The sequence below is a fragment of the Colossoma macropomum genome, unplaced genomic scaffold (assembly GCF_904425465.1).
Source record: "Colossoma macropomum unplaced genomic scaffold, Colossoma_macropomum, whole genome shotgun sequence".
Lineage (NCBI taxonomy): Eukaryota > Metazoa > Chordata > Actinopteri > Characiformes > Serrasalmidae > Colossoma > Colossoma macropomum.
The window spans coordinates 13,844,470-13,988,648 of record NW_023494800.1 but is presented as its reverse complement, the minus strand read 5'-3'; the positions used below and the strand labels follow the sequence as shown (position 1 = coordinate 13,988,648).

The following is a 144,179-nucleotide window of genomic DNA, read 5'->3' as shown; positions in this document are numbered from 1 at the left end:
CTGGATGATGAAGTAGGTGCAGAGAGAATAGCAGAAGAACAAGCAGAAGGCCGAGGCTGGGAGGTCTTGGGCGAGTGCTGGCCTTCCTCCTCCTTTGGCCTATGGTGGTATTTCTCAGAGACAGACTGAAGACAGAGAATGACAAACGGGGGTTATCCCAATCAAGCAAGGCCTGGGTTTTCAGTATAGTGGATACAGCAGCTTGGACCCATCAAGGCATACAGACGAGTCACTCCATCCTTTGGCCCACCAGAGGAACTTGACACCATTAGGTCTACTGACATTGCTCTTTTCAACAAAGGACAAAGTGCTGCATAATTTCATTATACGTGACCACCACTGAGAGAGTATCTGAAGGTGAACGGAGGAAACTCAAGGCCGTTGAAAAAGATTGTCAGGCTGGAAAGTACATTTCCATGAAACCTAAGACTTGTAAGTGAGTGAGTGGCTAGTCAGAAATCTCTTCAGTGTAATGTTTTAAAGCCTGCCCATAAACCTTTAGACACAAGGGTGCAATTTTGTTAAGTTCCCCAAGTAGCTCTCAAATAAAAGTAACTATTCTCAATTTAACAGTCAAAATCCCCTGTTATTGATTCTTAACCACCTTAAAATGCAGCTATAGTATAATTTGGACTGTTTGAAAGAGATTTCCTCTAAAGAGGGAGAAATTCCTTTCCTTGTCCAGCATTAGGGTTGTCCTAAGGAATCAGCACTCCAGAGCATACCAGACATTCACCTATCAAATGTCTTTCATTCCTCTTTAAACAGCTCCTGCTAGGCTATTTCTAAGCATTTTATCCTGCCATATTATGTCTAAGCCTTAACTCAAAACATGTCTGCGAAGCAGCATCCGTCTGCATTGGGCAGATCTGAACTGAGACAGTGTTATTCTTTTTGATTCCTCTCCAGCCTGTACCTGGACTTTCACATCCGTTCAAGGCCAATGGCAGGCAGCAAACACACCAGCTCCACATACCATTATCTCCCTGACCAAGAGAGAAATATGGCTTAGTGAAATCCCAGAGCGAGGCCCGCCCTGTGCCATCACACAAAGCATGGTTTGAATTAATCCACCATGGGAAGCTGTGTTATGAATGCTGGGAGAGGAACATGATAAGACCTGTGGAGCTGTTTTGAGGGCCAGGTAATCATCTCAGGCATGTCAAAAATGAGCATGTGAATCAACTGAAGCAAAATTAAGGACATCCATAATACGCACTTCCCATGACGATAAAGCAGCGGCAAGAGGTAAGGTTATATTCCACGTTGAGATATCCAACAGAGAAGTATATGAGTAAGTTAAGAAGAGTTTACTGGTGGAGACTTTAGACATAAACAAAATCCAGACACAATGAATTCCAGAGGAGACTGTAATGTACTTAAGATGGATCATTTCTGTTTATTATGTTTATCAAAGAAATTCTATCTGCAGAATGACATTAGTAGCAACAAACCCATTTCTTTCTACAGTGTGATAGTGTTTTGAACATTGGCATAACAAAATGTAGCATCTACAAAACCAGGAGATTTATTTCAAGTAACCTGCTGACGATGCTTCAAAGGTGATAAGGTGATAAGGTGTATGTGTAATGTTTTACTCTAAAGCAATGGTTTATTACAGGGCAAATTCCCTACTTTTTCCAATATGCGACATACTATCTGAGGAAAACTCATTTTCCGTACAGCTTTAGAGAGGTGTAACATCTGTACTTAAAAAGAAGCAGAACATCTCCACAGACAGGGTTGGCGCCACCACCTTTCATGTCATGCTAATAGCACATCTCCATGTTTGTTTCGACTCTTTACTGGTGCTTCACTGGGTTGAGCCTCACACAGTAAAGTCTACTAGCTGTTTTCACACCCAATTAATTTTCTAAAGCATGCACCAGTTTTTCAGGAAAGCAAGTGTTCGGTTACTCTCATATTTGCCAAGTTTCAAGTTCATCACAATCATGGCAACAGTAATAAAACATACTTGAGCATCTTCTTGCTCATGATTGGTTTGTCGATTTGAATGCAAGCAATTAGGTTGCTGATGCTTGGCCAAAAATGAGCTCTGTGTCCCATGTGCCAAAATCAAACACATAACTTTGCTATTGTTTTAATGCTTGTCTTGTATTAATAGGAGCTTGAGCTGCAGGAATGGTATAAGTATCTATAAAGAGTAAACTGTTAAAGCTGGAGGATTGTGCAGACTGAGGAAAATGCACTCTGGTGTTGAATCCCCTCGTAAATTAGTTATTCAGTTAGAATATGGGTGGAGCGTTCAGGCTAAAATAGACCAAACTAAAGGAAAAGTTTGAAAGGTCTGCAGAAACCATGGTAGATCTGAAAGCGATCTTACTTTAACAATGTAGCAGTAAGAAATATTAAAAACTGGCATTTTAAATTCACACAGTGTAGTAACAGAAACTGTGGCTGTGCATTATTTCGTGTATCATAGTAAGAATTTTTTTTTACCAGATCAGTGAGCTGCAGCTCCTCTCACTGAACGTGAACACATGAAGGCTTTGATGTTTTAGTAAAATGGAGTAAAAAAAACATACCATGGCCCTCAGGGCTTTCATAGTTTTCTCTAGAGCATGATTGCACATTTATCATTTGGCCAGGAGTGCCCAAACTTTTGCATACGACTATATGTTGGTCATCTTCAATACTGATTGGTCAGCTGTGGATGGCCTATGCTGCTTTTTAATGGGCACTCAGCAGAATAGTTGCTTGTTTCCCACAGGCATCTGTAGCTGATAGATCAATAATCCAGATTTTTCTAACAAGAAAATATTGTGGCAATTATTTTTAAATATCGCCCAGGCCTAGTTTATCATGTAATGTTTACAGAAGGTAAAAGGCGTCAGGTCAAATGACAGTTTAATTAATTGTCTCCTAATATATGACAAATGAAACTTCAACACCAAAACCTTTCAGTGCAGAATGAAGCTCAAGCACCAACTGTGCTCATGTGGCTCAAAGTCCCGGAAGAATAAAACCACAGCATGAACTGTGTGTGTTCTTGAGTGCTACGTTCTTTGGGTTCTCTGCAGATTTACAACCTGCGTCGATGGATTCACCGCTTTAGCTCTCACTCAACCATCATTACAATTAAATATCTAACTCTTATCAGACCATGCAAATAAATGGAGGATGGTAGGACTGATGTATTCTGTTTTTGTACATGCTTAAGGTCATTGGAAATGCTATAATCAAGCAACCGTGGATGTATCTGGGATAGTTGTATTGTGGTTGGCATGGGAAACTCTGCTTTAGCAGACCTTAGATTATATTTAGAAAACAGCACAGTGGCGATGGAATGATAAATGGACTGGAGTGAAGTGTAGTTTTATTGGACAGGAAATCACAGAAGAAAGGCTCAGACATACTCTGCAATTATCCTTGGGGAGAGATCACTCACTGCTTTCAACACAGGAAATGGTCAAAGCGTGATTCAAGTGAAACATGCAACATTATTAGCCTCTGCTTAATAACAACACAAAACGTTCTCACAACCAACTCAGATTCAGTACGGCTTTATGAGAGGGGAAGTTTGCCTTTAGCTCTGTTGATGGAAGAGCTAACATAAAGAAGTCAATGTACAGGAGCTCATTCTTTTGGAAACACCACATCTGTTCAAGCAGAGTTTATAATATGAGAGAAATTATGATGAATTGTTGTATATTCATGTGTAATATCCTCAGCACAACTTCTATTAACATGGTCAATTAATTCAAAGATGAAAAACGTTTTACACAGTAGAAAGTGAAAAGTCAGATCAAAATAAAAGTATAAGGCAACTTACTGCACAGATTTTTTTTCACCTAACTGAAACTTCTCATTTGAACTTTCTTATTTAAATTTTTTGGGGGAGATTTTTCCTCTTCCCCACACTATTGCATGATGCTGCATGCTCAGGGGGGTTGAGGGCCGCCACATTTTCTCCACTTGGACTCCTGGCATGGATGGCTGTGGCATTGTTCGAGTTTATGATCTCCTGATGATTGAGTGAATGCTTGGGCCACCCAGGAGCCCAACACTTGTGCCACTCCATACCCGCAAAATGATTTACATTTCTGTGTCCACAGTTTAAATTAAATTTAAATTAAATTACAAAACCAAGATATTTATGTTTTTCTGACTAAGCATTTCATGTGTTTCTAGTACTAGATGTTTTCTTTGTATAACAGAAAGAAAAACATTACACAGGCCAACAGATTTTAAGATATTTATAGCATAGATCAGTGGTCATCAGCCCTGCTCCTGGAGACCTACCTTCCTGCAAACCAAAAACAACCCCACCTTATCCATCTCCTTAGTGCCTTCAGAAGGCTTTGATTAGTTGAATGAGGCCTGTTAGATTTCAGGTGGGGGTGAAATCTGCAGGATGGTAGATGTCCAGGAGGAGGGTTGGTGACCACCGGTGTAGATAAATCACAACTTTCAAACATTTAAAATACCACTTCAAAAAGTGACAAGCTGCCACATAGGCACCAGAGTGGTCATGGATAACACTCTAATATGTGTTTGTGCTTTGTTCGAAGCACAGACTAGTCACAAAAACGTCAGACCTGTGCTGACATAATACTTCTTTACCAGCAGAGGGTGGCATTTGCAGATTTGCCATTACCCCAATAGTGCAGACAAACCTGAGAACTTTAGTCTTTTATAACACTTTTGAATCCCTATTTAGTTTACTATATTTTGTTAAGTTGGTTTAAACTTTGTGTTTAACTGAGCAAAGATGTTAAATATATACACATCTACTACTATGGAAGGGCTTATTGCTTTGTGTCATTTACATATTAGCTTCTTATCTTTTATTTGTTCTTAATTATGTACATAATTTTGACCATCTGTTGTTACTTTAAATCTAAAGCTGTTATAAATTACTCACTTACAATACTGTGCAAAAGTAACAGACAACCCTTCATTCATTCGTTTATCTAAAACACCAGCTGCTTTTTACGTTAAGATTTCATGACGAATGGACCTGGAATACTTGGAATGCAATTTAATTTCATAGACATATAATATTGTGCAAACTTCATTTATTTAATTTCTAGTCAAAAACAGCCATGTTCATTTTTCAGTCTCAGGGGGAGAATGCAGAAAATATGTATTAAACAGAAAGTTACCCAGTAGTCTCAACAACTGAATATATCAACATTTTTAATAATTAGTGTGTCCACGTTGCCTTTATTACAGCTTCCATTCTTTTTTTTTTTTTTGAAGAAATCTACAGGGATACTTTTCCACAGCTCCAAAGTTCAGTCTTAGAAGTTGGTTGTATTTTCTGCTTCTCACAATCCCAAACATATTCAGCGATTTTGTGTTCTGAGAACACCAGCAGCTTCTTTGTTTGAATTGCTAATTGTCTTCTTCTTTTTTTTATCTATGCCTTTTTCTCAGTAGCGGCTTCTTGGCAGTTACACATCCTTTCAGACTCATTGAGCATTGAGGTGTCTTCTTACAGTGGAAGGATGGACAGAAATCACTAATTTCAGATCTGAGTAAAAGTGGAGCTGGATTTTATTCCCTCTTCAAGGTGAACGCTTTGAGTAGTGTTTATCTGATGATCAGTTTTGGTGGTCTACCAGGTCTTGCATGGTCCTTAGCTGTCCCATTCCCTCTGTATCTTTTAATAATTTTTTGAACTCCAGCTTTGGAAACTCCTGTTTTTTTCTCTTATTTTCCTTGATGTACTGCACATTTCACCAGAATTCCCACATAGTTGCTGAAAAAAATAAACAGAACCCCTTTTAACTCCATTTTAACCATGGTTGGTTCTAGACTTTCATTGCTAATATACAGCTAGTGAACAATAGGCCTCTTTAAAAATAACGTGGTAAAATATGTTTTGTTGCCAATGCTTCTTGGGTTAAAGTGAATTGATCATGCAGTAATGGTAGTAATAATGTAACAGGCATTAATAGGCACTAGCAGACATCTCTGAAATCTTGGCTGAACAGACTGTATCCTTCTTTTTGACACATACGTGACTAAAAACACAGAACAATAAATCAGCACACAAATCAGACAAAGCATTCTTTACATTTTTAGACCAAGTGATATTAGGCCATGATTCATTCTGGGTTGATGTATAATTAGCAGTTATACTGGGGTCACAGATTTCCCACCACTTAAGCTTGCTATTATTACAGAAATAACTAGGAACAGAACTCTTTAAAGTAGTTATTGTGTGTCTTCAGAACCAACAAAAAACCTCTATGGTATCTGTCTGGTATCTGGTGTCTGGTATCTGTCCCTTGTCCCTAAGGTACCAGTACCTTTCTTTTGGCAGTACTACAATGTACCAGTGAATGAGGCATGTTGCAGTATGAGCATTAACCCTATCAAAAAGCAATCAGCAATATTTGTTTAGTAATTATGATCTGTTTGTATGGCCGAGTCCTGGGGGGGGGGATTTGGCCTCCGTCACTCTGGAGTAAATATGAAAATAAACTTCCTCACAGGAAAGACCTAATTAGTGTGTCGCTCTCACTCTTTTCCACTCATTTTTTTTGGCCCTGACAGTTGCAGTCATGAGCATCGGAGTTAATCTGGTGGCGGGGTCGCATGAGCCCTGCAGCACTGGCACAAGATCCATCTCTCTGCAGCCATTAAACATTCAATAATGCCCCCTCTATCTCCACTATCTGCGCTGATATATGACTTTTACAACACATTAAAATGCCTTCATTGTTTACCAGCATCCCCAAGTGACAAAAATAAGCCTTATTGTTTCCTGCCATCTGTGTTTAATTTTAGACTGATGGATTGTGCAGTGATTGGCCTGGGCCCTGAAACGTGACATGTGAAATGGCATCACTGCAGTGAGAGTGGATGCAGTGCAACCATTCTGTACTACAATAGGAGTCAACTGCTCAGCATTTGAAGGAGATTTCCTCAGATCTTTTGAAAGCTATGCAATGGTTAAAAGGTAAAGAATGTTATTCAGAGCAGTTCAGTGTAAAATGAACCTTACTCAGTCAGAACTGTTCTCAGTGTTGGTGATAAGAACCAGATGTCTGAAGCTTCTAGTGTCTCAAAGCTGCATCACACAACATTATTACATGATATGGTTACAAATATTTTGCCTGTATCTGAGACATTGTTTTACCATAGTTTTGAGTTTACAACATGTTTTTTAAAAGTTGCTCTGGTCAGAGAGGTACATGCAGAGCCAAGTAAGGCAAAATAGCACCCAAAAAAACAGTTACCTCACTGAAGGTTATTATGCAAAATGGTTACAAATATACTGCCTGATGCCTGAGATATTGTTTTTTGATAGTTTTGAGAAGAGGTTATGGCTTAAAACATCAATTTTTTCAATCTACTCATTGTGGCAAAATACTACCCGACATTTTACCATTATCAACATATAAACTCAGAAGAGAGGCTCACAAGTTGTTGGAAATAAAATGGCTACATTTGCATTATATATATTACCACCAGTGTAAAGGAATTTGAGATGGTAGTTTATTCTACAGTTTATTTCACATAAAACCACTCTGACTGAATGTGTTTTACATCTCAACACATGAATTATGCAGAAATGCTAAAAAAAATCTGTTGAATTCTGAACGAGAGGAGATCGACATTCATGGATCATGATCTTTAAAAATCAGTTTCCATACAAACAGGAAGGCTAACTTGGCAAGCTCAAAAAATTAAGCAACATTTGGGTCATAGGCTTCATCAATGGCCTAACGGAGCCTACGGGCAATTTTGTCAATTTCAAAATCGTCCGAAAGATGACCACTGTTTTTAAACATTAGTCGGCCAGGTCTTGGTACCTATTAGGTCACACTATAGTCAGGTTTAAAAAATAAAACTTCCAAAACTGCAGAAGATCTATGTGGATAATTACTGCCTCTTTAAAACAATACTGTGCAAGTCAATTCTGGCTCTGTTCAGTGAGTCAGATTAATTGGCTCAGGTCATCATCTTTTAGTTTCTAGATGACATTTTGTTCAGTAGCACTATTATCTTATTACTCTGGAGATATTATGATCTTTGATTATTTTAGTCTATCTAATGCTTATATAGCTAACGAAATCTTTCTAATGAACAACATAATGTAAAAACAGTGAAAAAGTACATTCAGTACATCATATCATAGCAATGAGCTGGCACGTGTTGCCTAGGCTGCATACAGGTGAGAGTCAAGTCAAAGTTTATTTATATAGCACTTTTTACAACAGATGCACATCACAAGACAGCTTTACAGAAAAATCTAGGTCCAAGCCCCCATGAGCATCGCCAATGGTGACAGTGGCAAGAAAAAACTCCCTAAGAGCAAGAGGAAAAAACCTTGAGAGGAACCAAGACTCAAAAGAGCAACTCATCCTCCTCTGGTTGACAACGGATAACAAACAGCATTAGTATAAAATATGGAAATACAGAAATGGGGAAAAACAGGTGAAGCAATGGTTATAATTAAATCATCAGAAAGGTCAGTTCATGCAGGTGAGGTTTACACAGAGTTGTAAATTGATAATGGATAAGATGTGTGTTTGACTCTCACCTGCATGCAACCTAACATCTTACCAACAGATCATGCTAGATGTGGCTAGAAATCTTTATAATATGCTGATATTTGAGGGTGCAATCTAGGCAAAATGAGCAAGAAGTTCTCATTGCATTAATTTGAATAATGTTTTTACATTATTTTGTATAATCTAGTCATTTTATTTACTTTCCAACGTGACCAGTGAACCCACAAATGTGTTCCATAATTCCATCTATAATGTTGATAATGGTAAAATGGTGGTAAACCTAAAAAAATATGTTATTTTTGGGGACCATTTTAGAATGACTAACATATATCTTTCCACCATTAATGGATTTTAAACATATATGCTTTATGCCAAAAGTTTGTCTCAGAACTAAATCAATGTCTTAGGATTTCTGTATAATCTATTATTGTTTTAGCCTCTCCTGTACTGACACTGCCAATGAACTCTTTCTAATTAACAACATAATGTAAAAACAGCAAGGCACTACACTTAGTACATCATATCAAGTAACAATGCAACCACTGACTCTCATGCTCATGTTGCTTAGGTTGCATGCAGGTGAGAGTCAAACACACATCTTGCCAAGCTTTCTATATTTGGCTTTATATTTTTATGCCCTACTGAACATTTGAGATCCTAATAAGATTCACCACATGCATTTCGACCAGAGCTGCGCTGCTCACAATTAACAGCTTTAGATCTACAGAATATGTATGATTTCATCTAAAAAACTTATAAACAAACCAGTAAAAGCTTTAGATATGTGGGTTGGCCCCTACTGTTCACCTAATAGAGCTACTTCTAAGAGCTGATTCATTTGCGAATGACACATCACTAGCCTCAGGTGAAGCTAGGTGCATAAATGTGAAGCTTAAAGAAGTAAGTAGAAATCTAATTTAACTGATGAAATAAGTAGAATAGGTTTTAGCAGAAGCAGATGGGAGTGATTGTCTCATTCACTGAGGTACAAATGGGTCTGGCTGGCTGCCCTGCAGGGATGGGGGGTTAAGCAGAGGGTGTGGGAGACTGACGCCTCGGAACCCCCTCAGGCCCATTGTGTCACAGAGCACCAAGACAGGTCGACCTTTCACCCTGCAGGTCACACCCAGGTCCTCATATCTCTGTTCCGAAACTCAATCACACCTTCAGTCTTCACACCAAGACCTGTCAGTCTCCCTCAACCCGTCAATCTGTCGTTTCTCAGAAACTGTTCATTAGGACTTTCCTTCTTACTTGTTTGATTGGTACCACTTTATTTTGATGGTTCACTGTAGATGCTCACCTTGTCTTTAGTTTCGATGGTCCACATACAACTAAATATCCATTAAATGGGATTTCCACTGATTATTTTTATTTATTTATTTCTGCATCATTTGGGACCCAAGATGTAAACAAAGTCATTCAGAGTGGTTTTGTGTGAGGTGGTGCATTGCAGAGAAATTTATTAAATTAAATGAAGTTATTTTATTTGCTATCTAAATGATCAGTGAATCTATGTGTTCCTTCTAATGTTTCAGGCATCAGGCAGCATATTTGTAACCATTTTGTGTGATAATTTTCTGTGAGGGGGCTTTAAGAGGCATTAAAAGTTTTGGACGTCTGGTTCCTATCACCACCACTGTGAACAATTCTGATTTGGTGAGTCTAGAAAGAAGCATTTTACATCAAACCAATTTGATTCACTTTACTGAATGATTGTATGAGTCTTAACAATTGAATTTTGTGGAAATTCTGAAAAAAAAAAAAATTACATTTAACCTCAACCCAAAACCTAACCCTACACTTAACCTTAACACTGAGTTTAGTCTGAATTGAATGTTTGTACATGAGCTATAGTGGACCATCAAACCAAGTGTGATCAAGTCTTTCAGGGTGTAAGCACAGTTCTTCTCTTTGCAGAGTGATATTTAAAATGCTCCATGCACTTTATGAGTATGCTGGCCTCATGTATCATTCCTCAGGGGGGATGTAATTGTCTGGAATCACTTCAAATTAATGAACCAGATGGTATTTTCATAATAACACCTGTGATGTTTTGGCACACCATGCCAAAAGAAAAGAAAAAAGGAAAAATAGAAAAAGAAAAGAAAGAAATTCAGTTTCTACTTAAAAAGTGATCTTAGAACTATTCAAGTACATTATACACCTTATACACCTGCAGTAAAGCTAAGTGCATCTTTTTCAGCATGCACTTAACATCTCCTTAATATCTCTATAGTCTCTAATCTTTAATGGAGGCAACTATTCCTTTTGGTTGCAATTTTTGGAGTTTGCTGTAATCCTTCAAAAAGACATTGTCTGGGCTGAATTCCAAAAGAGCAGGAGGGCAGAAAATGCAAAAGCCAATTTCCATGTGTCAGGCACTTATAACTTAATATGCAGCTAGAGCCATGTAGGGAGAAACCTGCCATCACTTTCTCTCTGCTTTGCTTAAATTTATTACCCGCACAGATACAAATACGTTACACATGAGGTCAAGAATGCTGGACACGTCTGGCCACATAAGTGTAAAGTTTTCACATAATCATTATTTTGTCTTCTGTAAAATTGCCAATTACTGTTAATCTGTCTCAATTTATTTATACCCCCAGCGTGAGAACAAACATGGCATTATATAATAGAGTGCGCATGTGAGGATATTTAAACCCCCTGAAGAGCTCGCAGGGAACTGCAGAGAATATTAGAGTGACGTCCTCCTATTTCCACTTATGGCTCTATTTCTGAGCACAGATGCAGAACATAGCATTCGAGCGTAAAGACAGATATTTCATATTCCTGTAAAAAAAATATTTCAGTATAAATTATCACTTCTACGCATGTGAGAGAGAGAAAGAGAGAGTTAGTGAATGGGAAAGAATAATGCAGCAGTAACTTGAGGCCTTGAGGTTAAATGACCTGATGATGAACTTTGCTCCTCTGTCCTCAGGTGGGTGAAGCCGAGCCTGGAGCAGCAGTCTGAAAGCTGACAGCTTCCACGGGAAAAATGAAGAGGAAACAGGAGAAGGTGATAAGCTATTAGTCTCTGTCTGCCATTAGACGCTAGTTTAAGTGTAAATCTCAGGTCTTTTTAAGTCTGAATCCATTTGGCCTGTCAGACAGTTGCTGGCTCAACAGTAAACATGAAGGAGGAGGGTTTTCACTCACTGCTACAGAAGACATTTTACAGATGATGTACCATTTCACCATCAATGGATGCATTAAAAAGCAGGGGAAATATGGCAATAGAAAGTGGAAAAAATAACTTAGGAATGATTCCAGAAGGCGTTTAAGGGACTTAGAGGACATTTAAGGGAAAAGGCAATAGAATTAAAAAGTTTTTTTGTGAATTGATAGTGTATTAGGTGCATAAGTGCATTTTTAGTTTGTAGTATCACAGAAAAAGAAACAATATTAAAGACAAAGTGTAAAAATACTTTCCAAAAATATATATATATATATTGCTGCTGTCGGAACAAAACCTTATATCTCCAAAATGACAAATTTACAGGAGAAGGAAAAACACTTTAAGTCAGTGGAACCAGAAATCTTTCCAAGTCATTTTGAGTCATTTCTTTTGGTCCATTCATAATATACAACATATTATACAGGTCACATCTTATGTTTTACTTTGTTTTCTAATATGTTAAATCCAGCAAATAAACAGCAACTGTGCATTAAATTGTCTCTGACTTTGGTCTCTGTAGAAACTGTAAACTTATTTTCACTCAGAAAATCAACATTTTGCATACAACTGTACACAGTATAGATTTTGATCTTGCAAATTATAGTGGTTGGCATAACGTAAAGAATAGCACTGTTGCCCTCCACGTTTCAGACTGCATTTTGATATAACTGAAAACAGTGACCAAACTTTTGAATGAAAGTGTGTACTGTATGGTGCCAAAGTCAGAGAAAACCATATAAGATGATCCACTTGCATAAGGAAGGTGAAAGTCAAAGCAAAAAAAAATAATAATAATAATAAATAATAATAATAAATGAATACATTTTAAAAATACCAAGATCACTGAATGTGTTTGGGTTTAATTGGATTGTGAGAGGCAGAAACTGCAACCTCCTGCTGCTTTCAACTTTAGAGATGTTGAGAAACGTCCTCTTTTCTTTGAAAAACTGAAAGCAAGTCTCCCAAAATGGATAGAAGCAGCAACAAATGCTGAAAAAAACTATATTATGTTTAGATGTTGAGGCTTCTATGCGATTGTCCTTTAAATAAATGTTTTCTGCTTTTTTTCATGTGGAAGAGGCCTATCACAGTGACCTGCAAGTTCCATATATGCAGCATAAGGATCGCGGTTTATAATTAAATTAGTGTTTGATAGTCTTTGTATCAGTGTGTGTGTTTAAGTTTTTCTGTGAACAGACTGCAGTTTGTCTTAGAAAAGTCCTGGCATTCCACACCGACAAACTGTGACGTGATTTATTATGCGCCAGAACTACTGTGAGGATCAAATATTGGCTGTATCGCACAATCCTATAATTCATTGCTCTGGCTTTTTATAAAATGTGGTTTGCACGCTGAGGTTTCCCTCTGCTGAAACCTAAGATAAAGGAGTGTATGAGTCACTGTGAGATAGGCCCACAAACTCAGCCACACGAGAGCCAGAGCAGGGCCTATTATATCTCCATCAGCCTTGAGCTTTCACCAGGAATCATTACCGCACTCCGGCCTGAGCACAAAACCTTCACTCTCTCAGGCTGGACTTACAGGATGAACCCGATTAATCAAACTCCACATCAGCTGCCCTCTGTCCTCTCACTCAGTCAAAGCCGTTCATCTCTAAAATAAAATTAGGAACCTGTCTAAATAAAAAAACAAATAACAAACGGCACAATATCTGTTTTTTCTTTCCAGAAGGAAACACTGAAACTGAAAACCTGAGGTTTGGCTGATACTGATATAATTCCAATATTTATTTAAAAATAAATATTTATTTATTTCTTTAAAAACTGCTTCAAAACAAGTTACTTCTAATTGAAACACTTTAAACAAGACATCATCTAAAAGTACTTAAACTATCTATTGAAAAAGTATTTTTACTGTAAAATTGAAATCGGAAAAAGCTAAATACATGTAAATAAACCATATATACTGTATTTAACTGTATTTGTTTGTTAATTTACAGAAATAGAACATAAATTCACAAACAAATGATCACCTTCTTTTCACAGACTTTTGCATTTGTTTTAATGGTGTTATTATAATAAAATACCTCTAGTCAAACTGGTGAATTACAGTAAAAGGCAGTATTTAAGAAATTATCTAAGAAAGATCTAAGAAATTAAATTACTGTAATTTTACCATATTTTTCAGTTTTTCCATTTTCTTTATTATTATTTATTTTTCCCATTAGCTGGTGAATGCAGAAGGAAGCCAAAATGCTAATGTTACTGCTAGGAAGCCAAATTTTGTACAATCTCAGTAACTGTCTCTAAACTGCCTAACTAATTTATTCTCTTTAAAGACATTGAGAATGAAATATGCAAATGACAGAAATGATTTATCAGTTGAGGAGGAAGACACACTAAAGTTAAAGTTAGCAAAGTAGCTATCTGGCTATCTAGACACCACCATTTGGCTCCTTTTCTCATGCTGAAAGGGTAAAACAGTTTGTCTGTTTTGTTCATTTTATGCTGAATAAAAATATAATTGTTTTTTTACTGTCACATTTGACAGCCATGGTAAGAGTTACACTAACACACTAACGCTAGCATGGTTGTATTTTTTTATCCTAAACCTCAGCCGCTAGGCTAGCAGTCAGGATTAGCTGACATTACAGGCATTTACTATGGCTTTATGATGCATTTGCGTAATGCATGCTGGGTATTGTAGTCAGAGAGCAGAGAACTGAAGAGCAAAAGCATGCAAATGATAAAAAAAATTGTGAACTAGCTCAAACTGATTGTGCTGAAGTATACACTACAGAATACTGCATAACTTGACAAATAATAAAGTTTCAGGCTGGAATACTGCTTTAACGTTGGACTACCTGTGGCTACTGTTGTTATCACATGAGCTGTTTTATTTGGTTTTATATTATGTTGCACCACAAGTAATCCTGCGATATTTCAGGCTAGATTTCTTACATAATCTGATTTGGTCTTCTTTTCCTACAGTATCCAATCCAGCATTTTCTGCTGTCTCAATACTGATACTACTCATTAGATCAGATGTGTTTCCAAGGAACTCACTGAATAAAGGGCCCTGAATGTCCTGTGTGTCCTCAGAGCCGGTGTGAGTGCCAGCAGCCTGACTGGGCTCCTCTGACTCCATGCAGGGACACACGAGGGGAGCCACAGGCACGGAGATGTGCTTCATTTAACTGTGTCAAATCAGGGGACAAAAAGGTTTCATTGTGCTATATATACTGTGGGGTGAGAGAAACACAACTGTAAAGAGGACATTTCACCATTCATGCTGGCGGAAGGAGCGTAGAGTCATTCTATAGGTAGACTGCTTAAAAACGTTCAGTCCAAACATCTGCTATACTTATCTAAGCTACTAACACGGTACTGAACTGAAAGTGTCTCCAAACAGCACAAAGAGAAAAAAATAAGCTGACTTTTAAAGGTATAGAAGCTAGAAAATTAATTAGAGAGAAGAAGAGAGGGGAATTAGAGCGAGAGAAAGAGAGAAAATATGTGCTGCAGATAGAGGAGAATGTCAATAACTAGTGGAATCGGCTCTAACCTACTTTTTAAAACATACTGACGCATCATCATGAAAGAATACTTGCTCATTTAATGCAAAATCCTACTTAAGTACATGTAATTGATTAATCTCAACTTATAACTACCACCTCTATATGACAGCCAAAGGATTTAATACAGGATTTGTTGGATTTGCTTATATTTCCATGATTAACACAGGTGATGCTTGATGTCAATGGCAGTGTAATTATGAGGAAGTTTATATTATCTCAGAACTGTAAAGGATATTCTTCATGTGAATTCTTACCAATAATGAAGTAAATCATATTTCTGTTAGTTGCAACTTAGATATCCCAAGTACTCTCACTGAATAGTTTTTAGAGAACTCTTTAGCTCATACAATACTGAGATTTAACTGCAGATTTTGACTGACTGTAAAACCAGATGTGACCTCGAAAGCTTGGCATTTTAATTGCATTTGGACATTAAATTTCATTGCATCTGGCATTTGCACCAAGCTTGACCAAACCACAGGACTGCTGGAGTTAGCCAGAGTTAACTGTGTTCATTTCATTTCATTTGTTGACAAACTTTCAGTAATGGGTCTGAAATGTTAAGCATGATTTCTTAGATGCCTGACTTACTCCCAGGTTCAAGCCAGCCCGCCTTAATTAACTACACATGCTCTCTGGAAGCGATAAGCCTAACGAAATTTAAGATTTACAGGGGCTTCCTGGATCAGACTGTAAAATTAAATCCAGTTGGAAAGAAAATACTGATAAACACTTGCATTATTCGAGGAGGGATTGAGACACTCTTGTGTACATGGTAGAATTTCTGTTAGTCTAGACAGGGAAGAAAATTTGTATTAATTTCCTTTACTAATCTTGTTTTATAGTCTGGTGGATTTAGAGGTTACTGTTGTTTCATTACCACGGACCCCGCAACATAGGACCAGAGGATCCAGGATGCACGTCTGATTCATATTCTGCAAAGCTGCACATCCTTCATTTTATGAGCAACATGTAGTCCGAGATTAATAAAATCTGTTATTTGTTGCTTAGCAACATGTCACCATGACAGTACGCTGTTTCTTCCCTCTTAAGGCTATTGAAATGCCTGCTGCTGCAGAGCTCTTTGTATTCCATCACCTCTCCGCTCTCTGACACTGCCTGAGCGTATTCTGCGTGAGTGTTGTGTGTGTTTTGTGTGGGGGTGGGTGCAGCGGACAGTTTCGGCTGCATCTACCTAAGCTTTCAATGAGAAACCCAGCTGTAATAGAAGGGTCCACAAACTGACTGTCGCCTGTTCTGCTAAAATATGGACTATGTGTTTAGCCTTGGATGATTTGGACAACAAACTAATCTGAATATTTTGGTCATTTTGCTGCTGAGGCATTAAAAACAACATGAAACATCCTAATTAGTGTGCAATAAACTTCTATATTCAACTCTGAAATTTTGGCCTGGATGTTTTGCTATGTAACATACATACATACATACATACATACATACATACATACATACACACACACACACACAGATCAGTCACTTCTTTAAATATACAGGTGCACTTTTACAATTACAGACTGTAGTCCACCTGTTTCTCTGCATACTTTGTTAGCCCCATTTTAACCTGTTCTTCAGGGGTCAGGACCCCCACAGGACCACCACAGAGCAAGTACTATTTGGGTGGTGGATCATTCTCAGCACTGCACTAACACTGATGTGGTGGTGGTGTATTAGTGTGTGTTGTACTGGTCTGAGTGGATCAGACACAGCAGTGCTGCTGGAGTTTTTAAACACCTCAATGTCACTGTTAGACTGAGAATAGTCCACTAATCAAAAATATCCAGCCAACAGTGTCCTTTGACCACTGATGAAGGATGAAGGACTGGAGGATGACCAACACAAACTGTGCAGCAACAAATGAGCTACTGTTTACATCTACAAGCTTGACCAATAAGGTAGGTGTGTCTAATAGAGTGAGTGGACACAGTGTTTAAAAACACCAGTAGCACTGCTGTGTCTGATTCACTTGTACCAGCACAACACACACTAACACACCACCACCACATTAGTCACTGCGGTGCTGAGAATGATCCACCAGTCAAATAATACCTGCTATGTGGTGGTCTTGTGAGGGGTCCTAACCATTAAAGAACAGTGTGAAACAGGGCTAACAAAGTATGCAGAGAAACGGATGGACTACATTCTGTAATTGTAGAACTACAAAGTGCACCTATATGGTAAGTGGAGCTGATAAAATGGACAAAGAGAGTAGGCGTACTTAATGAAGTGGCTGGTCAGTGTATATGTTAACCTCTCTTGTTCAGGGTTTTTCATGTAGCCCCCATCAGTATATCAATTTTAAATTTTAGATTAAACTTGTAAATGATTAAATTGCTATGGTATCTTTTTCACTTTTGCTCTTTAAAGGGGAATTTCATAGATTTTTCAAGTTTTCTGCATAAAGAAGTGATAATTAAATCATAAAAAAGCCATTCTGAGAGTTTAGATGTGAAAAATGCCATTGTGGAGAAACTTACAGAGTCAGTAACCAGACATTTGAAGTGTTCAATGCTTCTAAAAGCTACCTCACAGAAACCTATTGCATGAAATGGTCATGACTATGTTGCCTGATGGCGTATACCAGGGGCATCACTGGAGGTTTATGGATGCCTATGCCTGTACTGAGGGGTTTTGGGGGCATGGACCCCCAGGGGAGTTTTAATGGCCTCATAATGTCTGTTCATCATGAACTTTTAAAGTAGCAACAGCCAGACAATTTATCAAAAAATGGCTATTTGGTTTAAAATGAATTTTGGTGAACTTGGCACACAGCAGATCTGTCTCTTTGTAGTTTGTATTAAGCGTGGAGCTAGTATACCTTAAATACTACATCCATCCACTTACAATGGACACAGATCAAGCAAAGGTACTGAACTCGAGCAATGTCATTTCCTCTCACCTAGATAAGCTGCAAGGTCCTTAATATGTTATGCAAATACACAGATTATAGACCAGTTCAGTCTCAGCTTGTGCTATAAGAAAGACAGACTTTCATGGTCTTAGTGACAAACATTATATTTTCTCAATAAAATTCAATTAAATTCAGTATTCATTTTAATTGAAAGCTTAAAACACTCTCCCTTACTTTAATTTTGATCACTAACCTCCATCAGACCTTCTCCTTCAGCTCTGTTAGTCTCTTTCAGCTTCTTTCTCTCCCTCTTCCTGTGTTTAGTAATACATTATTTTTATCAACCGTAGATTACAAAAACTCACGGAAAGAATGAGAGATCAATAAATTCTTTTTTTCTTTTAACTGGAAAAAATCTTTTCATCTGACTGGCCTTTGATGGAGCTGCTGCCTCATAATTTTTATCCACAGGTTGAGGAATTGTGGGATTAAAAAAAATGTGTTATGATCAACACTATTTGACCTTTTCACTGACATTAACTTACTGTAAACAACAATATATGCCAAATACTGAATAGAAACATAAAATCATAGAATATAAAGAGCTGTCATTAATGTTATTTCTATCTCTGTTGCTTGTTCAGACTCTCACACTATAACTATGAAGTGAAGTTTCTGCAAATTCTTAAACTAGTTGGCTTGTCGGCTAGCTAGAAAATGTTAATGTCATCCTAACCCCTTTTCTTTGCCTCATGTAAACCCAAAAACCCAAACCCTAGCTAACAAGCAACTGAATAAAAACCCAATAGCCAGCTATACTGTCCATAAATTGCCACAAATCCATATTGTAGGTGGTTATCTTCAGTCTGTAACTACATACTGTTTCACCCTGTTTACTATAGATTTTGAAAAAAGACCTAATCTTTATTTTAGTGAGATTTTAGCCAAAATCCTGTCTTCAGCTTCAGTGGTTGCAGACTTATGTTACTTTGCACAGCGAGTAAAACCAGAGACCCTCCAGAAGGTCTGATATGACTGGCTTACAACTTATCAGGTCTGATATGATGGGCTTACAGTTTACCAGGTCTCATATGATTGGCTGAGCTGAGGGTTCCACTTTTCATGTTATGTTAGTAAATCTCTGGCAGAGGCAGTGCTGCACTAGAGCAGCAGCAGCTCCTCCCCAGGTTGTGCACTGGAGACCCAATGTTACATGATTTTTGAAGAATGAATGAGAATAGATGATTTTAACTAGTAATGTATGTTTATTTGGGAAGGAAAAACTAAGGCCACCCTAAAACTGGCCTAGCGCACCACGGCCTTATACAATGTTTTATAATAGCTTTGAAATAAACATTTGGCAGAAAATTTATTTTAAATTATACACAGTATGGAAGCATATCAGTATCAGAATTAAAATGAAAATGTAACGTAAAAATGTAAAATACTGTAATCCTAAATTTAAATTTAAAATTTCCACTCATACATGTAAGTTTGGGCTCAAAATGAAAAGTCAAATTTAATAATTCCATTTACATTTAGCATAAAATGTCAATACTAGTTTGAGCCCAAACTTGCATGCATGAGTGAAAAATGTAAATTCAAACTTAGGATTGCTTTGCCATTTTGCATATTACATTTCCATTTGAATTTTAATTCTGATATGTTTCCATAAATGGAGGGCAATGTAATTTTGTACTGTCAAAAGGAAAAGAGTTTTAAATTTACTGAGATATTTGGAATAAAACTGTCTAACAGCAATAACTGTTAATTGTAAATACTAACAGTACATAGAATTCCATTTCATTTTATTTTCAATGTAACCATGACCCAAGTTTCAACTTCTGGCACAACATGCAGAAATAATTAAATCATTTTTAAGTAATCAAAATTTAAGTAATCATATTTTTAACAAAACTGATAATACTAGTAAAACATACTCTATACAAACTGCTACATGACAGAATTGACTGTAATAAGCTTCCAGTCACTTGTATTGCATATATGTTGAAAGGAAAATGTTAAATAATTATTAGATTTAATTAATTAAATGAATTAATTATTGATAAATAGATTAAAAAAAATACTAGCTAAATAGATAACTACAATGTTATCTCAAGTCATTACATAAGTGACACTTCTTATTCGCTTTATCCATCCCACTGTTGCATAATGTTGCTTTTAGGCAAAATACAACTTCTAATAACAAAAATACATATATATAATCCTTAATATAATTATTTATTTTTTTAAAAAATAACATTCGCATTTTAAGGAATGTGAATCATATTTCTGGATGGATGTAAATTTATTTTTTGGAGAAACTTTCCAGTGCAAAAATGACTATAACAGGCTGCATCATGCATCATGTCAGACATGACTAAACATATTATTTTTATTAATTTATTCAAACTCTTTTCTTCATTGTTAAGATTTTAATACTCATTAAACATAAATTACATCATTGTAAAGTAGAGAAGAAGATAGATTTGTTATCCTGAGGCAACATCATGCAATAAAGGGTTAATATAAAGATTTCACTGGTCAATGATTACATTCACACTGTAATGGAACCTTATAGGCCAGTAAATCTTGCAGTGATATGACACTGTGACACTGCTTCACCAGCCCTGACCGTGTGTACTGCAGGTGTATTGACTGATGAAATCAAAACAGCGCGTCTGACCAAGCTGCACAGGAGGATTTATTCTGAACCCATCTTTGGCTCCAGAAGCATCACACTACTCTTGATTAAGCCACTAATGACACGTCAGTGACAACAGGCTGCCTCCTGGCCCTAATTGATTTTCCAATTTTCCTCCACTCACTACACTCATACCTGCAGTGTGGGACAGGCTATTTTGAGAGATGATATATTATTCTCCTAAAAGTCTGTGGCAGAGGTGCCAAAAAAGAGGAGAAACTGTGGTTGCTCTTCCAAGATGGCATAATGAGCCTTGCCTGCGACTGAGCTGTGATAGCCGCCCATTAAAAAGAAACCCCAGGTTTGCAGTCGTTAAAAAAAAAAGCAGTTGCATTTTCGCAGGTCATGCCTGATAGAGGACTTGTGAGCTCCGAATGCTTCAATATGGGCTAAGCTAATTGTTGAAATGCTCATTAAATCAGATAAAGTAGCTCATAAATCAGGCTGAAGGTTTGAACTGTGGTCAGTCGGCGCTGTTTGGCGAGAGTAAATCTCCCCGGGACTTTTATTTAATGCTTTAGATCTCATTACATCTTTTTCCTGACCGAGTTCCAGCGTCTCTGATACCGTACAAAGCCCGCCTCTGCACACAGCTGGTCTCCGTGGGCTAGGATGAAAGGAAAGTGATATTTTGACATAATGTCATGAGTGCAAGTCAGAATCTCTCCATTGTTTTGCGTTCAGGTTTCACAACCTCAATGGTGAACCTCAGGAATGAACACACAGTCTGTAGACTATAATTCATCACATTACTTCACCTTACAGTCCTTATGAATTTAACTAACTGAGTAATTAAATGACATTGACGTTATGGTATATAAATCCAATATTAACCAATCTTTAGTGGCACGATTACAAAGAGATTCCCAAGAATCTTTAGCATAGCTGAAGCTGAACCTTTCTTTCAAACTTAGTTAACAGTGGTGAGCAGTGATGAATCGAGCACATTGTTAGATATGAAACACTGGCTTTATTTGCCCTCCCTTGACTCTTGTACATGAACCATTGCCCATCTGAAGGTTACGCTCCATCTGAGCCCGCAGCGCTCCTGGAATACCAGGGAAACACATTAGAGGCCTCATTTGGAGCACATGTTTCAGGGGTTGAAGCCAAATGTTGACGCGCAACACAATATGAGGCTGGCTCATTGAATTTGTGATGTGATTAATAACTCGCCTGCATTTCCTAACCACATGCAAACAGATAGTGCTGTTTTCATTACCAGGGTTTACTACTGACTAATTGATATTTCACTGCTGGTACAAAACACAGCTTCTGTGTCTAACCTCAAAGCTCTAGCTGAAATTGAGACAGTATTTATACAGAATACAGTCCATGCATGATCAATGTCTTCATGCCTGTACAAACTGTATATGCAAAGTAGATCTTTGCCAAGTTTTAGTGAATACCAGCTTGGCTTGCACAGAGGAGAAAGAGAAAGAAGGCTTTGTGTGGACGTATGTGATGTTTCATTGAGAGTGTGAGTGATCCGCTCCTGGGCTGGAGCATCTAAATGAACGGCAGCAGGGTCACTCCCCCTTTTCACACCTTCCGTCCCCTTGGCAGACATCAGATTCCAGAGACAATATGCAAATTTGACACAAGCTGTTATTCGAGTGCATGCCTAATTTCAAGCTGACAAGTCAGGAGCCAAAAGAAATATTCAGTTCAGGCATCTCCATCAGTTTAGATTCACAGGCGCATTCAGACAGCATATGGAAAAATTGAGCTGGAGGAGCTACGTGAGTAGTGTGTTTAAATCAAGCTCTGATGAGGGGATAAAATATCTCAGCAGAAATGTTTACATTCACACTGTTTCTTAACACTGCGGCTGCGAAGGCTTTTAGAGGCTCGGTCTCTTTCACAGTGGCAATAGTGAACATAAGGCCTACTTCTCAGGCAAAATAATGACGGCCTTCACAGAGACTAACGTTAAATAAAGCTCTGTGGGAAGAAAAGGCAAAATCTTTTCAACAATCTTGTATTAGTGAAGGCAACTGCTGTATCTTTTTTTATATTATTATTATTACACTTTTATTGTATCATCGCTGTCATAACAGAAGTTAAAGGATTTTATCCCAAGTGATTTTGGACCGTTTCTGTTGGTCCACTCATCATGAAGCATGACACAATGTTCAAAACACTTTCCCCTCTTCTGTTAGTATTTTGATTCATGTTTTTCTTCGGACAACAACGATATCATCTATCTATCTATCTATCTATCTATCTATCTATCTATCTATCTATATATATATATAAAATGTTAATTCTAATTAGAATAATCATTATCAGGCCTAATTTTAGGTGGTTTATTTTTGGGTCACCTGGAAAGTTGGTATGAGAAAAGGAAAAAACCCTCTTGACTTTTACAAGTTAAGGTTAAAGGATTGTATTCCAAGTGATTCTGGACTGTTTCTGTTGGTCCACTCATAATGAAGCATGACATAATGTTCACACAATGTAAAAGGCAAAACTGCTCAAATGGTAAAAAGAAATAAAATTAACAAATGGAGTGATATGATTTTGACATGACAGCGATAATATATATTGTTTCCACAGCGTTCATCAGGGATATAATCAGTCTTGGTACATCTACAACAAGGAGCCTTCAGTTGTTGTAAATCAAACCCAGTCAAAGAGAGAACATGCTCTTCCCATAATGATATGAGGTGTACAGTTCATGTCTAAAAACCACATCCTTCTCATTGCATCTGGCTGCCTGGTCAACACCAAACCATAAACCGCACTGGCAACTCGACACTCATCAGCTTTTCCCATCTGCACATGATTACGCATTCATGCTTATAGTTGGCAGCACAGACTTGCTAACTACTTTAAATCATCCTCGAAATTGGCAGTAGTTGCAAGCTTAGGTCTGGACACACACTCAGCTCTCTGCATATCGAGTTACAAAACGCAGTACTGGCACATCATTTGTTTTAACATTTGACAAAGCAAGAAACACTATAGGAAAACTGACATTACAAGTCTGGAGACTCTTGACCTTCACTACTTTACATTCTAAATGCACAGCTATGGTGAAATTTGGCAGCGAAAAACAGCAAAATCATCTATGTTTTAGCATTTTGCAGCAAACAGTGACTTGTGGAATTTATATTTCTTTCAACCGTCCAAAACATGTTCTGTTTATGCGGTTGTTCTTACCACAAAAAGCTGCTTTAGATACTTCATGGTTATTCATGGCTTAAGTCTGTCATCCAGGCCACATAAAAACTCAGGCTGAGTCACAAGCAGAAAACTGAAAAACATGGAAAATGGATGACTGAAACTCAAGGAAATCTCTTCCTAATGAACATAACAACAATTAAAATTTAAAAGTAAAAGCCCAAGAAAGTGTTTCAGGTGGACTTGGCGACGTGCCCAGAAATCAGAGCATAATATATTCAATATGAATAATTATGTATTTGTGCTTAATTTTAAGATTCAAGAATCCAAACAAAACAACCAAACCAAACCAAAAAAGTTATTCTGTTGCTCTGTGTTACATCAGATTTAAGAAAACCAAACATGTTCCACAAAGTGGAGAATGTGTAGCCTTTTTTTGGCACAATCTTCTTTTATTCCCAGGCATTCTCCTAAAACTCATGGCCTTTTTTAACTAGGAATGTGCATGGTTTTTCAAGTCCACAGTTAACCCCTTGAGGTGCCAGTATTTGAATACTGAAATCAATAATTCATTACGTTTCATCAGAGGAAGATGGAGGAAACGTACAGTTTTAGTGAAATGACTGATTTTATGTTTTAACAGAACTGTAAAATATGGCTGCTTTGCTTGCATTCATAAGTATGTATTACACTTTGCTACAAAACACAAGTTTGTAGTTCGTTAGGTGAACGACGTGAGTAAGGAGCCCAGCTTTATCACTAACCAGGCTAGATAAGTTACTCTAGCTGATATTAGGTAGCTCTAGAAACAATGAAGAGATATTTCTCACACAAACTTACATGTTGGTCCACGTCCACCGAGGAGGAAAGGCCTCTTGTAGAAGATGACAGTACTGTTAGCTCAAGTTCAGCTCATCAGTTCCGCTGAGGCAGACTCCTTTACTCATCCAACATGAAAACCTACTGATTTCCCAGCTCTCAGCTCTTTTGGAATAACAATTTTTTTTTTTTCAAACGTATTCCTTGTATGTATGATTAACTGAATATCTATCCATAAACTCTTACAGATACTCTGATATCAAAATTTGTCACATCTCTGCACATCTCTGATTTAAACCCTCCATAATTTCACCACTAAAAACCGCTAGCTATAACTGTTCTAGCTATCCTGCTGGTTTGTGCTGTTGTAAGTGAATGGTTAGACTTCCTTTTCTAGCAAGCAAAAAGCATACACATCACCCTCTAGTGTACTGGAGTAGTACTGTTCAAAGTTCAAACAGAAATAAACAGAATTGAGGAACACAATGGCATAATCACATTATCAAAAACCCTCAAATTCATATTGTCGCTGTCCATGGTCAATTTTTAATTTTTATTTTTCTCCATCATTTGAACATGGACCAATAGAAAGGCTCAAATGACAAATTCTTGTTACATTAACTTACATTGAAAGTTTAAAACATTTTACCTTCTTCTGTAAAGTTCGGACAACAACGATGTCATCAACATAAAAAAAAAATGTTAATTCTAATTAGAATAATCATTATCAGGCCTAATTTTAAGTGGTTTATAACAATCTACAATTCATTTTTGGGTCACCTGGAAAGTTGAGCTTACTTGTGCAGCGTAAGTGCAGTGGACACAGAGGATAGTCTAAAAACAGCAAAAATAGTTCTTGGCCTATTCCGTCTCTCTCACTCCAGACTCTGGCCTTGACTTGGATTTGAGTCCATGTGGCGCCAGTACAATGGAAATAGTATGTAGGCCTCGGCGGAGCACAATGGATTTAGCCAGAGGTGCTTGCTCTTAAGTGGCTGATACAGATTTAAACTGCTCCAGCAAAGCTTTTACAGCACTAATTAAATCTCCCACCATATTTTCAGCTGATAGAGAGCAAGATGGTTAATGCAGTCATGATCATTTGAGACTATGATACCAGCATATGCATCTGCTAAGCAGACATTCGGAAAGATTCCTCGAGGGATATTTTTCTCTTTTCAGTACAAAATAAGAACTTTACATCCCCCAGCCCTGAAAACACACAGACGCTCTCCTTCCTGTCCTGAATATAGCACTGTCCCGTTCATCTGCAGTTATTGCACAGTGTAGTCTGTGCTAAGCGCTGTAATTGAGCTGTCCCGTCGGTGAACCGGCCCGGTGGGATGTGTGTGTAATCAGCCAGGTGTTCTCATGAGGTTCAGTCTGACTGGAACACCTGTCGAAGAGGCCCGCAGCTCTCTCCCACAAACCCTGCCACTTCTCCTGTCCCAGATCCGAGGCATTCATGTTTTTACAGTTAATGCACTGTTTATGTTTTCATAGATAATAACGATGGCATCACCCAATGAAGGAATATTAAAAGCTGACATTAAGCAAAGATCGAGCCTCAAACTTTAGAACTCAGTTCGAATATCCTAGTCAAATTACATATTTTGTTGATTTTCTAAGTTAAAATTAAGCAAAAATCATCTACAGGAAACAAACTTACAGTATATGTAGCATTTTTCTGCTTATTTTAGTGCACAACATATTGGAAAAATATATGAAGTATAAAAATGTGCCATAACTTTTGCACAGGCCAATTTTATGTTTAATTTCTTTAATAAATATGTCACATTCAGCAAATAAACAGTAATCATGCATTAAAATGTGTAGGAGTGTGTTCTCTGTAGAGGATATGTTAACTTTTCACTTTGAAAATGATCAAAACATGTAATTTGACCACTTCAAACTTTTGCATAAGACTGTATGGTTACTACAAGTAACATGCAAAACAGTTATTTTGGAAACTGTGTTTTTTCTGTTGTAGAATTGTCTTCTTCCACTCGTTTTGTGTGTGTAGGTGGGTCAAAGCCAGATTTGAGCGTTTGCCCATTTAAGAGCACTACAGCCATGGGGCCTTATACACAGCTTGCTCTCTGGCCCTAGAAATATCACCCAGCCTCAGGCTTTCCCTGTATGAAAGGAGAAATGAATACTCTCTGCTGTAGTGCCGAAGTATTTTTAGAACACTGAATAGAGTTGCAGATGGGCTGTATAAAGCTGAATAGTATTCCATTTCTGAAACAAGGTCTGACGTTGGCCTTTTGAGGCATTTTGCTGGCTTTTAGCAATAAATGTGTGATATAATCATTTTTCAATGCTTAAACTTTGCCAGATAAAAGGACCAGAGGTTAAGTCATTCAAAAGACACTATCACTTATATAGACTGCTACTAATTTCTTCCTTCATTAATTTCAGGGAATTTTTAGTGATCAAATGTGTTTCTTCATAATAATTAGGCTATAAAAATGTGGCAAAAACTAAGGATATGAGCACCAATAAGTTTGAGAAGTTTTTATAGTTTTTTAGTGCAAATTCTATAAAGGCAGTGAGGATTAAGCCTGTCAACACAAACAAAAAAGTTTCAAGAACAAAAAATGTGGCTTTATCTATCCATAATTATGTCTCACCAAACGCATATATATATATATTTTTTTATAGCAAATACATTGAGATAATTACTGATATACATCAAACATTTGAGAAGAAATTAAGAAATGTACTCCTTCTGAAGTTGAAGCAAGTCACTTTAGGTGAATAAGGATTTTTTCTTAATAAACAATAGGAATCACAATGAATCTTTCCCAGTTAATTATTGATGTTCTTACAATGTTTTTTAGATGTTTGGCAAAAAATATACTTAGCTATGCAAATGATACATTATCTACTAAAACATGCATATATTTGCCTGTCAAAAAAGAATCTAACTTTGGATGATCTTAGAATTAAAACATTAATTATGAAGACATGCTCCAGAGAAAGGATTTTACAGAACAGACTGTTGAAATCTCACTGTTTTATTGATTCAATCAAAAAAACTATATGCACTGTGATTATATAATGTGATTTTATAGTACAAAATTTAGCATAAATATATCTCTGAGTAAAATAATGAGAAACTACTTCTGGAATATCTTCAGAATAGGGTTAGGAATAAACATGTAACATTTCATGAATGCAGGTATTGTAGAAGCTGGGATTTTTGGCTCTGAATGATGAGAAAAACTGCCTTGAGAAAAATACTTATATAATTACAGTTTAAGAGGAGGCATGTGTAGATGCAATTTTTCTGAAATTTGAAAAATTATTGACAGCCCTGTCATTTGCGCCTACAGTGACTCGCCTTAAAAAAATCTATTAATATAGTGAAATTCAGTGTGAACTGAACCTGACCAACTCTGGCCCTGGACATCCACCTTCCTGCAGAGTCTAGTTCTAACCACAATCTGCCACACCTGGTTGGCTGGATCAGATGTGTTAGTGTTAATTAAGAAAGGTGAGCATGTTAGATGAATGTTAGAACTGAACTCTGTAGGAAAGTAGATCACTAGGAGGACAGTTAGTGACCACTGAGTTAGGCCATGCTGATCTCATACATGAAAACCACTGTTCATTTACTATATTAAGTTTGGTTGCAGGTGGGCATGAATACATGGATGCTTTTACAGTACTTAATAGCTCTTTTTCAGGACTGTAAATTTGACAAATGGTTAATTATGTTTGCTAGTTAATTATATATTCACTAATTAAAAAGTAGTCAGTTAATTTCACAAGCATCTGTTTGATGTATAAGACGCTTAGTGCCACAGCCCTTATTCCAGCGCAAAAATTGGATAAAATGTGCTCAGATGGCATAATGAAGTAAACAAGAAAACCTGCTAGAGGGGATTGTGTTCTACCGCATATGTTTACTTAGTTTGACTGATCATCTTTCTCAAGCAAAGTTACCTCATGTAATTTAACACCTATGTTCAGAGGACAACAATGAACTGTGACCAATTTGTATGTCAAAAATATATATTTTATAAAACGGATAGTTCCAGGCCTAAAATCAGAGCCGCGTGCAAAGCCATTGTAAAATACTTCAAAGGCATAGCTGGGTATGAAGTTCAAACTTCACAACAACTGAACTCTGTGTTACTGCTCCACATCACGAAAATCCTAATGCTGCTAATTAATTAATCGTTAACTCTAAATCTGCTTGTGTGGAGCACTGAGTGTACTGATGAAGTAAGAACCTGTTTCTGTTTAAACTGAGGGGTTGACAACTTGTTTTCTTAACCAGAACCAGGCTGGTCAGCGAAAGATAGCAAACATGCCAAACTGCTACATCATTAATATCATGGGCTTGAATGAAAGTACTTACAGTATGATTCACTATAAAACGGTAATATAAAACACTAACAAATGTCATTTATATGTCCGTCCATGTTTCAGCTCCATACTCCCCCTGCTGTATTCTGCACTGTTGGGAAGACAGTATTTAAATTCCCACATAGTGCACTATGTAGGGCGCAGGGAGCCATCTGAGATCCAGTCCCAGCGTGGGAAGAGGGGCACCGTTAGCTAGGTGCTAAGTATGACTGGAAGTGACCAAAAAGTACTTCTGAAGTGAAGTTTTTTTGCATTAATAGTGCTGTGTTATATGTTCATTATTATATGACAAATGGGTAAAAAGATCATGAAATGACCGCAATCTACAAGTCTCAATCTATGAGTAACCAAGTATTCTTCTCATTCAGCAGTCCATGGTTGCTTGGCAACAGTACCATACCCTAAAGAAACTATATTTCTTGGCAGAATACTTTATGTTGATTTTTGTTAATGCTACATTATTTACTGTACATTGTGTATTTTATCATGTTTTATGTTGTCTGTCATTTTATAGGCAATAAGCCACATAAGGGAGTGCATTACAGTGATTTTATCACAGGGAAAGGGGTTGTCGGGACTCCGCTTAGTGTTGTACCTAAGAACACGCTTTCCCGTAATAAAATCACAGTAATACATGGTCTTCAATGGCTTATTGCTTAAGTATATACAATTAAAACCAAATTGCCTCCACTAGCTGTGTAATTATGGATGCTTCTCTGCTCCATTCAACATTACAACTTACATAATATTCCAAATTCTATTTTTCACCATTTCTATATAATTAAATAATTAAGATGTAAACAGTCATTCAGAGAACTTTGATATGAAATGCTCTGTTGTTGAGAAATTTAAAAAGTCATAATTGTTCACAGCATCTGACGTCTGAAGAGTTTAATGGCTCATAAGCTTCCTCACAGACAGTCATTACACAAAACAGTTATGAATATGTTGCCTGATGCCTGAAATGTTTTATGACAGCTCTGAGATAAGGTTGTGGTCTTATCAATTCTCAGATCTTAAGATTCTCCATGAATACAGGCCTGAGTCTAAGCTCTTCAACTCTTTGTTTTTCACTGACATTATCCTTGACCACTGAGTATAGCATACAGCATTGAAATAATGCAGTGATGTGCCAGTGCTTCCTGTCTTGCTCACTTAATCCATTAATCTTCGGATATGAATTTGAGCACACGTTATGACATAATAGCCTGATTAATAACCTTTCGGACTGATCTAGGGAAAACTGCGAGCCTACATCAGTCAGACCTGTCACAGAGCAGACCGTTCCCAAGGCAACTGATGCTACTCAAATGTGTGTAAGTCTTCACTCACAACACCTTTCATCATAACACTGCAGTAATGGCACCGAAACACAGCTCACTCTGCCTGCTCTAGATGCTGGAAGTGAATTTCACAACGGGGTTATAAACAATACAAGGATTTTGACAGCATAAGTTTTTGAACATAAAATCTTTGGAGCAATGACATAGAAGAATCACTTTTGAAGAACAGAACACCCATTTACTTAAAACAGAAAAAAACGTGATAGAAGACAGTGGGCAGAGTGACTCTTTGGATGTTCTGTTCTGTTACTAAGTATGAGGAAAAGTGTGTAAATTCTTGTCTAAGGTAAATGATCATTTGATTGATCATCAAATTTAGGTTAAAAAACAATTAAGTATTCCTTTACAGAACCGTGGCAGAATCATGAAATTTCTTGAAGCAACCAAAAGTGGTTATTCTATATCAAAAAACTCTCCTGGCCTATTTATTTTGAATAGTGTAATTCACCCAATATTGGTAGCACTAAAGCTTTTGTGGGAGCCTCTTCATTGAAAGTTTTTTTCTCTGTGTTTCTGCTGGCAGTATGTCAAAATTTTGACTTAGTATCTCAAAATGCTTAAAATTTTGACTTACTATGTTGACATAATGAGTTATTTCTTAAAATGTTAAGTTCATTTCTCAAAGTAAAGACTTATTTTATCAAAAATGTTGCATTTTGTCCAAATACTTATTTTTTCAAAAATGACATACTATGTCAAAATAATGAAATATTTTTGACATGTTGAAATTATGAGTTATTAAATTTCAAACAGTGTAATTTGTTATAAGCTTATATTTAAAGATACTAAGTCAGTATTTTGAGAAGATAAATGATTATTTTGAAGAAAATCAGTCATTATTTCAACATAATAAGCCAAAATTTTAAGAAAACAACCCATTATTACAAGAAAATAATTATTTTGACACTTTTGACATACTGCTGCCAGAAACAGAGAGAGGGAGAGAGAAAAAAAGACATAGACACATTTTTTTTTTACCTCCTCTGCCTGGTGGAAATGGGTTTCCATAGATTTCAGACAGTTGCTGACCTGTGAAGGATATCGTTAGCCGTTAAGGCTATAGAGGCAAAACTCTGGACTAAAGCACTTCAGTGAGTATAATCTGGATATGAGGAATGGCATCTGTTCTGAATTTGAATTTGAAATATCTGTGACCTGAGCCATCATCAAACTGTTCACACTATAGCGCTGTTTTATGCGCTAGGGATTAACGCCCCGTGTCCACTCACAGTGCTTTCCTTCATGTGCTTTCTTCTCAAGTGTTCTAGTGACCTTGGAAAAGACTGCAGCCAGAAAGTTTTTTGTCCCAACTTACTTTGGCACTGACACTTGTGAGAACGTGTGGCTTAAACAAGGAAAAGAATCCAACAGAGACAGCGCTTACAACAATGACAAAGATTTATTTCACCTTTTTTTCTTGTAATTAGTTGTAGCTGCTCTGACAGGTGTATTTACAAACAATGGCATTTGAAGATATAAAATGTGTGTCTAACATAATGCGGCACCATCAGGGAGGCTGGAGCACCACTCAAAAGAAAGTGACCAACACAGGAGCCCATGGCCAAGCAAAGTTTAACTGCAGAGGCGAATGATGGTCCATGTCTAGTGACTAAAACAGTTGCTTGAAGAACTAGATAATGTAATGACACGGTGCAGAGGAGAAATGGTCCAGGAGAGAGAAAAATGATCTTGAAAAAATACAGAGGCACAATGAATCATGCTAGACTCAAGAAAAAGACAAGCATAGCACATCACGGTCATTCCTTTCCTCAACAAGCATTTCCAGTGGCATATGACAGAAGAGATTTCAGGTGCCACCTTGCAACACAGCATACAGAAATGAAATGACAATGCTTCGAGGCACAGTCAACACTGAAAAAAAATGGTTTACACAAACAGTGTTTCCTGAATCAGGCCATATTACAAGAAAGGTTCCTATTATAAATGAGCACCAGGGTTTGTCTCTGGATGCAAGGTCATTTCAGATGTTTTCCCAAACATAATAGGTGGAAATTCTTCTCATCTAGGGCTGGAATGCTTCTTCCAGACCCTTAGCTTGGCTATTTTTGCAGAGAAGTGACTCTGGTATAGGTACACACCTTCCACAAACAATAGCAGCTCCTAGTTTGGGTGCCTGTGCTAGATAAGGCAGATGGTTAAATGTCAGAACAAACTATTTAGAATGAATGGACCATGCACAAGTGAAATTAGCATAATAACAGGGATATTAGTGTCAAGTACAAAAGAAATGGACAATGAACATTGATATTAAACATCTTTCTTGTTAAGCGTCTTACTTTTTTTGTCTTTTTTCCCGAAGCATAGGTACAAAATGTAACTGCTCTAACACTGAATATCACATAGACAACCTACGGATACACAGTATCCATAAAATTAGGATCCATATGCTCCTGTGTTAACTTTTTGAAAAGTAATGGTAGTAGTTTTACGCTATAGCAGCACGCCGCATTAATCCCGAACCAATCAATCTCAATCTACAGTGTAGCCCAATCTACTCCAGAGGAAAGACAGAGATCTGCAAGAGACCTGTTATGTCTAGTCTATCGTAAACAGTGCCAGTGCAGGAAATCTGTACCAGCAGCTGAGGCAAATATTTATCCTGTTTTTTTTCCACGTGTGAAGCCCATTACTATTGATCGTAGCAGGAGCTCTCGTCTTTCCCCTCCTCTCGCCCAAGTTCATGAGAGTAACGCTAGCCTGCAGCTGAACCGGACACCGAGCCACTCTCACGCGCCAGTCGATTTTTAATTCCAGAAATGACCCACATGAGGCCGCAGTATGTGGCCCGCATGCCTGACACTCTGGACAACATCAAAGAGCCTATTAAATCACGTTAGGGCGTCAGCTGCCACCACGGATGGGTGCAACTCTCTGTCAGCGTTCCGCCACTGTTTGAGCAACGATCAGACGATGTTTGGCCTGCTCAGCACCAGCTTTCAAAAAGCCAATGAAATCGCAGAAATGGGAGAACTTCTAGAACAAAACCTGAATGAGATCATTTACATGTTCACTCTGCATTAAAAATTTCCCTGAAAACTTTCGATATGCACTGCATTTTAAAATTTATTGTTCAATTGGCAATATGTGTGATTTCATTAGCACAAATTAAAATGATATTCTTGGATGAGAGAACAGAATTTCAATAAACCAATAAATGTGTTGCTTGCCTAAGCATCAACCCCATTTAAACAATCAGACAGATTCATTTACTTTGTTTTGAAATGACCACAGACAGACAATATGGCATGGCAACATTCACTGTTTGCTCTTTCCCTGATATCAGGTTAAAAATCGAATAAAATAGTAACCCACAATGAGACGTCAATCTGTAGAGATGTCTTAATCTATCCCAGATTAAATGCATGGATTATGATTATGCTGAATTAGTGCTGAGGCTAGGCATTCTTGTTCACCTCCTCCTGAATCCTGGCTATTGGCTAAAGTGTGAGGCAGTGTGAGGAGCACAAGGACTGAGCAATAAATAGGGAGGGAAAAAAATGCTTTGCCAAACAAATTAGTATATTCACTTAAACAATTGATCAGTGAGGCTCCAAACTCTATAATAAAAATACCAATATAGCTACTACACTTGAGTTGAGCAATTCACTTCAAGAATACAGCGTCCACTTCTTATTCCCATAACTGTACACAATGTACAAAATGAGTGCTTATTTCTTTATCTAAGAAAACTCTTGCAAAGCTACCATTCCTCTGAGAAAGTGTCCTCAGTGACTTGTCCCATCAAAAATAATCCATTCTGGTTTTTTTTTATTTTTTTTTTTTTATAGAAGATTTGCTCTCGAACCACCGGCTCCCATTCGATCCTGTAAACAACTGAGTCTGCAGTCCTCAAAGTTGCATACATTTCCAGTGCCTAGATCTCTTTGACACAATGGTCTCACACTAGTTGGCAGGAGTCCTCCATCGCTCTGTCTAAAACTGTTTCACATTGTCAAACATAGTCAGTTGGTGCCATAGAAATCAGTCTCTGCAAAAAGTCATTTCCTTTTTCCCTTTTCAACCCTCTTCCTCAAGATAAGCCCTTGGACGGGTGAAGTGTAGGGCCACGAGGGAGAAAAGATGTGTGTGTATGTATACGAGGGTGTGTGCCTGGTTCTTTTGTGTCAATTAGAAGGCTGGTAGAGGGACGAGGACATATTAATTGAAATCCACCAAGATCCACCCAGTAATGCCACTGGGCAATGAGAAAATCTCCCTCTCACCGACTGAGTCAGAACACTTTTGGCATCTTCTTGTTAGAGGAACATGTTCTGAATCTCCACCAAGATAATGAGGACCTCCGATGTCTACTTAAAAGTGCTCTTTTGCGAGTCCTCCAGCGTGTTAAGATTGGGACATATTACTGCACCCACATGGGCCGCTATAATGATAAGAGAGACACCAAGAGGAGCAGGGCTGAGGCTAGCAGAGCGCCAACCACGCGTACACGCCCAGCAGAGCTGACATCACCTCGGGACGGCTCGGCCGATTCATGGCTCGTGTCATCTGAAAGACGGGAGGAAATGCTTTTGTGAGGAATTGGGAATATGCAAAAGAAAATGTAATAAAACAACTAGTTAGCAGCTACTTACACTCGTAAAAAATAAAGATTCCAAAGGGCTCTTTGGTGCGATTCATATTTTTACATGGATGGTTCTTTAAAGAACCAATTTTGTAAATGAAAGGATGAGTTTACTCCACACAATGTACAGTACTGTGCAAAAGTCAGAGACCATCCTTTCCTTTATTTAATTTCTATGTAAAAAGCAGGAACATTACATTAAAAAAAACACATGACAATTTCCAACACTAAGTACATTATCAAATCTGTCAGGATTTAGTGTGTCCACGCTTTGCCTTCATTACAGCTTTTATTCTTTTTTTGGGATATTTGCTTTTAGTTTTTCAAAGAATCTGCAAGGATCTTTTTCAACACGTCTTAGTCTTAGTCTTAGAAATTAGCTGTATTTTCTGCTTCTCGCAGTCCAAGTGATCCCAATTATAAATTTAGACTCATCAAACCATAAAACCTTACTCAACATATGAACTTTTTTAGTACAAATTTTCTATTTTTTTTGTCCATTTCTTTTTCTCAGTAATGGCTTCCTGGCAGCTATACATCCTTTCAGCACTGTCTTCTCACAGCAGAAGGAGGGACAGAAACATAAACATATTTTGATACTTTTTGAATTTTTTTTTGGAAACTGTGAACTTTCTTTTGACTTTCTCCTCCTAGTGAAAGTAGATTATCTTAGCACAAATCTAAGCAGAAAGATCTAAATGCGTCATTTTAAATGCGTATCAAATAAACAAGAGTGTTGATGACTTTTGCTCAGTACTGTAAATGTTCTATGAAAAAACTTTTCTTGGTATAGAACATTTATATTATATGGAAGATCTCAGAGCTATAGAACGATTCTTCACATTTGCATATGTCACCCATTGAAAGGTTCCTTGGGAAACCAAAAGTGGTTCTCATATGGCATCACTCCAAAGACCTCTTTTTGCACCTCTATTTTTTAAAAGTGTAGACTGAATATGGAAACTCCCTGGAACATACAAACCTCTTGGCTCTATCGAGTTATCCACTCTGTCATTGACATCGAATACTCGGTCATGAACGCTGACGGTCTTCACGCAGTTGTCTGTAAAGAGAACATAAAGCAGGGTGCTGTCAGGACAGGCATCATGATCTCATCTCTATATCTGGATCTTACTGCCAATTTCAAACCTTGTTAAACTATGTAAATACAGCACATAGACAAAGCAATGCCAAAACAATTCACATAAGGTCTCACAAAACTTACTTGCTGGTCTGACAAAAACTTTCAGCCTTAAGCAGGTCCTTCTCCCGTTTTCACCGACTGTAGAGGCTGTAAAAACAATTAAGACTGTTTAGTACCACACCCAATAAATCCATGCCACATGTACCCAAAGACATCAAGCATACTTGTTTTCTAGTAAAAAAGCCTGTAAAGGGACTGCAAAAAGTTTCTCCCACGAAAATCCAATGGCAGGAGGACAATGCAATCTGCCTTTTGCAGATTAAACTCTATGCCGGTAAAAGTATGGTTGTTTTCTAGTGTGGGAAATGGTAATCTGCTGTGAAGTGTAGCAAATGGGGAGGAAAAATAGTGGCGGAAACAAAAAGCCTGATAGAAAACAAACCATTTGGAGTGGGAAAATGCAGTTTGATACCTGAGCATTTAACATCTCCGCAGCCATTACCTGTCCCAGCAGAGCCACTGAAGTCTAGGTGCTCTCTACATGTTCCGTGCCTCATATAAATGCCTGCACAAGCACAGCAGCCTCGGAGGGAAACACAATCAGCATTCATTTCATTTCCTACAGATATATGCGGGCAGCGCTACATTGGATATGCTGTTTCCCCTGTCATCTTAGCCATGGGCCATGTTTCTCAATTTGTCCTCTCCATAAAGGAAAGCCTATTAGCGCTTAAAGAGGAACAGGGAGACAGGCTCCTCTCGCGGCCGCCCTCTCTTTGTGCAGTAGGTAATGCAATCTCCTGCTGTCAGGAGCCAATGCAAATGAGGGTCGAGGAGCGAGGGGGAGGAGAGCTTTGGTATTTCTCTCACAGATCACTCGAGAAGTAAAGGTGACTAAGTAATGAGCAGTGGAAAATGCTTCAAATAAAGCCCTCCATTCAAAGCCACACCACAGAGCTGCTAATTCATGCAATACAATGTTGTTGATTGCTAAAAATAAATTTTCTCGATAATCAGGGCTACTTTTATTATATATGATAAATGTTTACAATCGGTAGAAAAGTATCGGGTCATATATCTAGTCTTGGTAATGATTAACCAAAGCAAGGCGCTTTCAAATATCTAAGTATGGAAAATGCAGACCAGCTTTGACATTTTGACGTCTTTTGGCTGAACATAATCGTTCCACCTGCCTCTAAAGCTTGACTAGCCACTACGTACATCAACACCTGCTACTTAAAGTCTTATTGGCTGCTAAAAAACATCAACAGCTGCAAATGACAGACGATGAAAGCCACACCTGTTGCCAAAAGACCTTTGCTGATGGTACAAATGACCTCTGTTCAAACAGCTCTGACACTGTTTTTTATGGACTGTATCCAGTCATTGGAGTAAAAAGTTTCTTTTATTACTAACCCTCAAGAGTTAAAGAGTCAAACTTCCACAGTGCACTCCTCACCACAAATATAGGCGATCATCCAAAACATGTATGAAGGCGAGCAGCATGGCTAAAGCTACAAGGCTAATGAAGCTAACAAGTAATGGAAGTTTATAGCCAATGTTTAGCATCATGCAAACTGCCTGCCATAATAACACACCTCCCTCAAACTACGCTGAGTTGTAATCTCAAATTGATATGTTTATGTGGATTCGGATGCATAGCTAAAAACTAGCAGCAGTAGCAGCTAAACCTGAGCTTTGTCAGTACTTTCGTCCATTTTTATAGACAACAGTACAGCATACAGTGTCAGAAACCACATGAGCAAGTTTGAGATCACTTAAATCAACACAGACTGAAATTTGCTAGGCATGAAGTTTGTACCATGCTAATTTGTTTGGTATAAACTTCCATTACTTCTTAGCTACATTAGCCTCTTAGATTCAGTGCAAAACTAAAGAAGCAAACTTTGGACACCTAAACACATCTCACTTCATTTGGGGTCAGGGAATTTTATGTTAAACTACTGCATTTAGAGTTTGACGAATCATTAAGACAGAAGAATTGTACTGGGAGTTTTGAGGGATAAATGCATCTAAAAGTGTCTGTGTATATTCCCAGAATGCACTGCCGTTAGCCCTGACCCTCATGCTTCCCTGATGCGTGGGGTCTCCAGCTGCTCTTAATCTGCCCGCTCTCTCCCCTTTCATCCCCCCACCCTCAACTGCGGGAAAAGGATGGGTTAAATCAAAGTGCTTATACGCTGTCTACAGTGACACACTGGGGGTTTCTGAACCCTTAATCATGTCCCCACAAGCATATTTACTTTGATTTGAGTGAAATTGCTTTTGTCTCATTTCTTGAGTCTGGCCCAGTTTGGACAAGAAGCCTAGCACTGATTGGAAACATCACTTGAGAAAGCTGCAGTGTGGCTGAGAGGGTGGGGGGTGTTTGGTCCAGCAAGTTTTGCTGTCTTACAGTAGGACGTGCATTTTGTGTGCATCTTCATGTTCACACTGCAGTGTGGGTATTTATCCCGATTTAGTTCCTTTTTTTATTCCCCTTTTTTTATTATAGCAGAAATACGTTTGATACCTCTGAGTTACTCTTTTACAATAGAATTTACAATAGTGAAAAAAAATAGCTACAAACACTGCACACTGCATTAAGATAATTACACTGGTGGCCCATAAAAACTCCAACCTGTCAATCACAGACATTGTGCCTTTGTCAGCCTGTACTGTATCACATAACTTACCCCAGCCTGCTGCAGCAGCAGACATTAACTCTGTCTTATCTAATGTCTTGGCAGCGATACAGTCAGAGACTATGGCTTTGTTCCCTTTAACTTATGGATGCATGATGATATCAGAATCTTATCAGTACGGGCAGATATTTGCTCAAAAAAAAAAATCAGCATCAGACAGATGTTTAGGTTCGACCAGTACGTTAAACCAACATGTGATGCAGTTTTTATTGTACTGCAGAGGAGCAGAACGTTTAGGTGATGCCGAACGATACTGTTCTAAAATATGTGTTATTCATTTCGTTGCCTTTGTGAACCCATAGAAACTGATGTAATACTTATTTGAAATGCTAATTCAAGTACATATAGTCCTAATTTCTATTTTGTAGAAACTTAAATGTTCATATATCGGCATTAGCATTGCAGATATATACATGAAAAATAATGAATACTGGTATTGGCCCACAACTCCCACATCATTGCATCTATACCTTTAACTAAGTCCTCTCACTAAAACTAAGCATATCTGAGCATGGGCATAGTAAAACGTACCAGCATGTGTGCTACTGTGTTTTCTATCTCTAAGTAAATATTCACATGCACATGTGTATAAAGCGCACTATGCAAAAGTCAGAGATCATCCTTGATTTAATTCATTTCCACTCAAAAGCATAAATTAGTCACTTTGTGGTTTTAGGAAAAAGCAGAAAACAAATATAGAAAATTAAACAGGCAGAAACAGAAAATTAAACAGACAAACTTCTTTCCCCATTCTTTCATTCTTATTGGGAGATTTGCTTTTAGTTTTCCACGAATCCAAAGTTCAGTCTTTGAAGTTGGGTGCATTTTCTGCTTCTTTCCTGTCTCATGTTCACCTTCCTTGCACAATTGGACTATCTTTTATTTAACTCCTCAGAAATATCTTCTGAAAATGAATAAGTTGTACAAAATGGCTGTTGTCTTTTGCGCAGTACATGTTAAACATGTTCAAATCTTACTAAGGACTGCTTCCAGTTATATACAAATATTTGCTTGCATTTGAGCTTTAAGTTTAGGTCTTGGACATTTTTATAGTTTTCTTTTTCTAAACTATGTATGCGCACAGTCCCTTTTGCTGCAGCTCTACCCCTGTAATTTCCCTCTGAGTCTATCTATCTATATAAAAGAAGCACAATACTGCTTTTATTGTTGAATGCACTGCAATTTTTTTTTCTTAGCAAGAGTGCACACACATTCAAAATGGAAGTCAGAGCACAAATGGCTTATTATTATTATTATTATTATTATTATTGATGATTATTATTATTATTCATCTGCGGAACAATAGAAGGCAACTCAAGGTAAAGTACATTCCTATTCATGTGTGTGCCAGTTCTAAATGGTAGTTTGTGACACAAACAAAAATAAAACTACAAATTTCTGTCTCTGTTACATCACGTTCTTTACATATCAAGGTAAATATAACACCATCATTGAGAAACCAAGTTATTCAAGGAGAAGAGTAGATTAAAAGGCAGAAACAGATGCTTTTTTGGCTTGCGATTAAAGGGTTGAGACTAGAAAACACCAGCTTAGACTATTCAAGGCCACTCTGCACCCTGCACTGCCAACAACCTGAACAGCTTCTCCATGTCTGCAGCTTCACATGGCAGACATTAGATCCACACTGCAGACGACCGGGGTTAGTAAAACCTCCCAGACACCACTATCCCAGCTATGGGTGGAGAGATCAGATGTGATGAAACTGAGAAGTCTGATAAACAGGAGGAAGATGGATTGATGCCCTGTCTGAGAGATAAGGCACCCTGCTGGCTTCTGATCTGTTCTGCCACGTTCTTAAGAGTCTGAGAGCACTTAGCAACATAAAGGAAAATGAGGTCAAGTCGCTCATTAAAAGACTTCTTTCAAGCCAAATGCAAAAGACCCGCATTCTGCGAAGAACAGTGCTTATCGAAGGGTTAAATCTGATCTAAACGTACAGTGGAAACACTCGTGGTCTATCGTATTATCGAGACGGAGAGAGCAGCCAGCAAATGCCAGTCGTGCACTTTCGAAGCAAGCTCATATCAGACGGGGCGCGCCGCCGTCAGCCCCTCTCACACAGGGGGGTGGGGAGATGGACTAAAAACCTCCCTTGAAATTGGATTTCTATCCTCGGAGATTAAGATCAGACTTCCACCAAGGCCATATTGGAAAAACATGCTGCCTTAAGCCATTCAGGATTCAAAGTTCAACTGCAGTCATCAGAGCATGTTCACATTTGACCCCGCAGGGCCGGCCCTCTGATCCCCTCTGATCGCTTCCTGAGCAGGACAGGCCCGCTGACTGACAGCCCAGAGGCCGCGTGTGTCACCCTCAGGCTCTCCCAGAGCGACCTCTCACTCACACTGATTAACCATCGCAGCCTCTAACAAAGGCACTCTGTCTACCTAACACAGACATATAGCTATCCACCCAACAAGAGCAATAATTCACAGCTACAAGTAAAGACTGGCCGAGGCTTTTTAGCTTAAAAAAGAAATAAATAAAATTAGGGGCCTTGACCTCACAACTCGATTCATAGTACAGTTGGGAAATAAGATCATTTAAATTACATATCGACATGCTTTTCTGAGTACATATAGGTTAGTGCTTCTAGGACACTGAGCAGCTGCATGTATAAAAAAAGCCACATGTAGACTAATTAAAGAGAGTCTGTAAACAACAGCAACAACCAGTCTATTTGTAACTGTATAAACTTTATAGCAGCATGTAGGTGGTTAGGTGTCAGCCTATTATGCCATTATGCCATATCTTGTTTTATTCATTTAATTTTACCAATTGTCTGTTCTTTTGTAAATGGTTTATTCTGGCAAACACTGAATTAAAAATCCTTGTAAAAGTTCAGGCGTCCCTGGTCAAATTACATGTTTTGTTGATTTTGTAAGTGAAAATACGTTCACACCTACAGAGATGACACGTCTGCACAATTTGAAGCATAATTACTGTTCATTTGCTGAATTTAACATAGTGGTAAAAAATAATAAAATAAACACAAATATAAAATGTGAACTGTGCAAAAATTATAGTACATTATATATTTTATGTTTATTTTTTCCAACATGCTAAACTACAATTTGCAAAAATGCCACATATTAGTTCCCTGTAAAATTGTGTTAAGATATTTTCGCTTAGAAAATCAATAAAATGTCATTTGACCAGGGGTGTTCAAAATTTTGCATATAAGTACATCAATTTTAAGGTGCATTGCTGTTTTGCTTAGGGCATTTTGTCCATTACAACATACATCAGAAAAACTAAATATCTTAATACACAATGAAGTCTCATCACAAAACGTACTGTGATGCTATATTTTGGCCATTTTGATCACCCTTAATTCATATGTATAATGTATTATAAAAATACATTAATATTTCAAATGTGTTGAGAGAATTGGTCGAATATAGAAAATAAAAAAATAAACCAAGCTTTTTTTGCGTTTGAAAACAGCCCAAGAACTTTATGTGCTTATTTAAAAATGAGCACATATTTTGTTGAGCATTATTATAATCAATTATGATCGATTCTAACCTTCTGAAATCACAGCGCATTTACACTCCTAAATTCAATAAAGTCACTGTACAACAAACTGTTATCATAAATTTCCTCTTTGCCAGTCTCATTTAACATCCATACTTATGGCTATCCAAACAGTTTTGAAGTGGTTGTTGCTGATATGATCTAGTTTACTGACAGCTATGCAGCTGCTTTCTTCTTGAGATTAAATTCCCCACACTGTGGGTGTATGATTACTTTAACACTCTACATCATGATTGGAGCCAAAACGCCTGATTGCTGACAGATTGTTTGTTATTTCGTTCTCCCTTTAGTTGCATCGGTAGGTTGGACAGAAACCGGCTCTTTGTTTAAGTGAATCCGCAACTGTTGAGTCATAAAACTGAGTCACACAGGAAAGAGCTGTGAGCAGCATCGCTTCATTTTCTCTCACTCACTCTTCCTGTAAAACCTTCAGATTAGTTGACAGCTCCTCTATTTCATCTAAAATGTTTCACATCCTACTGTCCTGACTCAAAGCTCCGGGGAAATGAACTGCGCTTTACAGTGTGGCAATGCCTTTCATGCACACCCATGTAAAAAACCACATTCTAATCTCCTGCTAGGATCTTACCTCTAATCATTGTTTACTGTACATTCCTCACTCTCTCTCTTTGTCTCAGTCTCTCTCTTTCTCTCTCTCACTCTCTGCTCTCATGCTTTTAACCATCTTGTTTTCTCCATTTCTCTCCTATTGCTCTTTCATATCCCACATAAACAGGCACATTGTTTTGATGTTCCTGTACGTTCTGTCAGTTCATCATGTTAAAGGCTACTAAATCAGACTCTCCTGCCTGCGCCTGCATAAATGGAGCTATCTCAGACCCGAGCTGTCCAAGCAGTCGGACCACTCCTGTGCCTTATTTTGTCTTCCCTGCTCCCACTCTACAGGGATCTGACTCCAGTTGTAAAAACATGGCTTTAGATGCTTGTTTTAAAGAGCCCTCTCACGAGCAAGCGAAAGCTGAGACTGGGAGTTTGTAACAAAGACGCCTTACAGGAAGACCACGAGAATCAGGACGGTTTTCCATGAAGGTTCGTATTTTTGTTTTAGTCTATTTTGCCAGAACTCCTGAAAGACAAACTCATACTTGGCTTTGGCCATGGCTTTTCTCTTCCTTGCTTGGCATCAAATGCTTATGCTCACATTCTACCAATGCTCCAGAAGGACACTAGCACAACATCTGTTTAAGATGCTATGACTGCATTACTACATTATGGTTCAAAAGTTTGGAATCAGTGTTTTCAGTAATATAAAACCATTTAGGTTGCAGATAAATGTATAGAATGAGTCTAATTTGTCCTGTGCAACTTCACAGGTCTTAAATAATTAGGAGGAATCTATAAAAGCAAAAAAAATAAAAAAATAAAAAATGATGAATACAGATTCATCACTCAGCCGTAGATATACAATATCTAGATATATAAAACGACTAAGAATGAATTACTATTAATATCCAGTAAATCACAATAAAATTTTAACATCCAAGGGGTCTTGTATGGTGATAAAATCTAAAGGCCCATAAACTGATAAATTACTAGGTATGCACGATCAGAGTCTGCCAAAATCAGAATCTGCCAAGATTGGCATCGGCAGATTTTTGCTCCAAATATGCGATCAGAATAACTGAGTATTTGCCGTAAAATGCTGTAGATGCTGCTACACCTATACCAAAATGTCACAGCACAATTTTTCATGACTGCCAAGTGGCCAAATAATTATGCATAGTGCCAAATACCCAGATGCCTCTTGCTTTCAGTTTATAACTTTATTTGTTTTATTTTATTTTAATACGCAACTGATTTTTCATTTAGGAATTTAAAATGCAGATTAAATAGCAAACAATGTTATTTACATTAGGACTAATGGAAAATATTGGAAATGACCTAGTATGGTTCATATGTTCATTGACCAAAAATATTGGCCATCGGGCAGTTTGGTTTAAAAAAACTTGAAACTGGCCATAATAAAATTATCATTGGTGTTCCCTTAGAACTACCTAGTTGCTGTATAGCTATTGCATAATTACTGTATATTATTTATACTACTTTATAGCTATTTGTTCTCATTTGCTCTCATTTATTTAGCTAGTTGTTCTCAAATTACCTGATACATTGAAATAATTAAAAAAACGCCCAAAAATACCTCTAGGTGTCTAGTTTATATTATTTAACTATAAAATTTTTTGTATAAGTTATAAGTTATTGTATAAAATAATAAAAAATATTATTAATATGGAAAGTAATTCCAAACTTTTAAACAACAGTGCATAAATTGCAAAAGTCCGGCTTATTAAGTTTGGATGAATGTAAACAGGGCACAACAGCAGAACTGAACACAGCGGTAGTGCTTATTTTGCTTTTTTCCTTTCAAACTCACATATATAGTAGTATTCTCTGCCTGGTCGGAATTCAAAGCCCAAAGAGAACGGCGTGAAGAGCTGGAACTTTTCGGAGAACTTTAGAGGCCCGTTGGGTGAGTGTGGCCGGTTACACTCCCAGCGCTTGAAGCCTGTGGCCGTGTGGTCACAGGAGCTGTAGCCATCGTAGTTGACCATATAGAGCATGTAGCGCTCGGTCCTCTCCTCTGGCACGGAGTCCATATAGTGAGGACAGTAGACATCCAGGTAATCATTTATACACACGTCAATGTGATAGTCTCCTCTGTAGAATCTGTGAAAAAAAGAAAAAAGGGATACAAATTTACAACCCTCCGCTAGAACAGATGCAGACATATAATATTCCTCCTGTGCTTGTCCTCATTTAGTCCTTTTTTTACGAGTCATGCTCACACGCTGCTCTGCAACAAGGCAGCTTCCAGAGGAAGACTCTTAGTTAAGGGTAATTATCATAAAAGTGAAGAAACCTAAATCATCTATCACTGCTGAGTATCAGAGGAGAAATTAATAATCCTATCTTTGACATCAGTGCTTTAAACACTCTTAAAATTATGAGGCTTTTATGGATGAAACCTGACATTTTGAATGATTGCACTCAGAGGAATTTCAGAGCGGGGGAAAAATGTGCATCTCTGGCCCGTTATTTTAGATTTACATCTTGTTTATTGTGAAATGTGAAGACCTCGGGAGGATCTAACCAAGCATGAGCATCAGTGGGATATGCAAGGTATTCGTTCCTGAACGAGGAAGCAATTGAAAAACATATACTCCCCAAGGCACCATATAAGGCTGCATTTGCACAGCTTTAGCAGAGATGAACTGGGTCGGCTTAGCAATGGAGCCTCGTGTCTGACGTGTTCACAAGTTCTGCTTGCTTACAGACTCTGTTGTAACACCTTGAAGTCAGAGTTATCACTGGTGATAAAATATTGTGTTGTTCGATTTTAATTATCTTCCGTCATAGAAATTCTGTCAAAAGTGTGAATTCAAAACTTTCAATCCACACAAGTACACTCTTAAAAAAGATGGTTCTTCAAGGGTTCTTTAGTTCTTCAGATTGAAGAAGAATGTGTTATATAAGGTTCTATATTGAACCTTTTTGAAAATGGTTCTGTACAGCAACAAAAAGGGTTCTTCTATTGTTACAATGTTTGTAACAATACAAAAACGCTTTTTTTTTGGTGCAATATAAAAAAAGGGCCAACCCCAAAATATAATGGTTTTTACTGATGGTTTTGGTCTTGATTAACACCCTATAGAAAATTTCACCTTAGGAGTGAAACAATACTGACTCTTTTTTTGGGTTACACACAAAACGTCAACATTTAAAGAAATCAAAGGGAAAAGCTAAAATTTCAAATAGTCTTTCTATTTATTTAATAATTTGAAAGACCGTTAAAAGCTTACTCTTTTGAATTTTAGGCTTGGCCCATTTTTTTGCCCAGGAATGTATATTCTACATACACAACACATTCTCCATCAATCTGAAGAACCATTTCACCATGAAAAGAACCATTTAAACATGATGTGGTCTGTATAGTAATCCTGGTTCTAAATGGAACCACTGCCTTTATTAAAGAACCCTTGAAGAACCATCATTTCTAAGAGTGTACAAGAGGAGATATTGTATTGTGATTTGAAATGGGAGTGGATGGGAAGGGAGGTTACTTCTGGAAAAAGCCCAGGAATTTTATTTTGGCCAAAAATCTGGCAAACCATTTCGTTAATATTATTATATCTATTAAGATTGGCATTTGTTAAAAAGTTGTTGTGTCCTGTTTGTGGTAATAAAACACTTTACATTTTAATAGGTTTTTGTCTTTTTCTGACATCAAATCAAAGAGAACAAAGTCAGAAATGCAGATTCAAAGCTGTAAATACAGAATGTTAATGTTAATTACATATGTAATAGTACAGCCAAACAAAAGTGATAACTCTTAGTTTCTGTGGTTTAATGTAACACAGAGTCATGTGCTATTACTTGGGCATGCATGACAGAATGATGTGATGATGTTTGTGGCTCGGGAGGGAGACTTCAGAGTGTCGGGTGACTCACTAAACCCAGAAGTCACTAAGCCCAAACCAGTGGATGCTCAACAGCCACCCTGGAGAGAGCCAGACGAGCTCCTGAGCTAATGTGAGGTTAGTGCTGAGATCCTGCTGTGGACAGCAGCACAGCTGGGTGCGCTGACACAAAGATTTCCACTCATTAAGGACAATAAAAGACTATTGAGCACAGATGGAGCTCAAGAGCTATCAGATTATCATTATGTGGATTTCACATGCACCGCTGGAATACGGAGTGCGTCTGTGTTGGTTTGGAAGCCCGGCATTGGAGTGTGTGTATGAATCTGTGCAACTCAAACTGCTTATGCACAAAAGTTATTTTCAAGAACTAGTGCTTCACTAGAGAGGTACTTTAACCTAACTGAGAACAAAATAAGCTTCGAGAAAATATTGCCTTGTACTTCAATCCTCATTTCATTAAAGTAATGCATATCTTGATTTTGCTATCTTGTACGATCACTTCACAAAACATCCCAATATTTGGAAGTTCTCCATCTGACATGCCAGCAGGTATGTTTAAACTGCTGTTTCTTCTGCCTCATTCCATCCGTCATGGGTCATCAGCAGCGAAAACTCAGCTATTTCCTCAGCCACATTATTAGCGTCTAACATTTCCTGTAATTCCAGAAAGGATGATTCTGCTCGGGGCGGCCGCTGAAGACACGGCGTCAACATCTGTCTCCAAGCCCCGAGACAGCTATGCTGACTGAAGTGGTGTAAGTTACACCTACGCAGCTATTATCACGCAGGGAAACTCTATGGATATCCTTCAATACCCCAATCTGGCCTTCAAATTAGCTGCAAATGACCTGAGTCAAAGCACTGCACCATTCACTTATCAACCAGCTCCTACCTGAAACATTCACTTGCTTTGCCGAAAATACCAATAACAGGTTTTTTGCTGAAGGACACTGAGTGGTCATCTTTCTCAGATCAAGGATTTATGTCAAATATTAAAAAAAAAGTTCACTTTCCTCTTTGGACCAGGCAAAGAGGCCAGAAAAATCAGTGAATAACAATTAACAACATTGCATTGCATGATAATAAAGCAAATGCCACCTCATTCGTATGTTTTAGTGACTATAAGGTCTGCTCTAGTGATTCATAAAGAGAGCTGACCCCATTAGACTACAGGAACAAAACAAACAACTCATCAACATGACACTCATTCATTTCTTCATTCATTCGGTGAGGAGCGATGGCCCGGCTGCTCAATAAGCCACACAATGCAATCGCAATTCATCATTAAGATTAAAAAAGGAGTTCATTAGCTACATCTATCACAGCTTCTTACGCAAACACACAGAACATGGTCAACCCCATAGCAAGGTCTGCAACAAAGCACTCACGTTAACGGTAATCCTCCTATTCAGACACACGCTGCCTCTCACTCTTTCTCTCCCTCTGACCTGGCTCACAACAGGGTTGGATAGGTGATGACCAGGGCAGGCTACTGTCTGAGAAAAGGCCTGGGACTGGGCATGAAAGCTCTCCTGGTGTTTGTAGATTACCGGGAGTGAAACTAGGTCAAAACAAGGTCAGATTCCTGAGTTACAACAATAGAGTGAAGAATGAAGGAGCTGCCCGACTCAAGAATGTTTCAGAGAACAAACGACAAAACTACCACACTGTCATTTATATCTACATCAAAGGCAACTAATGGGGCCCTTGACACCTAGACTTATTATTTAATGATTAAATTGAAGAGGCAGTAATAGCATTTTATAGGCTTTGAATACTTGTTGCTTTGAGTACTCAAATACTTTTTCAAAATCTTCTTTAGGGCAGCTGACAGAAAAGCTATGTTTTCTTTTTAATTAGTGTGTCAGTCTTACATTTGTCAAAATGCAGATACAAGACGTAAGACTTTCTGTTGCCACCCAAGTGAAAATTTTTTTAAACACACTTTCACTTTCTATAGCGTCCTAAACTATATTTATAATAGTAATTTACTAAAAAGAAGATCTTGCTGGTGTGGTAGTTGCAGAGCAGCTCCTGTGCTGTACTAACTCTTCTATATACATCAGCAGTAAAAAAATTGATTGTGATTGTAGTTTTGTCAAAATAATAAGCTGTTGCTTGTGCTAGTATTTTAAACCTGCTGCAAAACTGTTTAATTCAAAAAGAACTACAGAAAAAATGCAAATATTACCACCTGAAGCAGTTATGTACTGGCACTAAATTGACATATTTGAGATAATCCATCTAACTTGTGGTGCATCCATGGATAAGCCTCTTATCACACATTTGCAGTGAGCATTTTTCTTATCTTCTGAATTGTATTTTTTTTTGCACTCTGAGGTGAGTTGATACCTGTAAGGATTTATTATGCTTTAAACTAAACCAGCTACAATATATTTACTTCATCATTTGTCCTATTTTAATAATGACTGCTCCGTCTAAAGGCTTTTGCTGAAATTTATTTCATGCTACAAAATTTTGTGGCTCAAAAAAGCTTCTGAATGCTGCATAGAGAACTGAATACCAACGTAATGCATGAATATTGAGTATTCAAATTATTTGGAGCAACCTTTGGAGCAAGAATTATTGTACTACTAGAGGTATAATGATACACTCAGCTCACAATCTGATCAGATTCACCATACTGTGCTCACAATACATGTTGCTGCAGAACCCAATTACGAGACTTGATCTGGAAGTTGACCGCAACCTTTCATGTATTGGATAGATAATCTATAGAATGCAGCTGATATCACCCCTTATTTTTAACCACAATATAGTGTGGTTAAAAAATTATTACATTTTATTGTTACCCCTAAAAAATTACTATAAATCATTCAGTTTCATATGCATGTTATATAGTTGTATAGAGAGAGGTCCACATATTAGTAGTAACCACATATTAGCCTTTAGGGTTTAAAAAGTTAAATAATATTAGACTATCAAATAAACACATCAAGAGCAGGTAATATAATAAGGCAACAGACTGTGGTAGAAAAGAGTAGCCAGTCATCACTCAGCCGGCACGATACAGCTGCACTGAGGCACAGTGTTAAGGCCTTCGGCCCACCTGTCCTCACTCAACCAGTGCTTAATCTCCCAAGCCTCTAGAGGGAGCTCTTTAGATAATTACTGCCATGTCTCCCTCGGGCACAGGTCAGCTAAGCCTGTGGCCCTGTGGCCCTTTCAGAGCCACAGATGGACGGCCTCCTCCTCGTATTACAGCTCCCTGAGCGCTGCTGGAGCACTCACGCACAGTTGGTCTATCATTCACTCAGTGGAGGCAGTGGCACATCTTCTAGTGCTTCGCATATCACTCATTCTCTCCTTCCAAACGAATGTCTGTCCAGAAGCATTAACGTTACACACACACAATAGACTGCCAGGACTCCATGCTGAGTTGGCCTGGCAAAAGCCTCAAAAGACAGATGAAGGTAGGAAAAAAACGAATAAATAAGAAGCAGCTCTCTATTTCACAGGGAACAAATGCTCATTCTAGGAATTCTACGCATAGAGATAAGAAAGATTGCTCTTTACACAGAAAATGCATTGATGTTGGTGGGAAATGTCTCTATATTTGGATTAGGTCTGGACAATATATCATGTGATAACTGTTACTGTGGTATCAGCCTTTGCAATACTGATATCACAAAAGTTGGCAAAATGAAAATGAGTATCTAACTAATCACAGAGGGCCAGATGTATAACCAAGCCTAGGCACAACATAAATGTGCCTTAATGCGACTGCATTGTGCCACAATGTGCCTGAATTTAATATTTAATTTCCTGAGATTGCATAAACTGCCCATATCCCTGTTCACTGAGTACTTGTGAGGCAGTGTTAATGAAAGTTTTTCACTCTAACAATCTACAGGTTTGAAACAACCACGCATGTTATGCTTGTGCGCCAGTTCCACACATAACATGCATGCATAATGCATCCGATTTGCTCCTTAAACTAGAGCTGAAAGATGAATTGTTTTTATATATCAAAATCACAGTCTGAAAGCATGTAATTTTCAGATTACAAGATTTGATTTTAATTATAGCCTATATTCTAAACAACACTCTCTTAACAATTTACAAGTGGGGAAACACAATCTACATAACCAGCTCGTGATCTGTCTGTAGATGAAGCAACTTAAACTAACCACAACTAAAAGTCAGTCTGGCACATTTTGTTTGGTATTCAAGCCTCAAGCCCAAAAAGAATTATGAGTGTTCTTGGACAAAAAAGGCTTACACATTTATTTATTGAAAATAATCACAGTTTAAATCAAGGTTGCAATATTTGTCAGAAAAATTACAATTATATTTTCCCCCAAATACTTAAACCCTGAATGCGCAAAAAGTCGTAGCACATAGAGCCCTGAATATTTCACCATGTGTTGTGACCATCCTAACCAATCACAGATGCCCTTTCGGTGCTTGGAATTAATCACTGGACACACATGATCCATCAAATCTAAATACCTTTGGTAAAATACAAATGCTGGGTTCACCAGTGCCTTAAAACAAAGCAATATAATTACAATACAGCATTTTGTCCATATCATGCATTTCTCATTAGGATAATAGAAAAACAGCAATGTGGATAGATTTGTGGCTGAACGACAAAGTGAGAAAGAAGACATTGGTATGAAGGAGATCTGTAAGAAGGATGGACAGGGAGAGAGTGAGTGAGTGAAAATAGCTATATCAGTCTGGGTGAGACTGGCGTATGCTTTACATGTACAATATGTGGAAGATATTCACAGTGCTGCAGGTTAATCTGGCCGGTCTCTTGTCACTGTGATTAGCGCTGAGTGTGTGCTGCAACATGGTGAGTGTCACTCATCACCCCCCACCCCCAACCAGGGTTACAGCACTCCCACTGTGGTTAACCCAAGGGGCTTTCAGCTAATAGCACATACACACAACGCTGTTTCACGCATGTTTCCATGCAGCGTAACGTTGTGCTTGTGTTCTTTTAACACACGCAAAAGTGCTTTCACACTCCACATACCTTCAGCTGTGCATGGCCCTGTGCACTGTTAAACTAATGCACTGCTCTAAAATAAAAAACCTCATCAAATAGAGTGGACCCCTTTGAGCAAGGAGCATGGACTAGACTGACGAGAACGAGTGCCTGTCACACTGAGACCCCTGTGAGGTCAGAACCTTAGGTCGGAGGCCATGGATTGCTTATTATTAATGAAGGCCCCATTATTCAGGAGAGGCCAAAAAGGGTGATGGCACTGACCCTTAGGTCATCCATCTTGGGGGCATCTGCGAAGGAGTGGGAAGTGTGCTTGAACATGGTGAATAGCTAAAATCTCCTGCCCTGCCAAACAAGAACAAATTACCTTTTCAACAAAACAAACAAGGAGTCGAACCACAACAACAAGCAACAGGAGCAGAGTATGAGTCCAAGTCAGAGAATGCCAAAGCATGATATTTTACCAGAGGCACAACCTCAACCTTGTCTTGCCTGGTGGACAAATGGCTTTTATAATTACCTGATATTTTCTTCTATAGCCAACAGTCAATTAGTATCTAACATTGCATTTTGAATGTTTGAAGTGTTCTATTATGGCTATCATTAGGTGTTATCTGACAGAGAAAAAATTTCAAAATAAAGCCTCACCACTGTGGCTGGTCTAATGGCATGTTACTTCTAGTTAGCACTATTAACTCAGTTAAGGCTAATATAACTTACTGATCTAACTTAGCAACTATAATTAACAAGGTTAACTTAGCAACTTTCAAGGACACGGTAAGTAAAAGGACACATTACATTGCTAAGACAAAGTTCTGGGTTCCATAATTTGTATTTATTTTAAATGTAAATTAATATTGGTTCATTTTGATAATACAGTAATTTACTATGAATTAAATCGATTTACTTATTTTTGGCAAGACTTCAGTATGGGGGTGCATTATAATGCTCTTATAATGCACTTATTAAGCCTTAACAAACCAGTAGTTGGTAATTAACTGGCTAATTATTACTACATTATTAAGCAGTAGCTACAGTGAACCACCCTTGGTCGTGGTCTTGACTTGGTCTCAATAAAGTTTAATAAGAGCATTATAAGCACTCAGGAAACTACTTAATTCATCCCAGTTACTGATTAATAATGTAGTAATGGGCAGCCAGTTAAATGGTAGTAATTGGCTTAACAAGTTATTTACCAGCCATTCACTTGATAGGTTTAATAAGGGCATAATAATGGACACCTAAAATGTGGTGCAAAAGATTATGATGTATATTATTCAAATAAAATTGCACTGGAGAATGTTTAATTCACCCTAGTTACCGCATAATAATGCAGTAATAAGCACTCAGTTCATTACCAACTAATAAGCACACTACAATGGCATAATAATGTCCCCCTATTCTGAATCTTTACCATTTTTTGACAGAATCGGAGGGCATGAGGAGCATATGTCACAGGCAACAAAAAAGGGCCTTATGCACATACATGTAGACCAATGTTCTACGCTAACAAAGACTTGTCTCCCACGGCAGCTCTCCCGCAGGAACCAGTCTGTAGCCCACCCCAGAACACTTTCCTAAGCCTTAGGCAAAGCTGCTCTGCACCCAATCAAGTCAATGCTGAATCAATTAAAATAAAGGAAGCAGTTAGCAAACCACAAATCCTGGCTGCAAATCAACAAGCCATGCTAACTGTCCACAGTGTTCACTCACTCATTTACGGTCTATTTGAAATACAGTCAACAGTGCAGCATGCATTAAAACCACTGTGTGGGAATATCGCTGGGGTGTTAAAGCTAAGACTCGATCGATCCACAGAGAGGGCGGAGGTGGAAGAGTGATAGGGTTGCCGTCTGAAGTGAGCGCAGGGCAAGAGCGAGAGGGTGGTCCGTGCACTGGCAGGCTGACTGTTTTTATCTTCAACAAACGCAGCAGCTACAGAAAAAACAGCACATGTAACGTCATGAAACATCTAAACATAGAGTGCCCTCAGAGTGCCGAGCATGCTCAGGCCCCAAACACCTGGCACCCTCAATCTCCCCCTGCCTGCCCAGCCTGAGTCCCTCAGAGCCTGTCAGAGCCTCCTCCATCAGCCAGGCGGCCCGCAGGGCCCACAGCCAGAACATACACACAACCACAGACGCGTACACATGCTTTACAGGCTTTGATGGGACAAGTTCTAAAAGGTTCATGTTCATTTATCTTCATATTAGGGCTGGGCAATACCACAATATTTATCATTATCATGATAAATTACATCACAAGATGCTTTTCTGGGCTTATTGTGGACATCATAGTCCTGTTTAATTATGTTTAGTGCAGTGCAGTATATATAACATCAAATTTAAATCATTGTATAGTTTATAAAAGCACTTTAAATGGCACTACTGGGGCACTTTCGTCTGTTCTAACTTATCTAATCTCAGAAGAACTGAATACAGTGCACCGTGTGAATGTTTTGAAATGTCATGTTTTTATATTTTAGCATTACATAATTACTTTACATTCAAATAAACTTATTTTAACATTCATCAACGCTAAAAATAAAATTTTGCAACTGTCATATCAATACAACTATACCACAACTATAAGCTGCTTCTGCTACACTTACACCAAAATGCTGTAGCATAATTATGCATGACTCACTGTGTTAAATAGCTTGTTAAGGAGCAAATAAAGTCATTTATATTGCAACTTAGGCTAATAAAAAGTATTAGTACTAATGTATCTCACGTGTTCATTTATCCCACACAGTGTGAGCTTTGGGTATTCAGGCTAATAAAAATGTCCCTGAAAAATCAGCTAATCTGACTATAAACAAACTGGAATCAGTTATAATGATCCAAGATTATGTATTAACATACATTAAAGTTACAAACATTTTTCTGCTTCTACAAAGTTAGCACTGCTGAGAAATGAGGTTTTGTTATGTCAGTAATGATTGGATATATTTAGTTATGTTAAGCAGAGCACAAATGATTTCAACTCACATTTTGGGAAAAACCTTACATTTGAAATCTTGAACAGACAAATGGTTGCTAATGAACAGTACACATACTTCAAGACCTTCACCAACTGTCTTACAAAACAAGCAACTCTTTACAGTCTTTGCAGACTAACTTACTGCAACATCTTCAACATTTCATGTAAATTTGGCCAGACATTGCCTGAGGTGAATAAGTCTAGCAATTTCTTGAGGAGCAACACCTGCAGGCTTCATTTAAATTTCCCTCATCCTCCGCTTGGAGGGATCAGCTCGGTGATGCGGCGCATATTGTGCTGGATGGACGGCATGACCAAATTGCAGTTTGAGTGAGAGCCAGCGCTCCAGACCAGAGCCAAGTCCGCTCCTCCTTCCCCCACCCTGGCCAGGGCCATTGCAGGCCTCTCATAAACACCAGGATTTACCATCTCCATCTGATGATAGGTGATAAAGCAGGAAAAAGCACCTTTCCATAAATCAGCTCAGCCCTGCCTCTGTCCCACATCCTTATTACAGCCCAAACCAAACAGTGCGCTGCCTAATGGATGAAGATGCCTGAGAATAGGAGCGCAAGGGACAGATGTTTTTTATCTCCCTCCGATCAGGCAGGAAGGTGGACATGAGGAATGCATGTGTGTGTGCGTGTGTGTGTCAGGGCATTCCATGTCCGGACACACTGTGTTTCTCTCTGGGAGGGGAACACTCCTCCCATGATCCCACAAACCTTTCTTTCATATCTACATCCTGAACTGAGGACTCCAAGTTCAACATTTTCTGTTCTGAGAAAACGTTCTTTATGGGTTGTGGTTGCATGATTGACATCATAAGATAATATCCTGGTTTTTAAAATACTATAATTGCTGTGGTATTCTCTGAAGTTATGAATTACAGCCTGCAACACAAATGTAATGAATCTACGCCTGGAATATTGGAGGACAAATGACATTTGGCAAGTGTATTATCATCCTATCGGGGTGTTTATCTAGCAAGCCTGATTAGCTTGCTAGACATTAATTTGAGGTCAACCGCATGCTAATATAGAGCTGTAATCCATCAGATATATATAGTTATTTATTTAGCGTGCAGACTGGACATGCAAAGCGATTAGCATTACCCAGTGAAGCACACTCCACCAGATTTAACCTACTGCCTCATGGAAGTGTTATTGCTATGTGGTAGTTAGGGGTCTATTGTTAGTGCACGAATGCCTCGGCTGTTCTCACCTTAACAGACTTATTGAGCGGCCTTGCCCCAGAGGCAGCAGAGGAGGGACACTGACAGAGCAGAATGGTGAGGTGGCAAGGCTGACATGCACACAATGCTGTGTATTAATACACGACCCATCTGAATGACAAGCATGCCTGGGCCTCACCTGCCCTACAGAGAGCAAGACATGGGAAGATGACAGTTGCGGTACATGCTTCAACTGTCATCCTTCTTTTTCACTTATTACAGCATTTCAGTGCATTTGTAAGTCTTTTCACTGTGGACTCCACATCTAATCAGAAACAGGGACCTGTTTGGCCACAAATAAAATAAAATATCCATTGATGCATTGTGGCACTTAAGTGCATTGATTTTTGATTAACCTTGTTATTGGCCCAAATAAAATAGCTATAAGAAAAACGTAAAAATAATAATACTAAAAAAATGGTGCATTATTTGTAATATCTATATTCCACTGCTCTGTAAACAGTTAATTTAATCAAATCTGTGAATTGAATTTTTGAAAATAAGTGTATTTTTAAACAAAACAACTCTGGCGCATACCAAAATAAATTAATCTAATCAAATTGTGGTGAAATGTAAGATTCCATGATGCAATAAACTGTTCCTTAAAGAACTGTAATCATAACAGAGTCAGCATAAGGTCACCATTTATTTATTTATTTACTTGTTTGGTTGTATGTTTTGTTTGGTTGTATGTTTTGTTTGTTCGGTCTAGGAGGAATCAACGCTTGCAAATCCAACATATCTATGTGGTAATAAAAGGAAATAAAACAAAGTTGTTCAGGTCCTGGGTGCCACAGGGGCCTCATCCTCAAAGGACCTCTAGAAGATAAAACTCCATTGACAAAATGCAAATGCTGTGAACAACCACCAATCAAAACAGAAACACTGGGCAAAACACACTTCATATATCAACACAGCGCTGATACTTACAGGGGAATTCCATAGTTTTTCCAAATTTCTGCATAATTAAACAATTAAGATGTAAACAAAGAGGTTTGGTGTGAAATGCTCCATTCCAGAGAAACTGACTAAGTCAGAATTATTCACAGTGGTGGTGACAGAACCTAGATGTCTGAAGTGTCTCTAAAACCTACCTCACATACAAACTTACATACAAGGGTTATGAATATGACGCATGATGTCAGATATATTTTTTTATGATAGTTTTGAGATAAGATTTTGGCCTAAAATGTGTTTTTAAGCCATTCATGGCAGAGAGGTACACGCAAGTTGTAAGGCACACTAATCCCCAAAGAAAATGTATTATGACCAATACATATAAAAGTTTAGAAGACACAAGAAGGTTCACTAATCATTTTGAATAACGGTGTTGTGCTCATCACCAGTATTGTAAAGACTGTAAAGATTGTAAAGATTGTAGAGTTTCTCTACAATGCATAATTTCACAACAAACCTCATTTAGTGAATTATGCTAAAAGTTGGTGGAATTTGGTGGAAAAATTGTAAAACTCTCCTTCAACACATCATGATGCTCAAAACATATCTACACAACACTTCTTTAATACTGAACTGTCATGACCTAACTGGTGACTCCAAGAGCACAGCAGCCTGCATTATGTGACTTTGATTATGTGATTTTGCAGCAGAGATGTTGACAGTGTACCTGCCTCTTACAAACAACTGCTCACCCAAGGGCTTTTAGAAAATAAGCATCGTATTTTACTAAACTCTTTCTTGATCAGCTCAACAGGGTTTCAAGAGAATCTATAACCAGATAATTCAAATGACAAACTGCCTTTATGGAAACCATCCATCCAGCATGCTTTCTGCAAGTCAAGAGCTTTCCACTTAACGCACATGTAGACATCCCAGCCTATCTCTAGCTGAAAAAACCTTGAGCTAACAACACAAAGACTCTCCCTGCTTACTCATCCCCGAGGAGAGAGGCTTTCAGGCCCACAGAGGTGATCATTCAGCCCTGGAGCAAGGAGGGGTAGTTTACAGAGGGGATCCTGGGTGATTACCTGTGAGCTGTGCTTGTTTGTTGGGAGGAAGCAGGCTAAAGGCAGGTTCAGGTTGCATTCTGAGACGAGGCGGGGGGGTATGCAGGAGGGCTTATTTGAGGAACAGGTTGAGGCGCGCCGCCTCGCGAGCTGCTGACGGACTTAAGCAATGCTGTCAGAGGCAGACTGATGATGTTGCTCTTTCTCACGGCAGGCACAGCCACACTAGTGCTAATCCTCTTCTGCTGCTAATGAAAAGCAGGTGAGCACTGATACAGCTGACAGAGCTCACACACACACAAACACACACCTTAGGCAAGACTTAAAATCAAACTGGGCGTTTGTGTATGGGTGAGTGGGGGTCATAACCACAGTAAAATAAACTTCAGTACAATGTAGCAAGCAATTAGGGGTTAAAAAGAGATCTGAAGAACTGTGCAGTATCTGCTTCCGCATAAAAGCGTAGAACACAAAATGCACAGAGAAACACAGACACATCACATAGGCGCACACACACACACACACACATATATACCCACACACTCAAAAAGGCTAGGCCCACATTCAGTGCCCCCATACATAGCATTCCTATGTGCCTGCTGGCTCTTGTCCCTTCACACTTGTCATACTGAAATTCAGCCACTCGAATGTTTTCGAGTCATCTGAAGAGTCTCTTACGGGCCTGTTAGTACGGGGGAAGTGTCAGGTGACAAAGCCGGGCCTGAAGCCTCACTGGGGGGCCTCCCAATCCCCCGCCACTTCAGCCTGTTGTCCACACAATGGCTAATTGGAAAGATCTATGGGGTTCAAAGATCCAAGGTTTAATCAGTATTTAGCACCATCTGGGCTGGAGGCTCCCAACCTCCTCCTGCTTCTCTTTATTCAAGACTTCCTGCTAAAGGCCAGGGATTGGCAAACCCTGCTTCAAAATGGAGACAGACAACAAGAAGGAGACGAGTGCATGCTGTAAAACGTGGAAGTTTTATTTTGTTTTCAACGCATAGTAAGGGAAGAATAATAGTGCCTTTTAAACACTGAACAGATGTGTGGCAGGTTTCTATTAAGACCCCAAAAGAAGGGTTATTTTTTTTCCACAGTACAGTAAGTTCCCTTCCGAAGATCTGGTGCATAGACTAGAGTCTGCAGCTTGCATGTCTACATTTCATTACGATGTCAGTACCGCTATCAGACGAACATACCGTTGTCTTCAGTCTCTCCTTTGTTTCCTTTGTATCTCACTGCCGGAAAAGCTGTTGTCTCAGTGGAGGCGAACAGTAGTCTCTAATGAGCCTTTCACAGTGCTGTGGTGTTAGTAGCGAGGGTTGCCAGGTCTTTCACACTGCCGTAGTGGAAGCCACAAGGGCTGCCAGGTCTTTCTTCTGTCAGCAGCTCATGCTGAGGTATTTAACACAGTTTAGACAGAGCTCTTCAGCTGGGAGACAGATGCGCCACACTGAACACAAACGCAACACAAAGCACCCTGAAGATTTGGTTATTTTCTCTACAAATCCAAGTGCAAATAGGCCAGGAAGGGAGACGGGCTAAGTAGATTCCAGGAGCACAGAATCCCTTATGACGGAGCCGAAACCAGCTGCATGCATATACTGAAGTATGGGAGGAGGATGGCAGCATAGAAGACAAAGCACTTTTCCCCTTCCATAAAAATGTAGTACCCACCATTCCTGTTTACTAGGACTACATCTGTGACTCAGTGTGAGCAGTGTGTACAGCTGAGGAATGTTCAGTCCATTCGCCATCAAAAAAAGGCTGGAGAGACATTACAAGATACCATGTTCTACATTATGTCAGAAAATGTTCTAGGTATAGAAGGTACCGTAACAGACACAGCTTCTTGCCTTAAGCCATTTCGGACTTGTCTTTCATCATGGCTTCACATCTACTCTTCTTTATCAGAGGAATTCCCTACCTCATGAGGCTGTTGTGCCGTTGTTTGGAGCAAACATGATCATCTCCATTTCACAGCACTATCATCTTCTTCATCTAAGAGGATTTGAAATGTGAGATGCGGTGCTGGGCTCGGAGCTTTCTCTCTTACACATGGGTGAGTGTTAGGCATGCTTCCAAACACAAACACATTCTCTGGCCCGGACTCCATTCAAATCTAATGAGACTTAAGCTCGCCCTTCGACACACACTCAATCGGGAAAACTCTCCAGTGCTGCCATCCGAGGGCCTAAACCTGGCTTAGCAAGAAGCTCATGCTCAAAAACGCTAAATCAGCCCTGAGGGATGAGCTCATGCAGGGAGAGCTAAGAGGATATGGAAATAGTTAACAGGAAAGAGACGAAGCATGTTGTTTTATCAGTGGCCTTGGCTGCTGCCTCGTGGGATAAAAGAAAGAAAGAGTGAAGAGGAAACCTCTGTTTTGTTGAGGGGGTTGAACAATGCCACGCTGTAACTGATCCAGGTGTGAATATTTTTTAAACTTGCTCTGGCCTTAGTGCGCTTCGCTGCAGGCCAAATAACACAGCGCAGAGGTTGTGTGGTGAGAGGCTGACGTTGAAAGTTTAGAATCTGATCCTGGGTTAGGTTTCTGAATACACATTTGAAATGCCAGCTAGGAATTCCCCATAATTGAGTGTATTAGCATAGATGCTAGCATTGTCAACAAAAATGCTAAGTGAAAGAATGAATAAACAGAATGGCATTCATTCTCGGCATGAATCACACATAGGCAGTTTCACCTCCTCCACCCTTAGGAGCCAGCAAGGCCTCACTCCTCTCTTCTCCTGTGAGCTGGAACCAGACACCTACTCCTCTTGAAGACGCCATCAAGTTGTCCAACTTCAGATGATACATGAATGGATACTGTCTGTAGCACATGAGGGAGAGACACCCTTATCTGCTCTCTACTAGGTCTCAGGGAGCATTACTCTTCGAGCTAGCTCTATGCTACTGTAGCACCAAAGAGGAGAGTCTCCAGCTCTATCTTTGGAATGTGGGAATCTAATCTGCGAAACACTCCAGCTTGAGAGAAGACCCTCCGCGTTGACAGACTGTCTCTTCAGACGGACACCTTGGGCTGGTGGGGAATGCCAAGGGGCTGCAGTAAACCCTGATTAGGAACCAGGCTCAAAGCCTCGTCTCTCCACACCTCCCAACCCCCACTAGAGCCGCATGATCAGAATACTTGCTTCATATTAGGATCACTAAATGCCTCAAAAATACGCTGGACAGTCCTTAATGTAACATGATTAAACATTGGCCTGAAATTATTTAATTTGTTGAAACATGTGAGTGCAACCCACAGCAAAAAAATCTGGCTAATTTGCATATTGAGGGTTTCAGCGATATCTATGTCACAAAGGCCAATATTGTGACAACGATTAACAGCCAATATATTGTGCAGCCCTACCCCGGCCCCCCACCCAGAGCACTGGCCTCAGTCCTTGTCCCCTGACCGGGCCCTGGGAATGCCAGCTGACCCAACAGTTGCCAAAACGCCAATGTAACCCTTCAGGAAAGCTGCTGTAACCCTGCCCTCCAATCAGATCAAGCCACACCTTGCCCCATAGCCAACAGGCATGCATGAATAAAAGAGTGAAGACAAAACCTACACTAAATAACATGAAAAGAATTTTACAGGTAGGTCGTGTGCATTTGGTAGAGAAAGAAAGCTTTATAATAGCGGTAAGCCTGCCATTAACTTCAATTCCATTTCAAGTAATGCCTGTTTTCCTTAAAGACATTCCAATGAAATGACAGCACACACTTGAGTTCTACATCAAAGAGCATGCGTCGAATCTTCATGAGGAATATCTGAAATAGATAAGTTCCATACACAAAGAACAAAGGAATTACAACCACAAACAGCTTCAGAGGGATATTAAAAGGAATGCTTTTCAAAAGAACTCAAGATGAGTCTCTGTGATGCAGTCGCAAAGTTGTCTAGAGGGACAGAGACAGTCTTGGCATGCAGGGCTTACTCTCAGTCTAGCAAACCGCCATAATCCGCTAACAAAACACATCAGAAACTATTGACACAGGCCGCACACTCTGTCTCCGTACTGTCTGGGGCGAAGTTATCTCCTAAATAAATATCAAGAGGTGAGAAAGGAGGGCTGATAGCCCAACTTACTCTCAACTTCTGTTCATTCTCACTCTTTTCTTACCCTCTTTCTTCCTCGTTCTCAAACCCAGTCCAGGGGAGGCATGCAATGGACCTGTTTGATGAATGAGCCCTGAGAGATTTGTTTTTGTCTCCCTTTCTATTTCTCTCTCTCGCTGTCTCTCTCTCTCTCTCTGTCTTTCTCTCTCTCTCTCTCCAGTGCTCTGCTAATGACTGCGCCGCTTGCCGGTGCACGGTGGCTGGCCATCAATAACCCCCATCTGGCAGATCCAGAGGAAGGGAGCGGATGAGCCTCCGGCAGGCACGCATCTGCTTAAGCATCCATGCTCTGCTGCTAGTCCCCTTCTTGCAGAGTGAAGGTTGCATTACTAATGCACGGAGCCGGGCTCCGGCTTGTTAGCGTGCGGCAATGGGCCGCTTATTTATTACAGCGCTCGCACATGTTTCTACTGAACAGCGCTAACACGGCGCAGATGTCTGCTAGGAGCGTGCGAAGTTGGGTGAAGCCAGACTGTGACCTGCGATGTGCAAGGACTCGACGTGCTGACACATAATGCATCTCAGAGCTTGATAGCTGAGACAACAGACAAAACTTGGGGTGCACACATATCCCTGGGCTGCCAGTGATGGTCTATTATGGGCTCATAATATTCCTGAGCAATTATACAAACAGAGGACATCAGCCGAATCTCAATCTCATACCTGAGCCGGTGGCATTCAGATGTCACACGGCACTAAAGGATAGCGAGAGAGAGGGAAAGAGAGTTCAGTTTATATGGTATTGTTTTCCATTGCATTTCCATCACATTACTTGGCCTGCTGAAATGCAGCTGTCTGGGTGGCCTAGCACCTAATTGGCTGTTATTTCACTGAAGTAGCACAATAAGCATGCAGCCATTTCAGGATTTTCCCTCTGTAAAAGTGTGGGTGTCCGCATATGAGCTATTCGCCTTAAACGCTCAGTATTAAATAACACTGAAAAACTGATTAATTGACTGGTAAACGAAAGACATTACCATCCATGCACTCATTAATTAGACGGTCAGTTAAAGTGTAATGCCATTAGACTCCCATCTCTGTCTCTCGATGAGCATCACTAGGTACAACATTGGGTCATAGGTATCTATTAGCATCTGGTGTGGAAAGACGGCTCTGAGGTGTCCCTCGCGACTCAACATAAAACCCTGTATCCTGACAGATTGCATATAACCTCATGACACTTCACTCAGGAAGAACAGTTATGACACCATGTCCATTAGCTGAATGGAGTGCACTTCAGTATTATTGATCAGGACCTCTCTTCGCTTGGCTTTGTGTCCTGCCATTCTGCAGCACTCCATGCTAACCTAGCAGGTCAAAGGCTAATAAATCTGGCCCATAAATGCTTCATGGAAGGCAGAGATGACATGCAGCAGCAGTGTCTTTAATGACGAGTGACGGACATTGGGTTCCTCTTTTGCAATCTCCTCTCCCAGTCAGGGATTAATGTGTGCTGGGCAGCTTTGATGTCGCCACCAAACACTGCCACAACCTTCTGGTGACCAAATGTGCAGCTTCAGAGTGGTCAGTGATTCATACGTCCCACCGAGCAGAGTTTCCATACTGCATGGCAAGCGCTTTACACACAGACTGAGGAGGCATCATGGAGGGAGACGGACAGGGGTGACTCAGGACGGCAAAGCTGCAAGTGCTATTGAAAGTAGGCATGGTCTATAGTTTTGCACGGTTTGAGTTAGATGGCCTTTTTTAACAGTTACAACCTCTGTCATACATAGCAAAAAGGTTCTTTATAGTGCCAAAATAAGGCTCTACAACTTTCTCTACAACTTCTTGGCTTGAAAGTTCTAGGAAAAATCTTTAACTTCAGTAGGACGTTTACATTATGTGGACATTGTACATCACAAAAATTATTCTTTAAGCATCCACTGAAAGATTCTTTAGGAAAACCCATAATTATTCTTCTAGTGCACCGCTCCAAAAAACCTTTCTGCCACCTTAATTTTTAAAAGTGTAGGCTAGGAATTGGGCTCACCTTCAGTTCATCATTTCATTCAATCACTTGTGCTAAAGCAGACCCTTCAGGCTTTGACTTCACTAACGTAGAGAGCACTAAAGCAGGGGATGTAAATCTAACCAGAAGAGTCCAGCTCTCTTATAGAAGAGCGCTAACAGCTTTCTGTTTAAAGCTTAATTCATTCCTGCGGCGTTCCCATGGTCCAACCTTATTACTGAGTCACTGTGTGTCACTGTGCAAGACAGGTCATACAAATGGACACATGGATCTCCTGAAAAAGATGAGCTGGATGTGCTGGTCCCTCACCAATATGCTGCCGGGTGATCAAGATTAAAAGCATATCCCTATGAAATATCGATCTTTTTGCAAGCGTTTCACAGATCTAGGATAACGAAGTGTCATTTGAGCCGCTCTCTGGCTCTGGCGGGCCGGCTGGAGAACACTGGAGGGGTAAAGTCATGCCCTGATGAGGTCATATCCCCCTCTCCTTAATGTATAGATAACAATACACATGCTGCTTTCATCAAAAGCATATGATGCGTTATAGATAGATAAGGAATTTCTTCTTTCTCTGTGCCTGCCTTTTCCTGCCCCGAGACAATAATGAATGGAGCGTATGGGAAAGAGCCTTTATGGGATTTATCTTGGCCTGCACAGTGTGTTTGTCTTAACTCTTTTCATCTTTTATCATCTGTTAGGCAATGCATTTTACACAAAATGTGGTTTCAGCTGCATGTATGTGTTTGTGTGAACACACGTGCTTCCACGCAAATACTGCGCATGCTAACGCGCACATGCAAGAATTATGGATTGCTTCCCTGAGGGCCTTCACTGAAACTTAAATGACACCATATGACTCAGAGCATCCCGGTTAGTCCTGTTTCTGAGTTCCCGTAGGCCAGGGGAGGGAGGGCTTGTGTGCAGCTCCACTTCCTCAGCCCACACCTAAGACTGCACTGGCACAGGCTTGAGCCATCTGATACTGGTGCCATCAGGCTGCAGACGAAAGCTCTGCGGGCTTTCCAGAGCCAATACAGCGCGTAAATGAGATCAAGGGACGCACAAACAGACAGGAATGCTGATAATGCGTCTGATAGCACCATACGGCTCAAGTTCTCACACTGTTAACAAAAGAGCGGGCGAACAATCGCATATAAAACAACAAAAAATCCCAGGCTGCTCGTACAGAGATCGACATTGTGTTGTACACAGTAATTATCTCAGTCAGAGGTTGGCAGGAGAACAATCCACCTTTTCATAGCGGATCTGGGGGAGAACGAGTGGTTAGGGCCACTGCCATGTACCTGGTATTCTCTTTCATCCACCAGCGTAGGCTCCCTGCTAGGATGGGGGAAACACAAGCAGGAAGAACAAGTCTAAGTGCTTTTGTATGTGGGTAGGTGGTTGACATTCACACTATGTGGTGCGGGATGGCACTCACGGTTGTCATGTTGAGATGAGTGGCATTTGAGACCTGGCGGATTTCAGCACAGGAAAGGTCAGCGTGTCAGACAGCAGTCTCTCAGGACATCACTATAAACCTACAAATCCCAAATCACAAATCCCTACAAAGCCATTCATTTACACATGATGCTGAGAGTGAGAATTGCATCAGCCTCTCAAACTCTAGAGCATACAGAGGGTCACAGCCTCCTGCACGCAGCAATGGTTTAGTGACTACAGCAGATGACTCTGATAGTAAGCAGATCATGCTCTATTTCTCCAGAAACCCAGGCAGGTGTTCTGGATTATTTTGGAGTATCAGTGGCATCTACTCTACAATCTGCTGGCATTCAGGGAGGAAAGCAGCAGGTCAACTTAAGGCCAAGCGGATACTACATGACTTGCAACATCCCAGTATTGCTGTAGTGCTCACACAAGACTCAGTGCTTGCGATTTGATGTCTTGTCAAAGTAGCTGTGAGCATACTGCACAGACAAAGCTTACAAATGTCCCACAAAAATAGATGTGAGAAGTGTCTGCAATTTTACCAAAATGGAGCCTGAGCTACTTGCTTTTGTCAATGTCTCTCCACCTCTGCTGTCTCCTGACCAGCTTGTGACCATTTTTGGAAACTAGTACTCTTCCTCTTCCCAGAGCTTTACTAGCCGTTCATCCATTTCCTGGGTCCACGAAAAATAGGATGCAACCTGCATGCATGATTGTTGCTGCAGCTGCTTTAATACTCCAAGAGTTTCCCCCTCATTAGCTGTGCTCACTGCAGTTCTTACTAGCTGTTCGTGGAAGTGATCTAAGATAAGGAAATTAAGGCTAAAATTGTAGTGTGCACACATATGAAAGAGTGCAAAACAACTAAAAAGGATTTATTAGTAAAACATTTCACTGTAAGATTAGCTCCAGCTAGACACAGGCCAGGGAGCATCACTATGAGGCAGAAAAATCCCAGCATCTCCTCGAAAGGACAGTAGGCCTTTGAGGCATTGAGAAGATGAAGTTCACTGGAGTCCACTGTCACTGATCCGTTTTACTCTAAACGGCCCACGTGGACCCCCCGCGCAGACCTTCCTGCCCTCGTACATGATTTAAAGCAGGAGATGGGAACAACTCATCTGTCTGGCTACTCATGCCAAAAATAAAGAAAGAGAGTTTATTTTATTTACAGCTCGTGGAAAAATGAAGGCGTCGGAGAAGAAGAAGCTGTAGGTTATCGCAGGACCGATATTAAAAGAAAGCACATGTTTGGCCTCACATGAGAGGCAAATGTCAGTGAAATTGAGAGGCTGGGAGAAGTCTGGACGGTTTTGGGCTGACTCCACAACTGTCCAGCCAATGCCACAGTAAAGAGACATTAACAACGTGCAGGCAATGCTTTCAATGCACCATCAAATTTTTATGAAGTGGCCACTGGCCATCAACTGCGAAAAAAGAGATGTCATTGCTAGTTTCGACTTGTATAAAATGTTATGAAAACATATAATATGTTTCAGGTCTATTTTCTCTGGTACAAGCAACTGTGGCTTCAAGGCCAGTTCTGTGCTGCTTCCAGAAACAAGCAGCAGAAAGCAACACCATGAAGCTGTCTGCCCAAAGATCCCCACTGCTTCAAAGAGAAAAACACCCCACGCAGCTACAGACACACACAGGAAAGACGGCCTGGGTGTGTGTGCTTAGGATCGTTCACATGAACGTCCGCTCCTGTGTGTTTGTGTGTAGAGGTGGGAAAAATAATTGATTCTTTAATGTATCGTGATTCTCTCTTGAAAGATTCTGAATTGATTCACAAAACAATGTTCACTGTATTTAATCCTCTGCACTTTGCACTTTACATAAAGCTTAAGTCGCTTTGTAAAATTATGACAGTATATTAGTTTATCTCTTCCCACAGGCATCTATAGCTACATCCCAGTGCAACCTCAACATAATGAAGGAAAACTCCTTTTTTTGGAATATGAACATGACTTTAGAACTTTTTACTCATTTACTCGAGCAGAGCCCATGTAGCAGCCTGAAGTTTCTCCAGCAAGATGCTATTAGCATGCAAATTTGTTTTTGTGAGCGTCATTTAAAAAAAAAGGGGAGAAATAGTGTTCAAAAATGTTTAGCTATTAAAGTACTTAATATGTAGTTTTAAAGGACAAATTTCATTAAATTAGATAATATTAAAAAAGCGCATAAGCTAAAAATAGAATAGAAAGTAGATCTATGCTGCTGAGAAACCTCACTACAAGAGAAAATCATAATGTACTGGGGCGTTCTGACTAAGTTTGAACAAATGGACTTTGGCTGAAATGAATGTAGGGCTATAGGCTGAGCTTTTTAGGTGACAGCACTGGTGTTGCACAAAATGGCCAAGGAAAATCAGTAGGTTTTTGTGTTTTATTGGTAACAGAGGTTTCTTCCTCAGCGGAGTTGTTGAGTAAAACTGCAGCTAACAAGTACAACATTAGTTACCGATGAGGTGGACATGTTAGTTTGTCATGGAAACTAAATGCTAAGGCTGCGTCAGGTCAAGTTGTTCCTGCCTTCACACCTGGGCAACTCACTCATATTAAGACAGCCATGTTTCATTTTAACAAAGTGTAATATAATACACTTACTTACTTCCAAACAGAAGCAAACTTGGCATTTTACTGTACTGTTAAAACATAAAACTGTCGTTTAACTGAACTGTTAGTTTGTAGGGTTCTCTGTGTTTTCGTGATGGAACATAACAAATACCTAAAACTGAGTGATTTTGAATAGTTAAGCAAGTACAAGGTTACAAAAATTAAAAAATGGTAGATGCATCGAGAATTGTTTTATAATCACATCTTGGCACCCTGAACTGAAATCAAATCACATGGTGAGGTGCCTAGAGATTCCCACTCTTGTTTGTGTTGGTGTGTGTCTATGTGTCTGCTTAGGCACTTTTGTGTGTGTAAAATCCTATCAATGTCACAAAGGTCACGCTGCCTCAAGATAACCCAGAGAGATTGCTGTGAGATCCTGGGATTTTCAGGCCTTTTATTTTGTGATTAGGTGTCACTAGAATTTCTTTGGTGTCACAATGATGCCTTTTATGTTCTGGGCACCTCAAGGTTTAATAGGCGCTTCGGCGTATTCAGCGCGAATGTAAATGGGGTGAACCGGTCACTTCACAATGCTCATTCATTCAAACCATAATTCTATATACACCATCCCCTTTTTAGCACGGGAGGAATTTTCTCCTTTTATTGTACTTTGGTGTATTTGTAATTCCCACAGGAAATCCCACAGGGATCGAATGCTTCTTTTTTGTCTTGCAGTGAACACAGGGACGGCCATTTAGTGCGCCGCTCAGCTTGTGGTCAAGCTTATTCGGGTGAGTTATGTTTGAGAGGACGTTTGAAGTCTAAAGTCAGCAGCAGCCATCAGCGCACTGACAGCAACCGTATTAAGAAAACGAGTGTGTCCAAACACCGCCTAGCCGCAGCTCAACAAATAAGTAACTGTGTTTACTGGTGCCATGACAACTGTTCCATGAATAGCCATGTGCACGCCGATCATGCTAAATACCGATTTGTTCGCTTCCAGTGCAATCATATTTATCATGCACCTCAGAATATTCCCAAGCTGTCTGAAACAAGCAGCATGATACGGCTAAAACAAGCCAGATGTTGACCAACAGCACAAATTCCTGTGTTTATTCATTTTACCTAATATACAGCTGTACTGGAGTAATGACTGTGGCGGACATGAGCAGGTCCATGCATATGAAAGGCAGACAGCACACAGGGCTGTGCACTTTATGTCGAGACAGCTTTACAGCCTGATTCACTCAGCAATATACAGGCTCATAAAAGCAGCTTTCAGGCCTCGCCACATCACGGTACCACAACAGGCCGAGTTAATCACCAGGATTATTTGCACATCCAGCAGACATTTCTGCAGCCACAAGTGAAAGCATCTAAGCGCCCGAAATGGCATACCGGCGGCATATTTTCATCTGCCTGTACCCAGACGTCTGAAAACCACTGTCATGGCCAGAGCATGCCATGGGAAAAAAATATTTTATTCTTAGAAGCTACAGTTATCATCAGCAAGAACAAAAGAATAGTGTACATTTGTGTTAATTCTCATTTGTAGTTCACTGCAAAAACCGAGAAATTCTGTCAGAAATGCAGATTCTAAACTTTCAGTCAATACCAGGCAGATGAAGAGATGTTGTGCATATTGTCTTGTTTTGAGGACTGAAGAACCATCCTTAACACTTTTTAACCTTGTGTTTTGTTATTTCTTGAAAATAAAAAAAGTTGCACATTTGAAACTATCAAAACAAAACTCACTATATAACTGCCTGGTAATTATGCACTTAAAATTCAATAGCATTGCAAAAGAATAGTAATAGCTCTTTAACTCTACGGGTTAATGTATTGCCAAAGTGGTCAAGTCTGGAACTGATCTGAGATGAGTCTGCTAATGCTGGGCCTTATGCAGGGCTAACTCTGCGATTCTCAGGCTCTGTGCTGGGGTCAGTGGGGGCCACTTTGTTACGGTGAAGGAGGGCTGAATGGGGCCATGAGGAGCAACAAAAGCACCGCTTGTCCTGGGCATGCAGGGTGAGCTCGGGCCGCCTGACCCTGCCCACTGATTTTTCTGTACAGGAAACTGCAACAAAGGCCTTTTTAGACACACACAATTAGCCGGGCACTCAAGGGGCATGCGTGAGCGCTCACACGCTCAGACACTCATGCACCGATGCACGCTTAATAACTTCTCAAGGTGTTCAAGTGAAAAATCCACGCTTTGTGAGTCAGAGCAAAATGGGATTAGCAGGTAATCTAGCTAGCAGAACATATGAGGATGGAACTCAGCGAATTGAAGGCAGATATGAGAGACGGCTGCTGGAAGAGGCGGCTGCCATAACCACGATGTATTCAGTAGGGATACGCAATCGATATGAATCATTACCATTACCAATTTTAAGGAGCTAAAAATTCCAACTCACAAATTTTAAATAATATAAACACGAATGGTGGAGCTTCTTAAAATTTGTTGCAATTTCAGTGTTTCTTAATAACCCTTATTTTCTTGTTTTTCATCAGTTTTCATTTCATTTTTTTGTGTGTGTTGTAACATATTGTCCTGAAGCCTAGGTTTGCAGTTTGTGTTTTTGTTATTTTAACCATGATGGTATTTCCAGTTCAAACGTATGAGTTCAACCTGTATTCCCATGGAAGACATGTAAATAAAGATAAAGATAAAGCAGTCTTTCATAAAAACTGGCAAGAACGTATTAGATCTTCTACCAGAATTTCTGATATCAAGACATTCATTTCTAAATGCTGCAGCTGCATTTATTTGATGTGTAAAGAATCTAATCTAACAAAGCCAAAAATTCAGAGGTTGTGATTCAGTTTGTGTCACAAACTCCAGTTTTACGCAAAAGTATAGCCCCAGTCAAATAACATGTTTTCTTGATTTTCTAAGTGAAAATACATCTTCTACAGGGAACAAACTTATACATTTTAATAATATCATTATACTAACTATAATATGCTAATTCTAGTGCACTCTTTCTATTTATTTACTGAATTTAACAGAAAGAAAACAAAACATAATATATAAATTGTATCATAAATTTTGCACAGTCTATATTATATATTGTATTATTTTATTGTGTTTCATTAGTAATTGTGCAGAAGTGTGTTCACTGTAGAATTTGTTTGTTTATTTATTTTTACCTAGAAAGTCAACAAAACATATAATTTGACTAGGGACACCCAAACTTTTGCATATGACTGTACCTTTATAACATGACAACACAGGAATGAGAATATAAGTCACACATCAGTCATGCTTTATTGATACTCTGGTTAAATAAATCAATAATAAATGATTACTTCTACAAATTTTGTTCTGAAGGAGCTTGCGCACTCACTCAGAAAAAACACGGTGCATCCAACAAGAAAGGACACGTTGTGCATATTTTATATAGTGATAGAAAACAAGATAGCCCAGAGAAGGCTCTGGGTCTACACGGTGGAACTGATGAAATGAATTTTACTGTTGCTGTAGGACACGTGTGCACTGTGTAATTCCAGATTTAAACAAGCCTTTCTTTCATTTATTTATTTTCGGTCCAGCACCAGGCCTGTTTGTGTTTACTAATACACTGATCGGGCCTTTGTGTTGTTTAGACTGCCGGACAAGCTGGAAGTGGGCTTTACAGCAACCTCCTTGCTATGTGGGGTGAGAAAAAGCATGCGAAGGCGGAGGGGAGAGAAGAAAATCCCTGCGATGGTGCTGATTGTCACACTCTTGGTGTGTAGTTTCCTCCATCTGTGTGAAACAGCTTATGTTGCTGACTGAGGGGGGAAACACACACACAGAGGGTGGAGCTGCTACTCCCTTGATTCCAATCACTCCCAGAGTTTGTGTTTATTTGTTCGCTCACACAATACAAACGCCTCGCCGTGACGTTTATTTATGCAGCTAATGGACCAAAAGCACTGGAAACCCCAGTCACTCACGCACTGCCATTAACTCCCTAACTCAAATGGAGTTTTTGGTTATTGATGTATAGAATCTTCCCACGTAAACAGAGAGATGAAGAACAGCTTTATGAGACTGAGCAGAGCTTTTCCATTCCCGCGAAGCTGAAAGCTCCTCCCTGGGCCACAGCGAGGTGTCACACACTATTAGATGCTTGTGCTCCGGACTGTGCGGACAAAAGTGCTTCTTGTCTCCCCTCATTTGCAATGATTTTGTTCAAGGCTTTCCCTCATCTGCTTGCACAGGCTATCCACTCCAATCAGAAAAGGCCCCCAAATAGAACAGAGATATTTTTACCTTTGCCTATGAAGCAAAACAAAGGCAGAACTTAGCTAGAAGTACCTAAACAGTAATTTCAGTGCACTCTCAATAGTTAGCAGGGGTAATCGCTCTAAGAAAGAGCCGTGCACTCTTTCATCAAGGCTCATTTGGCTAAGTGCTGTTTCCACACAAGCCCTTTAACAGGGGCACACAGAGCTTGCTGATTTGATGAGCCTCGGGGGAGTATGACACATGATTCACTATCAGATATATCACATATCACACGGTTAGCATATTTTCTCTCAAAACACCATCAGCATGCCCTGTAAAAATGCCTGTGGGTTTAGCGCAGACATGGGTCTGAGAAGACTATTCTCTCTCTCTTTCCCTCTGCATCTCTTTCGCCTAGCTGGGCAAGCTTTTTGGCAAACACGCTGATTCAATTAGCACCTGAAAGACAGTGGGCTCCTCAGGGTAATTATGTCATCTGTTTTTGCACTGTCTAATTGGAGGATTCTGCGAGGCCGTTTGTTGAGCGTGGCCTTCATCAGCACCTGCCTGAGCTCTGTCCAATATTCTATTTTCACTTGTTTGTTTCCAGCCGTTCTTTGCTGTGATTGCATGCGGCAGGTTTGGAATTGAGGATGCCTGCGAGGTGCTGCGTTCGACTAACTGGATGCGTCTGGCTCCCCATTAATCATTGTGCACAGAGCATTAGCAAACACTGCTTAGGTTGCTCCCATCAGCCAGCCATGCTTTCATCAATGAACTGCAAGGTGTCAGCTTAAACTGTGAGAAGATGAAGGATCAGAGTAAAGACAGTGGATCAATAACCTCATACAAACCATTTTTAAGTTGTAGAAATGATATCAAAGGCATGCACAACGGCTTTGCCTTTGTTTTCTATCTGTAAAGTTCTCCAGAGCCTGCAGGCCAGAGAGGGAGAGTTGTTGAGGGAGTCAATTGGCAACAAGAGCAGAGCTCACTGACTGCTAAAGACTGAACTGACTTCTCCCTGACACTGCAAATCTCTCTGCCGTGCAGGGTTAGTCAAGTAGAGCCAACAGCGAACAGCTGAATAATGGCCCACCACACAAACACACACACACACACAAACAAACTTATTTAGTCTCTAAAAATACACCCAACTTGACCTCATACTAAAAGCCACCACTGAACAGTGAATAAGTTGTTCTTTGTCCAGTCCACTTACAGCAGTGTTTACACACACACACACACAAAAAAAAAACTTCCAGAAAACCGGTTTCTCATGTATATTAACACTTTCAGGTAAAAATGCTTTTCTTAAAGTGCCCATATCCTACATTTTTATGGTATTTTATTTCTTTCGCCAAGGTCCACTTATAACATTTGTGTGGTTTTATGTACAATAAACATTGTCATATTTCTTTTTTACTTGGCCATTTTCCAACCTCTCTTTATCCCTTAGAATTAAACAGGCTGTTTTGGTCACTGTGCCTATATATATATATATATATATATATATATATATATATATATATATATATATATATATATATATAATTTTAATTAACTTGTAAGTTTTTAAGTTATGCAATTAATTAAATATACATTCACTATGCATGCTGAAGCCTGCATTTCCATTTGTTCTGAGCTATGGCAAATTGAATTGTTTTCCTCTCTCCATAAATCAAGATTGTACGCAGAACGATAACTTTTTGTCAAATTCAGCTCATAATAAGTTATCTACGTTTCTACTTACAAAAACAAATTTGTTATATATTGAAAGTTTGTAATCAGGGGTGGGTGATATGGCAAAAGATATCACAATACTTTAAGGTATCTTCAAAATACATGATATGCATCATAATATTTAATTTTTCTGAGGTTTGATAAGTTGGAACAGACAAAAAGGGAGCAGTAGTGTCACATTTAAAAATCAAAAACTGAATACAATTATTTTTATTCAACATTTAAAATACTGCACTGCATTTTAATATAAACAGAACTAATTATGCTCTCTTTGTATTGAAACTAGCAGAGTTGAAGTTAACACATTAATAACACATTAATATGGTGGATTATTAACATCACTAATTTATTTCATTGCTGTTGATGAATTTTCTTGGTGTGACCCTTCAAACCATCTTTTAAATTGCAATCTTTAAAATAGTAAGATGTTCCATTGATCGCTCCATTGACAGAAGTTAATGGCAACTACTGCAGTCCATGAATTCTTTTTATCACTGGAGGACTGAATGCCGGCAATATCAATGAATTGCGATAAGCTACACAAACTAATGCAAATAAACACAAGTGTTTTAATAGTTTGCCAGCCCTAAATGAAACATACACTTGGTCAGTGTTCTTTAAGTGCAGACCATGATATATATTTCTGAGGACATCTAAAATATCCTCAGAAAAGCATATTGTGGCATATTATAACGTAATTTATGTCAATACCACAAAAATATAGTCATATTGCCCACCCCTATTTAGAACCCATACTTTTGACAGAACGTCTCTGCTTGTTTAACAAGCTTTTAAAAAGAAATGATTAATATCATACTGCCTTGTCTTTTGTTATTTTCAGTGATAGCTGTAACTTCTAAAGATATAAAAAAAGATACATTTCGCAAGTTCAAGGTGACCTTGATCTTTACAGCAAATCTGAATCTGAACACAAAGCTCCACGAATCAGCCTGAATTATTACTACTGAGCAAAGAGCTTGATTCTTCACACACGCCAACCAAGAGACATAAAACATTCTAAATGCATCATAAACATCTCAGAGAGTGAAGCAGTGATTAGCCTGTGACAGAACCACACCTCCCACAGGGTTGAAAGCAGTGTTCCTCAGTATGGGACCGCAACTCATAGTCATGTAAGTCTGACCCAAGCCCATAAACTTCTGGATCTAACATCACTCCGCTGCCATGAGGTCAGCTTCCAACTCCTTCCTCCGCCTTACAAAGACGGGACCCATTTTTTTCCTCTGGTCTCAGGGTGAGAAAAGCCAGAAATAATGAACCATTGGACTCCAGATTGCACATCAGGTTCCACACGCGTCATTTCCATTCTGCAGTGTAACGAAAGACTGTGAAAAACACACTCTTGAGTGCGAAGGCACCAAAGTAAATATTCAGTTTTTCCTTTCAATACTGCGTGATCAGATTAGGCCTTGTATGTTTGTTGAAAGTATTTCATTTCAGTCTCAGCCAAATAAGGCTTAGTATGAGGAGACGCTTGCATTCAGGAGAAAGGCGTCATGTAAAATAAAATCTGAGGGCTGATTAACTCTGAGAAATCAGATACACTGAAAAATTTTTAAAAAGTTCATATGAAAAAGTTCAGAAATGTTCTTGGCTTGGATGTAGGATTCTAGGAAGAACATTGAATTGTATATTGAAATATAATGATATATTTACATTATATGGGGGATGTGTAAACTTTAAAAAGGTTATTCACACTCACACATCTCATATACAAACATGTTTTTGTAAGTTTTGTAAAGAATTATGCACTGAAACTGGAACTAAAAGTGATTTATCTACAGCAACACTTGAAAGAACATCTTCAGTGAGTGTATTGCTGGCAATAACAAAAGTATGATGCAATTCAATATGAATTATTCCTCACTCGTAACTCGCTGAAACCATTATGCAGTCATATGCAAAAGTATGAGCACCCTGATCAAATGACATGTGAAAACAGGTTAACACAGCCTCTACAGAGAACACACTTCTTAACATTTTAATGCACAATCACTGTTTGTTGAATTTAGCATTTTGGGAAAAAAAAAAACATAAAATGTGATCTGCGCTAAAATTATGGCACATTTTATAGTTCCAATATGTTAAACTCAGAAAATAAACAGAAATTATGCACTAAAAGCACATTTAAGTGTGTTCTCTACGGAGGATGTGTTCATTTATTTTCACTTTTTTCACAAAATCAAGAATTTGACTGGGGCTTTTCAAATTTTTGCATGGACTTCTACATCAAAAGTGCACAAAACCACATTTGTGATATTTTATTGATTGAGATTATTAAGATCTGAATTTAACAAAAAATAATTGTGTGTAGTCTTATTTTACAGAACCGTCTTTTGCCAAATAAAAAATAAGCCAAAAGTGCAAAGTAAATGTAATGCAAATCAAATATAAACATAATCCATAGCTTCTTACTATCTAATAAGATACATAATTATGTACTTAGATTTGAATAGTATAGCAAAACAACAGTAATACCTCTTGACTTCTAAGGGTTAAATGGCTACAAACAAAGCAGGACATGCCAGCCCTGATAAGTGTAACAATGGTGGCAAGAGGCACCGGTGAACACGGGCTCACTTTGGTAGCGTCTCCACCCCGTCTGCTCACACATTTCTACAGCAAATGAAATTAGTGGGTCCGTGTGCGAGAGTGGAGACTCAAATTAAAATCACGCAATGCCTTCCAATCATCTGAAGAGCATCTGGACCCACTGAAGGCTCTCAGCACGTGCTCTACGTGGCAACAGAATGGCAATATCACTCTCAGACAGGTAGCAACGTCATACGCGACAAACAAAATGAGTTGGAGAAAACACATCGTAATGAGATGTAAGATAAGGTGCGACATGGGAAGGAAGTGATTTGAAACCCCATTGGGAAACCAAAACTGTGGGAGGCTGATATAATACAACACCAATATAAGACATGTACCCCAGCTCTCGGAGAAACAGCAAGCGTGGTATGCATGCCGGGATTACTGGGACAAGAGAGTCATCGACGAAAGATTATTATCAGTTCAGTGGGGTCGCCAGAGGTGAGGGAAAAGACATCAGAGAAACGGCAGACAATGAAAAGGGGGTAGAGCTCAGCTGAGCCGGGGCTGCGGCCCAGTCTAAGCCATTTCATCCCTCATATATCTGATATCAGCCCTTAAGACGCAGTCAGCGGCCACGGTAGACGACTGGCGACAGGAAAGAGAGAGAGACACAGAGAGAGAGAGAGCTGGGGGAGGGCCATGAATCTGAGGGAGGCCCCCGCCTCCTGTAACGTTCTCACATTCACACTAGATCTCTCAGAGAGAGCGAGAAGACTTCAGGAAGGTGTGTGTGCGTTTGTTTTCTTACATTTGCAGGACATTTAGAAGGAAAATCAAATGAGAAGCAGGGCTGAAATACAATGTGAGGACCAAATAAAGGGCTTTTTACAAAAGCCAAAACTTCCTTTTTTAAAACTGAAATAGCAAAATAAATTCTTTTCGCTTATCACTACCATAATAAAACGTTCTCTCCGAAACGGAAACTTTACACGAGAAAGGAAAATCGTTTTTAAATGTAATGTGCGTTGTTGTGTAATAAGAGTTGAGACCATTTCTGTTCGTCCATTCGTCACAAAATTCTCACACAATTGTAAGTACTACTGTCATTTTTGAACAACACAAAAAATTTTAATCGTAAAAAATGGGGTTACGAGTTTTTTATATGACAGCAACAATATATAATACATTCAGGACATAAATATGAGTCCTTGTCCAGGCACTATATATCAACAAACTCATGTGTATGTGTCCTTGAGATCTATGAGTTCTAAGAACACAACGTATCCAGCTGTAGTTCATGATTTACCTGCTATCTTTATATGAACTTAATGTTAATCACTCAGCAAAGCCATTGTGAATCTGCAAATGCTGACAGTGATAAAGATTAAGATGCATTGCATCCAGACCCATTTTAGGTTACTACAGCATGCCACCCTCATCTGCCTGAAAATATTCAGCCCCTCAAAATCTTATTGGTTACCCTACATCTGCAGAGTGTGGATCAGCGGTTCTATTGGTAGGCCCTTTTGACCACTCCCACCGATTTCCCCATTTCGTGACCTAGTTTAACGAAGTCTACAGTCATTATAACATAGTAACAAAGCTGTCATATTCTAGACCCTATTCACTAAAGAATGAAAGGGTGATGTATATTGAATAACACACACAACCCAAGGTAAGTGACATCCCAACACCAACGAAGCAATTTTTCTATCAAGCCAAACACAATAATGGGCTGCTGAAAATAAACAGTAAATCTCCATTTGAATTATCTTTCAATTAATTTAATAGAGTAGAAAAATTACAAGTAACACAATAAAGAATTTAAGTAGTCTATTCAGTTTCTGCAGACAATGCAGTAAAAACCTACAGTAGACATGTGAGCAGTGTTGGCTAAGCCATTTAAACATCCCATGTGCATTGCGTGTCTGCACCTCACCAAGTCAGCTCTCACTTCCATGTGACTAAAGCCATGGTCACGCATACTAAGACCACTTTTTCCTCTTACAGCAGGTTCTCTTTTAGCCTCAAATCATTTCTGATGCTCAAAGGAGCATAAGAAAGGACAAGTGAGTGAGTGAGAGGCAGTCACGAAAGGGTTGCGTTTAACCCTTCACTATCTGTGACTGTCCAATACTTCACTAATAAATAAAATGAAGAGAAAAAGAAACAGCAAAATAGAACTTACTAAAGTATTAAAAGTGAAATCACCTCAAAATCACTTTGCTGGCTTAAAAATTCATTAATAATTTTTAGAACGTAAACATATTTTGTTTAAATGTAGGTAAAGGAAAATAAATAAATTAGTGCTATAAATTCAGCAACAGACATTTTTATACACAAAAACATGAAAAAACCTAAAAATGAAAGGGTTTAATTTAATTTCCCCCCAAAATTAATTTTATAATTTTACCTTAACAATAAGAAAATGCACTGATCTAACTAAATATCAATGTAACTGAAAAATAAATGTAATTTTAAACACCAGTGATATAAAAAAAAATGAAATTTCACTATTTTCATATTTGTATGCAAAAAATAAAATATATAATACAACAGGAATAATATAAAAAATGAAAAATAAAAATATTTTATTTTCTGTATCATTTTTGCAGGGGTGGGGATTTTATCTAAATCATTTTTTCAATCTTGCCATAATTAAAATTAGAATTTACTGTAAACTATTTTACATCTCTTTGATATGACATTTTTTACACTTTTTCACATTGTTCTTGTATATTGCTTATGTAAGAAACTCCACGTTTAAATGATTAAAAAACATCGCGGCATGACTAAATTTACTTGTTCTGCTTCTTTTTTTTCTTAATCAAACTACAAACACATATTCAACATTACTTTAAAAACATACACAGAATATTTCACTAACTCCAGTAAACCATTTCTACACTGTCCACATATTGAACCCTTCTAGTGGAGCTATACACAACCACAAAATTGACTTTTAATGTTATAAAATGGTTCTGCTCAACTCCAGGGAATAACAAGGATAATAATTCAAATAGTAAATTACTGTGAAGAAGTATGCTGTGTACATGAGGACACTGAGGGCTGGTGATTTGGAAGGCTGGAGTTGGGTCTACTCAGCAGAGCGGAAAAGGCCAGTGGGCTTTAGGTGCAATCATAAAGTTGCTTTATTTGTTTCCTGAGCACATTTGGTGCTTATGTTTCCATCGGAAGTCTTTATAGGTTCTCTGCAATATTTATGCCAAGGACAGATGGTTTCCTTTACATTACAGAGCCACTTTTTCTGACTGCTACTTTCTGGCTTAGCCTGTAGAAAACTGTAATGTAAACTGAACATGATGTTATTGAATTACTATTGGTGAAACTATATTTTTAGTACGACCACACTGAAGGCTCTAAAAATCGGTGTGAAGTAAGTAACCTAGTTAATAACAACTAGGTACTTATGTAGACACTATAATCATCAATTTCATCTAAAAAAGATATCCAGCAATTTCGCATCTGCCAAAGAATTGTAAAATGCTATGTATCATGTTATGTGTGTTTATTTTCTAATATACCTTTCTAAAATAGTATAATAATAAAATTATACCTTAATAATATATTCTGTCTCACAGAAAAGACTGGACAGGACAGTCTAATTCCACTCATACTTTGTCATCATGAGGGAGGATTCAGTTTCAGTTTCTGGGCAGATCAAAACAGTATCCATGAGATATCCCTGAAATATTCAGTACAACCAGAGTTGTGTCAGGCTGCTTTGAAACAGGATGATCCAGGTTAGCGGCTGTCATGGCTCATTGTTTGTGAGACAAAGCCGAGTTGTTCGGCTATTAGCATCTCTTTGTAAAGGCTGCACCAAGGTGTGATATACATCTGTGAATCAAACCTATACACATTCCTTTATCAGTACCACATCAGGAATGAAAAAAGTAACAAAACACTCCACATAAAAGAAACTGCAAAACTTTTTTTTTAATTGTCATTAACCCCATAGCTATACAGTTACTTATACTGCTAACTTACATATTCATTTTATAGTAGTTACCAAATAATTCGTAGTAGTTTCTGAATAATCCTAAATAACTGAAATAAGTTAAAACTTATTAAGGTAAATTAACTGAAAAATAAGTCTACAGCCTACTAGTATTAGAGGGGAATTCCAACAATTTTTCAAAATGTTAAATCGTTAAGGCCTAAACAAAGTAATTCAAGTGGTTTGATGTGAACCAGTTCATTGTAGAGAAAGTTACCTAGTCCGATTTCTCGACAATGGTAGTGACAGGAACCAAGGGTCAATGTTTTTAATTGTCATTAACCCCATATTTATACAATAATATATTATCATTTTATTTACAATCCAAAATGAACAGTGAACCTACATGTGTCTTCTGAGTTTTTATATATAATAATAAATCCAGAAAAGTCTCTGTACTTATCACACCCTGCATGTACCTCTAAACCATGAATGCATTTGAAAAAATATGTTTTAGGACTAAAACTTATGCTAAAAATATTGTAAAACAATGTTAAAAGGAATATTAAGCTACAGTTTTCTGTGAGGTAGCATTGAGAGGCATTAAACACTTCAGATGTCTGGTTCCTATCACCACCACTGTGAACACCTGGTACTTGGTAAGCTACTCTAGAGTGGAGCCTTTTACATCAACCCACTCTGAATGATTTTGTTTACATCTGGAAAGAATCCCTCTGTAAGATTAATAACAGAGTAATAAGTCTAGAGTTTAAGGTGTTGTGTTGTTTGTCTCTTACGAAAGTATATATATAGCTCTATAGCTAGTCTTGAGTAAATGGTCTTTGCTCTAAACAGCATGACTTACTGTATTGCTAGAATGCTGACCGTAAGGTCAGTCTATGAAGACGGAGAGCTTTGATTGACTGGACGCTGACACTTTGTCCCATCTCTGTGTCAGGACCTGTTACTCCAGATGCCCTCTCCTCCCCACCAATGTTTTCTGTCCCACGCACGCGATCCCTCTCTTGGCTGCCAGCACTGCGCTTGTCCGCCTTGCCGCTTCACTGCACCCTCTCATCGCATTACTTCTGCTATTCTAACTTTTCCATCAATTATGCACAAGAATAACTGAGGCCTGGCCACAGCGCAGGCATAAAGGAGCCGTACAAGCCTCCATGATTCCAGCGCACGCCTGCGTCTCCCCTCTACCAGTGATACGAGTGCCAGGACACCGAGCAGCATACTGGCACTGCCATGAGACACTCGTAAGCGCGCCATCCACACGGCCACTCTAGCATTATAGCGGCGCTGCCTGCCAACACCCAGTAACAATGCTAGTGGTTTTATGTAGTCTTTAAAGCTATGCAGGTCACTTAATTTTTTAGGCCCTTAATTAGTTATTATTTCAGTCTAATTGGTTTTGGAGTAAATCAAAGCCAAACTTTCACAGATCAACGCACTCGCTTTCACACAGTGATAATTAAACTTAATATTTGATATTTGGCTGATAGTTTGTGTTTGCTGACAGCACAGCATCAAATTCGGCACAGATTAAAAAGGGGAAAAAATACCGCTCCTTGATGTGCCTAAAAAAGCACACGCCTGAGGAGCCATCCCAAATCTGCCGAAGCTGTTCCGCTCGAGAAACAAAATGGAGGCAAGTTTGGAAATGGCGGCTTGCACTGTCTCCTCACCCTGTCTCAACAAGAGAAGAGACACTCCTGGAGAATGACAAATACAATACAACTCTCATTTCATCCCATTTTGATAAATATTGAAACTCGCGTGTGTCAGACACAATCGTTGAAAGCGTAAAACAACTGAGGAAAAGGGAAAGCGCAAACGGACAAAAAGCGAAAAAAAGTAAGTCAAGCCAAATGAAACACAGCTCTAAGACAAACCGTCGACCTCAACATTCCAATCATGGCCGTCCTGACCTCATTTTCCACACATCGCGTGTGAAGGTTTGTTGGCTAGACTTGAGATCACAAACAGCTTTTAATATTTCATAGATCCCAAAGCTCTCAGAGTACTCAGGTTCGATACAAGAAAATGCTCTAGATCTTTCTCTACTAGGCTAATAAGTCACATAAAAGGTTCCTGAAAGTCAGACAAAGACAATGAGAAGAATATTTATGTACTAATGTACAGGTTTGCAAGACAGAAGTGACCTTCAGTTCATTCTCCTTTTAGCTGGGAAAAATATAACTGTCCAGTCAATGACAGCTACAACATGAAGAGGTGAAATATACTGAAGTTCAACATGAACTTACAGCATGAAGAGATTAATTAATGCTGAAGTTCAGAGGTATTCAGGGTTAAAAAAAACATTGTGCAGTCCTGAAGAAACCCTACCTCATAAGCAGCACTTGGCCATATCGTTAGAAAACATGACATAAATAGAAGAGCAATTAAGTGAAGCGCCTCTGTTTTTCATTAGGTTTTAATTAACTGCTCAATAAAACTACACTAAAGTTCCCTTGGAGGCATTCTGTTTATAATAAAAGTCTCAGTTACCAAAATAAAGTTCAAAACATGATGTCACCATAATTCTCTGCTAATCAGTATTTCGCAGACTCAGTAGAAGCCCTATACACTGTCATTATGCTGACAAGACAGGGCTGCCAGCGTACTGATTGACGAACAGATTCAGATCGGTGCTAACACAAAGGATATAAAAGGCCCATTCGTAAGGGACCCTGTGGTGTTTTTCAAAAACTGAGTCAAATATTTACCTGCATGCCAATCTACGATCATCATAGTATGGCGTCTTTGAAAACCTCACTTCAAAATCGCCCAATCTATTGCCCAAATAAAATGGATGAAAGCACTATTTTCAGTATTCATGCAGGATTTCCAATATCAGTTGCCTTCAGAATAAATGGACAAGAATACATCACTGAGACATGCCTATATCACTCAGATTTCACTCAGAGAAGCAGTGACAGTGTTTTTCTCGCTTGCTCCCATCCTGTCCCCTTTCCTCGTTAACTCTTTCGAAGTCAGTCCATTTTTATTAGCTTAGTCTGTTGGACAAACGTTTCCTTCATTATTTCCCATTGCGATTAAACGTGCCGTGATGAAGAGCACAATAAGCTCTCGCTCGGGCGCCACTCTGCGCTTCCGTGGTAATACAATGTGCAAAGCAGTCGTTACCACATGCAACATTTTCCTCCAATGCTTATCAAGCGGGCTTAGCTAACTTTAGGGTCCTTTCAAGAACTTTATCGGGGTCTTTAGGGACCGAGACTGATGAATATGAATGGCCGGTGAGGTTGTGGCTCACTGGAGGAGAGAGAGAAGGGTGAAGGGGTTCAGAGGAAGTGTTTTGTGTCTCTACACAATGGGCCGATGACCTCTTAAGTCCTTTAGAGTCTCTCTGTTAATACCTTCACCCGGACCTTCAAAGGCCCAAGAGAAGCCATTTCAACACTCGCATTTTAAAAGTATGAGCAGTTTACCAGGAGTAAACACGGACGGATGAAAAGCATCTGTCACCAGCTAAGAGCCCCATGAGAATGAGGGATCACTAAGGCAACCCAAACAATATTCATTCAAAATAACCAAAAGGGGGCTGCTAATTTAGGGAAGACACCAGCAGCTGCTGAAGAAAATGTACAAATATTTCTGAGGCCATGTGACAAATGAAAACCTACATACCTTTTAGGAAGGGTTTAAAAATTTCAATATAATATCTAAAAATTCTAAGAAATTAATGTTTGCCACTTGGTCTCTTTTGAGGGTCTCCTATTTGCTGTGTTTCATGAAAAACACTGAATTATCAAAACCAGGAACTTGCCCATTTTGTACTTTTTATAGCTCAGTTGGCCTTGTTTATAAGATTGCTACTTTGCACAAGGACACGCTACTTTGAAACCTTTTGGTCTGAAATAAAATGAGGATTTTTTCTGAACAAAAGCAAACTGCATAGTACATAATCAGAGCACTGTAGATTCAAGACATGCCATTTTTAATACAAAAAATATTTGTAAAACATCTAACTGAATCTTGACCTTAGAACTGAAAATCATATCTGAAAATATATGCACCTATTAGCGTAATGGCACTATAAAAACAAAGCAGAAGTAAGAGGTCAGCCACCTCTCAGTATGTAAGGGGTCACCAAACAGCAGGATGTGCTAGTCACCCCGCAGGAGGACTTTCTCTTGGCAGAGATCATTCTTCTGACACCCCATGTCTCTTGAGACAGTTCCAGCACTGCTGGACCAGCCCTTCAGGGTTTTTTCAGGAACAGGCTGTGGGACAGTGGACTTCGACCCCTAAAGGCCCCCCAATTTCTCTTCCCTTTTGTTTGTGGGGGCTGTGCCACTTCCAGACCGTGTCTTGCCCCTGTTGTATGGCCCTCCATATTCTTACATACAAGCCCTGTGGTATGCCCTTCCCGTGTGTACAAGCTTGCATACTTTATACCCTGGCAAAGATCCACTAAGACATGAACAATGGCACCCTTTCACATAGGTCGGGTACTGGCTGGGAGAGGACCGAGGGCCTAAAACCCGGTCAATATTTGTATGCAAGTTTTTTTGTTTTTTTTTTAATTGAAGAATCGAAGCGGAACCAAGCAGCAGGGAGCCAGGAGCGACTGAAGAGGGAAAAGCAGGATAAACAGGGGGAACAATGCTAACCGAGTGCCATACAATACCACCAAGCAGCTATCACAACATCAACTGGCCACAAACCGCAAGAAAAGAGGGGGCTTTGTGTTCTAAGTGGAGATTAAGACTGAGCCGGTACATAAAGGAAAACATTTGAGGTCATTTTGCATAGCGCTTAACTAAGGATGTGCATCAGCTGGGGGTTATGAGGTGGAAAAGAGGGGGCTTTTCAAGAAATCCATCACATTTCACATTTCTGTAGAGGGCAGATAAAGACAGGGAAAGTGCTGAATTAGACCCTTCAGAGAAAGTGTACGTCACATGCGTTTCCAAACTAGCTGTGGCACTCTTGCAGACCAAGAATTAAGCAAGTTTGCAAAATTTGAAAGGAAAAGTGTTTCCCATCTGTTAGGCAAAGCTTTGAAAGGCATTATCTGAGATTAAAACAGCACCACGGAAAAGGTTCTGCTCTCCAGAGATCCCTCTCCCCAGCTGTTGAGTACTTAGACCTATTCCATGGATCTCTTTGATGGGTTGAGGTATCAGCTTCCATGGCACCACATACACAAACAGCCAGGAGATTAAGAGTGGAATTCAATACCGATTCTCAACAGATCCATCCTATCAGCAACAAATAAACAGCTCTCATTTTCAACGTGTGCCGATTTCCTTAAGAAAACATTCCACCTAATTGCCTAACAACTAACAAATACACTAACAATACATTATTTCATCTGGTGGTATCCAAGCATAAACTATTTCTTTCACAAACTGTGAAGGAAAATGTAAATAAAGAAAAGAAGGAATAGCAATCTCTATTTCTGAACACAATATCTCAGAGAGAACACATTTTAACCTAAGAAGTTGCTAATCTAAATAAGAACTAGAAGACATTTAAGAAAAAGGTGCCAACTCGAATTAACCTGCTTTGTTATTGCAAGTGGCCTGGCTGTATTTTCAAAAAGCTGAAACCCAGTGAAGCCTGAGAGACCCAATGTAAAAACTTGCATGTGAATGGCTGAGCTTCTAAACTCTAAAACTATAGGAGCAGTTTGTTTCTAAATCCCCTGAAGAATTTCTATACACTAGACTAGAGTGAAAACAGTGGCAGTTACCACAAAGCTGTTTTTTTCTACAGCACATGACTCCCATGTTTATGGAATGCACATTAGGACCAAGATTTCTCTTTTGTATTTATTTTTGGGTTGGATTTGTGTGTTTAGACAAGCTACCAGCTTGTGGTCATTTTCTAAAAAGCAAAGAAACCAGAAGGAGACCAGATTCCATGTGTTTAGACTTAAGTATAGAGGAAATATTTTATCACTTCGGGTTTTGTGCACATATTAATAATGATAACACAAACATACACTTCATTTGAAATGTGGTCTTTGAGGGCCTAATTGAAATGTTATTATACCTTTAATCATTAAAGAAAAGCACTAGTCCTTGACGTATAATTACACAATTTAAAACTGCAATTAAATTCATTACAATGTATGCGATCACATTCTGCCACCAACTGATGCACTAGCATTTCACAGCATGCCCGGCTAAAGCTTGGATTTGATCTGTTTCTAACACTCTTTCTATAGCCTGCAATTTCTGCACATTAATGAGCTACATTCAAAGGAGGAGATGCAGCTGCTGTAGAGCAAAAGGACTACGAGATCCAAGACTTTTCATCTGAAAGGCTAAATAACTACCCAATAAAACACAACTCTTTGATATGCTCAGGAAATGAATGCTCAAAATGCATCTATCATCTTTGTAACAAGACTACTTCAACTGTAAGGTCAACGTTATTGAGATGAGTTTAAAGGCCTGGTGCGTAGAAGCAGCATTAGAGACAGTCGATCTCTTTGGTAATGAAAACTGCAGAGAAAGTGACTTGTTTTGAGGGACATTATAACCACAATCGGGGCCTCAAGGTCATGACTGACAGTGCTGCTACATTATACAGCATGGCCAGATTTGGATTAGGCCACTGAGTGAGTGCATGAATGCGAATGAGAGACACTCATTTAGAGTAACTCATTTATTTACCAGAGGGGCCTCATTCTGCCTGGACAAAACCCAGGCAGGGTGCCTCTGACACAGACACATACAGTACCCCCACACAGGCCTAGCCCAGCCTCACAGGCAGTGCGCGCCCTGGGGCTGCACCCTAACCGGAGCCCAGCACAGCCCCGTTTATAGTTAACGTGGGCCCAGCGCTGTTAGCAGTGAATGTGTGAGCTCGGCATGCGCTTCCCTCTCATGAGCATGCCCCCGGCTGGGCAGCAGGCCCTGCTGAAGGCCACTCCGAGCCTCGGCCATTGTGCTAGCTCTGCATGGGGCTGGGGCACAGGGCACAGAGAAAGCCCCATGGCAACTGAGCAAGGAGAACGGGGAATGGGGAAGAGTTCATTTTCAGAGACAAACCATGGTCCCCTCCAAAGAACACAGGACACTACGCCTGCCATTTTAAACATGTTCTCAGGGTCGAACTGTTGTACCGGAGATCCACCGTAGTAGGGGGTCATCGTAAAACGACAAGACGCCTAAGAGTTTAACAATCTACTCGTATACCTACGCGTATATTCAAGGAACAGCACATTCAGCTGAAAATTAGGCCGATAAGAAAAGAAATTTTCAGTACAGTAGAAGCTCAGTCTCTACTGAGTATGTTCTTTTTTCCTGACGTAACTTCAGAGGATTCTAAATCATGAAAGCACACAGCTCTGATCTGATCAAGACTGCATGGCTGGAGAGATTTTCTTAGACTTTTAGGCTTCTTTTGAGGTTCCACAGACACATGCACACTATAAACCACTCTATAATTCAGAAGGGTACGACAAAATCCCACCCGAAGCCACAAGGAACACAAAACCTGACCAAGTGCCAAATAAACAGCACCAACAGACAAGGTCTACCACAGGTTATTAATAGAAATGAATGAGACAAGTACTTATTTAGCTTCATAAATATGATCTTATATAAGCTTGACAAAATCTGTGAGCTGATTCTCAAAGAAAACCATAAAACAACACGGTTTTAAAGTACAAGGGCTTGAGACCAGAGAGACCTCTGACAGGTGTGTTTATTAATATTCATCCTTAACATTAAAACGGCACTTATATTTGAATGAAACAATGTTTTGGCATTACACAGATCTAATCAAGCACTTTTATTTGACATGTTTAACTATTTTTGCCATAAATATCACTTATGCTCCTCTGGTTTCAAGCCCTTGTTATATTACCAAGGTAATAATGTACACGGACTACACCTGATAGCAGGACACTGGCTAATTCATAGAAGTCCATTGAAAGAATCAGCTCAGAATCTTTGACTACTAGTCTAACCTTGGATGGAGTCTCTGTAAGTTCTCCACCTCAACCGTGCCGTAAAACATGTTTCTTAGGGTCAGTGTGCTAATAATAATAAGTCATGGCCTCTATGCACACATTTAGGCATAAATGCACAGCACAGAGGGTCCCTTCAAACCTCTCCTGATAACTATCACAGGAGCCCATAAGCGTAGGTATCAGGGTAAATCTAGAAGTGGTTTTAGATGACACACTGGGCGGAATAGGGGGCTTGCGCCATGCTGATGGACACTCCTGTGGTCACTCACCTCGGATTTGTGCGATTCCAGTAGACGGCATAGCGATCCGCCACCACCTTGGAGGCAGGCTCCTGACCCAGCACGCACATCCACAGGAGGAGGACGAGAAAGAGCAGCACTCCCACCTGCGGCATCGCTCAAAGTCTCACTCTCAGTCCCGCTTACGGCGCTTAGGCTACGGCTGGACCTCAGGCTCGAGCAGGCAAAACAAACGCCAAGCCAAACTCACATCGGTGGCCCTTTTAACCCGGGCTTTTTATTCAGTACCTCCACGTGCGAAGCGGCTTCTATCACTAAACAGCCGCATAAAATCGCTCCCTCCCGCTGTGAGAGATGACAAAACCTCCAGCAGCGTCTGTAGCGCCACAACCAGCTAAGTCAGAATGGAGAACGGATGAGGAAGATGTTGGATTAAAATGATTTAGTGTTGCTTTTTTCACTGTATAGTCCCGTATGAGTGGCGGCGCATCCCTCCTCGATCAGCGCAGCTCACTGCACAAACACGAACATTTCACTATCCAGACCAAAAACTGTCGCTTTATTCTTTTTTCCGCGTTCCAGCGTCGTGAAGGCCAACCGGCAAAGTTTTCTCGCGGATTTAAACACTCTCCTGTCCAAACTGGTCTGAGGAGAATAAAATGCTGGAACTGAAGAGGTTGTTGCTGAATTAGTTTTGCTCTGTCCGTCCCAAGCTGAATACCTGCTCCGTCTCTCCGTCTTCAAACTGTCAGCGCTCTCGGAGCTGGAGAAAACGGACAGAAGTGACCGCGCACCACTCACGGCGAACTGTACCTTCAGTTAGTCACCGACCCCAGTTAATGTGTGGAAATTAAACGGGTTAAACTGCCGGTGCCTGAACGAGGCGCTGTAACCTGGACGGTTTAGCCGGTAGAGTTGGTCTGAGTGAAGCCGCGCTTTCTCCGCACAAGCCGACTGACTTTCCAGCCATGAAGTGAGTGAGCGCTGCTGCTCAGACTCGCAGGCTGGTTCCACAGCTCCGCCCCCCGGAGGAAACCAGCCAGTCTCTGAGGCTGAACAGCCCGCACGCGCTGAAGGCGCGATCGAAATGTGCACGTGATCAAATGTTTTCGTGTAGTCATGACAACTGGAGCATTTTTGAAATCGTTTATTTAAAAAAAATACATATTAAAAAAAATAAAAAAAATAAAATAAAATATATATATATATATATATATATATATATATATATATATATATGCATAAAAGGTTGGCTTGCCTCAAATGATCATGTGACCAAGTTGCAACTGGTCATTTTTGAAAAGTGTTTATTTTATATATTATTTTTCTTATACAATTCGTTACTTAGCATTTTTATTGTTTAGCTTGGCACCTCTTCCTTCGTTTCCTCAAAGGCTGGATCACTAGACACAAGTTTATGTCACTGCTGTGGTAGTGAATCCTGCAAGGCATCACAATCGCTGTGTTTTTACATGACTCTTAGGAATTTGAGTAGGAAAGTGCAGAGAATAAAAGGTGCTAAAATTTTGCAATAGATTTTGGTCAGTCAGTGCTAGTCAGTGCTACAGTTCCCAGCTATCGTCAGATATTTTCTCTGTGGAAATAAATGAAGAAAGTTTAGGGAAACTAAACTGATGCAACCTAGCTAGCTAATGCTAATGCTAATGCTTCTCTCTCTGACTGAACACAAGAACCTTTAACCTTCAGTTAAAATAAATCACTAGGACTACTGCTAGGGTGACACCGTGTCCATAACTAAAAGTGAGTGCCCAAGTCATACTAGCATATTTGATTTTTAAGAGTTGATAAGGATCCACATGTACCTTCAGAGCTGGGAAACAAGAAGTTTCCAAACTCAGTGAAAAACTGGGAGCAGTCTTGGGGTCCTCCCACATAAAATATGTATGGGAATTGCAAAATAACAACAGCATTATTGTGTTAAATGCTAAACAAAAAGTTAAAATATAACGGTTGGCCAAAAAGGAGAGAGAGAGAGAGAGAGAGAGAGAGAGAGACATTTGACAATAACATTTTCCAAGGGGCGTGGCCACGTAGTTGTTGTTAAGGGGGCGTGGTCTTTCACGCGATTGGGTAAAATGGATGTGCTGACGGAGGTTGAACTAAACTGATTTTTCTCTATTTATCAAACGACCAGACTCATGCTTTGCAGATTCACCGTCAAGGGGCTTTGGGGGGCGTATGGTTAACAAAACAAAACCAGAATGAGGCTCCTATACCTTACTCACAATTCAGTACACAGCTAAAATCCTATCAAGTGAGTAAACCGTTCAGTTACTCAAATAACAATAAAATATTCATAGGCTACATTTGTTAGTAAATTAATTTGCGGACGTTGCGTGCGAAATATGGCAGAATACGTTCAGAATTCCCTCATATTAATAACGCTAATAGTACAGAATGATAGTCTCATAACACTGTCATTTTGCTGGAGGCTCCTAACAGTTTTAAAGACCACTGGAAGTGACATCTCGAGTGTGTTTGCCATGTGGTAAAGCCCCAACACGCCCCTCAGTGGAACGAGGGAAAAATACTTCAAACTGCTACTCTCTCTCTCTCTCTCTCTCTCTCTCTCACACACACACACACACAAACACACACACACACACACACACACATACACACACACACACACACACACACACACACACACACTCTGCAGAATAAGGAGCATAGTAATATCATGTTATAAGCATGTCTACTGTGTCTTATTGCTTAATGTACATTAAAAAGAAGTCAGTGATCTCATACTGTGTTTGTTTGGACTGGCTGCTCTGGAAATGGGACATCCTGCATAATATGTCCCACCAGCACCCCCAGTAGACTAATCCGTAACCGATACTGTCTATCGTCCGCCAGACAACGGAGTCTTTTTTAAATTAGAGACAAAGGAGCCTTAATGTACACTTGTAATCACACATGCACACACACACACACACACACAGACTGAGACTGGAGGTGGAGATTGGGTTTGGGAAATAAAGGAGATTATGGGCAGATTAAAACTGTTCGTGCGTTTACTGCAATATTGATGTACAACAAAAGCAGTTGTCATCAGACACCCAGTGCGTTTGTACTGTAAAGGACGTTGGCGTCCTTCCTCCAGATCCTCATTCCATTAGTGAGGGATAAGCTGTGGGTAATCACATAATAACTGCACAATTTGAGCACCAAAATCCTTGAATACATTTCACATCCCTCTGATAAGCTTCTTCGAGAGAAAATATGCTCTCTAAAGCAATTCTCTGATTATTCTTGCACTGGGGCGAAAATTACATATGAGATCTATCCCTTAATAAGAGAATTCACACACATATTCAAGTGTGCCTGGAAAGTCCAGCAAGACATCCATGCAGACCCAATTCAATCCGATATTATTTGTAATAATTTAAGAAAAATAAGCATGCCCCAGTTTTTCCACTTCAAAAAAAGTGTGTTTTGTGAAGCTGCTAAATTGCAGTTCTGGTTTTGGAGAGTTGAAAACCAGACGAAACCATGTTCAGTGCTTTCTCCTCTCTTCCCAGTTCTTCAGCTCCACATGCTGAATGTCCCTGCGCTGTTCAGCTTACAGTGCTCCCTGCTGAACAAGCCCCTTCTGGCAAAATAAATGTTTATCTCTGGCCTGGCAAAACCATTTATGTGTCTGTATCTTAGCGAGCAGAACCTCTAATGTGAGTGACTCCAGCTGGATCCATGAGCTTTCATGTGGAACTGGAACGTGTGCATGAGGCAGCAGGGCATCAGAGACGAAAGAGCAGAGTTCAGCAGTGTCACTAGAGAGCGAGAGAGAGAGACAGAGAGAGCAAGAGACAGGAAGTGATGGATGGAGGCTCTGCTTAGGTCACTGAAGGCATGAGAGTGTGGAGGAGTTCGGCTCGGTTTAATCATTGATTAGTTAGACATGTTCCATGTGATCACTGATAATCGCTGATCCAGACTGTGATAAGGTCTCCGCAGGAAGATCGCAACCATGTCTTTGTAATTGTGAATGCAAGAAGCATCAGTACAAAATGGATTAAAAACAGCTTTAGCAATAAAGATACTTTGAAGTGAACTAGAAAATACAGTCCTGTAAAGACATCTGGTTAAATCCTTAAATTCTCAGATTTATTACATCCTAAGGCATTATTTAGCAGTTACAGGGAAAACAGAGCAAAACAAGTGAGGAATGGAAGTCTGGATCTGTCAGAGGCCCCTGGTTGCTTAAGGAGTTGAATATAATAGCATTCACATAAAAAACAGTGGTGGCCATGATTATTGGGTAGTAACACTGCATGTAATCTGGGTTACATAATCTGATTAGAAAAATCAAGTACTTTATGTTTTAGTACCTTAGTATCTATTTGAAATGAGATGTAATCAGATTTCAGTAACTTTTTCATTTATTTTTAATTTGCTTAACAGTGCCCAAACTTGCATAATAACTTGGCATGCACAGTTGTATCAGAATCGTACAGCTATTGACAGATAACTGCTTAAAAAATATTGACAGAATTGGGCAGATGTTTACATTTGAGTGATATTTTATATAAAACATTAATGTATGTATTTGTTGTACTCCAGAAAAGCAGAATGTTTAAGTAATGCTGGACTGCTATGCTAAAATATCGGCATTTTAGTCATTTTACTACATTTATAACCTTCTAGGAATAAATGTTACATTTCTCCATAATACTAATCCAGGTTGACATACTCCCAGTTTCTACAGTTTCTAAACATTCATGTGTCAACATCAGCATCAGTAGATACGTGCACGAAATCTATTGGATTCAGCATTGGCCACAATCCCCATATTGCTGCATCCCTAATAATAAATATGTCATTATGACTATAGTATTAACAATAATTAAATGTGGTTTAGGGAGAAAGAAGAAAGGAAAGGATATTAAGATGGTATCTTCAGATGCTTCAAACGTTATAGAACCAATTTACCAATTAGGAAACCAAATAAACCAGTTCAACCATCATAAGAAATCCAAAAATAATCCTAAAGATGATCATACTCATCTGAAAGATTATGTTCCTCATAACATTTCAGTCATCTAATTTATAATCAGTACCCAATTGCATTTCTTTATTAATCTACGTTTTTAGTTTATCTCTAGGTTGATGTGCTAGATGCTGATAATATGCTCTGCCCAGCTGTTTTGTCATGTGTTTTTGTTGTATGCATCTCATGGACCTGGCTTGTTAAGTTTAGTAGGCTGAAGGTTCTCCATGAGGGAGAGCTATTAGTGCTCAAATAGCTTTTGTATACATTATTAGAAAGGAACAACTTGCATAAATAATTGTTCGGGAAGCAATTGACGTTATGATATGAGGAACATTCCTTACGTCAGCTAGATTGTGGATGACCACAGACAAAAATCAGCAGGATTGCTGTGGAAAAGTGGAACTTAGCATCAGTGAAACAGTATGAATAGGGCAAGGCGAGTCCAGTATGAGACTGGACCACTTTATTAGAGTGATGAAAAATGGTACTGCCCATACAGTTGGCAAAACCACAGCAGACACTGCTCGCCATACACTGCCAATTACCAGCGTCACCTCACTGAATGTGATATCAAAGACCATGATGACTTATCAAATGCAGTGGTATATAACACTAACTGGGTGCCTTAATAAACAGTCACCTAAACTGCAGTGGAAAATGAATTGTGCATCTCCTCTAGAATGCGAAGAAAAGATCTTATTTCATGCAGGATAATGAGGTGATAAAGACTTTTAATAACTAATAATGCAAGAGGTTATTTTCAGACTGCTGGAGATAATTTTACTCTGTCTGCTCAGAGACGGAGCCCGAGGGCCTTGCAGAGTAGCACTAAGCCAGTGTCTGACTCACACCACTTGGACTTGTACAAACACATCTGATTTATTTTTGGTGACTGTGTGTGTGGCACCCCCCGCTGACCTCTCTTATCTTTAGGTGACCCCTGGTTCACACACATAAGGCATCTTCTTCTTACAGACAGCAAGGCGTGCGCTGGCCGCATGTTTCTGCTTCCAGCCTCTCTGCTGCAGTGCCCATGACCCACACAGCCTCCCCTGTTTAGGCTCATTGTATGGAAAGTGAGCGCTGCTGACATCGGAATGCCGGGTATTTCAGAACGGGAAGTTCTCACCGTAGTTTAGCGTTACCGTGGAGATGGCCCGCGCCGCTCTGATCCGCTGTGGACCGAGCAGCTGATAGAGCCAGATCAGAAAACAAGCCCTGGATTCATTCAGCCAGCTTGGCTCAGCTCATATATTAGTTTCGAGTGACTTCATTTGGGTAATCTCAGTCCCTGAACACATTCTCAGATGTCAGCCCCACAGATAAAGAAGTGCAAGTCAGGAAGTCTTACAGGACTTTCTTCCAGCTTCTACTGTATCAAACCCATGGGGATCTTTAAACTCAAGCTAACTAGCAAAAAATTTATGAGAAGTAGAGACAGTGAACGAAAGTCCAGTGAAATACGTGTGTGAAAGCAAGTAGATCCACCTGTGCCCAAAACTGTAAAAATATGACATTGCAGATACAGTAGGTCTTTGCATTTAAGATTCAGCAACAATTATAGTTAAGAGCCTAACTAAACCTTTCATCCAAATCCTTAAAAATGCCTTAGATTCCCTGAAGTATCCCTGAGATTTTAAAGCAGCAATTTCGAATCCTGGGCTTGGAATCCACTTGCCCTGCACATTTTTGTGTTTTGAAATCCATGCACTGCCCACAAAAATCCCATTTAACCGAATGAGAAATTGTCGTTTCTTATTATCACTCGTTTTTTTGCCGAAATGCATGTATGTATAGTGTATTACTCATTTCAAATGGTATTTATTTTGTATGCATATGAAAGGTGAAGTGATAGATCAGGTATAGTTTTTTGTTGTGCAATCAAGCCAACATTAGCTTCATGGCAAATTTGTTGCTCACATTTCCAACCAGCAAAGTGTTGAATAACTATTACAGTGTAATTCATCTTAATAATGTAGCATTTTAACTAAAAAAAACCCCATCATGTATATGTAGCGACTCTAATTTTTGGTTTTCATTAGGTTCAACCCTGAAGTTTTGCAGGGGCACCTAGATAGATTAGATTACACCCTGCAGGGAGACTCAGGACCTTATAGGCCTTCATAGAAGACCTAATAAGTTCTATGAAATAAAATAAAATAAAACTATACATCTGTAATTTTTAGTTAGAAGAATCATAAATGCTGTTTTTAAGCTTTGCGAGTATTGTGGTAATACTCTTATTTCATTGTTAAATTTTGGTTGGTTGGTTTAATTTTGGCTGGCTCTTTCACTGGGTAGGACTCCAGGAGCTGAACTAAAGGCCTAATGTGTCAGATTAACCACTAACATAATTAAGAACTGACCCTGAAATCAACCAGTCATGTTCTGATTTCCAAAAGGTAGGACCAATTTTGTGAGAAAACAGTATTACTCTAGGCCTTCTGATACCTCACTGGCTACAAATACATGTAGTAGCCTAACTAATGCATTTCAGTAAATGGAAAACAAAGGCAGCTCTATGCCAGGGTTGTCTACTAAAAGAGACATAGTAAAAGTACTACAAGATATTTTGATAGATCTGTTACGTGCTTTGAATAAAACATGTTGAATGTGTTTCACAAGCTTAAAATGTCCCATGTTTAATCTAGAACAGCTAAAAATTATTAAAATGAATCACAGTTAGCTTAGTGCTAACATACTACTAAAATCCCAAGAGGGTGCTAGCAGAAATTAGCATTATTATTGTTTTTTTTTTGTTGCTTGTTTATGGCCTGAAATTGATGCATAGCTCTAACAGTCATGGTTTAAATTTCTGCCAATGCTCTACAAGGCTTATCCTGCCTAGCAACAGCGGGCGGAGCGTGGATAGATCAGTTTGAATGAAAGAACACATTTGTGGTGTTTTATTGAGGTGCAGTAGAGCAGAGAACATACGTAGGACAGGGGTAATCCAGGACCATGACAGGGAAACACTGCTATAAAAGCCTGCTATTTCTATTTTTCTCTGCATGGCTACATAAGCTGGCGACGTAACCCCGGTAAATGCTTGTGTTCAGAAGTCTTTGATGGGAAGTGTTTCTGTTAAAGAAGGCACTTGTTGAGGACAGGCCTATGGGGAACAGGCAGTTTGATGTAAGGAGGAGTGTAAGCTCTCGCAGATGTAGAGCAGATCTAAGAACTCATGTGCGAGAGAGACAACAGCGCGCTCCCCCCCATCAAACGAAACCAGCCGGGATTTCCCCAGCACAGGCAGAGATCTAGACGTGACAAGGTCTGTGGCAGCACAAGGGGGAATATACTGGGGAAAAAGGAATGTCTGGCTTCATTTCCGAGAGATACCTGACCCTCCTGCGGGAGTCGCTGAACATGAATGAAACAGACGGACGCATTTCAATGAAGTCGGAGGGCCAGAGGTGGCCTTTTCCATTGCTTGAAAAGACACGGTCTGCTCAAGTCATTCCCGGCATGTTCTGGAGCATGTGATTGACAGACTGATGGGAAAACAGTCACTTTGGAAAAGAGCTTTGAAGTGGCGATAATATCAGCAGGATACTGGCTGTATGGCCTCAAGAACAGAGGACACTAGTGTAATTACAGCATAGAGATTGTTTGAAGATTCTTTCTTGTGGTTGTAGCTACTTAGCCATCAATCCTGTAGCTGGGAAATCTGTTGGGTTCATTGCGGGTCAATTAAGATGGATCCTGGAAGAGGATAATATATCAATCACTAGCTATGCAGAAAGATTCTCATCTATTGTCACAAGCGCTCACCAGTTATCCCACCCCCCCACCAGCTAACTAGATCTGACCTATCTTTTCCCCATTTCCAGTCTGAAACATACAGAGCATCTTTGATCCATTCAATAAAGTTATTATGCCACATAGAGCAGTGCGCAGCTGCTTTCTCATCGCAGCCATGTCACGGGTGAGTGATTATGGAGACTAAGCCATTTCATCTTTCGCAGAATTCTGTGGCACAAGGTGACCACGGCCCGGCCATCTAGCACCGAACACGACAGAACGGCAAATGATCAGTGGCATCAACCTGGGTGCTGTCAAAAGCCACTGTCGAAAGCTGCTGTCGTTTCTCTGAATTCTCGGGCCTCATTACAAATGTAAGAAGTAAATGTCGTTGACACGCAAAGTTGATTTATTGGTTTCTGGATGTGCCTAATAGCTTCCTTATTAAGATTTACGATATCTGTCGCTCTTATGATTAATTAGTTTTCCGGTCTCTTCTAAGCACAACATTTTAGCTACAGAGTTCAAAGCAGGGTGAGTGTCCACTAGGCCCAGGTTTTTGAAGGCCTACAGGTATTAAAAAATCTGTTACACGTTCTGGTATTAAATAATAATGGGCTTTTCTCTTGTTAAAGGCTAGACGGGCCTGTCTGTCAGCTGTAGGCTGTGGAGCAGCGAGCCGGTGTGTGAGGGGCTCGTGTTGGGCTCGGGTTGGAGAGTGTCAGGGGTCACTGCCACACTCCTGATGCGTGGCATAATAATGAGCTGCCTCTTCACTCACCCTGTCAGGATGCATTAGTGCCGGAGAGCCTCACTCGCTTTACAGCTCGCCTTCTCACTCAGACGCACACATTCACACGCGCTCACACCCACACGCTTCTTCTCATGCTTTGCACCTCTGCTCTCACTCCACCACCTGCCCCAAACCCTGACAACTGATCAGCTTGTTTTAGTTTAAGTGTGCATCAAAGTTTAATTGCCTTTTAAAATGGTGAATTAGGTCTAGTCCAGAGGAGGGTACTGTAGTAAAATGTTTGATGAATTTGTCCTGAGGATTTTTTATAGTACTTTTACTTATACAGTACTATGCAAAAGTCTGAAAGAATTGAGAAAATTATATTTAAAAAGCATTTTAATTTGACAGTATGTGATTATTTACGTAGAAAAAATACAAATAATATTAATACAGTATGTAGCGATGTCATGTATGCCAGTGTGTTAGCCATTAAACCATTTCCAAACCTCTCCTCGAGGAAGCCCTGTATTGACTGTAGTTGCCATCTAATAGCTGCTTTGGTTAATAAATCATTCATTAAATTGAATTTAGATCTGCTGCTAATGGAATTTAACAAATCTACACAATGACTGAGGGGATCAAGGTAAAGTCTGGAACCAAACCTGTGCTCTTTGAAATAGCTCACAAGATATCAAATATTTTTTGGAAATATGAAATAGTTTAGTTTTTACTTTCATAAACACACTTACTGCCCAAATAAACAACTTACCTCTGTGCCTTTTGCACAGAACTGTATATTGTATATACAATAAAAAAATATATAATTATAATTATAATTATAAAATTATTAGGAAAGTAACTCTTTTCCACTTCTTTTCCAGTTCTTTTTTGGGTTCAGTTTTATGCTTCTATGTTGGTTCAACACTGAGGTTGTCTTGTTTTTATTCATACGTATCACTTGCAAGTTTTAGCATTGTATTTTAAACCAAGAAGAACAATAGCACCTAACAAACTTCATCTCCTCTTCTGATCGATGCTGGGTGTGCTAAGAAGTTACACTGAAGTTCTATAGCGAACTCAGTGAGAATTTTTTTGACCTTCTATGTTTTAGTCCTGTTATGATGTTATTGATAGATTAAACTCTTAAAAATTGCCACAAAGCGTTCTCTGAGAGATGACACAGATGAACCACGTTCAATCCCCTAAAGAGTCATGTTTGATTTGTGAGCGTATAGAGCTTTTAAAAGGTTCTATAGCAATTTAAGGGTTATTCCTAGAACCTTTACATGATGTGGAGGATCTTGAAACTGTTAAGAGGTTCTTCACATTCTCACATCTCATTTACAAAGACTAGCTTTTCGTTGAAAAGTTTCTTATGGACCAAAAGTGGTTCTGCTATGGATTTGCATACCCCTCGCAGTCTTTTTACCCATTAGGCACCTTTATTTTTAATTCTACACTAATAAAGGGATGCACTGAGTTTACTTGATTCCAATGTGTACGCCATTTTCACACCATGTGGACATTTATCCTGATGTTTACTTGCTTTTTGTGATAATTGTATTGATGTAATGTATTTTATCCATGTTGAAATGGTGCACATATTTGCAGTATACAATATTGTGTGCATTATCATTTTATTGAAGTAAAATGATAACGCACACAATATTGTGTACTGCAAAAACTAGAAAGTTTAATCTCAGCTTTTGAATCCAAGCCTGTTATTCACTAACTTTAAGAGGTTATATCCAGTAACTATGATTAATTATTCCACTAATATGATAGAACTACTAATAGTACTATAAAACTAACATATCATCACTGTCATTTGAAGGCAGGTTTAGGCTACTCTAACGCAGAGTTGAGTATTAACTAAATACATTCAATCAGTTACATGTACTATGGATTTGTAGTATTCATAAGTATTTTCAACTGACATTTTACTTCTACTCAATTATATCTGAGAGGAAATGAATCTACTTTTTACTCAGTAAAGCTCATTTTAGTTGTTAATATTAATTGACTAATTCATTTTTTTGTTGTTTAATTTGATTGTTACATTTCATTTTGTGATAGCATTCTTCACTTTTGAGGATTTTCATTGTAGTTTAGACCAAGAGCGCATGGCAAAAAACTGCTTCCTACATGCTGAATGTACTAATAGGTTCCACAGAGGTTTTACAAGTTACTCAATATAAACCTGCTACTTTTGCATTTCAACTCAAGTTGCTTTTTGGAAAGGTACTTTTAATTGTACTTGAGGCCTTATTTCACTAAAGTAACAAGATTTTTACTTGACTATTAGGCTACTATTCTTCCCCTGATTTAGTCCCCAGTATTCCTAATCCCAGATAGAGAGTGGTAAAAACGCAAGGCTGGATTAAAAAACTCAGACGCTTGGCTCAGAGTGGCCCTGAGGAGCCTGGATATTGTCAGGCCCCAGCTGTACCACACTGTGCATGGCTCACTTTGCACTGTTTCTCTCGGGCTTTCAGGATGGAGCAGGTTACTTTTTTAATTCGCCCATTAGTCAAAAGCAGGAAAAGAAAACAAAGTGCGGTTCTCTTAGGCAGTAATACCACTGAACAGACGAAGTAAGTAAGCGCAGGCCTTAATGCATCAAGCACACTTTACTCAGCAGGGAAAGCAATCGTACAGAGCTTTATATGTGACACGTTAATCCAGCTAACCCCAAACACAGGCTGCCCACCGTGCCACATGTGCACCCACTACACTCCCACTCCTTAGCTCTGCTGCATCACACGCACAAACAATAGCAGGCGCTAACACTTCTTTTACACACCCACGCACAAAAACACACTGACGCACATACCTTTACACTTTAAATATCTGAAAAAGCATGTTTATGAGCACATGTGGGGTAGCTGCAGTTCTACAGCAGTAGTAAAGTGATCACTCCCCAGCTGTGCTCCCATGAGACCTCCCCATAAAGCTAAAGAGAAGGTGTGTTTTTCAGCGCTGTGTTTTTCTTCAGCGCAGTAACTGTAGAAATGTGCTCGGTGGGATTAGAGAGACATTCTAATGAGGCCACGGGTCGACACAAGGTCAGATCAAGGGCTCAGCTCACCTCACAACTCATTCTTTGTGGGAAAGATGGATTGCGCTGCAAAGAATGTCTTGGCAAGAGAAAACATCTAAAATGTACTCAGTGCATCTATTTCTTATCATGAGAATAAAATATGAGTATGCAACCTATTTTTATTAGATAAAAATACCTGAAACATGAAAAATTGTCTAGAAACAGGTTAAACATCATCACTATTGCCACAAAACTTTTTTTTTAATTTATTTTTTTGTTTATTTTGGTCTTTTTTTATTTTTACTTTTTTTGCAAAATTTAGAAACTCCAAATGATTATGCAACACATTGTTATGAAAAAAAAATACTTAAAACAAGTAAAAATGTCGAGAAGTATGTTAAATGGTCTTTTAATATCTTTACACACAAAATAATTATATCTTGGCATGAAGTTATCTTTTTTTAGCCAATATGTCTTATATGTCTAATATTGAGATTGTTGTACGAATAAGATCAAAGAATGGATAAAATTACTTCAATCTCAAAGCAAGAAATATGAGATATACAGTACTGTGCAAAAGTCAGAAACCATGTCTCCAAAGTTCAGTCTTAGAAGTTGGTTGCATTTTCTACATCTCATGACTCAAATAATCCCAAACACCTTCAGTCTAATATTCTTTTTATCTTTTAACCCCCTTTTGAACCCCTAATTTTTTTCTTCCTTATGCAAATGGGTGAGCTTATATCTAATCTCCTCTGAAATATCTCCTGAAAAATGAATAACTTGTATTTAAGGGCCGAGATGAAGAATGGTCTGAGACTTTTGCACAGTACTGAACTGACCAGATTTAAGACGATTACTCTTGCCAAGGAACCACTTTTGCAGAGTGGTAAAATGTACAGAAGCATAGCACAGTGAAAACCGCACTAGCTAACGTGAGAAATAGCAGCAGACACTGAGATGAGATGTGGAGTGGAGATTTATGGTCTCCAGGGCTCTCGCTGTAATGATATGTGAGAGGGAGAGCTTCTCATTACAATGCTATGCACCACCAGCCTGGTCATGGGCCACCATCTCCCACACATCCAATCACAGTACACGAAAAGGTGCCTCCATATTTCACTATAGCCACCACCTGAACGTCTTATGAGGGAAAGGGTATGAATTTTGCATCACCTCATATGCAAAATGACTGAGGGGACCGGAGCATTTCTGAGGAACGGGAATTCAAAGAGAGCGCAGATAAATGGAAGTGGATTGGGAGATGAAAGAAAGACTTGAAGGCTGGAACAGATAGGATCAGGACTGTGGCAGAAGTTATGCGAATGCACAGAGACTCATGTCCACACTGTATGACTCTAATTTAAGGATTAAACAGTAAAATGAGGTAGATTGGATCACATCTAATCAAATCAAACAGATTGCTTAAACCGAATCCAATGTCATTTTACCTTTTGAAACATTCCAGCCCGATGAGTAAAGTATGTAGAAGAGCTGAAGTAAAACATAGTTATAGACTATATTGTTGCCTTCTTTGTTATTTTATGTTGTTTTTACACCTTTTGAAATTGTCAGTGACTCTTTACGTGTGAACAGTTTATGACAAATGGACCAATAGAAACATCCGAAGTTACTGAAAACAAAATCCTATTACATTTACTTAACATTTCATCCTGCTCCTGTAAATTTTCCATTTCATAGAAGCAACGATTTAGTGCACAAGAGAACATATCATAGCCTTGAACTGAGATAGTTCTGTGCTGAAGCTGTATGCTGTGGCCTCTGTGTGTTTGTCCTTGGACAAGGAGCTCCATGCAGCAGCGTCTGGCAGCCCTGGCTGATGAATCACTGGGCAAGCAGCAACACTGTTCGTGATTGCTTTCTGTCCGCGCCCATTTACACGTTATGAATACGCCATTCTTTTCATTTGCAAATTTGGTCGATGAATAAAATTACAGTGCATTGGGTGAAAGAGTGTTGGGTTCACCACTCAGGATGATAAACTGCTCACAAGATTCCAATCTTCCCCCTCCCAAACAGAGCTGACAAATATTAACTAAGCAATTACATCCAAAATGGTTGTAACTTCTGTTTTGTGTCTCCCTCTTCTCCACAACATCTAAATGACCTGTGCATCAGGGCTAGACATCTGCACAGGTGTGAAATTGAAGCTGGAACTCGACCCATACCTGAGAGTTTGAGACCTGACCCAACCCGGCCCGACTGGTATTGCTAAATTTGAAACCTTAACCCACTTGTATGTGCTAACCGAGATGGATTATCACAGATGTGGCTTTACTGTGCTTTGCTTTGTTACAAAGTGCTTAAGTCTACAAAAACACTATTCATTAGAATGCAAACCTGAGCCTGACCCAAGCCTGATGTTGTGCACGGAAAAAATGTTCCAAACACGGCCCAAACCTGATATTTTTGTCAGGCCCCATTAAGTTCGAGTCAGGTATAAAATCTGTAATCAGGGCTCTCATTTGCTCTCATTTGGATAAAAAACATTATTGGCAAATTGTCCAAAAGCAGCAGACAATAAATATTAAAAGAAAGGAGTATCACCACGCATACACCATTCAGCAATTTTGAACAAAAGAGTCTGAAAACACAGTCATGTGTGCCTCAAAGACTGATGACAGTCTTTGAATATGTGCTGAACTTTCGCTATCCTAGAATACATCAGCCAGAATCCTAGAAAGTTTAATCTCAGCTTTTGAATCCAAGCCTATTATTCACTAACCTTAAGAGGTTATATCCAGTAACTATGATTAATTATTCCACTAATATGATAGAACTACTAATAGTACTATAAAACTAACATATCATCACTGTCAGAAACTTTTTATCCTTAAAATGGTAACTTTGAAGGAGAAGGAAAACACCCCCTGAATATATGAGGGAACCTAATGGAAGAAACTGTTTTCCAAGGAGTTTTGGAGAAGTTCTGCTGGTCCATTCATGATGAGATTGTAACACAATGTAAAGGCTAGTTGATATTCACAAATAATGTCAAAAAAGGACAAAAATGGAGATACAAGGATTTATTTCAACAGCGATGATATAAATAATGTGGCTATGAGTAGGACTCCAATGAGGCTGATTCAGACATATTTAATGGATCAGTTATTGGCTAAAATAAGCCTGATACACCTCCACTCCTTTGTTTGCTACAGTGTATTTTTACTGCTGTTGAAGAAGGGCCACAAACAGACACAGACAAAGAAAAACACAGACAATACACCTATGAAGTTGAGTCATCATTCTGCAGTCAGCGCCATGCTGCAAAAAATCACCCCAGGTAGTAAACAAAATGTTTCAAAACTGCTGTTTTGCCACATGTACATTTTACCCCTGAATGTCATTGTAGCCAAATCATCAAGAAGGTCAATCAAGCTGGACTGTAGTATCTATAAAAATATAGATATCAAATTGTATTGTTATCGTCTGATGCTCACATTTAAGGTACTCGGATTAGACCAGAAGTCCAAAAAAACAGAGCATGAGAGTTAAGTATGGCACCATACTTTGGGAATTTGTCTAGATGCAAATGGAAAAATGGTGTTTGTTATTTAATTGCTAATAAATATTGTGCCTCATTCACCAACCATTTTTAAGAAGACATTTCCTCTTAAAACCCACTTTTGCAGTTTTCATGAGGATTATGGAATTCACCAATGTGCTCTTGTTTGGGATTTGTTTTCAGGTAAGAACAGAATCGATACACACTAAAGGTTCACAAAGGTGTGAACAATTCTGTGGTTTGAAAACACATCATGAATCTGACGTAGACTTTTTCTCAGGACCTTTCTCAAGAGCACATTTAAGAAAAAACTTAGGAAGATTGGATGAATTTTTTTTGAGCAGGCAGTGAAGTTTTTGTCTTTTTGAGTTTTGAAAATTAATCACAGTAAGCCCCTGAAATCTTATTTTCCCACCTTACACTTTGTTTCAGGGTTGTTCCAAATCTCAAGCATCATGACTATTTATGCCTTTGTAGTGCCATAATATTTGAATTTTCCTAACCTTTCCAGAAAAGTCTGAATTGGGGTTGTTTGTTATCAACCTGTGATGGTGCACAGTGTAGACTAACAGGGAATAACAGTGAAAAAAGGTAGCATCCTGAGTGCTGGACCTGGCTCCCAGCCTGATGAAAACCCCTTTGAAACCTGTAATTTTTAAAGGCCCTTTGGATTTACAGTAATACTTCCTTGATGCTTTTATCTGGTGTGGCCCAGAGGAGGACGGATTCTCATTCTGAGTCTTAGTTCTTCTCCTCATTCTCATATGGTGTTTTTCTTGCCATTACTGTCCATATCTTGGAGGTTTGGACCTAGATTTCCAAAGCTGCTTTGTGACAATGCCCATTGTAAAAAGTGCTATAAATGCTATCAATGAAACTAAAATGAATTAGGCAGGTCAGGCAACTAGCCGGACAGTAAGCATTGTTGATTTCTCTGGTCCATTATGACGGGTGCTTCACTGGAAGAAACCATACAATCTTAGAGAGAACTGTACTGGCTCATGGCCTTTAACGTGTGGCTGCTCATCCCGGAGCTGACCCTGTGCTATTTGCCCTGCTGTTATACTCCTGACCCCTGTGGCATTTACCCCGATCCCAGTGAGAGCACCTCCTGCCATTTAGTCCATTCTAATGACTGTGGTATTTACCGGCTGGAGTGGGATGCTGTAATGGCTGCAAGCTGTTTATTGGACGGTGGGGAGGATAAGAGAGTGGCTTCAGAGCCGTGTGATGTCATGGCCTCTCTCATGAGGAGAGACAGTGATTTGTCAGGGTCGCTGGCATGGCGCTCGGCGTGTAAGGATGGAAATCTCTCTGCGCCGTCTCGCCTTTGAGCGATGGACAGTTTCCTCAGCATCCACAAGAGACGCTTGATGGATGTGAATTGGGTTAATGAGGCTTTACAGATGAAAACGATTTCAGGATGAATATTTCATTCACATATCGAGCGATTTGGCTGCCTCATTCGTCACAATCCATAGCATGCCTTTGTCTGTGCGTATGCCTGTGTGCTTGTGTGCAGTAACTGGCTGAGCCAGTGAAAGTGAGAGTGAGGCTGAAAAAGTGAATGAGGGAGACAGAGGAGAAGAGTGAATGGGAAATATGGAAAGAATGAAAGAGAAGGGACAAGAGAGCTAAAAGACAGAGGGGTTTGCAGGAAGAAAAGGAGAGAATGGAACACCAAACTGCATGAAAAATGCTTTTTCGTTCCAGAGAATTTGTTCGGCTTCACTTTGAGCAGTGTCTGGACTGCGCTGTCTTTGTCCCGCATTTCAAAAGTGTTTCTGCCATCAGTGCGGAGAGGCCAGGGACTCGCAGATGAAACATCTTGATGATTAAAATAATACACGCCTTAGCGTGCAACAATGAGATTGGCCTTGTGTCAAGAAACTCTCCGCGATCGATGGCATCCCTCTGTTAAAAATGAAATGTATTGATCTCAGCTACCTCAAGTAGCTTTGCAGACTGAGCTTGAACAAATTTCTCCCATTTGCAGGTATTCAGCATTCACTGTGGGCACATGTGACTGCTTGTTTCCTGCTCATACTGCATGAGCTCAGCTATTTCAGTAATTCTCCCTCATGGAAAAATGTGAATAAACAGCGCTGGCATTATAAAGCTTAAGAGGCGATGAGTGCGATGATGGACTGGCTGGTGAGAGACAGTGGGAATAATTCATGCTTCAACCTCAAAGTGGCAATTTAAGAGAAAGAGAAATCACTTTCTAACAACTCGTACAGCAGCTCTCCCCATTTTCACAGAAAAGACACCACTATTCTGACCTGCAGTAACAAATACAGCCTGTCAGAACTGGATTAAAATATTTATCAGGGAGAATGATGTCCTGTGACACTTGAGCTGTGATTGACAGGTGTATGATTATATTTTACTCATCTCTCTTTTCTGTAAACATCAACAGCCAGAGTGTGCGCAAGAAAAAGAGCAAGGCATAGATGTCAATCTGTTTAATGAAATGTTAATAAAGGCTCAACTACATTCCATATCATTTTGCAAATGAGTGTGTGAACAGTTGCTTGTTGACATATACACCTGCTGTCCACTTTGTTGGCCTCCCACCTGCTTTATAGGTCCACTATATGGACGGATCTACTGAGTTAGCTCAAACTGCAGCCCCACAGTAAACAAAAGACCTTTTAAAAAAACAATTAAGTATTCAGACTTTTATTTTTATATAATAAAAGATATTTACAATGATTGTTAAGATGTAATGAAACCCAATGTATTAATAGAGATAGTAATAAGCTAAATATATACAAAATCATGATTTATAGAGTACTTTCTATTGGGAAGTGAATGTCCCACACCTTGTGAAAATAGTGCTTACATTTTTTATTCGTTTTGTTTTGTTTTGTTCAAACCACAACACAGATAGTTAAGCGGTTTACAAAGTGTGTGTGTGCTTTTTTCAACATTGTAGGTTCTACATATGACATTTTAAACATTAATACACCAACAAACAACAATTTTCTATGTTAAGATATAGTGGCATCCTGAAAAGGGATAAGGAGGTTGCTGTTTCTGCTTGACAGGTGGGCAACATTAACTTTTTTTGCTGCTTCACAGAACCATTAGGTCAGTATTGTTTTCTCCCATTCACTAATGTTTGCTAACCCTCAATATTACTTGATGTGCGGTTGTTCATTCTAACATTGTCATGGTATTTGTCCATACAACATTTGCAAAGGGTTTTATGGCCACAAAGACCTTAAAAACAAGTTTGCAGGCCCAGTGACTATTGCCTTGGCTATGTGCATCCATGTGCGAATGTGCGAATTTGGGGGGCAGAGCTTCTGAAGGAGTACTGAAGGAAGGGGTGTATATTTGATTTGCTATTGAGTTCAAATATCAGCAATCGTTCTCCAGAATCATACAGCCCGCCTCTAGAAAGATCTTTTTGATTTCTTTTAAATTGAAGTTGAAAGATTTAGATTGATCATGAATTTAATGTTGAAATAAAAAAAATATTTAAAAAAATGCTGTCCTACATATTCATGTCCATAGGTGGAGCCTTATTTTAGCCACACTTGTGCATTTTAGAGAAGGAAGTGAGACTGCATCCCTGTCCCTCATGTCCACATGGTGAGCAAAAATAACGCTGACTGTTTCTATAGTGACAATTTCAGCTAATTTTAAGCATAACTCAAAAATGCTAGTCAGTACATGATGAACACATCTTTGAACTGTGGGATGGACAGCTGTCCAAACAACTGCCCGCTCTGACTGGTATCTGACTGTATCTCAAGGAATTTTGAGTAAGAAGTTGCTACTGAGTCAGTGTGCACAGAGCCTTTTGATCATCAAAATGAGAGATGGTACACCAGACCATGTGGTCACAAAACGTCTTAAAACAGAAAGCAACTGGAGTGCATCAGGCATTATACACAAATTATGTCTGGTCAACAATGGCCCTGTGGTCAGAAACTGACCATTAATGAAATGCTGGACAGCAGTGTTTGGGGGTAACTCTGTACAAGGTAACGCATTACAGTTTTGCAAATGCATTACAAATTTTGTAATCACATTACAGTTACTAACTTAATAAAAAAAAGTTACTTGCATTACTCACGTTTTTCAATAATATAAAAATATTATTTTTAATACACAAATAATAAAGCATTTCTCAAGCTGTTTTCTGCTAATTTGTGCATGCACTACGCCACAGCTAACCACACAGCTCGTCATGTGCAAATGTGAGGAGCGCAGCACAAACTGGCTGTTTGGCAACAATGGCAGAGGATGGGAGTGGATGTGTCCACAAATGGAGATATTCTCATTATTTTGATTTTGTTTCACGCAAAGACAAATACAGTACTGTGACGTTTAAGCTATGTCCAAGCCAAAAGCACCTTTGAACTGCTGAAAACTCAACAAGTAATTTGTCGAAGCACTTAATCAGAGTGCAAGCTGAAACAAAACACGTGGCTAAAGACCCCTGTACCAAAGGAGAGAGTGTCTCAACAACCAAACAAGATAAACTGGATTTTCATTCTGCACCAGGAATGAAGGTAACTCAGGGAGAAATGAAGAGACTTGTAGCAAGATACACCGTCGAGGAAATGCTACCATTGTCTACTGTAGGGTCGCCAGCATTTAGACAAATACTGAACAAGATACCAGTCACAGACATAAGTGTACCACCATCACAACGAAAAACTTTTGTAAGCTATTTGATTGACTCAGTTCTTATATTTGCCTGTCCACATGCTTGAAAAATAGGTTTTGTTTTGTTGGACCACTGAAGAAACTTTTATTAGACTGTAATTTTCTTTTGTTTAAATACATATGGACTTTTTCAGAAAAAAAAATAACACCAAGTATAGTGAAATTTATTTTATACAGGTTTAATGTTGCTAATACTGCTACATTTTGTTCCTAAATAAACTATAGAAAGAGCTACTGTTCGTCATTTTTGTACTTTCCAGATATGTTTGTAGATTTGATTCCAGTATGTTTTGTATGGGTTTTAAAGTGTAACTTAAAAGTAATAAGGTTTGAGATTACATTTTCCAGAAAGTAATGAGTAAAGTAATCCCATTACATTTTTAGTTAAGTAATCAGTAATCAGTAATGGATTACTTTTTTAAGCAACTACCCCAACACTGCTGGACATTATTGGTAAAATTCAATATCACAATATTATCCAAATACATATGTACATCACTGCATTCTAACTCTGGAGCAGTGGAAATGTGTTTTCTGGAGTGATGACTAAAGCTTCACTAACTAGCAGTCTGATGGACAAATCTGGGTTTGGAAGATGCCAGGAGAACACAACCTACCTGAATGTATTGTGCTGGCAGTAAAGTTGGAAAAGGGATAATGGTCTGAGGCTGTTTTTTAGGGTTTGGGTTTGGCCCCTTAGTTCCGGTAAGGGATAATGTCAATGCTACAGCATACACAGACATTTTAGACAATTATATGCCTCCAACTTTGTGACAACACTTTGGGGAAGACCCTTTCCTGTTCCAGCATGACTGTGCCCCTGTGCACAAAGCAAGTTCAAATAAGACATGATTTGATGAGTTTGGTGTGGAGGAACTCCAGTGGCCTGCACAGAGCCCTGACCTCAACCCCACTGAACACTTTTGGAATGAATTAGAATGTTAATTGTGAACCAGGCCTTTTGGTCCAATGTGCTTGACCTCACAAATATTCTTTTGACTGAATGGACACAAATTCCTAAAAGCCTACCTAGAAGAGTGAAGGCTGTTATAGCTGCAAAAGGGGGGTGGGTGGGTCTTGGAATGGGACACCCAACAAGCTTATATAGGGTTTAATGGTCAGGTGTGCACATACTTTTGGCTATATAATGCACATTTTCCCCATCTAGACAATCAATATTGTTGTTCACGTGTAACACCAGTATACTGGTATAGCCGATATATTGCTCAGCATTAGGTTAGAAAATGAATAGAAATTGTGCATAGTAGAGATTCAACTTTACTGTTAAGAGTGGTCCATAAGGCAAACATTTCCAGCCTAAAACACTGCAGTGGTCAGCAACTGACCACTGATGATGATGGTTAGCATAAATTGTTCATCAACAGATTTCGAACTGTACACCAGCAAGCCGGAACTACAAGGTAGGTGTTTCTAAGAAATTGGCCAGTTAATGCTGTGTTTGTGTATAAATGTGTGCTCAAGCAGTGATTACTCTGAAAGCCACTGAAGTAAAAACTATTCAACAGAATGTGAATAGATATAAATCAGAGATCAAAAACAAAGTGCCAGCACACTCCTTCTCTCACCATTAATTACAGCACTGAACAGAACCGGCCTGGCACAGGTATGCTTCATTTACCAGCACTGCTTTAATCACCATGCCACCCAATAGCCCCCTACAGCCGGCTCCAAACACGAGGCAATTAAGCATTCTGTCTGATCTGCACTCCAGTTTACTCAAATGAATGTGCTGTTTCTTATTGATTTTCATAGAGATGCCTAAGATCAGTGATGACGCACTGATGCAGAATAGAAGTTAGTAGAGTAAAGTCTGTACAAGAGTCACAATAGTCATTTGGCTCCTTTTTTTCTTTTTTTTTCTTGCCAATAACTGGAACATGACTGGAATACGAAAAAAATGTCACTGTATATGTGTGTCTGCCGTGCCTCAGGCCACAGCCATATCAGCAGAGGCCAGCATGTTAAATTCAGAACGCACCTCTGGCTGCGTGAGTGTGTGTATATGTGTGTGTTTGAGACATTGTATTAACTCAGGCTTGACCCGAGTATCAGGTCCTGTGTGCGACGGCAGGAGCTGGAGCTGGGTAGTTATTTCAGAATCCCTGCAGGAAACAGACGCGGCTATCTGAATACACATAAACACAGTGTCTTATTGGAGAAGCTAATGGAGGAACAGGCCCGAGTCTGTTGGCCTTATTCCCCTGCTGTCATACGCTTCTGGAACATTCAGACTGTACAAACAGCATGCCAATTAGATTCCCATGATCCGTAATTCAATGATGAAGGTCTGATGATCCGCATGGTGACGTCCTTACATCATCAGGCGCTGACTGATGCTAGTTAACCTGTTCATGGCAGTAATGATCTGTTAGATCATTACCCATTAAAGCAGTAGGTCTCCATAATATTTTTGCAGTGAGCTCAGAAACCTCGTCTGTGCCTGCTGGGCAAAAGGCCTTTAATAAAGAACAGATATTGTTATTAATTGTGTATATTTAAACATATTTGGAAAAAAATGTTTTATGTTTGTTTTCTGTCAAGGATGTTATTTTCACTTACACTAAAAATGTGGTAAAAAGTAAATTAACTAGTTTTATTTAACCTAAATAAATACTTTGAATGAATGATCAATCAGTTTTAGATTTGAATAGTTCACTTGCTTGTTACTACATTTTTTACAGTGTAGATAAACAAAATGTACTTTGACTGTGAGCATATGACTGTGCATGTATATACATGCAAACACCACACAGAAAAGACCCTGAAAACCCTGCCAGGTAGCGCTACCCACTGACCATGTGTATATATATATATATATATATATATATATATAAAGCTAATTAATTTGCTTGTTACCACATGAAGTAATTTTTTAAGTTGATCTGACAAACCACTTTTTACAATGCAGGTGTGACTGTGTGTGTGATTGTATATGTCTGTATGTCTGCCCTGCGATAGACTGGTGACCTGTCCAGGGTGTATCCTGCCTTCCACCAAATGACTGCTGGTATAGGCTCCAGTACCCCCCCCCCATCCCTCCCCGTAAATCAGAAGGATAAGTGGTTTAGAAAATGTGTGTGTGTGTGTGTATATATATACATGTGTGTCCTGCTGAATTACCTAAATGACTCAAATTTTATGTTTTTGTTTACACAAGATACAAATAATGATTGATGACTGAATATGATTTAATTAATTTTATTTTTAGTGGCATTTTCTAATTTAAGTGACCAAATTCTTGTTACATATTAAAATAAACATATTAAAAAGATTTGCATTTTTTAAGACTTAATCATGGAATATAGAATTTTTATGAACTTACATTGCTAATGTGTATAAGCTATAAGATTGTTAAAGACTTTTATCTGATACTGACAACAAATTTACAGTTCCAAACAAAACTGGTTGGGCTAGCAGAATGTTGCTGTAAGTTAGCATTATCAACTATCAGTTAAGGCTAATACAATTAACTAACCTAACTTCGCTAAAACTTGAGCCTCAAGGCTCTCAAGGTTCACATTACATTAAGAGGCATGGTACGTTGAAGGCAAATATAAGTTGCAAGTTCTGTAATTTGTTTTCTTTTTACTTAAGAGTAAGCAATACGTTGACACTCAACTGCTGTGGTCCACAAGTACTGGGCATTTTGTTAAGTTAAGGAATATTTAACTACATTTTTATAAAAATAATTAGCAAATATTCATTTATTCCTAATCTGTGCATCTGCTAACAGATATATTCATGTAAGTATAGTTATCACTGAGGAGAGGTAAGTGAGTTATTATCCCTGATCAGTCTTTTCCTGCCCACTTGGCCCAACTAGCCTGGCCTATTGCCCTGTTCTGTCTGGCCTGAGTAGATGTTCAGACTGATAAAAAGAAGGTGAGTGAGGGTCAGATTAAACAAACCCACCTCAGTCTCTCAACGGCTCAAGGTGTAGGGTGCATGTGGGGCGCAGCTGAATCCACAGATTAGCGCAATGCCTTCAGTCAGGCCGAATTGATCATTACACCCTCTCTGAAAAACAATTCATCATAGGGGCCCATAAATCATGCACGCTGACCTGGAGATCACATTTCACAACCTCAGGTCCCCAAACCTGTTTATCTTCCTGCTCACACAATTCATTATATGCTCAAGCTTTGAGGAGGGCCTTGCTTTAGCAAGGAGCAGCCAGAGAGGTATTTTCTGTGTGAGAATGTGTGTGTTTGTGTTTGTGTGTGTGCATTTGAAGGTATGTGTGTCGGCATGCGAGTAAGGGCCAAAGAATGACTGCAGAGTAAATTACAGCGACAAAAGACGGGAAAATCTGCAAATAGGGCCTATAAATGGATAACAATAGCCCCCTCTCGCTGGACAGGGCAATACAGATGGCCATTCACTGAGGGGAGCAGCTAATTTAGATAAGCTAAGCTAACATACTTGAAGCAAAGGCACTTTAGTGCCTGAGAAAAAGGGAATGTAAACAGTGAGCCTGCACCAGGCCCCTCAGTTGCCGAGTAGGAGTGTACACTGAGAACACCTGCATGCAGCAGCACACATTCTCTTCATACTAACTCAGTAATGGCTTACGTTAAACAGGCCAGCGGTGTCAGCTACTGATAGGCTGACAGAGAGCTGACAGATATCTATGATTAAGACTCAGCAAATCACTTTTCAATGTCATTCAGTTTCCTAATGTGCACACATCTTAACCCTTAGACGTCTATAGTTACTATTGTACAGGAAATTTCTATTACAAACAAACAAATTTGTGTATAAAAAATTAATTGTATTATTAGAAAATAAATCTCATAGCTGGATGTTTCTGCAACTACAGGCACTTTTGCTTGTCAAAATTGGAAATCGGAAAATGGATCTTAACAAAAATGTGTTCTTGTTTTGCAACACATTGTGATAAAGACATTTGTGATTGCAAATGGCGGCCAGCACAGCCTGCTACATTAGCTTTAGCACACACCTTCTAAAGTATTTGAATTTAACATACACACACACATACATTTTCTAAACCGCTTATCCTTCTGGGTTGTGGGGTGAATTTAACATTAATATCAATTTCTTTTAAACGTAAAATTGAAATGTTTTGTTTCAAAACACATTATAGACCACTTTCAACAATTTCTTGTTTTATGATATACATCGTATCATATACATGTGCTGTTAGGAGAGGGCTTTACACATCAGAAATATCTGATTAAAACGACCTCTATTAGAAAAAATAAAACATGTTTTCCATATTATGCATCAGCTGTTATTCTTTTTAAATCTCTTCATATCCAAAATTGTTACAAATGGATATACAGTGTTTTAGAATGAAACTCTTCAATTCTAAACATATTACTTATCAGTGCTACTGTAAGGCCATACAGAAGTTGAATACATTTTGTCTGGCTTTGAAAAAATGTTTTGTAAATCAAGTGTTCAGTGTTGTAGTTTGGACGTATAAATGTGGGACAGATATAAAAAAAAACATGACGGATTGATTATTATTTTTTAATTTAACATTACTGCAATGCACTTTCAATAGCTATAATTTAATTTTGTAATAGTTAATTTTGTTTTGTTTTGTTTTGTATTTTTAACAATTATCGCTTTTTATGTAAATCTCAATTATGGGACATGAACTAAACTACCATTTAGACCTAAAAATACTTCATAAGCTGCATTAATTCAGTTCAGAATTGAGTGCTAATTTGTACATGAAAATTAGTTATAATAGTGATTAAATAATTTTTGTGCTATGTAAGATATGTCCACAAAACCAGATCTGAGACTTAAAAGTGCCCATAATTACAGAAACACACAGTGATGCACTGAATTACATTTAAATTCTATTTATACTTTGCATCAACATGTTTAAGTCAATGTCAGAAAATGACTTAAACGTGGCAACAATGTAAAGGATAGTTTGTCTTTCCATCAAACTCAAATCATAATAAAATATCTCCTCTTCTACTTACAAACACACGTAGTGTCGACTGATAGTTTAGAATTGGCATTTTTTTTTTCAGCAGAACTTCTCTGCTTGTTTCAATGACCTGAGTGAGAAATAATTAAAATAAAATTACGATGGTTATCAGTGGTTTTTGTCACCACTGATAACTGTGACTGCTAATGTTTAACCCTTAAGTGCACAAAGGTTTAGCAAACAGACCATATTAGAAATGTATCTGCTACCATGATGGTGTCAAACTGTCAAAGCATCTTAGTGACAGCAGTTAAAGAAAAAAAGAAAATGGATTTTCTTATATGTTGGCATCTTGTTTGTCTCTAACAAATGAAAAAATGAATGTAGATGAGGTAGATAAGGGAGAAATGAAGTCATAATTTGCTAGCAACCTGAGGTTTGCATTTAAAGGTCAAAATAATTAAATAAGCAGACAGAGAAGATAAAGATTCTGGCCTGAACCACTGAGGAGTAGCAGCAGTCTCCCCTCCGTGTCATCCTCGGGGTAATTTATGTTTATGGACAGCAGGGTGTGTATATATATGAGTGTGTATTCCCAGCAGGGAGCTGTGTGTGTGTGTGGGTGTGGGTGTGTCAGGTGGTGGGGGGTTGGGGGTTATTTAGTGCTAGTGTAGAGGAAGGGGGGCAGGATGTGGAGGATTTGAGGGGAATTCTGCTCCTCTCTGTAGACTCTGCTGCAGGATGTCGTCCAGCGCGGGGCTGATGTATGTGCTGCTGTTGGATATGAGTGAGAGTTACACACACCAGGCACATGACATCATAAACACCACCGTAAGTCTGTAAGTGACCCCACACAGCATACACAGCGTCCCCTGCTGGTGGCTCGGCAGGTCTTGGCTCATTTGAGCTGTCATGCTTTGTTTATATCTTTTTGAGTGCATTTATTACCACAACATATGCGTCAACCCTTAACAGTCTAAAGTTATTATTAGCATTTTGTTACACTATTTAAAAGTGTACTATAAAATGTTTCAGTGCAAAATGGCAGTAATTTGGCAGCAATTTCTCCAGTAACTCAATCTTTATTTACACTACTGACACAATGTCTTGGGCATCAGGCTGCATATTTGTGACTATGTAAAAGCCGTGTAAAAGTGTTCCATGGCATTAAACCCTTCAGATGTCTGGTTCCTATCTCTACCACTGTGAATAATTTTGACTTGTGTCAAACCCCTCTGAATGACTTTGTTTCCATCTTGAAGGACCCATATTCTACATTTTTGTATTTTATTTATTTCCTTTATGGTTACTTATAAATTGATGTGGTTTTATGTAGTAAAATAGCCATAATTCATCATAACACTACATTTTTCAACCTCTCTTTATCCCTTAGAATGAAACAGGCTCTTTTTGGTACTGCGCCTTTAACACTGATATAAGTAAATGAGCTATGTTCTGATTGTCCGCCCTGTATTCTGCTTTGTTCAAAAAGTAGTCAGGACTGAAATGTTCCTTATAACATCAGTGTGAATGGATGGAGCTAAACTGCTGTAGGCTAAATTTGCTACAAAGCAGGGCACAGTTGACTTTCCATGACATGGGCCCTTTAACATGTTGGGCAAAAGTAAATCATAAAATATAAAAAATGGCATAACTTTTGTGTAGGCCACTTTTTTCCCTATATATATTAAATTTAGCTAACAAACAGCAAAAGTGCATTAAATTGTGCAAAAAAAATATGTTCTCTGTAGAGGATGTATTAACTTTCACTTAGAAAATCGTCAACAAAACGTCATTTGGGGTGCCAACAATTTTGCACGTTACTGTATGTCAATGTCATAACTTCAGCGTGAATGGTCCGAGATAAGCGGCTTTAGGCAGAATAGGTGGATATGTGTAAATGTGTTGGTTTTTGTAACATCATGAAGCACAAAATTCAAAACAAGCTGTTTTTGCAGCTTAGTTTCTATATAAGTACTGTATGGACTGGACATTAAATGGCACATTTTGAAACACCAAATGTTTATGTAATTTTTTTTTAAAATTAAAAATCACTCTCTCTATTGAATTTAATTGTCTCATCTCTTTTTTTTTTGTAAACTTAATTGCTTAATTATATTGTGAAAAAAAAACAGGCTGTACAAAAGAGGCAGGGTGCCATAATCTCCGATGTACTCAAGCTTAGCAAACATCATTGTTTCTAATTGCAGATAAAATGAACTTTGTAGAAAATATGTAGATTAGTTTCTCTGACTGCTGGGTTACTTGGGGAGCATTCCATATTATGGTGGTGGAAAATACTGTGAGGTAATGAACTTTCACAGAGGAATGACTGTAGTGTGCCATTTAGGACAAACGTTAGTGTGGCCCATTCCACTGCAGCTGGGTTCCAAAAACATCTCAGAGAAATGGATGGTGCTGCAGTATAGAAAAGAGAAGGTCTGCCAAAAAGTCTTAATGTGAATTCAGATACTCATCATTGCATTAACCCCTTAAATGCAGGGAAGCCGCAGGCAGGTCTAGACCCCACCCCTCACTTCTATAACTTAAAAATAACTCAGCCAGTCTGCATTGCACTCAGCCGCTTACTGTGTCATTACTGAATAATAAGCCTGAGGATGTAATATGCAAGGAAATTTAAGGGGTTAATAAAGGAGAAGTCTCTAAGTATCCCAGTTTTATGTTATCACAATGTATTATTCAGGCTAAAGGTGGATGTACAAGGCATTACATTTTGCAATAAAACATGTCTGCACTCCACTGCATTTGTCTCATCTCACCATGATTTGTATTTGCAGTGGTTCAGTGCATTAAGACAGTAAAATATTTCTCTGTTGTCAGAAGAACTTTACAGGAGAAAAAATTGACTTCACTTTTAATGTAAGTCAAAGGAACCAAGTCATTCTGGGCAGTCTCTTATGGTCCTTTCATCATGAAAATTAAACACAATGTAAAGGGCAACAGGCATTTTCAAATTATGTCAAAAATTGAAAAACAACAAAAATGATGATGTTTTTCAAGATGTTGAAGAGGTTTTCTTCTGAAAGCAGTGAATTATTGGTGATCACCTATTACACTGAAAAAAGTAAAGCATTTAATAAAATATATTACTTTTTTCCACACAATTATTATTATTATTATTATTATTATTATTATTAATGGACCAATAGAAATGCTCTAAAATCATTTGGAACAAAATCTCTTTACATTGACTTACATTGAAAGTTAAACTGTAAAGTTAATATTTTGGAGATACTTGTTTTTCATTGTACAGCGATGATACGTAGTCAGAATACAGAAATATCTGTATTTCGGTCCATTTCGTTTTAAAAGGGCAGTAAAAAAGGCAGGGAAAAAAACACACTAAACTGTGGTGTGTGTGTGTGTGTGTGTGTTTGTGTGTGTGCTGCTGTGAGTCCCTCTGAAAAGACTAAAATAATAGTTTAAAAGTCAGTAGTGTCGTTTCATATTTTGTGGCAGTTTTTTGGACCTTGTCATACATCTTTACATATTAAACCCTTAAATGGCCAGCTCCCACTGGCAGGCCCAAAGTTTTATTACACACTTCCATAACCTAAGAATAGCCCAACCAGTTTGCACTGAAGTCCCTGTAGTTACTGTATAATAAGACTTAGTATGTAATAAGCCTGGGATTTTAAGGGATTTACACCATACACACAGGCTCAAATAGAAGATCCAGCTCAATGTTTAGGTCCCAAATGGAAAAAATAACATTATACTGCATAAGATATGATGATAACAATAGATCATTCACTTACATCCTCAGCCCTTTTGAGACATGATGGAACTGAACAGTCTACTGGTAGTGGATGTGTTTAAGAGTGATGAGTTTTGCATTGGTGTAATACTGGGCTCGTGGCATGATGTCACATACATGACATTAACTGGAAATCAAAGCAACTCACTTTTTAGTTACATTTGTTTAACACATTTACATTTAGGAGACTTGTAACATCTTACAAAACACATAAGTTATCAATATATAGCTTGTAGGGCCTCTGGAGGTTTTACTGAGAAACTGCTCTTTTGAGTTCACAAGGCCTCAGTCCTGCTCAGGGGGGCATCGTAGGAGCAGCAGTGGACTGAAGCAGGCAACGAGAGCAAATGTTGAGAATTTTAGAACTTCATTCAAATGATGCAACATTTTTCATGACATAAGAGTAGAATTACACAAAGAAAACAATGAGCAACAGTGAGAAACAGTGTGAAATAAAATTTTCCATGTGCTATGTTAAAATGTATTATAAACACATTACTTTTTAATGTATCACAGCAGTATATGTTACTAAATATATTGTTGCAGTCAAAAAAAATTCTGCATCATTTGAACACAACAGCAGTCTGTGTCAAAATTTCATAATGAATGGACGGAATAGAAATGCTCCAAAATGATACATTATACATAAAATTATACATTTAAAAAATATACATTACAATTACATTAGACGTACAGAAAATTGTTGCCTTCCCCTTTAAAGTAACCATTTTGGAGATGCTTGTTTTTTTAGGACGGTGTATTTAGCATTCACTACCTTTTCAAAGTATTCTGTCCAACTCTGCTTATTCATGCAGAAATGAGAGTAAAAACACAATGCTGCACATTTTTCCCAGTGTATGCTCACTCATTTTGGATGATCATACCTGTGATTATGCTGCATTTTGATGTGGGCTAATGCTAGTCCTGTCTTTCAGACACCCACACAACTTTGAGAAACCTTACAAAGAGCATTTGTCTAGGAAAGCTCCTGAAATTGAGCTTGATTGCAACACAGTTCCGATGAGGGCTGCCATCTCTACGAACAAAATCCCAATAAAGCTGCACATTCCTCTGTGTGTCTATAATAAACGGGGTGCTTATTAGCAGTAAACCCACTCACTAATAGCCCTTCCACAGTTTCACAGCCCTCTAAGTCACAAGACCAAAGCCCGGACCCCAGTCTTTTCAGCACTGGGTTACCACGCAGGCTGTATACGGGCTGATTTGGCCCCAGCTAGATCTTGTTTGCCCTCAAAAGACTTCTTTTAATCCTCCGCTCCTGTTCAGTTTATCCAACCCTGACACCATTCTCCTCTCACCCTGACAGGCACTGGCCCAGCTCTGTGCGTCCAGGGTTAAGACAAGCTGCTCAGCATTTCAGCTTGACTGATCACCATTAAACTCATTTGAGAGCAGACAGCAGACGTGGGGGCGAAGCGGTGCACAGGAAGCCTTGATGTGGCGGGGACGGAGTCATAGAAACGCAGAGCCAAAAAGCACAGTGGCAAAGCCAAGAGACATTTGTAAGGATGTGCTAAAAGGCCAAGATGATTACTGCTGCATTAGTCTTTCGGAGTGCGCACGTACTGTACGCAAAAACCCCTCGCAGTTATCCTCGTTAATAGAACTAGAGAGAGAGAGACTTGGTGTGCTGGGCACAATGAGAATATGCCTTTGCATAATTACTGACTGAGTGTTCATCTGCACAGCATAAGAGCTGCACCATCAGTAATTACAAGTTCAGTATGAAGCAATGTTAAGTCCAGCAATGTATGAAGCAATATATTTTTTGACTATATCTTCTAACAAGACTGTATTATACAGAAGTCGTCATGCCAGCTGACTATGAAAAAACCCCATTGAAGAGATACTGCGTTAGTTGACATGCTTTATTGTAATTGTAAAACACTGTATTAAAGAAAGAAAAGAAAAAAAGAGCCAATCTAAATGCAAGTTTTATCCCTGAATAAGCATTTTGAATAGTCTGTATCTTCTAGTAACACATACGCAATAGAAATCAAGTCATGCCAATTACCTCTAAAAAGACACCATTAACCCTCTTAAATGGGCGGAATCTGCCAGCAGGTTCAGGATTGCATTCTTTGCTCCTAATTCATAATAACTGAAACATCTAGAAGTAGCTTACAGGGATGGCCAAACACATTACTTTGCATTGTTTTCCATGTAGTTACTCAGTAGTAAGCCTGGGAATTTCAGGGGGTTATAATTGTGGTTCAACGTCATTAACCCCTTGTTCAATTTTTTGTTGAAGTTCTAAATGAAAACTTTTTTGGTGGGTGGGTGAGGTTGGGGTCAAAAACATTCTAAACTTAATGTTTGTTTTGGAAATGCAGAGGCATCAACTTCACTGTTTATCTGTTTTAGAATCAAATTTCAGGCACTGAAGCATAAGTCATGAGCCAATGTGTTTAACAATATGAAAATCACTCAATCAGGTATGTTCAAACTTTTTTTTGACTGGCGTTGTTTAATTATTGTTATTTTCCGCTGTGCAGTGGCTCAACTTAAGGATCACACTGAACACTGTCACCTTTGACTTTGTTTTTAACAACAGACTTCTGAAAATTAAAATACTATTATACAAAATTATATGTGACTACAGTATATTACAGAAAGAAATAGTAAAAAAATAAATACAATCATTCAAAAGTTTGGAATTGCTGCTCTAAAGATAAAAAGACTGTTAGATGTGTCCAGAATGATCAGAGCTGTAGAAGATAGACAGACTAAACTGTATTATTCATCATTATTCTTCATATTCCAAAATGAATCAAATCTGAAGGCAGATATTTTGTCAAAAAATATATAGATAATTGTAATATTTAACTTATCATTTTATTAATTTTTTGTTCATAGAATTTTTGAAATATTGAATAAATACATATAAAAATACAGCCAAACATTCTGGTAAATAGTTTGCATTGAAATCCACACAGTACCAGTTATTATTGTATTTTTTTAAAAATTAAATTGTTAATATGGCGTGTAATCAAATTGGAATGTCTGTTGATGGTTTTATGTCTCCAAAGAAGAAATTTCAAAAACTTCCTTAATAAAGGTACAGTACAAATTCTCTTCACAGTCAATACAGCCAGCATTCATTACTTTTTGCAGACTAAAATCACTGGACAGTGAAAAAAAAAAAACCTTTTGTAGAAACCTCTATAGCATCTGAAGTACAGTTTGCCTTTGCAGACATAGCTAACAGAATGGCCCAGCACATTATTTGAGGTCAACAGACATTTGTCCACTTCAAGGCCATTTTGTGGTAAAAGTCTCTCTGGCAGAGAGATCAGCCTATACAAGAGTATGAAAGGCACAGCTGTGTAAGCCTGAGCTCAGTGAGGTGGGGAGAGAAGAAAAACCATCTTGTCGGACTTTAAAGAAGAGCTTAGCGTCAAAAGAAGAGCAGGAATCACCAGTGGCAGATCAAAGGAAGGGTCAGAGCCTTTGGAAATGAGGAGTCCGCTCCTACAGATTATTACCAAGTCCACTCAGGCTGGGTGAGCTTCATTGTGCAGCGAGATGATAAAAGTGCATATTAGACCTCTAGTCCAGTGGCTGAGGCGCTGTCAGAAACACTGAACGTTACTCCAGCAGCAGCTGTCGGCCGTCACTGTGTGAGCGGCAGTCTGTGAATCTGTTGAAGGCTCATGGGGGGAGAGCATATGGATCAAAATCATTCATTCAGATCTCTGATTATGACACAGTAGGACATTAATAAGTGGCATCTATCAAGATGTCCCTGTAGCCAGCGTGACTGTGCGGGGAGTATCGCTTCACACGTCTTCAACATTGAGCAAAACGTACACAAGTATGAGAGGACAGGGCAAGTTCAGAGGTCAAAGGTGACTGTGATCTAATGGTGAGACGCAAGGTCAGGGGGTAATGGGCCAGTAGCCCCAAAGGGACTATACATCATCTCACATATGAACTGCACTGTGGTCAACTACTAAACACAAGTACAAACCATAGTGCCACTCATTGTGGCCACTCATTCAATAAATGAGGAAAGAAATTTCTTCAAACCAAGTTATTTATTGACTATTTGTATTATTAATTTATTTTAATTATCTGACTTTTATTAGACTAGACCATGAAATTTGACTTTACTGAGTATTAACTGGTCCTTCCTGCGTGTAGTGCTGGCATTAGTCAAGGGCATTAATCAAGGGTGCAGCATGAGACAAAACCTCTTGCAAATACTTAGCATTTCATCAATTCATCATAAAAGTACATTTGTGATCTTTTTCTCTGTGATCTGTTATTTTGTCTTTTTTTTGCTTTTGCATTAGAAACACATTTAAGACTTATGCCAAACAAATACACATGACACATGGGGCAGTGGACATAAAAGAAGTAGCGGTTGAAACATACAACCAGAACCATGCCGTACTTGAGCCATCTCACTTTAAACAGATCGTCCAACATGTTGCTCCAATCCTCCTGTAGTGTGCCAACCATCACATGTAATAGGGATCCAGAGAGCTACAACACCTGCACACAAACTACCAACCATTTTGTTACATCAATTGTGCAAAATAAGTAATAAATAAATATCCACACAGACTGTCACATGCTACCAATAACAACCCATACATAGCCTTTTAAAATTCCAAACTGCTTTACTGTAGTGTTGGACAATATATCATATATACTGCTTTACTGGTGTTGTTGTCACTCAACAGTACTGATTTTTAGTTTTAGTGGCATTGATAGATGACAAAGACAACTGCAATGTTTATCATTTGTTGAGCACTTTATAAAAGCTAAATAAATACTTTATAATTGTTGCTTTCTGTCTGGTTAAAGTTTACAATGCTGTGAAAGGCTCTTTTCAGTGTAGTTTTAAATAAAAGCAGGGTGATACTTTATTCTGAGTGGTCCTTTTAGATCAAACAAACACTCAACAGACTCTCAGTAACATATCAAAAACATATGAGGGTTAGGATTAGGTTCTGGGTTGAGGTTAAGGTTAGGGTTAGGATTAGGGCCAAGGTTAGGGTTAGGTTTTGCATAATGGAAGTAAGTATCAACAAGTAAGCAATGTGTCAACAGAAGATCTACAAGATATTTACTTACTCAGATGCTGCACTACTGCTACGCCACTGATATGTTCTTGATGTGTTACTGATACTCTGTTAAGAGATTATTAATCATCTACTAAGGACCACTCCAAATAAAGTGTTACCAAAAGCAGAACAGAACAAAATAGCCCATTTAAAATAAGCTCTGTTAGGTTTGTACAACATTCTTTTAGAACAGAATAGCAGCAAATAGATATGTAAAAAAAATGTGTAAAAAAAATAATGGCACATTGTATATTTTTTATTTTTATTATATATTTATTTTATTTTTATGTTCAACTCAGCAAATAAATAGAAACTGTGCACCAAAAATAGTCATATATGAATATTTAAGTATATTCCGTATAGAGGTTGTGCCTCTGCCAGGGCAGCGCAGGGCTTCTCGTCCTGTATGCGGTCACCATTAGCCAGCTGCAGCAGTCTTTTTATGCTTCCTTCTTTGTACTAAACAGAAACTCTGATTGAAACGTAACATGCAGGCCTTACACCGCCCTCTGGTGTATATGCGTTCCTTCAGAGTGTTCTTAAATAAGAGAACTAATAATGTTAGAGAAGTTAATTAACTTATAGAAAGAATCATTTATAATTTTCATAATTTTTAACTTCCATGATTATTCAAATATTTAAAAATTCTGACCCAGCCCTGGTCCCCATCACACTCTGTTTCTTGCAGCAAAGAGGACCAGCAGGAGAATTTACAGTATGCATTATCATGCAAATGACAACTAATCATTGCCAATTATTTGAGAAGGTAAATTCAAACCAACTGATCGAGTTTAACTGAGTAATCGAGTTTAACTAAGTAAAGTCTTAATGCTGCTGAATACATGAAAATAAAGTGCAAGTTTGCTACAGAAAAGTGAACTGGCATAATTTTTCTTATTTTTTTATTTATTATAAGTTTCTAAACTTGAGCGCAGAGGGACTGAGCACACTTAAGTGAATATGAAGCTACAGGTTGGACACAAAAACAAGAAGTGGACCCACTAATGCACCCTACGCATTAACCACAAGTGGATCTACTATGAAATCATGGCAGCCCATCATTTTTCTATAAAAGCAGGCCTTCAACAGGGCTTCCAAACACTTTAAGTCTCCCCCCCCCCATCTTGTGCTCTTCGGCCTCTTCTCCCTCGATCACTCTGAGCCTAATCCAAACATCTTCCCTCCGCCTGGCGGCCAGGAGTCTGAGGAGGGAGTCTTTTTTCCCTCCGCTTCCTCCTCTCTCGCGGAGCTCTTAAAAGCTCAGGCGCTGCTCTTTGTAGTGCCGAGAAGCCCTGGTGCTCTCCTTCCCACAGCTTTCTCTCCCTTATTCCAGGCTCCGCTCATAGCTTTTGAGACATTTACATAAGCAACCCGTGTAATGCTGGATCTGGTGGGAGGAAATTCCACTGGCAGGACAGAGCACTACGAAGAGCTGACTTGCAGCTTTAGCAAAGCAGAGAGTACCATCTGAGTTAATCCTGCTCATACCACTACATGACCACTTGCTCAGGCTTATGGATAAGTTTAAAGTGTATAATAAAATAACTATAGTGCTACAGCTAAGACTAAATATTTATGGAGTGCTTATGATTTATTACAGGAAAATCAGTTGAAATCGGTTGAAAGTTGAGACGTTATATAAAGTAAATGTGACAGATTTGTCATAAGCAGGTCAAAATAGCAAAAATGCAAATTGGTGGAGAACAAAAGTCAGCAGACTAAACTAAACGCTCACCATTCGCTATTATTAACTCTTCCCTTTATGAGGTCGACTTACCTTATGGGCCAACTATGTAGGTGTACAATTATAATTGCCTGTAGCCCAATATGTGTTGTGCTGCTACACAATTTGCCAGCTCCTCTCTACACTATTCATCATTGGTCAGTTTCTGACCAGGGCCAGTGTGGACCAGATATTATCTGGGTGGTGGATCATGGACCTCTAAAGTCATGCTGCCATTTTGTGGTTGGTAACATGCCTATATATAGGTCTTCCTCCATTATGGGGAAAATTAATTGCATTCTTGAAAATCCCACCCTGTGGTAAACAAGAATGTTCCAAAGTCAATATGTCTTACATGCATATTCCTTTCTAATGTCACAGCATCCTCTGACTTGTAAGGTCATTAAGTTATTATGGATTGTGCGATTATTGGTACAAGCGAGCTCAAAATACCCAACACAAACCAGCAAGCTTCATTAAATGTGGTAGTTCAGTTGCTCTGGCAGAAGTAGCCTTCAGTTTGAGTAGCTGTTGTTACTTTTTTACACTGTAAAAACTAAAGATGCCTTGAATATCCAATAGCAAACTCAAAGAACTACAAATTACATTGTAAGTGTCCAAAAAAAACTTCTCATTTAATCAGGTTACCAGTGGAACGCTTCATATAAGCTCTGGCAGGAACCTCTAACTATCTCACTGGGTTCCTTCAAGCACCATGCTTCAGCTCTGAGTTCCTGGTGGAAATCTTTTCTTTTGAGTGAGTACTCAAGCACCCTTGGGAGTCCTTAGAAGAACATATAGGCCTAAAAGTGATTAATACATAATTTGACCTATTTTTGCATATGACTGGATGTAGCAATAATTGACTACTTTACAGCCTCAAAATTCAGATGATCCAGCGAAATTCTGGAGAAAATTGTAAAAACAGGACAAAATATACTGGGTTTGGAATGATTTCCAAAAAAAAAGGTGACGGTAAGAATTTAAAAATAACTATTTTATTGAGAGTGGTCCACTACCCAAACATAATGATGGGTTAGAGGATGAATGACACAAATTGTGCACCAACAGATGAGCTACAGTCTCTAACTAGTACAAGGTGGATCTACAACAGGAGAGGTTTCTAATGAAGTGGCCAGTGAGTGTACGATGAACGGGAGAGAATTCCACAAACTTTTGCAGAAAAAGCTCAAATCTTTAAACTGTGATTTGGGTATTAAAGGGGAATTCCACCAGCTTTGTCCAGAGTGGTTTGATGTGAAATGGTACATTATAAACAATGACACAACATCTACAACGCAGATATAGCCAATTTATCTACTATCAAAATAGCCATTAAACCCACACATGCTTTATATGTAATGTTGTCAATGGTAAAGCTGAAAAAGTAAAGCTTTCTTCAGGAACTATTTTGCCTTACAACACTCTGTATGTACCACTCTGCCATGAATGGATAAAAAAAAGTGTTATAGGCCCCAACCTCATTTCAAAACTTTCGTAAAACAGTGCTGCAGGCATCAGGCAGCATATCTGTAATTTTGTGTGTCTTTCTGTGAGATCGCTTTTAGAGGCATTAAATGCCTCAGACGTCTGGTTCCTATCACCACCACTGAACAGTTCAGACTTCTGAGAATAGAGTTTTTCACATCAGACTATTTGGATGACTTGCAACTTAACCATTTACCTGTGCAAAAAATGTTTCAAAAAGAGTTTAGTGGGAAAAAAAAATTATTGAAATAAGATTTCAATAAAAAAACAAACAAAAACAAATGAGAGAAGTATAGTTGTCAAAGTAGTTAAAGGGAAAATCATTAATAATCAAAAAGATGATCAACAGTACTATCTTGCATTACATAGAATAAGGGATTTTCCTCACATCTGCCTATAACCACTGCTGGGTTGTAAATGCAACAGCATCACTGCACATTTCAGTGGCAAATGCAAACGTATGACTGTTAGAAAAAACAAACCACTAAAGGAGGTTAATGTGCTGTGTTCCAGGTTCACACAGCTGTAGTTTATTCCTGCACAGTGACTGATTACAGCACAGTATAAATGCAGTTTCAGCCCTGAATGACAGACTATACCTCTGTTTCATATCTCAGCAGCTCGCTCTCTCTCGCTCTCTCTCTCTCTCTCTGGTAGTGTGTGTGATGGAGGGCCCTCGCGCTGAGTGTTTACCCTCATTTGAAACACTAACAGCGAATGAAAGTGTCCCATTTGTGTGGTGTCAGGAATGATGTGGCTGCGCTTGTGGCACTCACAGCTCATGATGGAGCATCTGCTGCTCATATCCATCAGCCATACACAGCACACACACTTATTCTGTGTCATACAGCTAATGAATCGGAGCCACAACCACAAAAACAGCCTCCCTTACAACCTCTCTAACACAGTATGTGTGTGCAGCTCTGTGCAAATATCTTTTAAGTCATTTAAAACTATTGAACTCAGCAGTAACTTTGTTATTGCCAATAAAAACACTATATTACAGTAGAAAAATGACAATTCCATCAGCAGAACAGTTTAGTTTAATGAAGTGTTGATTAGTTGAAGCAAGTATTGTCATTGTAAATACTAGCCTTCCTCAAACAGAGATTTGAAATTGGTTAGACTGCCATACACACACATCCGAACACAATGGATTGTTTATTTGATTATTTGAATATATTTTTTTATAATGTTAGTGTTTGTTTGAACATATAAGCACTTACAGTATATATACAGTATATAACAAGGCGAAAGATGGAAAACAACACATTCAGCACCGCCCGTTTTCTGTTCCCACAAGTTAATTATAATGTAAAATGCCATACATGTAGCAACACAAGACGATAATCATGAATACTAATGACCCCTCTGTCATCGGTCTACACACTCGTGGGGTGTTTCTCTCTGCTGTAATGATCATCACTGGCCTTTGGTGCCTCTGCCAGGCTCTATGAGACAGCAGCATGGGTCAAGTGAGGAGCAACAGTGGGATGCTGACAAACAGAGCTGGGTATGTGTTTACATGTGTTCAGGGTCAGTTACACACTCACTGCTGTACACTCAGCCTGCTGTACCCTAAGGCCACTCATTTTACTTCATTAGCATAAGAAGACACAGCCTCTGATCAGTCCAAACATTACCGCATGACGGTTTCTAATCACTTGTCCTGTAAGCATCTTGGACTGTTCTCATTCTACGATTATTGCTTCAGTAACTGCATGGAAAATAATGCAAAGTGATTTGAGTTGTAATTATGATTCTGTGAATATTAAGGGGTTAACAATTTATATACAGTGTAGATTTAAATGTTATAAACTAGGATTGTCACTTTTAGTTATATTGGTAATTGAATAATCTACCAATTATTTTTGATAATTAATTGAGACCTTAATGGACTTGACAGAAAACAAACCATGCATAATCTTTCAAACATAAATAATACTGTGTTGGAAAAAGACAAACAAGAAAGCCTTTCTCAACATCACTGAATGTGTTTGGGATTATGTTTCCTTGGAATTATAAGGTTCTGTCTGCGTTCTGAGCAGTTTTGAGATAGTGGGCTTCAAAGATTTTGCATTTCCAAATAGCAAAACTGACATGTGGAATGTGTGTCTTTCATACATGAAAATGACAGACACCTTAAATGTATTCTATATGTACAATATCAGATGACACTTTTATGACACTTGGTTTTATTATTTATTTATTTATTATACAATATTTCTTTTTTGTTTTGGGACAAATTATGTTTTTCTTATTCAAAAAACCATTTTGTCCAGTGCAGAGGACAGTTTCAGGTAGAAACCATTAGTTTAAGTGTCCTTTAGGTTAGACAGCAACCAGCTACTGCAATAAACTGTCCCAGCAAATAAGTGTAGCAGGTCAGTATAAAGGCAGTGTGAGGTTTTGTTTTATATCAGAAATGTTGACTCTAATGCAAGAACAAGTCTGATATTGGGAGAAAGAAGAAAAAGAAAAGATGGATAAATAAATAAAATGAATGTTTATGTTGTAATTAAGAGCCCATCAGTTCAAACGTTTACTGTTTAATTACCTTTAAGGCTTTATATTTAAAAATATAAGAAAATAAGACTTTTTAAAGATCTGCAATATGGTGACATGATAAAGAAGCAGAACCTGATTGGTCCTGTTGTGTGTATTGGTTTGCAAATAGAACCATATAGAACTAAGTTAGAGTTTGACTTTGGAGATAGAACCCTTTTGTTTTCTAGATTAAGTGTCCAAAAATGCAGACAACTTAAAACAACACCTCACATAATGTTAAGAAGTTAAATAAAAATATGTGAATAAATATCAAACAGAAACGTATATTTCCAAAGGGATGATTAGTTGAGTCATGAGAAGCAGAAAATGCAATCAACGTCTAAGACTGAATTTTGGAGGTGTGGAAAAATATCCCTGAAGACTTCTTTGAAAAACTGAAAACAAGTCTCCTGAAAAGAATGAAAGCTGTAATAAAGGCAAAGCATAAATACATAAAATAAGTGTATTTTAGATGTTCAAGAATTTAAAGCAAGATGTTGCTGAAATTATGAACAATTTTAGCTCCTTATAAGGTATTCTGGATGAGAGTTTTATCATAACTGTTGTTATAACAGCTTTCTCAGTCATTTAACAACTACATCCATCTACCATTTCATTATTCTGGACACATCTAACATTTTTTAAGAGATTCTTACTAATTATGTAAAATGCATGAAGTTCTACAAGCATCAAATTACAATAATTTAATACATTTTCCTGCATTTTCCTCAGCTTTGTAATCTTCAGAACAACAATTCCAAACTTTTGAATGGTGATTCCAAACTTTTGAACAGTACTCTACACGATGTCTGAGCTGCACTGTGGAGCAATGCCTCACTGCTTCTCAAAAGTGTTCAGCTAAATCGTTGAAATTGAGGGAAGCAGCATAAAGAATGGAAAGACATGATCCATCAGCATCAGGTTCGCAGAGCTGATCTACTGATTCAGGGGACGTGGCTTTCTGACAAAGATTTCAAATGTCATTTGACATGCAGCACACATGATTTAAAGAGAGTGTAATGACAGACTCTGGGCAGTTCATATCCTCCTCCAGACTCCCCTGCCTTTCCCTCGGCCTCTCCCGGGCTCCGTTCTCTTAATCACTGCAAGCAGGAGGCAATCAAACGCAGCACAGGAAACCAAGCAGCCTGTTATTACTGGCAGCCGATGCCATGCCAGTGTTTTAATATTTATTCACTAAGCCCCTCATACCACATAAATCACACAGACTGAGGTGCAATACCAACTTCTATACTCCATTACGTAGACCACTAATGGCCTTCGACTTTTTCCAAAGGTAAATACTTTGAATGGAATGGCAGAATTGATGCAATCAGAGCTGCCAGGAAAATCTGCTTGGTAAATCAGGAAGGACCTCAGAGATGAATAGCCATCAGGAAAAGTGAAGGGAAGTGTTTTGGCTTTCTTCGGTGTCTTGAAATAATATGAATTAAACTGAACTGGCGGTGTAAAACCCTATCACTCTCAATCACTTAATTCAAGTGCCTGCTTATTCTTATCCATACACCAAAAGATTTAATATGATCACTATAATACAATGATGAATGTCATTTTCAAAATGGGCATATTGTCTTGATATTATGGATTTCCCAAGAATAAATGCAATTCATCTTAAAATATTAGACTAATACAGTGAGAGCATTAAAGTCAAATGTCCGGGTGTATGCAGTCCCTGAATACAAGTGTAAGCGCAGTGAAACTTACTGCTTGGATCTGTCTCGCTCTCTCTCTCTCTTGCTCTCGCCCTCTTACTCTCTCTCTCTCTTTCTCTCTCTCTAGAAGGGTATTCCACTGTTTTTTCAAAATGTCTGCATAACTACACACTTAAGATGTAAACAGTCATTTTAAATGGTTTGATGTGGAATGTGCCATTCTGGAGAAACATAATGGCTCAGAATTGTTCACAGTGTATAAATATAGCTAGTTTCTTTACTATCAAAAAGGACCTACACACCTTCTGATTTTATATGTAATGTCAGTAATGGTAAAATACTGCTAAATCTGAAAAAAGAAGCTTTCTTTGCAGATATATAGAGATATTTTGCATCAGAGCACCCTGCATGTACCAATTCCACCATGAATACTTTTTAATCTTTTTTCCACTGCATTAGTACACACTGTAGCAGAGTCTAGCTAGTAAATTGTATGTTGAATTACATATATATTGTACCACATTCTGGTTAATTGTATATATTTCAGCATTTCACTATATTATTCAATAGTTTACTGTATACCATATTACTCTATGTGGTGTCTTACATGTGCATTATTCTGCACATAGTACTACTCCTTGCTACACTGTATATACACAGTGCAGTGTCATTATTGCTATCTACCTCATTTCTTACTGCTAGTCACCTGTAGTGGTTGGTGCCATTTTGTTATCTGTTACTTCTTCTCTTGTGTACTTGTCTAATATGTGCAATATCCTTCTTGTATGTGCAGTACCTACCTTCCCAGTTGCCTCCTGTGTACCTCTACTGTGTACATTTTTATATGTAGGAGCCTGCTGCTGTGAATCTTGAATCTATACAATTTTTTTTTAAATGAGTGGAACCCCCTTCAATAGAATTATTGTTAAAGTTAGACGTGCCTTGGCAAATGTTCTTCTAACTTACGTTTTAGTACTGCATCTAAGTTAAGTCTGCAAAATACAGTTTAGGTTGAGCATAATCATTAAAAAAACAGCAAAACAGCAAATGTGGTTGCCTTATCATAGGCTGAATTTGCTTAAAACTTTTGTTGGATTTTTATTCAGTTCCTCCTCTCGATTTAGTTACTGCCTGTTCCCACAAACAGGCTACAACTCCCCCATCACACAGTGTTCCCAGCCTGCTGAAATCTTCCTCCTCTCAGACTCTTGACTGCAGAAAGGTTGCTATTTGGGCGTTGGAAACTGTTGGAAAAATTTCAGTAACCTTGTGGCTCCTGAGTGGCGCCTCCCTCTAACTGCCTAATCATCAAGAGAGTTTGAATCCCAGCAAAGCCTCAGTCCTCCACAGTCAAAAGTCTCAGAGGAGGAAGTTGTCAACTGTCAAGTTCTTGAGATCTTCTCATCAAGGGCTTTTGGCTGTTACAAGGCCAAGCAAAAGGTTTCTAAACTGTGGAACTGTCTTCTCTTTGGTATTAAACTCTCTGATTCAACAGTCACTGTAAGAGATGGTTTAGAGCACATTTTTGTCTTTAGTTTGTGTGCCTTAGTTACTTACATAAGCTTGATGCATTTGTGTAATGCAAAGGAGAGAAAGCAGTTACGCTCCATTTTAATAGTCTACTGTAGATACATTGTAGATGTTTGTGCTGTATTTTACTGTTATTCAACAAAAAATCTATTAAACTTAATTTATTTTCCCTAACCACTCAGGTTAACCTTAACCGAACCCTGAACCCAAAACCTGTACCTAACCCCACTGCGATTAATCAAGTTGTAGGGGATCAGAACAATCAGGAAAAGATAGTCCAGTGCAAGAACGTGCTGTACTTGAGAGTGAGATAGACTGGCAGTACACCGTCAGCGGTAATCTGTCAATCCGTGGTGAGGAACATCATGCTTGAGCCTCAGGTAAAATCAACTACGCACTGAAGATTGTCAAACTGTGGGCTGGTCGATTCATTACAGCCGTTACACCAGTGTAAATAATGGATGATATGCTAGATCTCCGTGCATAACACTCCGAGGGTTGCAAACTGTTCACACAGGCAGCATATGCCTGGCAGATGGTTGTTGTAAATCATTCATACCTTGTAATATTTAGTAATGTTACATCAGCTTAAGCCTCCTATCAAAGCATCAGGAACAATGAGGTTGTAACCCTATCTTCTGTGTGTGGATCAGCACTTCTACAGTCTGTAAGACCTAAAACACATGCTGTTGAAACAGTGCAGACAGCAGCCATAAGGGAGACGGCAGTGGGAAAATGAGTACTGCTACTTAGCTAAGCAAAGTGCCATTTAGACTTGCCGTACTGACCCCCTAAGGTGGGTAGAGTAGCCTAAGTAGAAGTAACTAGGAGTACAATGGCATAGATAGAGCATTCCAGACAGAGGGTGAATAGAGACGTACAGTATGAGGAAAAATACTGTCTCTTTTAAATTTTTGGAGCATGTAAATGTATTCTAGTAGACCCCAAAATTACAATTTTAGACTGCAGGCTTGCGAAGGACTTTATCTCCCTACTTAACTGTTTTCACCTCACTCAATATGTAGATTTTCCTCACTCAAGACACAGGCCGTACACTTCTATTATGATCTATAGGAACTATTTTGTTCCTCTTCTGTACCTGTACTGAAGCTCCATCCTCTGCTGTTCCCATCCTCTGATCATAAGCTCAAGTTGTTCCTTAGTCCCTCTGTCTGTACCTCACCATTCAAATAGAAGACTCATTTCCTTCTGTTAGACTTGGTCTCTTACCCAATTGATTGCTACTTCTCTTCCACCTGACTCTGCTCCTTCCTCTTCTGAAGTTCACGCTACTATGCTTAGTGCTGCTCTCGCTAAGTGTCTTAATTCATTAACACCGTTTGAAAACTAAATCTGTCTCTTTTTATACCTCCGCACCTGATAAACTTCTGAACTCTGTGAAGCAGGTTGGCTGTTGTTTAGAAAGACTTTACAAGAAATCAAAACAACACATATCTGTCTAATAGAGATGCCGTGCACATCACTAAGTCAACCTACCTCTCCAGTCTCATTAAAAGTGCTAACACTAACCCCTGCAATCACTTGACAACAGTCACTAAGCTATTCAAACCCCAGAAGTAAGGTAGCTGCTTTCCATGATCTATACACTTTTTTTTCCACAGTTCTTTGAAAGTAATTGCTGAGATCAGTAGCTCTTCAGTGGCCTCCTCAACCAGTACACTTTCCTCTTCCTCCATAAACTCCAATCTCTTACTTAGTAACTCACTTTTGTTCTTTTTCTACCTTTAGCACTGTTGATTCTTCTCTCACTGCTGATACCGTTACAGCCTGTAAATCTACCACCTCCCTCAATCCTTTACCAACCATTTTAACTAAAGCTTGTCCACCTGCTTTAGCTCCTAATCTCACAATGCTTGTTAATTGTTCACTGCATCTTGCCCAAGTTCCCACTGCCAAAAAGCTATCTACAGTTACTCCAACTAATTTCAATAACTAACTCCCGATTTTAAACCTTTATTTTCTGTCTAAAATTCTTGAACAAGTTGTTGCTAATGAACTGCAGGCTTATTTAGAAAGCAATCATCTTTTTGAACCTTTTCAGTCTGGTTTCTGTCCGTACCACAGCACTGAAACTGACTTGACTAAGGTTATAAATGACCTTCTTACATTTGCAGATGTTGGAACCCCTAACATGCTTATATACTACATCTGAGCACAGCCTCCGACACAGTGTCTCATTCTGTTCTCCTGATGAGGCTGCATGAGCTGGGCATTGTTGGCTCTGTAGTGGACTGATTCACCTCTTATCTCACTGATAGAAAGCAGTTTATTTCTCTCTCTGGCCATACCTCATCAGCTTCGATTGTTACTCATGGGGTTCCACAGGGTTCAGCCCTTGGACCTCTGTACTTCTTCACTTTCATACTCCCCCTCGGACAGATCATATGATGTTTTAAACTGGACTTTCATTGCTACTTGGATGACACCCAGAGTAATCTCAGAACCACATCCAGCAAAAATCAACCCCTCAGACAACTCAAATCTTGTTTATCTAAAACTAAACACTAAATGAAATTAAACTTTGCCATGTTGAATAGTGATTAGATTGAACTCCTTCTCACTGGCTCTAAATCAACTCTCAAAAAACTGGCTCTGTAACTCTTTCATTTGACAATATAAAATTCCTCCTTCCCCCTCGGGTTAGAAATCTGGGCATCACCCTTAACCCGACTCTCTCATTAAATGCCCACATCAGCTCTATTGTTAAAACTTTTTTACCTGCACAATGTAGCTAAAATTCAACCATTCCTTTCTCATTCTGCTGCTGTATCTCTCATGCATGCTTTCATCTTTAGTCATTCGAACTATTGTACCTCTCTTCTTGCAAGCATTAGCTCTTCTTCCTTTCATAAGCTTCAGATGGTCCAGAAACCTGTTGCTTGTCTTCTCACTCATACTCTTACAACCACATTTCACTGGTTCTCCATGTTCTCCACTGGCTAAAGTGTTACATTCACTTCAGAATTGTTCTGCTCACTTACAAAGCTCTTAACAACCTCATTTCTTCCTCCATGTCTGAACTTCTCCTTTCTTATAACTCCAACCGTAATCTTCAGCTGATTTGTTATCCATTCTTCATAGCTTTGGCGATCAAGCATTTTCTAGGTTTGCTCCTCGTCTCTGGAACTGTCTTCTTCCACATGTCTGGCAGTCTAAATTGTCTTTTCATTTAAATAAAATCTCAAAAACTCATCTCTTCTCTGTAGCTTACAACTCACCACTGAGCTCATCTTACCTCCTCAATTCACTCAATTAAACTTTACCCTGTTTTCTTCTCTGTTGCTTCTGTGTTTTCTTGTTTGGTGTTCTGTGTTTTAGTACAATTGTAGGCATCTATTTGTTCCTGAAAAGCGCTGTATAAGTTTCAAGCATTATTATTAACTCTGGTTGTTTTTGCTTGGTAATTTTAAAAGTATATAAGAGAGATAAATATTTTCATTCAAGCAACAATAAAAATCTCTGCTACAGATGAAAACATTTGTTTCCAGCACTCATCTACAAATAATTCATCTGAAAGCGGCACAAGAGCAAATATTACACTGTAGCTCATAGGCAGGGTTTAATTCAAAACTTGAATCCAATACAGTTCTATGTTTGAATTAGAGAAGCTTTCCATCCTATATATTAGTATATTACAGATCTTTATAACGGCCAAGAAGACAAATAAAATATTATAGATGTGAATTCTGTGACTTATGCACAACTCAGTAAACAAAAAACTTTACAAATCAAGAATATCTGTTAGATGGCTGTCAAAATTCACACCCATGAGCTTTTCGGAGGCAGTGCCAGCCAGTACCGGGTCACTACAATATGTAAGATAGCTCTGACTTTTAATTTATTATATCAGGCTTTTCCATGTGACTCATAGCAGCACATGCACACCATATTTTAGCATGTTTTATGTTCTTCTCATTGAGTATTGCTACTTCTTTCGTTTTTCAACAATAAAAATGTACATAGTGCAGCTTTAAATACATATATACATACGTTACAATTTATCTCATGTTAGCTTGTGACCTGCTGTACCCTAACTAGCTATTAACCACTTCTGACTAGCTCTGAGCCCCTTCTGTATAGATGGAGCATGTAGACAAAAATAGAGAAGGGAAGATAATGAAGTGTACACAGTCTTATTAAAGCAAGACATAACAGGCTTACCCATAGCTGTAAACACTTCAGGCTCATGAGAGTAGAGGTGAAGAGGAGCAGGACAAAGGAGCGAACACAGACCCTCAGACCACGTGTACATAACTGTCTCTGTCACACACAGATGCATACAGAGTTTAAAAAAAAATCTAATCCACTACAGGCAGGGGATTTTGTTATTGAGTGGAGTAGCTGAATGCTATTATTCCACTATTTTGGCCTTGTCCTTTTATATTTCACAATAGTTTACATGTTGGAAGAAATGTGATTTGCTCAATGGCTCTGTTTTTTGCTGTATTCCCAATTATCATAATGTTCCCCAAAAAAACATCCTCCTGTTTCATATAGTGACACAAAGTGGATTTCTAACGTCTCCATGAATTCATGAAGGTCATAGGTGTATAGATCACACATGGAAACTGTTAGCTATCAGACCTTTCTAAAACAGAAGCAGACGAGAGGAGAGAGAGTTTAGAGAATGGAGGACCATATGTGCTTCACGGCCCTCATATGAATACACTTATTCTGCTACACATGGACACACACTAAACTGAGTGGAAGAGCGCACTGACAAGCATCCTGAGAGGCCAGAATATGGGAAAGCAGTGAAGGGAAGAAGACTGGAGGAGAAAGTGGGGGAGAGAGCAGAAGGAGAGAGCAGAAGAGGAATTCTGAGCCAGTGCTAGTGATTAAACACACCAGAAGAGCACATCACAGCTCAGTGCCCAGCAGACGCTGCACATGGTCTTGAAGCTAATGCTAAGCTCATCTCCCAGCTGGACCGCCAGCATCTCAGAACCATGAACACTTCAGTGTTTCTGAATGAGAATTTTTTCTCTCGCTCAGAAGATTGGAGTCATTGGGTGTATAAATAACTGTTGTTACTTCATTCAGTAATAGCTTAAAAAGTGTAGAGCAAAAAGTATTAGCACCCCTGGTTAAATTACATTTAGTTGATTTTCTAAGTGATGAAAAGAAGTTAACATATCCTCAGTGGAGCACACTTAGTTTGCCCATTTTAATGCACAGTTGAATACTCTTTCAGCAAGCTCACAACAATCAGATTCATCCGCAAACTGATGTCACAAAATGTTCGCACATTGCGTGCAATTACACATTTCCACCAGAGAGGTCTCCAAATCCCCAAAACTTGCTGTAAAACTTATTGTAGCATTAAATGAAAAACCAATTGGCTAATTAAACAACTGGAAATTACATCACCTGCTACATCAAAAATGAGAGCAAATTAATTTAGCATTATGAGTTCTGAATAATTATGCTACGGTGTTTTGGTATGAGTGTAGCAGCAGCATTCAAATACTGCGTGAGTGCACTTCCATCATAAAACTGCCATGCCAATTGGCCAAAATCATAAATAATACACAGGCTGATTGTTGGTCACATGTTTGGAACAAAATCTGCCAATTCTGATTTTTGTCGATTCTAATCTTGCATCCCTGTTTCTTGGCCTGGACATATGGTTCTTGGAGAAATGTTTTCACACTCTTTCACACAACTTTTGAACTGTACTGTGTGCTCCCAGTGAAGTTCTCAACTTAATAAGCTCTTCTGTGGTCTGAGCAACAGATTCTTCTAGATGCCTGTAGAGAGAAGTGATTGCAATTGTTCTCCAGAAGCAATCGACCAACTCTGGCACATAATTCTCCACTGATAAAACACATTGAGAACCTTTGACACAAAGTGGCCTAGCTGAGTGTACTGGGCTCATCTATCTGTCTCATTTCCTTTGCCTTCCTGTTTACCCAACACAAGCAACATTGACATAGCACACCATATTGATCTCCCTGAGGCTCCTGCAGAAGACACGTCTGATTATTCGTTACATTCCAGGCCACAGGAAGCTCTTTAAAGAGACTGCGCTTTGTGTAGATGTGAAGGACAGCCTCAATTAAAAGAAAGCACGACACTACAATGAAACATAGAACATGTGACCCATGCAGAATGCAGCGGAAAGTACATTAAAATTTAGTAGCATTAATAAGACGAGAGGAAAGAGATTAAGGGATAAAACTAGTGGCTCTACTCTCTTAAAAATAATAGTTCCAGAAATAGTTCTTTGGAGTGAGGCCATAGAAAAACCACTTTGGCTCTCTAAAGAACACGTCAAAACATTTTTGTAAATGAAAATGTGAATGAAAATACCTAATTTAAACTCCTAAATGCCTTAGCAGAACCACATATAGTTTCCTAAAGCACCTTTCAATTGATTGTTCTCCAAAAAACTGAAAACTCTCCAAAAAACCATTGAATTTGTAAAGAACGTTTACAAAGAACCATCAAAATCTTCCCACTCACAAATCTCTTTTTCAAACATGATCCTTTAGAGAACCAAAGTAGTGCCACTTTGAGTCACCTATTTTAGAGTGTACATAAATTCTAGTTAGATTTTTTTGCTTCCATTTAGATTTGTTTCTGCTAACATGGATTGCTTTAGGCTGTGTTAGCATCAACTTTTAGACCAGGTGACATCCTTTCACTGTTTAGAACTACTTGTTCCTTCTCATCACCCAAAGATAGCCTTAGTGACTGGCTCGTGAAGTGCTTGCTACATTCTCTATCAGAGCCATGCAGGGATGACACGAGTCTACGACAATAGTGCTGGTTTAGTCATCGCAATACATGCTCTTATGCTTTCTGAATGCACGGCTCTTTGGCTCCCCTGATGGAAACTAAACTGCATGTTTTGTGCTTCAGGCGACCATGACTCTGTCCTTTTTGTATCCTGTAATGGGACCTTAAAGCTGTTCCCATGCCAACAAAGATGGTCTGGCTGTGTCTCAGGCACTAGAGAGTGGGCATGCACTGAGATCCATTAATTCAGCGAACAGAAATAACACTGCTTCTGCTTCTCACACGCAGGCATAAGCAATCTAGGCTGTAGCTTTGTGCAGATGGGACCCCTGCGAAACCCTTCCAGAGCTGAAGGCCTCACCGAAGGGCAAAGCTAATTCTAGGCCTACATGGGTCTAGTACTGTGTGGCACTAGAGTGTCATAAAGGTCATGAAATACCAAGCATTCACAAACTCCCCAGAAAATCAGTCCATAAGAACCTGAAAAGCATGTGCCATGTTAACGTTCCAAGCGGCAGAGTGTAGAGCACCAGGCTTGCTTTTATAATTTTCTTTAGAGTAACCTTTGGAGCCGTCAAGCACGAAGATGCGGTGTCCATGTAACAGGTTAGTCTAAAGTGCAATGCACTTCGGCATTGATTCTAGAAATCTCTGGAACGAGATGGATGGAGCACTGTTCTTCCAAAAGATATTCCCTCAATTGATGTTTTGATGATGGTGGTGGAGAGCCTTTTCTAGCACAATGGTTTGAAACCTTTCATAGGTGTTCAACCTGGTTGTGATCTGGTGACTGTGAAGGCCATAGCATATGATTTCCATTTTCATACTCATCAAACCATTCAGAGGCCCCTCATGCCCTGCAGATGGAGATAATGTCATCCTGGAGGAGACCACTCCTAGAGAGAAATGTTCAAATGTTTATTATATGATAGAGATTATCTGTTTTTTGTGAATTCAGCTACTTTAAAGTGCACCCATTGCTGAAACAACTGTACACGCTTGTATAATATCCATAGAAATGGGACACTCTGAATGGGACACTCCCCCAGCACTGGGCTGTGGAGTAGTGCAAGTGTGTTCTCTGAAGTGATGGAGCTCCATCCAAAACCTGGGATGAGCTGGAGTAGTGTTTGTAATCCAGAACTAATCATCCAACATCAGACGTGACTAATGCTAATGCATTCAAATCCTCACAGCAGTGTTCCAGCATCTTATGCCTTCCCAGGAGAGTAGAGGCAGTTACTGCAGCAAAGAAGGACAAACTTACTATTAAAACTCTTAAAATCAGAAGAAACAGGATGAGCAGGTGTCTACAGACTTTTGGACCTATAGTATACATGCACTTTTATGTATAAATGTACATAAATGTTATTATAATGTTATTATACTTAAAATAAAAGTACTTGACTGATACATCTTTATGCTCTTCGCTCATTTGTATTTCTTATAGACACTCACCTTGTTTATGTTTTTCACGCATTCGGAGAAACTCAAACTTTCACCTGACAGCTACTCATTAGTATCAGATTCCTAATTGCCAAATGGCAGTGTGTACAGATCGGAGGACTGGCAGCAGCCAATTCATCTACTGCTGCAGCCTCTGAGGACTGAGCAGCGATGTGAATAATGAGCGCATCCCTGTGTCTGCTCAGGTTAGGCACTGCGGCTTGACTGTGTGAAAAACAGATCACAGAGTGACAGCTCTCATAAATCTGCAGCTCAGACGCCCCATCTCCATCGCCACAGCTTGCTGCTTACAGAAGGAACTAGAGAGGAGGGCTACGTGCTTTTTACCCTCTTTCTGCTGCAAGGCTGGCCTTTCCAAAGCCGTGCCTTGCGGCCGAATCAGGTGGATTTGATGGCGGTGTCAGCAGCTATACAAACGGATCATGATGCTGGTTATCGGCACTAGCGCAGCTGGCCCTGCTCTGCCAGCTCCCATTCCGCTCCAGCAGGAGCTGCTGGGAATGGATTCACCGCCACTTAATTAACCATTGAGCGCAGAGCCCCTTTTATTCTCTTGCCATTTTTGCAGGCCATGTGAGCCCCTTAATGGAGTCTCCAGCATTTACCGTCATTGTGCGGCTCTCTGCAGTGTTGCTGTCTCGTTTTTTCCCACCCCCTGAAGTCCTGATGTGGAGCTCCTCCAGCCTCCTGAGCCATGCTGTCATAGCTGTGCGGGGAAGACGAACAGATGATGTCAGCGTAGCAAAGCGGCCACCACGCTTCACACCTGCGCTCACTGTGGTACAGCGAACTGAGTCTGCAAACAATTACAGCATAAAGAACTGATCTCAGAACAGCCAGCTGCTGACAATTCTGCAAACACAATGCATAGACAACAGTAAAGAATGGCCTTCTTGGGATCCTCCATCAGTATCTTATGGAGCCTGGACAAGTGGTCATTGTTGGAGAGGAAAGAAGAACATCTCTGGTGTCTCGATTCTTGAAGGGACATCAATCGTCACCACTCCCTTAAACCAAGCATAAAGTCTCGGTATTGACGGAATCCCGGTCATTAAAGCCGACTGGTGAGTAACCGCAGACATCTCCAAGGGCCATATCGAGCCTGAGGCACACTAAGGGCCTTCGGAACAAGCGGCGGTGAAGAGCATTTGCAGGCAGTAAAACTACTCAGACGCTCATGACATAAGTTCCGCTCATAAGGCTCCAGTGACCCTTTAGAGATGATACTCTGAATGTGTCTCTGGAACAACTCATGAGTCATTGGTGTGTACCGAGTTGCTGTCTCCACTCTAGAGACCCCAAAGGGGCTTAAATGGTGGGGAAAGGGATCAGATTATTTGTCTCTGTCTTTTAAATATTGTCAGCTTGTTAGGGAGATGGATGGACCATTAAGGAAACTGAGGCTGAATTGAAAAGGAGGTCCATTGAAAAGTGTTAACAAGCCTAAAACAAACATAAAAAGTTGCATGCTCCAGCCACATGGGCCCTGTTCTCATTTTAGACTAGACAAGCTCTCTACTAATCCAGCAGTCTTGCTTTTTAAAAACATCATTTTGGGACATTAAAGGAGGGCTCTAGAATCTAGTGCACTATCCTTTCTCGCAAATATAAACACTACTTTTGCACAAACTCCAACATCGGTAATTGCTGTTTTTGGCCTAGTTTTTCAGTTTGAGCCTCAGTTTGGCCTGTACTCAACAGAAGTATCTCAGATGCTTGATACATTATCTCATTAAAAGCTTCTCTTCTGGGGAATAATTTATGTTCCATTTATTCTTGATGGCTGTGCCGGCTCATGTCACTCTGGCTGCTTTCTCGGGGCATGTTGTTTCTCTGCGGCTGCCAGAGTGCCACAGGTGTGGAGTCCGAGCAACCCAGCTGTGTGTGCTGGAGCTGCAGCGTTTCTCGCCACAGAAAACACCCCGCTGTCAGAGTCAGTCACAGCCCACAGGAGCCAAAGCGAAGAATCCAAGAGAAGACCACTCCCCCTCCCTATGCATGACAGCCAACCAGTCAATGACTGACCAGGGAACAAACCTTGAGACTAAGGCTGTCATTATTGATTATAATAGCGATCGAGTAACCTGCTTATTGTTTTGAAGAAAGGTCAAACAATAAAAATGGACTTAACTAAACAAAAACAGACTAGCGCTTGAAATATTTATCCAAAATTAATGGCACCTGAATGTTCACATCAGGTTCGGTCAGATCAGACACCATTTCTCAAATATGTTTTAGGCTCAGGTTGAGTCCAAATTTCACATTTGGGGTCTCACAGCTTGCATTTCACTTTTACAGAGTTTAAATTGCATTTTACCATCCTTATATTTTCCCCTTACTTTATTTCTCACTACTTTAAATCGTTTTTTCATCTGGCATGCAGCAGGTCCATGAGGTCCACGCTCATGAGAAAACAGAACATAACAGTGAATCGATTCAAGAAAGCACTTTTTGGTACAGCCAAAAGGACATTTAATTTATTTTAGCCTGTTGTATGTTCTGTATGTTCTATGTAACGTTCTATGTGCAAAAATAGAGTTTGAGGATCAAATGTGTGAAGGTTAACATCTTGCAATACCAGCACCACACAGTGTG

General features: G+C 39.1%; 1 protein-coding gene across 2 annotated transcripts; it reads right to left on the bottom strand.

The window, feature by feature from the left end:
* Window positions 1-33,081: 33,081 nt before the first annotated feature.
* On the bottom strand, window positions 33,082-89,839 carry efna5a (ephrin-A5a). Of its 2 annotated transcripts, none has more exons than XM_036588679.1 (5): window positions 88,885-89,839; window positions 44,855-45,147; window positions 36,278-36,343; window positions 36,035-36,115; window positions 33,082-34,976 (listed from the first exon to the last, which is right to left on the bottom strand). In XM_036588679.1, the coding sequence occupies exons 1-5, from the start codon at window positions 89,007-89,009 to the stop codon at window positions 34,852-34,854; spliced, it is 690 nt and encodes a 229-aa protein (XP_036444572.1). In that variant the 5' UTR covers window positions 89,010-89,839; the 3' UTR covers window positions 33,082-34,851. The 2 variants fall into 2 exon arrangements, with proteins under 2 accessions (XP_036444572.1, XP_036444573.1); XM_036588680.1 differs by lacking the exon at window positions 88,885-89,839 and adding an exon at window positions 59,987-60,056.
* Between the last annotated feature and the right edge of the window lie 54,340 nt (window positions 89,840-144,179).

What these genes read in the sequence shown, in the direction of transcription:
- efna5a (XM_036588679.1), bottom strand. Translation starts at nt 89,009, where the DNA reads ATGCCGCAGGTGGGAGTGCTGCTCTTTCTCGTCCTCCTCCTGTGGATG. An exon ending in TGGAATCGCACAAATCCGAG is followed by an intron (nt 45,148 to 88,884) that starts GTGAGTGACCAC and finishes TTTTTTTCACAG; the next exon opens with ATTCTACAGAGGAGACTATC. An exon ending in TAACTCGATAGAGCCAAGAG is followed by an intron (nt 34,977 to 36,034) that starts GTTTGTATGTTC and finishes CCCGTCTTTCAG; the next exon opens with ATGACACGAGCCATGAATCG.